Here is a 108371-nt window from a genome sequence, read left to right as displayed (position 1 = left end):
ATCTGCGTGGGCGGGACCCAGCAGCACATACTCTCAAAATGTGTGCATGTGCTACTTTATGTATGTGTGTGTGTTTGTGGCCAGGAAGCTATTCATCTCGGTGCATGCTGGGTTTCCGGTAAGGGCCTTTGCTACACTAAGCTGTCATAGCTAGTCGGCTGCTTTCACCACGTGGGATTTGTGCAGTAAAACAAAGTGTAGCGTAGCAGAGGCCACAGCCACCACCGGCGTGTGTATGTGTTTCAGTGTGTGTGTGTTATCTCGGAATGAGACAGAGAAAAGATGTCTAAATGTTGGAGGAGATCACAGGTGAGTATGAACACACTATTCTCCACAGACAGAAAATCTATAAAGCCAAACCCGAGGTCCTGTTAAGAGAGTAAATCTCATTCTTCACAGATCTGACACGGTCATTAATAACCATTACACATTCTTCCCCGCCACCTCCCCTATGGCGGAGACTCAGTCCCTCAGCTTAACGTAAATCTGTCATGGACAACCTCAATTTTTTTCCTTTTTTAAATACTACCCTGATGTACCAGAAAATGTGTCCTCTTCTTTAAAAAAATAAAACCCTGAGGAAATCTGAAGCTCCAGATACTCTAGGGGCGTCTGAGTGAGCGGGTACCCAGGGAGAGATGTTGATGCCTGGGAGAGGAGGAGAGGAGCGCCTGCCTGTCTCTGCAGCTCCTCCACTTTTATTACCCCGCATCCCCCGCACCCCTCCCCTTTTTTCGCCTCTCTTCTTCTCCAAACATGACACCCTAATAATTGCAAAGATTAGACAAAGAGTGTGTGTGTGTGTGTGTGTGTGTGTGTGTGTGTGTGTGTGTGTGTGTGTGTGTGTGTGTGTGTGTGTGTGTGTGTGTGTGTGTGTGTGTGTGTGTGTGTGTGTGTGTGTGTGTGTGTGTGTGTGTGTGTGTGTGTGTGTGTGTGTGTGTGTGTGTGTGTGTGTGTGTGTGTGTGTGTGTGTGTGTGTAGTTATCAGAGCAGAGATCCTAAACTCTCATATCACCCATCTCAAACTGCCAGGGAGGCGTTGCTCCTCTACATTCCCCTTCATAACCGTTAAACTCAGGGAAGAATTCCAGCTGAATATTACACAGTTTTACCCAGTTTCCTTTTTATTATTTCAAATAAGTCTTTGCCACCATGAATAACCCCCCTCTGCACCCACACACACCCACACATGCGTTCCAGTCCACTCGCTTTGCCCTGGAGTGATGATCCGATGCCAAATATCTTTTCTCTAAATGGAGATGGGTTCCTGGACGCCTGCCAAATAATTTCCATCTCCTAATCTTTGTCGGCAAAGAAGGAACACAAACACATATTTACCTACAGTTCACAGCTTGCGACCACGATTCACATGAAGCAATGTTCCAGAGTGTTCACAAAAGCGCGTGCGTGCATGTGCCCATATGTGCGATGCATATAAGTAGCACTGTGCAGGAGCTAACAACATGGCGCTCGCTCTCACTTCAGCCGTTGAAAGCAAGACAGGTGGCATAAGAGCCTCGATGAGTTGGAAATGTGGGGGGGGAAAGAGTTGACAGACACCTGCTTTTGGACTTTATGTAAGAGACAAATAGATTGAGGCCTGTTTGTTCACATATGATTGAGCAACACGGCCTGGGGGCAGAAGGCCGCAAATGAATAGGCGTTGGCATTGTCACCATGCCATCAGAATATCAGTCGGACTTCTTATTAAAACCACACCTCTCCCCGAAACCCGCTCACTCGTGTATCCCGAGGCTCACCTGTGTGAGAAAAAAAAAAGCCAGGTGCAAGAAGGAACTGAACCTGGAATGCTTGCAAAAAAAGCAACATTGGTGGACACACTGAAATGAAAAGAATAAAACTAAATGTAGCCTATCATCGTGACAGACAGTGTCTAATTCTCTCTGTATAAACTGCTATGTGAGAGGAACACGCTTGATAGGTAAGGGAGCATAGCACACACATGTCAAACATGCCATTCGCTGAGAAGGCGTGATGATAGCAATGAAACCCTGCTGTCTGACATGATAGCACACACACTTTATTCCTCTCTCTTGGTCTCTGTCTGTCTCACGCACATACACACACACACACACACACACACACACACACACACACACACACACACACACACACACACAGAGTATTCCTCCTGCTACTCTGTCTTATCAAGTGTGAGTTAAGTCAGGCAGCCTTAGAGCACCCCCTATCAGTTTGATGAGGAGAGAGTCAGTCCGTCACTGCTGCTGCACACTGCCGCTGCACAATGTGTACCAGATGGGAGACACAGCTGAAGACAATGGGCCTCTTTCACCAATATTTGCAGTTGTGCGAAAGGTCGAAAAATATATTCAAAACGCACAATAAGCACTTAATGATCAAATGGTGTTGCCACAGGCGAGGAATTGTTTCATTTGCAGCTTTTTCTTTATCTGTGGAGTTGTAATTTTAGTGCGAAAACCTGTAAATAATATGTGACGCCATCTTGAGTGTTTTTCACACTATTTGCCAGGTTTAAACCAGCCAAGTAGGTAAAGCTTGCCAAGGTGCATCATATATATAAAGTTCCTCTGACATTAATTGCCCATATAAATCCTTCTAATCTGTGATTATTGTGCTTGTCCTTATATGCTCTTATAAAGGTGTTTCTGTTGTTGTGATCGCAGCTAGAGCTGAAGGTGATAGGAAATCTAAACATGGTTTAAAATGTTTCACTCTGCCTTAAAAGTCGAATAAGAAACTGTGGAATTGTAATTTTGCTGGATGTGAAACATTTGTTTTTAATTAACGATGTGAATTTGATGAGATTCTTCCGAGCGGCGTTAAAAACAGAAAGCGTGAAACTGTTTTTCCGCTCGACTCCTGACCTTATAGAACATTTTTTAATACCAGCTGCACACTGTGTTCTGCTGGTAAAAGGCAGAGTATAAGGCCAGGGGCACTCATATGACAGTCGACCATACTGTATGGGTTCAGACCTGTCTCCATTTCTTTGTTTTCCCCCTTCCATTTGCTGAGCTAAACACACACACACACACACACACACACACACACACACACACACACACACACACACACACACACACACACACACACACACACACACACACACACACACACACACACACACACACACACACACACACACACACACACACACACACACACACATGTAAACCCCACAGGGGAAAGTGGGATAAGATTCACGCTGTCATTGAAAATAAATGACACCAGCAACGTTGCAGATGGTTGCAATCAAAAATTCAAACAACAAGCGGCCTCGCTTAGCCTAGCCCTTTTTTATTTGTTCTCGGTTGCGTTTGCCAACGAAAGCTGCAACAGTGTGTGTTGTGTAAGGCCAGGCCTGTGTGTTTCATTATCTTATCACCATTTAATCTGCTGCAGTCTCATTTCTTATCATAAATCTTAAATGATCAGACTGAAAGTGAGCAAAAATAAGGCTCTGCAGCTGACTGTGACTTGTTACTAAATCGCTTGCAAGCTGTGGGGCATGACATTTAGGGGCATAAATCAAATTTGCCAAACAATTTTTAAGAGATATAATAATAAGAGTAAAAAAGAAGGAGCTTTATGGCGTTGCAAAATTGATTTAATGTGTTCGATTGAAAGAGAATCTAAGAACAAACTGCTCGCAGTAAATCACACGTCTCTCACCAATCATCCCCTGTGAGATTATCATCCGGTTACCACAATGTGTGTGAATATTTAGTGTTGTGTTGCATTGCGTATACGCTGGGTTTTCTCCCCCCTCAGCAATTTGACAGCCATATGGTGCGAATAAAAGCGAAAACATTCACTGTTTCACAAGTAGCAGGCCAATCCTGAGAGTAAACAGTTATCACAAGACGTTTCCAGGGTTAGGTCAAGAAAACAGTCCTCTAATAATTCCGATATTAGAAAAAAAAGACCAATCTCTAGAACAAGCAGAGGCCTGTGGTGCTAAACACCAGACGTTAATGTGTGAGTAATTCATAATGATAATCCTATGATAGGTTTCTTTGTCATGGATGTGACTCCAAGCTGAATCAATGAGCCTAAAACAAAAAGCCTAGAGGGGGTGTTAGCCTGCATTAGTCTTAATAAAACAAAGGATGTGCTGTAAACCGAAGGTCAAATTTAACTTGGACCGAATATCTTATACATGTGATTGGTTTGTTTGTGAACATATGCATCGGTCACGCATTTTGAGGGCTGTTTCACAGTTCGTAATATGCAGTGAGTACATTGTGTGCATTCAGTGTCCCTTTTTGACAAGTAGAAATCCCCTGAACGCAGTCTTCCAATAAAAGCACGTCCAGAAATATGCTGATATTCAGGTTCTCTGCACTTCCAAGCAGAGTATGACCTATGAGCGGCATGTCTGCAGGGCACAAGGCTGTGTTTAGTTACAGTGGATAACCAACTGATCTGACATGTGGTTGATACGCTGGCTCCCAGCAGAATCTTCATATTATTACTTGTGTAAAGAGATACCTCGTGACTGGTCTTGACAGCTGACATCTTTGAAATTAATAATTAAGTTCACGAAACTGACAATAAAACTGTACATATGTACCCGAAGCTTTCTATAAGGTGTTGACTTAATCAAATGAGTGTTTTTTTCCCCAGCACTGCTCAGATCCTCCATGCTGAGGTGTGATCCAGGTCCTCTCTAGACCACACCCAGCTTAAGAAAACAGCCCACAGCAACACACAGCCCAAGGCCATTGAATGATAGGTCCATCATACGCTTTCCGTCCATCACAGCAGCAGATGTGAAATCAGTAAGAAATTGTAAGGCAAATGGTAAACATGGCTTAGGCGTTTCATACAAATACAGGAGCATCAGTGCACACTGCCGCACAGGCGACTATTGTTCTCACAACATTGGATGGAAAGAAAAATATATTTGTTGCTATATTAAAAAAATCTGTTTTCCTTGATAACATCAGAAAGTAAACGAACAAAAATATACCTGCATATTGAGATTTTTACCTTAATTTTGAACTTGTTAGCCTCTTAGGTCATTAAGGCCATCGACAGGAGACAGTGTTCCATGTCAGAGAACAGGTAGGACCAGATTCAAGGCCCAGCATCTGCACTCTAATAACCACTTTTAGCATTTACACTACTCCTCACATGATCAAGCTGAACATCAAACATTTGTCAGCGTTTGCAGAATATCTCAACTTAAGTTGTTGTTTGACACTCGTAAGGCTCCGCTGACAGGTGAGCGGTGATTAAAATGTCCTGTGAAAAGTAGTCATTAAAAGCTTCAGGCAAGATCCGATGCACCCCGGGGACATCTGAACGGCTCGGACAAAGAAATTAGGAAATTTAAAGCGAATCTGTGACAACTAATTATCAGGCTAATTATGCAAGAATCTGCATTCAGCACCAAGGAAGAATTTGCTGACTGTACAGCAGGTGCTAATGTGTAAAAAAAAAAGAAAAAAAAGAAACGAAATGAAGATGTCAAACAAAGTGACCCATGGCTGGAAGGAGGGAAGGCAAATATTTAAGTTAGTCCAAATATGTACCATTTGGCATATTTTAATGTGTAAAAAACGGTTGCAATTATTGGTCATTATTCATGCAGGTAAATGTTGAACAAACACACACATGCCGGAGGTGAAACTGTTTGAATTTTGCACATTTGTAAAGATGTATTGAGGGGTATTATTTCCTTAATTAACTGACAGGCAGTGACTGTGACAGAGAATAAACTGCTGGAGCAATATTTGTTATAAACCTGCTGAGGGATGCACCACACTTTCTCATTTAGAAAACAACAACACTGGTTAAAGCAAACATTTAGATTTCAGATTGCTCTTTAAAATAACAGTAACCATTTCAATTGAGGGACGAAATGAGAGATAGGTCAGTGACATGAGGGAGATAAAGTGAGTGGGGTGAATAATTAGCTTAAATGCTAAATGTGTCGGGAGGGACGGAATGCGTCTTTCCAACACAAAACAGATTGGCCAGAGATTACATCATGAATTTCTGCAATGAATTACCCAGATTAGGCCTCTATGAAATTGGATTTAGGAAAAGCACAGCGCTGGGAGATGAAGGTTAGATTGATATAATTGATTTGAAATTGGATTATAGGACTTTTTTTTATCATATGCTCCACAAAGACATTAAAAAAAACCTTCTTCAGATTAAATCTGCGCAATTAAATCACTGTTCCTTTTTTTGGTCGCAGCTTTGGAAAGCTTCAAACTAAGTTAAATGACCCCCTGAAATATCGTAATTATACAAGTTTAGATTGTCCGTTTATGGCGTGTTGATTTTAGTTTTCTGATGTGAGAGCTAAATTAATTGATTTCCGTGCTCGATTTGAGTTCTGTAATGCTCCTCGAAGGTTACTTTAAAGTGCAGAAAGGCCTTTGTGTCAAGCCAAACATATTCAAAACTGATAACATGTCGAAAAGAGGAGATTTAATTTAAAATGAAACGCATTTCAAGTGGAATTTAAAGAAATTAAGCAGTAACGTGGTGCAGAATCACAAAACAAATGTGAAACGTGATAAAATAACTGTTTGAAAATGAGTGAATATTTAGAGAAAGTAGGAATAAACATTCAGCCACATGTTGGAAAAACATAATCAAAATTGTTTTGTGATGAAATGCATTACACGGTCACACGTGCTTGAACAAACAAACATACACACTCACACACACTTAGCCAGACAGTCCCAATGTAGATGTCCTGAGATCATCTCTCGTAGTAAAATCGTATAAAGCTGCAAACGGCATATGAAATACACCAGAATTATCCTAATACATTTTAAAGATACATTTTAAAGTTGTAAAACCATTATTATCAAGATATAAAATGACTTTATTTCTATCTAATAGGTAAATAAAACAACACTGTTATTCATGTGTGTACACGTGTTTTAACTTGGTGAATGTATTTTTGACTAATTTCAGTTATTATCGGCAATCTTCTCTCTTCTTCGGCGCATTTTCAAAGCTTAAAACAACTCTTGTATCAATAGCAAAATAAAAACTTGAATTTAGACCTCAAAATCTGAATGAATACTAGTAATAAACCATACATTGTACACTTAATCATGTATGAAGTGAGATGTCTTGCAGGAATTGAACTCACCTCGTACTGTCTCCCTGTGCGTCAACGATAAGTGCTGCGGGTTCACCTGCTTGCGGCGGGACATTGCCCCGGCATTTACTCTGGCATCGCCCGGTGAACGGCACTTGGATTCGGCTTGGACCGTGGTGTCGGTTCCCTCTGGCTTGCAGCTGAACAACTTTCCCCCTCTCCTAATCCCTCCACTCTTCTTCTTCTTCTTCTTCTTCTTCTTCTTCTTCTTCTTCTTCTTCTTCTTCTTCTTCTTCTTCTTCTTCTTCTTCTTCTTCTTCTTCTTCTTCTTCTTCTTCTTCTTCTTCTTCTTCTGCTGCAACTTTAACGTGGGCTCGATGAGGCGAGGACAGGAGCGCAATAAGGATGGAAGACGAGTTTGTCCAAAAAGAAAAAAATGTCCTGCAGCGTCTTCGGGAGGAAGCAACACCTGGATTTAAGGAAGCCAAAGAAGTAGAAGTTTGTAATGGAAGCAGTTGGCTACTATAGCGGCCAATGTGTTTCAGTTATGTTTTTGCAATGACCTTTTGCAGATACAAATCCTGGACACTTCTGCAGCGAGCGTGGTGACAGATGAAGTACGGAGCACTCCACTGGGTGATGGGTTCTTATTTGGCTCCTTTCCCCCTTCTTCCCTTTTTTCTCGAGTTTTTAATGATATGATTATATCATCTGGGGTCAAATGGCTGCTGTTTATTCTAGGATTCCCTACAGTCCTTCCATTTCAGCAGTGGTGCGCTAAAATGACCCTTTGGCACTGACTCCTCCTGTGCGTTTTGGCATCGGCGCGCGGAACGGCAACTCTTGGCTCTGCTGGCAGGAGCCTAGTTGATTGAGAGAGGGAGTGTGAAGCAGAGAGAGGGGGAGAGAGAGTGCACGCGGGCAGACAAGACACCTCCTCCTCCTCGTCGTCCAACAAGCGAGAGGTCCAATGTTTCCCAGTTTCCTTACAGTGTGAGGCTACTTCGCGTTGACTCACACGATGAAAGCGGCGGCTCTGTTTGGGAGGATCCGTGTGTGCGCAGACTGTATGCAAGCCCTGTGCTTTTGTTTGTGTGTGTGTGTGTGTGTGTGTGTGTGTGTGTGTGTGTGTGTGTGTGTGTGTGTGTGTGTGTGTGTGTGTGTGTGTGTGTGTGTGTGTGTGTGTGTGTGTGTGTGTGTGTGTGTGTGTGTGTGTGTGTGTGTGTGTGTGTGTGTGTGTGTGTGTGGCTGAGGTTGCCTCCACTGGGGTGGGATGGGATACAAGTCCAAGTGCGTCCGTGACGTTTGCATAAACAGTGGAAAGCAAAACGCGCGGACACAGTCTGGTTGGGGCAGCTAGACGTGGCTCCTTCGAGCTGATGAGCTCCAAATAAAGTCATTATTACTTCTTTCAAAGGCAGTGTCACAATGTCTGCCTTTAGAATCAATGAAGTGACCACCAAATCACTTATATTACCTTCTCTTTATGACCTTTAATATAAATTACCCCCAAAAGAGCATCAAATCCTTTCATGTTTCAATTTTCTTTCTTGTTTTTTTTAATCAGAAACCGTATACTTGTTTGAACAAATGATCCATTCATATCATGCATACCAGAAGCAAACTGTTTTTAAATTGCTGGAATATCAAGTTCACCCACACCTATCAGATTAAAAGATATTGGGTTAAAGGTCACCTTTAATTGAGATATTACAAAAATGTATCTTATTGTAGTATTCTACGATATCTAATACACTTCTAAATGATGATGAATATAATATAAAACACTGATTGTCTCACATTGAATCAGAGAAGGAATGCATCTTTTGTTGTGAAGATAATTTAAACATGTTGTGAGGCAACAGTACCCTCTGTTGGCACAGTCAGGACTCATTTCAACCTATGTAGGAGGGGTTGGGGTGGGGGTGGGGGTGAAACCTTAACACTGCCTTACTCTACTTTATTCTTATTTTTAGAATGGAGCCCCCCTTAATTCGCCATTTATACAATTCAGAATAAGAGAGTCCTTGAAGAGCAGATCAGGTTCACTCGGAGGCAATTAATGGCACTAATGGGCAATCATCCTGCACATAATTCACTGTATTCATTTAGATCAGTGTATGCACAGATAAGTGCTTTGTACAGACTATAAGAACACACTCAAGTTTCTTTTTTTCTCCCCACCTTACCGTATAATTCAAACCTTCTCCGTGGTATAATTTACTTGAAATACATTGTTGAATAAAAATATGGAAGCCTAATACGGCCATTTAAAGTTGACACTCTTTCCTCGTGGATCAGCCGGGGAAATTGTGCTGCTATAGCGATGCATTTTATAGTCGGCCATTAATAAAACATGGTGGGCAATTTTAAGAGCATTAGAAGTTTGATTGCTTCAGGGCAGGCCTAGGGGACTTTCAGGACAGTAATTATTTATATAAATGAAATGTCATCTCAGCTCTGGCTCAAGTCGACATAACCTCAGCAGACTCCACATGGAAACACTACTGCACAAACAGCTATCTTTCACAGAGAGGCCCGAGCATGTTGTCGAGCATATTGCTTTGAATGGAGCCCATAAATTCCGCATGTGATGTTACATGAAATGTCTCAGTTTTTGGCATTGAGGGCCAAGAGAGCAAGAGCGAGCCTTGGACACATCGGGATGCTGAAGGAAAACATTTCCCCCGAGTTCACGCACTCTCTTTGCTATCCCTACTCGCTTCAAGCAGCCCCTTGATCCTCACCCCATGGGTTTCTCAATAATACATCAATGTATCCATTATAGCTTGTATCTGCCGGCTGCGGGCAAAGGCAGTTTCAACTGGGTTGCACATGACCAGTAAACCACAAATACACCAACTTGTGGACACAGGAAAGGTTTTAAGTCCAAAGTGTTGCCTCTAAGGAGACATGCATCTCGTGTGTGGTAAAGTGCCAGAGCTGGGAGATACCTGAACACACCTCAGGGCAATACATACACGAGAGACCAGGCTGAGATGGAAGTTTTGTCCAAAGGAACAAGGGACATTGTGTCAGCGTTTTAGGTATTTTTCCCCAAAATGACCCGGGTTTTAAGATTCCACTTATAATTTATGTTAAAAATGCGCCCAGGGACAAAGTTGACGGGGAGTTCTTGCACATCAGTGGACAGTGAATGCAACTTCTGGGTCACAACCTTCGTCACATCCTTTTATCTTCCATTTTTCATGCCTCTCCCATCTGTTTACTCTCTAAAGAATACTTAAATTGCATTAATGTCTTAAAATAGGACAACATATGCGAAAGGGGAAAGAACTACGCTCAGTATAATGCAGTTTTAAGAACAAAGAGAGGATTAAATGTTGAGGTTAAGTGGCAGCCCTTTTTGATGTGTTTCATCACATAAACAATGAAAGGTCCACTCCAGGACAGCTCATGGTAATATGAATATTGCTCTGGGATTTGCTTATAGTCGGTGCTTCATTATGCAATGTTTAATATTAATAAAGAAAGTACAATTATATATTATTCATAGGCTGATTTACTGTGGTTGGTTTGCATGTGTGTGGACCTTGAGTGACAGATTGAGATGCTCCCTTGCTACGGGCAATACAACCAGACAAGGATCTTACTTTTCTACAGGACACATCCTGACAATTTCTCCCACAGTTAAGAGGATTTGTCCGAGCACGGTTGAATATATAATGCATGTAGATTCCCAATTTTAATTTGGACCGAGTAAATGATTCAATGCTGGCTGTCCTCAGAAGAGAGGCTGGGAGGGGAATGGAGAGGGCACAAGATGTTACTTGCACTCTTTCGCTGGAACATTTGAAAAAAAACAAAGGCCGTGATGGTTACATGAGATCTTGTACCAGGTCTAAAAGAGTGAAGTGTGTGAAAAACATAATTCATTGCAATCATTAAATCATTTTTTTTTACAAAATCATTGCACTGCACTGCTAGTTTCTCTGTAGACTCACCATTGGTTGTATGCATTTTATAGCCATATCCCATATGCATTTAAAGGATTACAATAGTTTTAGCTTGACATATTGATAAAGGGGTGTAATTATTGCTCTTTTATTCAACAAAGAGTTTAATTCATCGTCACAATTAGCTGTAACATATCATCTGTAATTAAGGAATATTTTCTTGTGTTTCTCTAAACTCTCAGTCAAGCTCTAGATTTCTAGAATGACAAAAAAAAATGAAAATGTGTTTTTAAGATATTATACAAAAAATATGTATGGTATGTCTTGAGTCTCATTTACTCCAGCACATGGCACCATGGACTTCGGAAATGATTAAAAAGTCAGATTTATTTAATTCATGAAGATTTTTTTAAAAGTTGTAAAAAAGGGGGCTACTAATTATGTATTTAAAGAGCATAGCAAACTGCTGACCCCGAAAACTTTTAACAGATAGCCTACCTTACAAAGCCTAACATAATAACATAACATAAGATTGAAAGGCATAGTACATAATGAAATAAATAATTATAGTGCAGTAATATACTTTCCTTATATAAAATAAATAGGCATTTTATGTTTGATGTTGAAATATTTGTAGTGCCGCTCCTTTTGTAAAATATTCTTCTTTAATCCTACTACCTGTTACTTATTTGACCATCCTTTTACCATCCGTTTGTCAGTACTACATATGGGTGTTATAACAATTATTATAGCATTTTCAATATTTAAAACAATATTTAGTGGCACATTTATGAATTTATACCCAATTTATTGCACATCCAATATATTACCTTTAACTTTTCAAACATATTGAATCCATGTTGTTTGAGTTTGTGATTTGAATAATTGTCAGGCATTTTAAGACATTGTAATACTTGTTCAATTAAGTCAGCTTTTCAAATCATTATTTGCATGTGAAAAACTTACAGTCCTGGCTGCCAAAGTCCAAAAGTGATAAATTGTCTCCCTCTAGTGGATAGTTTGGGGATAACATATTTTCATCATGTTAACAAGAACACTTGTATACTTCCAAGTAGCCTATGTATTGTTGTATTATTTTTTTTCTAACAGAAAAAAGTAGTTTACAGAGCGTTGAACATAAGATTCAGGAAAGAAAAGTCTAATCCAAAATACAGCCACAGCACACGTGTGTCAGATATCCTGCGTCATGACGTCATTCAGAATTGTATCTCTGACGTACTCCATAATGGCGGTGCCCTTGTTACAATGGGGGCTGTTGTGGATCACTTGTTAGCCATACTCTTTTGAATAACTATTATTTATTAACACAGCGGTCTGATTTGGTTGATTTATTCCAACGGCTACATGTTAAAGGTAAGAAACGTTTCAAATGACAACAGAATTATGGCTAGTTTCGATGGAGCACAGTCCTCCTCGCCTCGGCGGTGTTAAGACCGCGAGTAAAACAAGTTTGCTAGCCGATGATGCTAGCGAAGATTATCACCTGTCTGGCATAATGCTATTTCTCAACTGTTTTTATTTTACAATTTAATAATTAACCTTGTCTGTGTCTTTAGCTGACGTTACTGGCCTACAATTTAGCCCATATATAATATACCGATAACAACACATTAGTTGTTATTTGGTGATGTTAGTTCCACGCAGCCAACTTTAGTTCCCATTAGCCATAGCTCGGTTAACATGATTAAATGCTAGTGAGCTGTTAGCATTTTTGTTATGCTAATTCAGGTTATTCTTCGTTGTTTTGAACCCATATGAGTGTGTTAATCATGTCACATGATTACTTAATGAATGGGATGAGAAGAGCAATGCCAACCATAATGTCAAACGTGTTCTTTTGCTTTTCTAACTTTAGGATTGTTAAACTGTAAGCAGCTATTTAATTAGCATCTACAGAAACTGGACATGAGGAAAATACAGGTCAGCAAATGTAACCCATTCCTTATTTGCATAGTTTTGACTGACTATGCAGAAATGTTTTAAGCTATTTACAATTAGTTAAAGTATACCCAGTGGTGGAAAGTAACTAAGTATATTTACTCAAGTACTTTACGTACAACTTTGAGGTACCTGTACTTTACTATTGTATTCTATACTTCTACTCTACATTTATCTGACATATTAAGTTACTAGTTACTTTGCATGTTCATATGATTAATAAACAATTACATTAACAAATAAATAAACAAAAACATAAAAAGAAATCCATTTAAAGGTCCCCTATTATACTGTTTTTCATCAATATATTATAGGTCTCAGATATATATACAAAACATTTCTCTGAAGTGTTTGGCTCCAAACACCAAACAGATCATTGCAGCATCCCATAAACCCCTCTGTTTCAGACCTGTTTCCAAAGTGCTGATTCTCTGTCTGTTACTTTAGATGAAAATAAGGAGCCCCTCCCCACGCCCCTCTGAGAGATATTTGGTTAAAAAGAACTCAATGGTGCTCTAGGAGGAGATTCAGGTGATATGGGGTGTTTCTCAATGTCGAGTAAAGCTGCTCCAGTCCAGAGCCACTATTTCAAGAATACTACGTCATTGAGTGCCGCCGAAGTACTGTTCCAATGTCCAGCATACTTGGAATTCTACCTAGCCCGGCGTACTTCGTTTGGAGAAATGTCGAGGCTGCACATGTGTAGACTCCGCAGTCTTAAAATCCCCACAATGCTTTGCGCACGGACCAATTTCCCCAAATCTGTGGCGGAAAATGTAAGGCGGGGCCTCTCATATGACGCACACTTGCTAGCCTGTTCCACTCTTTGTTTTCCGAATGCCAGGAAGTATTCTTGCCTCGCTTCTGAAGCAAGACGCTCGGAAGACATGTGCTTCCAAGCAAGCGTACTCGAGATTGAGAAACACCCACGGGTCCAAAATCTGATCAGCTCATTCTCAGGCCGGTTTTTATATAAATGGATCAGGACAAAAAGTGAGCAAATCTTTTTTCCTGAAACTTTCAGAATCCCTTTCACAGAGGGGACACATGTTGATGTAGAAGAGACATGAAGAAGTGGATTTTGCATAATAGGTCCCCTTTAAATAAATTAAAAAAATTAAACAACTAACAATAGATTATGATGTACAATAATGATTAAAGAAACCTGGCAGAACAAAACTCTTTAAAGTTAGATGCACCTTTACAATAGGGGCAATTACATACATTTTTACATTATTATAATGTAATTCTGCATACGTTATTTTACTTTTGCTACAATAGTGGATGCTAATACTTTTTCCTCTAATAGAGTATTTCTACTCTGGTATTAATACTTTTACTGAAGTATAACATGTGGGTCTTCACCACTGAGTATACATCTTAAAATCTCAGCTTGTATTAAGTTTCATGGTGTTTACAGTTTGTTCTTAACACAACACTCGTATCTATGTATTTCAGATAGAAGTACAGGGCATAGATAGATACAGAAATGATCATGCTATTCCAGTGGTAGTGTTTATTGTTATAGTTATGACTTTAGTCTGTCTGACAGTTTACCAAATACACCAGCATTATTAGTATGATTGAGCACTGTTTCCTGTAAATGGTGTTTTATAACTGCAGTGTTTTATGCATTCAGTCAGGTGCAGCGGGTCCATCCTCCGTTGCCTCTCCTCAGCTCATGAAGGAATTCAAGGAGAACTTTTCAGGCCAAATAATTCTGGACCACATCAAGCCATGCTGGTACTGGGACAAGAAAGATTTAGTCCACAGCCCTTCCCAGTCTGAAGGCCTGGACCCGGGGACAGAGGCCCGGTATCGGAGGGAAGGAGCCCGCTTCATTTTTGACGTGGGGACCAGACTTGGCTTGTATCCTTGATTTGATTTATCTGAATGTGGAAAAACCTTGAAGAAATGATCAAACTAAAGACACTTTCCTCTCCACTTCAACTTGATTTGCATTAACATTTTGTAATCAAAACAACGGGTTATGATATCTAATGATCATAATGCCACATTCAAAGTGATCTATCATTTGTCTGAAATGATTTTACATAGCTGTGGAAGATTTTATCTTACAAATAACTGACTGGTTTTCGTGATATCCTTGACTTTCATTTGCAGACATTATGACACACTGGCAACTGGCATCATATATTTCCACCGCTTCTACATGTTTCACTCCTTCAAGCAGTTCCCTAGATATGTAAGTTCAAACATTTTTATTTTGTTAGATTTTCCTCTTCTTTAAAAATGGACCAAGTACGGTGGATTAATGTTGTGATTTGTGTCCCAACAGGTCACTGGTGCATGCTGCCTTTTCCTGGCGGGGAAAGTGGAGGAAACCCCCAAGAAGTGTAAAGATATCATTAAAACTGCCCGCAGCTTGCTGAACGATGTGCAGTTTGCTCAATTTGGAGACGACCCGAAGGTGTTATTTATATAACTTGCCTTTTGACTGACTGCTTACATGAGACCTTTTTTAATATAATGAGTGCAAAGGGATACACTGTAATGTAGGCAGCTCTCCATCTTGGAAAGCTAAAGAAGGTATTAAATATTAAATGTTAAGTAAAGAACCTTTTGAACCTTCTCAACCCAATAATTTCTCAATCATAGAAGCATAGTTAAAAACATACAAACTAGGAATTTCAATAAGATTTCATTTGATTAGGACCTATTGTACCTTCCATATTGGAATGACCCATTTTTTCTTATTATTCATATCTAAATGTGTTTTTCATTATCTTCTACAGTACGAATATTTGCAGTATTTCTTGTATATATTTTTCTCAAGGGCAGCCAACAGCTCGCAGTATGCTTTCGTTTTAATACACTTAAGTCAAATTTGATTTGAAAAAAAGGAGTAGACTACATTGTCCTAAAAAAACTACAGTCATGCCCGTGGGTCAGAGTTGGAAAAACACGAGTCTAGGTGAAAGGCTATTGAGTGAGTTAGCCATTAGCCCCCCTGCTTGAGCCTGTTGTGTTTTTGCCATTCAGGATATTTAAAGTAGTTGGTGTTTGTTTCAACAGGAAGAGGTGATGGTGCTGGAGAGAATTCTGCTCCAGACGATCAAATTTGACCTGCAGGTGGAGCACCCTTACATGTTCCTGCTGCGCTACGTCAAGCAACTCAAAGGTGACATAGAAAAAGAATGATCCACGGAGAGTAATACATTATTACATTTAGACATTTGGAAAACTGATAGTCTCTTTCTCCTTGTTAAAGGGGACAAGAATAAGGTGTGCAAGGTGCTTCAAATGGCATGGACCTTTGTCAACGACAGGTGAGCCGTTGGCATGGAACCTCTCTTTGTATTAGGACCTGTTTCCACATAGTGTCTTCTCCCTAGAGAAATGTCTTGACATCACTGCTCTGTTAGACTGACCAGCTTCGCAACTTGCATTTCATCTTCGCTTTGGGTTACTATTTATTCTTTAGATACAGTCTGATATAACTGGAAGATTCTCGTCTTACACTTACTATAAATGACCATGCAGCAGCAGCAGCAGCATCAAGGGTCGGCCTATCTGATCTTTTGTAAACGAATGGTCATTTAAGGCCCTGTTATCTGTTTTAAAGACACAAGGAATATAGAATGAGAAAACAGGGTGATGTCTTGTATTGTGAGGAGAGAAGACTGAACAGTATCCCTTGTGTCCCTGGCAGCCTGTGCACCATGCTGTCCCTGCAGTGGGAACCAGAGATCATCGCGGTGGCTGTCATGTACCTGGCGGGGCGCCTCTGTAAGTTCGACATCCAGGAGTGGACCGCCAAGCAGTCGTCACGGCGATGGTGGGAAATGTTTGTGCAGGACGTCCCTGTGGAGCTGCTTGAAGGTATTCATCATGACACTTCCTGCATCTCCTGCGATATTCAGCTTCATCCTTTTGCAGAATTGTCTCAACCAAAAAACGTCCTTGTCTTCCCAGACATTTGCCACCAGATCCTGGATCTGTACTCCCAGGGAAACAAGCCCATCCCTCAGCCCATCCAGGAGAAGGAGAGGGCAGCCGCTCCCCAGATCCCTCCAATCCCACAGGGACTGCCACCAGCCCCCGTCCCTCCCCCCCCACCACCACCAAAGAAGACTTCTCCTCCGGGAGGCAGCCCCGCACGCCAGCTTAAACGCTCACATGTGAGTATACGCTCCAATTGCATTTCTCAAGACAAAGGCCAATGGCAAGTCCCCTGATTTAGATTTTTGTATATGTTTATTTGCTCTTGTTAAACTTTATTCAAACATTTACATTCAACAAAACCTAACTCAAAATGTAACCTAGTGCTGTACCTAATATTAAGGACATTACAATGCTGCAATTCTCTTACATCTCTTACCATTTTATAGTTAAATACTTCAAGTCATTACAAAATAAATGATCATATAATTTATTGACATTCACTTAACACTCCATCAAGACGTAGACAAATAATAATTGCCATTTTGAAAGACAGTTTTTTATTAATTCAACGGGAGCCCTAGGGTTGCTGGTTCAAGTCCCCGTACAGACTTTAGATACGGAGTGTGGACTGCTACTTGGAGAGGTCCCAGTTCACCTCCTGGACCCTGCCGTGGTGCCCGGATAACCCCCCCCCCACTCACCATTGCTCCCCGAGCACTGTAGAATAGCTGCCCACTGCCCCTGGTACTAGGATGGGTAAAAAGCCGAGAACACATTTCACTGCGTGTGCTATGTGCTCTGCATGTGTGACCATTAAAGAGGGTTTCGGGTTATGAACAAATACTAATTTTATCACTGAATGTATTTTGAAGAATCACTGCATACAGTTACAAAAATGTGCTTGCTAGCATCATAAAATATCTAATAGCTTAATGTTAAAAAAAAAAATGGTACATTCCCAAGTGGTTACTGAGTATTTGGATTCATGTTTTTAATGTTTTTGTGTTTTCAGACATCTCCAAAAGATGAACCAAAGCCTCCAGGTAAGACTTGTTAAACCTCAGCCAGGCTGAATCCTTCTCATGTGTTTATCCACTAAAATCCTTCAATCTAGGTTTGCTAATTCACCTGACTTCAATTAAGATTTAAAAAATGGCAACATAACAGATGCATGCTGTTGATTCCAAATGCCAGGATTAGTATTTTTTTTAAGGATTTACTAATAGTAAAGCCTGCAACAGAGTTTCCTATGAAATCACTAAAGTTTAACATGTTTTTAACGGGTATCTTTTAATTCACAGAACAAGTTGGATCAAAGATTCCTCGACTGGAGAGCCCCATGCCCCCTCTGCCTACATCGCAGCCTCCTCCAGGTAAAGTACTGCTTATCTTCCTATTGTATGTCTAGTTATGGAGGAATTTGGAGTGTTTTGGGTTGGTTATCCTGTGTCTCATTTGGGATACTTCCCTTCGAACACAGCGCTGTCTGAAATCATATAAGGTTGTCCAGCGTTCCACCCTCAGTTTTCTGCATTTTGCTATACCTTGCATTTAGACACACTTATGCCCTCAAAATAGCCAATGTAAGCACAGAAGTATGCAAATATAGGCTCAGCACCATAGTGTACGTGCTGGCTTCTTCCCAACACCCCGCTGTCTGTTTGCGTGTCCCATCATAGAGCCTTAATGAGCAGCTGGGACCCCCTGCCTGGGCCCCCAGCTTAGAAAGCAACCCCTTTTTAAAGATTTGAGTCTTTTCAGTCTGCTTGCATAACCAGCCACTCTGTTTCCCAACACACGCATACTCCTAGCCTCAGCCCAATCTGATTAGTGCTTGAGCCCAGTAATGAGACCTCCCGTGTGGCAGTCTGGGAAAGGAAAGGTTATTTTGGAATAAGTAGCAGTGTTTTTTTTACAGAAAAGATGCCAAACTTTGAAGTTGTTTTCTCCTTGTCCACTCACTTAGATCGCAAAGCCCCGCTTCCAGCCCCTCCCACGGAAGCAGAACCAATAAACGAAGTCGCTCCTCCTCTCCCGCACGCTCCACCTCCACACAAGCCCCCTCCATTACCCCACCGCCCTCCTCCACCTCCACCCTCCAACTACATCATGTCCACCACCAGCTCCTACATGTCCGGAGAAGGCTACCAGAGCCTGCAGTCCATGATGAAGACGGAAGGCCCCTCCTACCCCCAGATGCCTCCCAACTATGCTCCCCCCATACCACCGTATCACGTCTATCCTGCCGCACCACCTCCAGGCCTTCCTCCCTCCAACTACCCGCCGCCCAACTTGGCGCCGGCTTACCCGCCGCCAGGCTACAACAGCTACCCGCCTCCACGCATGCCTCCAGGCCACGTTCCCCCTCAGGTTATAGGTCTCCCTCCTGGTGGCTACCCTCCACCCCCAGGACAGTCTCAGGTGCCCATGCCCCCTCATCACGGTGGGTGGATGAGATGAGAGTGAAACACGGTCCGTGAACTGAATCTGTGAAGAGCCACAGCTGGAGATTTTAACAACGGGAACTTGTGTTACGCAGCAGGGACACAGAGAGGGAGAGCCTGACCGCTTTCTGTACGACTTTTGTTGTTCTTAATGAAGGCTTAATAACAAATACACTCAAAAGGAAAAGTGAGGCCTAGTTCCAGGAGCTTGTAATGAAAACTGTTCACACATGTTATTGTACTGGAATATTAGCACCCTGAGTTTAGTTTTGTCAGACATGCTCATTCATTAATGGTGGAGTGATGAAATGTACAGTTTATACTTTTTGCGTAGATCAAAGGTCTTATATTTGCATCTTTATTGTATCACCCTGATTTTGGTTCTCCAAATTTCCAGTCATTAAAGTGTCTATTTTGCAGCAATCTGTTTTTGTTTTACTCAACATTCCTATTGTTTTGCTGAGACAACTTGAGAAGGCTGTACATGCAGTAGGTAAATAAAGAGAACTGACACGTTCATCAATATTCAAACGCTCTATTGTCATACTACATTTCTGTGAAAACACTTTCATGTCAACTTATGCCACTGCAACTCATTTCCTGTCTATTTTTGTTATGAATCTGCACTGCAGACAGTACTACGTGAAATAAATACAACAGTCATCTAACTAATCATGTCTAACACTGGACAGTCAAAGTTATATTTGTACATATACATTTTCTTTTAGAGTTCCAATCCATATGTGCCTTAGTCAGGCTTCTCTTTTCTGTATCCTGCACGCAGCTTTGTTTTGTCTAAGTGGCACTTACGAAAATAAAGACCTGCTTTCCTACTTAGACCTGAGTAGTGTGTTTTCAATCTGTATTAGTTCAAAAGGTATGGATCATTAAATTGTAACTGGATGTGTATTATGTACTGCATGTATTGTATTGCTACATTGTCAGTTGAGCTCAAATACCCCTTAATCTGCACCACTGTTATATGTAGTCCATAAACTGAAAGTAGCTGAAAATATGAAAGCTAATTGTAGAGTGGATATATTTTAGAACATTTTTCATAAAACTAATATGCATCCAAATATATATTACTTTAAGCTACATTTTACCATAAGTATTAGCTAACTCAACTTTTACTGAAAATATCTGAAAAAAACAACATAGTATAGTATGTCGAAATATGAGAAAACACGACAAGGTATGGTATGTAATGCATGTGAGAAGAAAACACCTAGCATACGTTGAAAAGATCAGAAAAAAAGACATGGTATAGTATGTCGAAAATATGCCAAATAATGACAGCATGGTAAACAAAATATGATAAACGACAATATTGTATGTCGAAAATATGATTTTAAAAAATGACATTGTAGGCTATATAAAAAACGAGGCATATTATAGTATGTCGAAATTATCAGAACAATTTACATTATGTCAAAAAGTTCAAGAGTAAACATGTCATAGTATAGTTTGTCGAACATTTCAGAAAAGGTGAGTAACGTATGCTGCAGCATTTTCACTTACAGTACTGAACCAGCAGAGGGCAGTCTAAGAACACACGCTTCATCAAAGAAAAGACAGCACTTCACAGTTTCTTTAACCAACTTCGTTTATTTTCTCCCAAATTTGTCTAAAAGTGGCCTATTTCATGTCTTCCTTTCACCTGCCAAATATTCATCTCATCAGTGAAATTCATAAAAACAAGTTACAGCCATGCTAGTTACTACAGGAATCAACATTTACTCTGTAGATTCTAGGATTCTGTACTGTGGTTTTAGCATATAGGCAGAAACACTATAGATGTTTAAAAAAATACAGTTGGGTTCCAAATCAAAATACCATGCAGGACAAAATGTGGCACATTTCAAGTCAAATGCCATTAATAAAGTATTCAAAATTGCATCATGGCTTTAAATCAGCTCCTAGAAAAAAGGACACTTTTAAAAAACCATACTTTGATTTATTTTAGACCCCGTTGCTTGAGAGGAGCATGGCGGACAGCCTCAAAATGTTCTAATTTGGAACAAATAACACTAGAGATGGGAGAGCCCGACCTGGCAGTCACTAAACGTATCTATCAAATAACTTTGAGTAAATCTGATACATTTAAAATATGACTGTTCAGTTATTGATTGCTCTCCCATCTCTATCTGACACCTTGCAATAAATACTTTGATAAACAGCGTTTGTTCATTATGACATCAAGAAATACTTGTTTTTAAATGTTAGTTTTTTTTTCAGGAGACATCTAAGGGAAGACTTATCTCATATTCTAATAAAAAAAAATTTTAAGAAACATGCGCCGCATAAACACACCTGCTGAATCCACAGAAAAGGACTGAGCTCAAGAAAACGTTTTCTTTCATCTACTGAGATATAAAATAATAAACAAGTAATTAGGAGCATTCCAATAATGCCGTCCAAACTAAACTTAGGGTTTAATATTTGGCCTTGACATTTTTTAATAATGGGACAAGGTTATGGATTCAGCAAATGCCTTCAGCAGTCTTCAACCGAGTTGTAACCAGGGTTCAATAGAGAAGAAGAGGATTCACAGGCAGATGCTACAGCTGCAAGAGAAACATTCAGTCTCTCCACACACACACACACACACACACACACACACACACACACACACACACACACACACACACACACACACACACACACACACACACACACACACACACACACACACACACACACACACACACACACACACACACACACACACACACACACACACACACAGGTAAAGCTGTAGCCCTCCCAACCTGAGAAAATGATTGTCGAGCATGCAAACAGCATACAGTTTTAGTTCATTTTTACAGAGTAAGAAAATTAGCCCGAGGGGATGGTCTGATTCAGAATGGCCTTGATACATTTCCAATACAGAGAGATGGAATTACAGCAATACATCTGGAGAAGAACTAAAAGAAGAAGTTAAAAGAGGAGTTGTTGTTTTTTTACCAAAAGAAAACCCTGTTTAAAAGGTCTGGTTGTGTATGCTTTTCCAACTAAAATTATTGATCACATGGCCACGCTAGAATACAAAAAAAGATAAAAGTAAAATCAACAATAACAATGAAAGTAGTGCTATGGTTTTATACATATAATACACAAGTTAACAGTGATCTCTAGACGTTATAATCCATAGACTTGTCTTATGAGCACAAGGCGCTAGGTCACAGTGGGTTTCACATTAGTTAACACTTTAGAATGCTAATGCTAGTTATACTCATTGACCACTAGGGGGGGGGGGCAATACATGTGACAGGAGCTAGGGGGTCGCTAAAAGAGGTACTATCAAAATGTATCTGAAGATACCGCAATCGTGTTGCCTTCACATCCATGGCTAGACACTTTTTTGTCTGTGCTTGAAACCATGTCTTATCGTTAGCTTAATGTAGCACAGCTATGCTCTGTAAAAGCCATCAACACAATTGTTTCGTTCTTCAGAGAGAGATCGTTGTGTGGCCTTCAAATCAACGAAGAAAATCGGTGAAACTAGCTGCAGACGCTTCATAAGCTCTAAGATAAAGACAGTTGTGCATGTGGATAACATGCTAACAGGTAGCTATCTGAGCCAGTCAATAGAGAGCGTCTGTCGGAGGAATGCTGGGTTCTGTAGGCAGTAGGGGAGCACGGCATGATGGGTTGTGTAGGCGCAGGTGTTTTCAGGTGAGTACTGTAAATCTCTCTCTCTCATTCTCTTTCTGTTGCCATGCTACAGCGGCCCTTTGAACTGGTTCCCAGAGAGGTGCTGTCTGATGGACAGCTTTGATCCTGCTGCATCACCCAGCTTTCTCCACACCACCTGCAACACGAAGAGTAGGGAGACGTTGAGAGAGGAAGAGTGGGAGAAACAGACACTGAAAGAGTAAGGCTAGGAAAAAAAAAAAAAAAGGACTGTCTTTCTCTAGAGTGAACTCTTCAAATGCTTGCAGTTTGACTTTGAGCTGCACACACACACATATTTCAGTATCTCTGTCCTCTATCTCTGTGAGATCTCTCTGCCAGTGAGTGGGGGCCCCCCGGGGGACCCTACTGATATTACAGAGGTACTATTGTAATGCACCCCAGATTCCTGGCCTGTCACATACCTCTGCAGGGCCCAGATAGCCTTTTTTCTCTCTAATCAGCAGACCTTTTTTATCCCGGGTCGGGCCTTTCAGCACCCATAGAGAAAGATGGAGGGAGATGAAGAGAGGAAGAATGGAGGGGGGAGTTATTTTTTCCCCCCGCCGCTCCAGTTTAATTGCTCTGACAGCTCAACGACGAGCCTTTACTCACGGCTTCCAGTTAAGAGTTGGCTTCGGAGCAGGGGTGATGGAGGGAGGGGGGGGGGAGATGGAGAGATAGATAGAAAGAAAAGCAAGAGTGCCCAGGACACTGCTGCATGTCATTCCAAACCAAATGAGTCCACACGAGGCTCCCTCATTAGTGAAAGCAGCTCAAAACCTGACCTGATTTGCACCCAGCAGAGGAGAACTGTGTAACTGAGGGACAGAGGCACAGAAAGAGCTGGAACATTGTGAAGTGTTGCACTTACGTTGCACATCTCTCGCACAATGGCCTTCTCTTTCTCACTGAGGTCGTCCTCGTAGTCCTCGGGGACCTGCTTGTCCAAGTTCTCGTGGACCTCCAGCACCTGGGGGAGAAATGACAGATTAGTCATTAGTCATGTGACAAAGCTGATACTGAATAAGTTGTGTGAAAGTAAACAGATGTCTTCTTTCACTAAGGAGATAAGCAAAAAAGCTACATTTTATTCAATGTAGCATGGGATGTAGAAGTGTTCATTTTCCAATAAACAAAATGATATTACACAGCAATAAGTGGGGCTGAAATCAACATGGAACAGGGCTTTCGACTAGTGGGATGGTGATGGTGAAAAAAGAAAAATCCTAGCAACAATCACCCTAAAATGTTATGTATGTACCTTCATGGCATGGACCACTGCTTCAGGCTTCTGGGCGCAGGACAGGTAACCTGTGGCGGGAGAGGACTCACTGGTGGGGAGACGCCCGGTACCCTGGGGGGGGGGAGAGGGAGGAAGAAAATTAGGATTGTTTTTCATTTCTTTCAGTGCACAGCAATAAGAGGTGACAAAGATTTAAAGGTCCCATGACATGGCCATTTCTGCTGATCCTAATTCCATTGTTGAGGTCTACTAGAATAGATTTACATTGTTCAATTTTCCAAACTCACATTGGTTTTTCATATAGCATCTCTGTATAGCATGTGTATTCACTCTGTCCTAAACGGCTTGTTGGAGCTCCTGCCCCCAATGACGTTTGTTAGCAACCAGTCACACCAGTAATGACAAACAGATGAGAATGCTGCGTGGGGTCTGGGTGCCGTGTTGGCGGGACGTTGCACGGCTCGCTGCTGCGAGGAGCGGACAGTGTGAGCTGGGTTAATTTGCTGCTCGCTGCGTGGGGTCTGCGAGACAGCGAGACATCGCGAATGGACGCGGGAAGGGGGGTGCTGAGGGGGCTGCAGCACCCCCATCTGCGAGGCTCCACTAGCGGGCCACAGTTTCACCATACCCAGGAAGAAAAGATTCGAAAAAGAAAAATCTCCAAAGAGGCGTTCTGGGGCAGCATAGACAGGTATTTTCTGTGAGTTTTACTCGCTACAGGGTGTACTTTGAGGGTTTGTGACTCTGGAGACCGTTTACATGCAGAAAAAGCTTCATAACACACAATGGGATGGGTAATAACCGGAAAAGCATGACATGGGACCTTTAAAGCAAGAACTTCTGGTGGACAGGTCCAACTCCAGTATTGTCCCAAAATTGAGCACCACTTTATTTGTGAAGCTCCAAAACAGAAAATAAACCCCTCTCTCCTTCTCAGTGGGCGTTTGGTTCTGATTTACCACGAGGGATTTCTTTACTGCAGCAGTGAAAATGTCATCCCTTTCATCCCAGTTCATATCACCTGTCCTCCCCTTGTGTTTATCTTCCCTTTCACTACGCATCGACTCGCAGCCAGGTCTGCTACCTGCACAGTGTGATGTTAACCCGCTGTGATGGGAGCAGCCAGCCAGGCAAGAGGACCCGGGGGCAGCTCCACTCATCCCAACCCCCCCGGTTAGTTCCAGACAGTGGCTCTCTGTTAGAGGGACACAGAGATCTCCGGGACACACAATGGCACTATTCACTGTAACCTGGCATCGGGGCCCTGCATTAGACACAGCTCTGTGGCTCTGTTAGCCAGGGTTCAGTTCTCTGCTTGCTGCTGATGCGTTTGTCAGATCCCTCCGCACCCGCTGTCCCCTTTTTAGGTGCCAGAATGAGCCCACACAACCGAAAGGCACAGAGATAAAATAATAATCCCACTGAGGCCAAAAGGGATGTTTGGTGGAAACTTCCCAACAGTCTATTCCTATCACAACAATCACAAAAGAGAAGTTGATTTGTTGCTCTCATGGGTTATGAGAGCAACTGTTTGATGACACTTTTTTTCCAGCTGGGGAATCAATATGCTTGAACTGTGAGGAAAAAAAGCTGTGGTTCTGCTCTTTTGTTTTTAGGTCAAAAAGAAAAGTCAAACAAGCCCTAATAATATGGAGATGAGATTCGCCTGCCATAAGGTATTGCATTCATGAGCTTTGATTTCAAAATCATGGACAAAATAAAAAGGTTAATATTAATTTGCTGTTCTTTGTATTCAAAATGTTGCCGTTCTGCAGCAGGCTCAAAGTTTCTGCACCACAGAAAGAGTTTTCAAAATATGTGCAACCTATACAGGGCCGCCCCTGGCCAACCCGTGAAGATGATGAGGCTGTGTTGTGGTTGACATGATGATGACTGTTAGGAGTTAAGGGGAGAGGCTGAGCATCACCATGAAATGTGCGAATTGACATAAAATGAATAAAAGGCAGTTTTTTAGGCTGTAAACTTGAACTGTTATGTAAGGCAACTAGACAGACAGTTTATCACTCTTCCTCCTGTACATTAGCAGATACAAGCCATAAAATACTTGAATGAATGTTAAATAAAGAATGCTGGAAATAACTGCATCTCCATTAGCCTATATGCTATGCAGAGACTGCCTTCTTCATGTCGTGAATTGCAGCTGATATTTTAATATGGCAATTGGCAATTTGACTTATACAACATTCACAAGTTGTACATTTGACTCATACAATACCTACCCACCTTCGAGTGATGCTCTAGTTTCTTCATGTTTTGGTTTTTTCCCTCTTGCTTGCGCCGGGCTGAAACTGTCTTTTCACCGACATCTCTTCACCTGCACTAGTGGCCGTATCAAAGCCGTGATTGGTCAGATGTCGATTCATTGCAACGGTGTCGGGTTATAGACGAGCTCCCCTTGTCACCTCTCACTCTCGCGTGTCAGCGGGGGGTGCGCGGAGAACTGCGCACAGCAGCTGAGGCCCTCTGGGCGGGGCCCCCTGTGCAAGGCGGGGCCCCCTGTGCAAGGCGGGGCCCCCTGCGCGAGGCGGGGCCCCATGCAGCCTGCGTGACTGGCCTGTAGGGAGGGGCGGCCCTGAACATATGTCTAATTACATTTCTCTTTGATATATTAAAGAGGCCTTATTATCTATTTCCTGTAGTGTGTTATATAGATTTGTGTGCATGTAAATGGTCAGCAAAGACTAAAATCCCAAAGTTTCCCTCCAGAGGGAGTTTCTCTCCCACACTCTCCCCCCCTGCCTGAAACGCCTCCATTGGACTCCTTTGTTTACTTCAGCAATGTAGTGACATCACTATGCAACACTCGCACTTCTATTGGCTGGTACTCCAACACATTGCAAGTGATTGGCTAAGGGGCGGGACATCTCTCCGAGGTTGACCAATCACAACAGAGCCGGCAAGCTAGCCAATCAGAGCAGACTGGGCTCTGGTTTTCAGAAATGATTAAATCATGATAAAATCATTTTTCAATATGATGCAATTATATATTAAACTGCATTACTGTATAGGAAATTGTTAATATTTTACAAGCTAGAACATCCATCAGTAATAATAGGACACTATTTTAACATATTTTCATTTATCCAATTCAACATTGACGAGGGATATGTAGGGCTGCTGCATACTTTATACTGTTAAAAATGCATTTGCTGTCAGATTTTGAATGCAGGACTTTAATTTGAAAAAAAAATGGTTTTACTGTGTGGTATAACTGCTTTTATAAACAGTACTGTAATACAAGTATTATAGTATGTTTTTCACTACTGGTGTTACATAAATATCTCATGGTTTGATCCCACTTGCAAAAGCATCATTATGCAGAAGAAAAAAACGTAAACATTAACTTATTTTTATTTTTGAGTTTCAAAAGAAGTGGCTGACTGACAGGTGAACATTAACCAAAAATCTTAGATGGAAAAACTGTCTGCAGGATAAAACATGCAAAACCACTGGCAAGTTCCTTGAGAAATATGGAGTTCTACGTGCACATCCTCACAATCAAACTGTCAATGTGTAATCAAGGTTAAGTCCGCGTTTATGAGTACATTTAAAACAAACATCTCCCTCTGAGTGAAATGAGTTACTTCTTGTTAAAAGGTCACAGCAACAAAGTGACAGCTTAATTTTCCATACTGCTCATTTTCCACTGGACTTTGAAGTCAAGCAAAGACATTTATGTAAATCATTACTGTCGCCTTCTTTTGATGCTCTCTACTGTGGCTATTATTTGAAATGTGTAAACACTTCCTGGCGGCAATCAGGGCCAGATTTTTTTGTTGTTTATTTCTGTGCTGGAGCTCAGCAGGGAAACCGATTTGGACAGCGCGGAGACACAGGCAGCTCCGGGCCATGTTTACTGTTCATATGGATGTACAGTCGGGGATGGCTCGGTTGCATAAACAGGCCTGATTTAGGCCTTGGATGATGAGGAGGGAAAACAAATGCTGTCAGAATCGATGGTTTGTGGTTGGAGAATAGAGAATCAGAGCCGACTGCCGAGTGTTTGTGAGAATCACGCATGCTGCCCGCTTCCTTTCTCTATCCATCTTTTCTCCTCTTCTTTTCTTTCTATCTGACACCGTCATGAACAATCACTGACCAGAAACTGGGCCTGAGTGAGACAAAGGACTAAATCGAAAGGATGAGCTGATAGATTAGGAAGGGTACACACAACGACGAGTCCAGCTCACTGAAGTTGTGCCGTTTCAGTCTCCCACAACTCTCATCTCTTATTTCTCTCCCTCTCCATCTCCCAACAAGGGCCTTCTCTCACACGAAGATGAAATTGGGGCTGCATTAGAGAGCAGGCTATCGATTACCATACAACTCAACATTAGTGTGTCTCTGCGGAAATGTCACGACAAGAAAGACATCATGAGGAGGGGACAAGAACCGCACGAATCGCAAGAATAAATTGTCTCAATAGCAACAATAGTATCTTATTCTGTGCTTGCTAGTCTATTCTGGTAGCCCAGCAACCTCGTGGCAACGCTAATAAATAGTCCTGCATTTATCCCCCACTAAAACCTATTTGTAATCTTGTGTACTTTGGCTTTGTACCATTATGTAGTAGTAGCAGTAAGTAAGATATAAAGGAGCTTTCAGATCCATTTTGAAACATTTGCAGCTAGCTAAGCTAACCGCTGGCTGAAGGTTTATATTTACCTTTATTTATTATATGTATCAATATTCTCATCGAAAATACTTGCTGTTAAGATTTTGTCGATGTAAATATGACATTTGAATTTGTTTATGAATACGGAGAGCTATGCTTTTCCAAGAGTTAGAAAACTCAGGCCGCCTAAAGTTAGCGGGAAAAATAGCCAAATAACAGACCTTTTGTCATTTCGTTTGAAGTTAGCATTATGTTCCGTACTTGGAGGTATATAATCTATTTTGTGAAATATAGTTTTAAATCTCGCTAGTTTATACCATTAAACTATATTTATATGTTTTTATATTGTTAGCAGCTGACGTCAGCTCTGTTATCTAGTTCAGCTTGTTTCAACAGCAAGAAAAACAGTTCCAGAGCGGCATTCAATGTCATGTCAGCAAGGACCAGAAATTCACACCTCGAGTCAATATCATGACCTTGTATGTCTTCCACACTGTGAAATTAAATGCGGGGGGACAACCATCAAAATAATTTGCAGTTTAAATCCATCGCCCTGCAGGGAGAGACCTCTCGCAGGGTCACGGTTTTATGGACATTAGTGAACCTCCGTGAAGAGGCAGTTTTGAACCACAAGCTTAAAAAGGTGCCAACGCACTCAGCCTGTGACCTCACACTGGGCCTGTGATTAAAACAAAATATTGATTTTTACACGCAAATATTTAGTCCTCTGGTTAGTGGTGTAGCCCTGCTCTGACCTCCCCTAAGCAGTCAGAAAACAATTACCCAGCCTCTCCTCCCCGGACACTGGCTGGGTCAGGGGTGGCACTGGATTGTGGAGGATTATTACTTTCATAGTGGGATTCAGTGCAAACAGACCCCGGGGGAGGAGAAAGGGGACAGGATATGAGAGGAAGACAAGAGAAGGCTGACTCCTCTTTATTTTCTGTTATTTTCTCGCTGTCTTAGTCTCCCTCCTTCCTCTCTGTAACCTCCCCCTCACTCCCTACCTCCTTACACTCCACTCTTTTTCTTCCTGCGTATGTGTGCGCTTCACTTCCTGTCATGTGTAAGAGAGCGTGAGGTCGCCTGTGGAGGTATAATTGGAGTTAAAAGTAAAGTGGATTAGAGCTGACTTTACTTTATTCCACTGTGGAGGCACCCTACAATTAGGTGTGTGTGTGTGTGTGTGTGTGTGTGTATGTGTATGTGTATGTGTATGTGTATGTGTATGTGTATGTGTGTGTGTGTGTGTGTGTGTGTGTGTGTGTGTGTGTGTGTGTGTGTGTGTGTGTGTGTGTGTGTGTGTGTGTGTGTGTCAATGTGCATACACGCGTACATTTGTGACTATGTGTGTGAGTGTGTATTTGCGAGTTGGCCTTCTGGGTACTGACCATGTGCATTGCGTCCTGGCGTTGGGGCAGTGAGGATAGCTGGGACTCTGAGTGGTAGAGGGTCATTCCCTTCCTCAGGGCACGAAGGTCACCTGGGTTGCACTGCTGAGCAAAAAACAAACACACAAAAATTATTTAGCTTCACAGCAAAAAATGTAATCCAAAACCGAAAATAAAATCCAAATGTGATAACATCAGCAATACAATGCATATATTATCTACTTTGGACAAAGATATACTATATTTCCCGAAATCACAATCTGTTTCAGGGGCCTGTGATGATTTGAAACAAACTATCATAAACGTTTTTTAACACAATCCTTTACATTAATATCAACTCTCAAAGAAGCATGACATGATTTGAAAATAGTATTATTGGGCTCTTCCAGACATTTAACAAAAAAACGAACCAACTCTCTTCTTTAAAAAAATTGTACTACTTTTAAACAGTTGGTGTACTTTTGAAGGTAAGCCCCCATGTTTTCCCTTTTACATCGATATTATTGGAATCATCGATCATTGCATCAATATATATCGATCCAGATTGACGGATATGATCGAGTTATGTATTGTCACTGCCCTTAGTTTTTGTTAGTTGACGAAAGACTCCATCTACGAGATTTCAAGCCATGGACCGATTGCAGATTCTACATTATTTAGTCAGTCCCTGCCTGGTAGCTAACGCTAGCTAGCCAGCTGTCTTTAACATATCCACGCTGATGTCCTGTCAACACATACAGTGCAGATTAATTAGTGTGCTCTAAGCCAGGGGTTCCCAACCTTTTTCTCCGAGAGCCCCGCCAAATTACTCCTGTTGGAAGTATTTTTTTATACGTTTATTGTAATGTATACAATCATGTATTGTGTAACAATATGTTAAAAAAAAATAAAAGTAAAAAAAAATAAAAAATAAAAAAGTCTAAATATGATATTAGGCCTCAAATCATCTGAGGCCTGGTGCACCCCCTGCGATTTTTGGCACCCCCCAGGTTAGTAACCACTGCTCTAAGCGATGTGGGTGCCCTGTACTTAGTTCAAGCATCTGGCATTGACAGTCCCTTACAGGTGTTGCAGGTCTGTTGTTATTCCGGCTCAACCTGTTTTGCTCACGTAAGCCCAAAAATGCATAGATAAGCCAAATTTTTGCGGTTTTGCTATACAGAAAGTCCTTTATGCACTACTTTTTTAATCCAAGAAATGTGTTAACAATGGCAGAAAACACTGTAGCTCACTTGTGATGGAGAAGAATTTCTAAGGACAAATTCTTGATGCAATGCATTGCCATTTGTTTTTTACTAAACAGATAAGAATCAATCTGGACAGTTGTTGTACTTTCAATGCAATCCGTGCCAATATCCAGCCCTAAAACATATACAGCCAATGTATCTATGATAACCCTCAACATCACAATATATATATATATATATATAAATATATATATATTTATACATGTGGCTCAGGCTCTACTATATTGAGAGCCTTGGTGATGATTTATTAAGGATCCATAGGTTCTTCCATCTCCTACTCCTCCTACACTGACACCGGCACTCATTGTCGATGTGACGCTGTATCCACGTACTTCATTTGCAAAGCTGATTTTGAAATTGTTGAGGCTTGCTCCAAAAATTGCCATTTCTTGTGCTGGGCTACATAACGTTGTGCCGTCATCGAGAGACATTATGCAGGGACACAGTTCCTCTGTTTTTTTCCATTAGCAGCCAAAGACCACTGGTTCCTGAAGGTGGTATCCTGCCTACAGATGCAGGAACATGGCACCACCACTGTTCCTCATGACATTTTTCATGCCACGCACTAGTGTTTTCTGCCTCTGTGTTATCTCTTTCTCTATCACTCACACACAGTTTGCACACACACAAAGATACAATCAGCATTCCCCTTGTCTTCTCTCTCTTTGATATTCCCCCTCCTCGCCGAATCCCGCTAGTGTTTCTCTAACCTTTCACAATCCTTCCCATGGCAATTCTTGATCTATCCTCCGGGTTTTCATATTCATGCCCTCAATGCTGTACCTTTACGAACATCTTTTTATCATTTCTCCAGGCTTTGTGTCCATCAGCAAGCTGAGGCCCTAAATGTCACATCTGGAGGCGTGACATAAACACACAATCCATGAAATGAAAACATATGTCAACGCAGTAAGGAGTCTTAGTACGGTCGGAAATATTCCTCCGACACGGTTTCCAGCATCTGAAAAACATTACAGTTTCCGTCTTTACGACCTTTCCTCAGTTGACCTTGACCGCTGAGACCGACAAAGCTATTTGTTTGCCAGACAGCTGGGGACCGTTGGCCCTCTGCAGTCTTCTTGGCTAGCTCCTTAGTTTATACATCCATCACAATGTTCTTGGAAGTGACAGGGAGAAGCTGTGGACGCCACGCATCGTTTCCTCCCTGAGTTATGAGGGGCAGGGGTGATGCCGCCTTGACAAAAGGGTAGAGAGGATGGCAGCACTCCATAATTTATCGGAATACAGAATCCGATAAATCAGAGTGTCCTGTGATCTTGACCTTACATTTTTTCTCATCTTACTTAATCTACTAGGACTAGCTGGATCTACACAGCATGCAACTGAAATGTTGTTCATCCATCACCATCTTGTTTTTTTGGATCCAGAAGTGACCATATGTGGACGAAGGGTGGGAGTCAGGAAGGGTTAGCGTTAGCTTTGCCTCTTCCCTGGTTGCCTTTAAGAGACCTTTCAATTACAGGTAAGACATGCCCTAAAAGCATAAATGACACTGTAGTGAAGAACACTATAAACAATGGAGAGTATAAAATATAGATAGAGTCTCTGTAACGTCACAAGGTTATACATTACATTGCATTTAGCTGACGCTTTTATCCAAAGCGACTTACAATAAGTGCATTCGACCAGGAAGATACAAACTTGAAGAAAACAGAATTATATAAGTACATCAGGTTTCATAGAGCCAAAACATTTCAAGTACTACTCAACTGGCTTTAGATAAGCGTTGGGTGGGTGGCACAAGCCATCACCAATGTTATGCTTATTTAAATGGGCAAAATAAAAGTATCTTTAGTGGAGTTGAGGTATCAAAAATGTAAGTGCAAGATTGTGAACCACATTGGGTGACTTGTGAGAAGGGAAAGCTCCATATTGTAGCAAAGTATACACCGTTCCAATCCATCTTACTTTCCCTTTCCTTCTTCATTCAAATCGGACCTGACTGCAGCACACGCTCACAAAGTGAGTTCAATCAGCCTTCATTAAAAGGATGCAGTGTCATATGAATCATTCCATTGTAAGAATCACACCGGGCATTTACATGTTAATGATAAGGTGGAAGTGAGCATGTAGGGAGAGCCACAGAGTGCCTCACCCTTCAGTGAGCTAATGCAGATAAGTAACGGATGAAAGACATGGGAAATCCGAAGGGGAGAAAAGACTTACACATAGTGTACTTGAATGCGCCTGCTCATGTTTGGGTATGACCGTCGAACACACCGGTTATTCTCACATTGTTTTCACCTTTGCTATGCAAGCACTTCATTTTTTCACCGTGGGACATGTTAACTCCCTCCCCTCTCTTTTTACTAGAGTCAAATCCTTCAGTCAAGCTGGTTTGGAGGGTCAACATTCCAGCCAGCGATAAGAGGCTATTGTTTCCTTCAGGCAGAGCAAGTTTCACTCGGCCAGTTTCATAACACAGGAAGTTAGGCAATATGTCCACTGAGGCGACTAATTCCTTGTATTCCACCTGCTAGCATTCACACACACATTATTAAGTAGAGTAAAGCATAAGAGCCAAATTAATCAGGATGCTCTGTTGCCTCCATTACCCACTGGAGTACACTTGTGTTTTCATTACCAGTGTTACTGATTATTAGAAGCCACGTTTTATTAATCAAACCCCCATCAAGGTATTGTGTTAACCTGCAGACAGTTCATCATTATACAGTTGCACTCACACAGCAGTTGTCAGCCATGCATTATGGATACCTGGATCTACCTGAGTTGGCCCCCCGTGTCTTAAATTATTCAGCCCACCAGACGTCCCGACAAGCTGTGAGTACAAGAGTGTGTCATTTATGCACCAAGACACATTGTAGCATCCATTCACCTCAGGTACCTCGTATCTAACATTGTGCAAAACAACTCCAAGGACAGGAAACCACTTTCTTGCCAAGATAGAACACATTCAAGCAGGGCCTCCTGTGCTCATTCGTTAGCATAGCATGCTAGCAGTGCAAAGCAGGGATTGGACACAGAAGTAACACCTGGACAAGGTAATGCAAAACCGTTTTTCTAGGCCTTAAACGCTGACATTGTATCACAAGGGCAAATCAGTTCCATGGTTTGTTTAGGGTTTCACTTTGTTGTATTGGATTATATTTTATCGGACAAAATATGATGTAATCCTATGTCTAACACCAAATCACTCGATTAAAGTTGGATGAGAAAAAAAATTCCACCCCTCTAATTTCAAAAATAAATATGTAGGTACCGCAGCAGCCATGTAGCTTAGCATAGGTAGAATAGCATAAAGACGATGGTACAACACTCAGTCTATTGGCAATTCTAAATCTCATAAACTGATTAACTAATGTTATTTCTCTTTTCTTAAATCTTACACAAAATTGCTAAAACTTGTTTTAATTGTGTGCAGGATACACCTTAGCTAGTATACAGTGAAACCGGTAAGAAAAAAAACATTAGTTTTACACTTTGGTTTTTGTCCTTACAATATATTGTTATATAAAAACAATATATAAAGTGTTGATTGGTGATCTTTAGAGGTGTTGGTAAGCGATTTGTCACTTTTGGACAGAACAAATCTAGCTGTTTTCCCCGTTTCCAGTCTTTAAGCTAAGCTAAACGTAGCTAAGCTGACTGGCTTTATCAACATACTCACACACAGTACAGACATAAGAATGGTATCAATATCCTTCTCCAAATTATACCCTAGGGTTGATTCATCATTCGCGTGACAGTGTCAACAGAAAATCAATGTTTTGGCTGCTTAATGCATTACATTGTACAGGTGTTACTTTTTTTGGGTCCACCCACTGTAAATGACAAAGCAGCAAGCTCAAAGCTGGGAAAGTCCCTCCACCAAACAGATAAAAGACTGAAAAGGCTCAACCAGCAAATGAGCCAAAAAACATTTCAAAATGTTACCTTTTTTGTCTGTATCTGTGATAAACTATACCGGCTATTGGCCTATAGGGAGAAAAAAACATAACAGTGTATAATATGTTCATTATTTGATAACTGTATTTCGGGAGCTGTTATTGAGGGTAAGAATATTATTCTGAAGCTCCAAGAATACTGTAAAAAAAAAAAAGAACTTACAAGACTTTATGGATGAGTATTCTGACTAATGGTAAAGTTCAGTCGTGTCATGGCGTCCACATTCTCATAATGTACTTGTAACAACTGCATTTGACTAAAATGTGATTCTATACATTTTAATCTATATTAAGTTCTAGACACCAAATAAACCGTTCATCAGTTCAACTTTGAACAAGGACTCCTAGTCGACTTTAAGAAGCAGGGTCAAATTATATTGTATGTCTTGAATGCTGTGGGACAATGTGTAGCACAAATTGTAGCACTTAAGGGCTAATTATAGGGGATGATTTGGTATCCGTGACTCCAGCCTACACTCTCTGCCTACATACAAATCTACTGGGAGATAATTGGGGTAAGAGAAATCACTTCTTCTTTTCTTTTTTAAATAAAGGCTTTGATTCAAACTTTGAAATTCCAGCTTCAATCAAATGAACAGAAAGATAACCAATGAACATTTTTATTAATAGATGTTTTACCAATTAATAAGCCATGTCACCATTTAATATGACTCAGTTATACCTTTCACCGTCTGTGGTTGTGTGTATGCAACACACTCCTATAGACTGACATGTGAACCCAATATGAACAAGGACCCTCCTTTCTCACACTCCCACCTCCACTCACTCAGCCCTCCATGTTTCACATTTGGGAGAAGTCAGAGCAAGGTCAACTTTGGGAGAGATGCTTTACTCTGTCGCTGTCAGTCAATACTTCTTTCACTCCTTTTCCCCTCCTCTCATCTCTGCTGCGCTCCCACAGTTCGCCTCCGTGGCTAACATCACTGCTAGCAACCGACTCTCCATGAATTAAACATGGTAAACATATTCTACGACTAACAGGCAGGCTGTTGTGAGGAGGAGACTTCAAGGAGGCATCATGCAACCACTCTATCTCATCACAGCTGCCTATCACATGTTTTGGGTTGAGTTGGAGAGTTGAACAAGTGGTGTTAAGTGAGGGTCAGAAGATCAACAAGTAATGGTGTGGGCTGATATGCCATAGCATTTTATACTTGTTTTTTACCTGTGAGAGAAGCTTAGTGTTATCGTCCTCCAGGATCCGCACTTTAGACTCCAGCTGCCTGATGTAGTTGGTAGAGGAATCTAAAGCACAGAAGGAGAAGAAAAAAAAGAGGGGAGGATAAGCGATTAGCATTTCAAAGACCTCAAAAGAAAAACTGGCCGACACGACCACTGGAGCAAAAGGACCACGAGCTGCTGTGCACTTTGAGAGACCCAATAAAACATGAGGGTTTAAAGTATTACATTGAAATATGTGCTCTTTTTATTTGAAACTTCAGTAACTGAAATAATGATTTTGCAACCGAAAAAAACAACACGCATGTCTTAAGTTTGTTGTGCAAACTGTCGGTTATGAATTAGAATACTTGACAATGTGTATAGTCTAAGTATCATAAGAGGTGAATAGGGGGGACTGAAAATAATTTCAGTATTAGAGTAGACCATTTTAACTTGACAACAAAAAAAATAACCATACAAATTGTATTTAGTCTGGTACACTGATGGTATTCAGTGCCTTGAGATAAAATACTAACATTAGCATACAACATGTTTCTAGCATTCTGACGTTTAGTAGCGCAGCTTTAGCTAATGATGAAAGTCAATCGTTTTCTGCAAGCCATAAGCTAACATGTTATGGCAAATAAAGGTAACACTTATCAGAAAAATAATCCTGGTGGGAAGCCAACTACTTTCATTATCACTCAATTGGTCATTTCCTATGATTCATTATTTTGGCCTTAAATGTCAGAAATGCCGATAAATGTTTTCCCAGAGAAAAGTCTTACATCGTTGTTGTTTCATGTTTTGAGCAACCAACGTCAAAAACACAATGTACCAAACACAGAAATGCTGCACAATAATAATTAAGCCCTACGTTTGAACGGTTTAGCTTTTAAAAAAGTGGTAACTTCAACTAGATTTAATCCGTCAATCATAATAGCAGCTTGTACAAGGCCCTCATGTGCTATAAAAACTGGTCGTAAATTGGTGTCAGGGATCAAGCACTGAGTGTTCCCACCCAGATTAGCAGTGCTTGACCTAACTTTTGACCCCTACTGGAGTGGGGCCATTTCCCAGCTTGGCACACATTCTCCTGTTCCACTCATTCATTGAGAAACACACCAATGCCACATTCGAGATTTGTTCCAGAACTGTCTCTGCACTGTATAGACCTGAAAAACAATGCAACTGCGGCCCTAATTGCTCTGCAGAGATTCCCTCAGCTGTTATCTCTGCGTTAACATGAATCAACGGCGCTGAGTTCAAACCAGGGACAGGAAGTGTATGAAGTGCGGAGGTGCAGTTTGACTCAGTAGGTGGCACAGAGCCTGTTATCTAAAAAGGCATGTTTAATTTACAGTATAGGATCAAAGCCGAGGTAGAGCGCCTAGGCAACTCGTCGGGACTGCGCACATTATTTAGTTTGCTAAGTGGAAGTACAGAGAGACAGGCAGCGGAGATAGAAAAAAGACAACAGGGAGGTTGATGATGAATATTCTGTGTTGAGTTAAGTCCCAGATAAGAAGCCATCATTTTAGGATACTGCACACACATGCATTAACTCACAGCTTGTTGCACTGGTGACCAACTCTGTCTTTGTTTGTTTGTTTATAACTCACCCTGATTAGTCTGTGTAATTCATGTAACCTGGCTTATCTGCACCCTGCAACCAGGGGGCGCTAATCTGCAGACACATAGTTAAATACAGACAGTGTAGTCTAGATTCTGAAGATTTACAGTCACAGATATTAGCTTTACCCTTGTTTCACACATAGGTGAACTTTGGGTATGTTGAACCACACTAAGTATGGGATGCACTAATGGAAAACCAGTATCTCTTTTAGAGTAGGTTACAAATATTAAGCAATTTGATGACTAAGGCAGGCTGTTACTAACGATGACTTCAAATATTGACAAATGTCATAAAACATTTTGAAAACATTGAGGTGATGTCTTTAGATTTCTTGTTTTGTTAGTCGAGACCTTAAGATATTTATTAAACTCTAACAATAACAAAAAAGCATGACATCTCCAGGAGAGCCAGAAAAGGGAATGTTATGCCATGTTGGCATTCAAAAATAACATGCTTGATTTAATAACATTTAATCATCTATTAAAATTGTTGGCAACTTGTTCAGTCGACTAACCTTTGCAGTTGTAATGGCACAACATATTTTCACATGAACAACATTGATCGGTTCCCTAAAACCTGGTTGTAAACTGGATTGAATGAGAGCAGTCCCAGCAAGCCTATCTAAGTCCAGCCCCTTTGATTCTATAGGCAGGGCAGACAGTGCTGTTGGATGGACAGCTAATGGAGCAGGCTGCAGCGGCCAGAGCTGGTAGTGTTAATCCTCTCTTCCTGGCTTGTGACCCCCCCTAATCTGGATTCATCTGCTGGCCTGACCTGCAGCCAGATCTCAAGCCGATTAGGATGAAGGTTCCTCGGCCTTCACTCACCACCAGCACACTCAAACAACAAAGGAAGAAACCTCAGAGAGAGAGAGAGGGGAGAGGAATAGAAAATACATTTTCATCTCTTTGTTTCTCCGTGGTGTGTATATTTAGATTATTCAGAGATTGAGATCTCGTCGTCAGTAATCCAATAAATGTAAAAGTCGCCCGGGTCTGTCTGGCTTATGTTTTATCTTTTTAGGATGAATTAAACAAAAAAAATCAAGATAAGGGATACAAAATAAATATTGACATATAGCTGAGGCGAGAGAGAAATCCCACTGTGAGGAGAAGAGTCCTCACATACCGATACACCATCTCTCCCTTCTTCTATAAGCCTTTGATACATTATAGGGTGGTAACGTTAAATCTCAGAGCGCATCCCTTCAATATCACACATGACATGATTAAGAGGTCATGCCTAAAGATCTGCCGTGGGAACATCCGCAGGACCACACACACACACACACACACACACACACACACACACACACACACACACACACACACACACACACACACACACACACACACACACACACACACACACACACACACACACACACACACACACACACACACACACACACACACACACACACACACACACACACACACACACACACACACACACACACACACACACACACACACACACACACACACACACACACACACACACACACACACACACACACACACACACACACACACACACACACACACACACACACACACACACACACACACACACGTCACCGTCTCTTTAACACCCGGCTCCAGACAGCTATCCTGGCGGGAGTGGGGTCAGGCAATTAAACTGTTCCCTCAGCTCCCCCCTTGCAACTCCTCCACCCGTTTTATCCCTTCCATCCCTACAGCTTCTCCACACTGCTCCTCCGTGAGGCTGGAGGGGAAAAAAGCTACAGATCATACAGGGATCGCATAGCAAAATAATTACCCTGCAAAACTCAGCTCTGCAGCCACTGTTTTGTACACAACAAGCACCCGGGGAGAGGCCGCTATTATTTATGCATAACCTGAATGCCATCTTTAAGGCTGATAAAGTGAGTGCGAGGCACGGGGAAGCAGGAAAGTGCAAGCAGTAAACAATGCAGAGAGAGAAGGGGAAACGTGTCCATACAGAGCACTACTAAGCATTTTTATTTTTTACCTCCGCACAAGTGTTGTTTACCAAATGAATTGAGCCAATGTAGCGTTATGCGTGTGTGTGCAGGACAAAAGGTGACGCAGACATTGGCGCGAGTGCGTCCCCCCGCTCAGCACGTCACTTTGCATCACGTCAGTGGCGCTGTGACCCACTTCCAGCAGCCACTCCTTCATCAACTCTGCTCCACTCCCTATTTTCCCTCTCGTTCTGTTTTATTACATTTTTTGTGACCTTCCCTGCCCATTGTATTTATGAACTGCTCTATGGAAGTCTACAGATGTTTTGTTAACCTAGCTTTTATTTCTAAAGGGGGGCTGGTTCTTATTACTTTTACCGGATTAGCTAAGCTTACCAAAAACTTGGTGCAGTCCTCTAAAGGTCATGACCCCAACTGGCTCCTCTTTGTGTCCCACTGTGCCACAAACATCCCATCCCCATCTGTCCATTAGGCTACAACTCATGTTGACTCTGCATCATGCCACGGTTACTCAGCATTACACAATGTGCATGTTAGGCATACTGTGCTTGGAATAGAGCACAGTTCTTAATCCAAAATGCAAAAAGAGTACTGCTTTAACAAAAACATTCTAAGAAGTCTTTGCAAACGTAGTTTCTTTAAAGATTTGCATCATTACCATTAAAGTATATTCTTGACCTCAGAAAAAAAAGTGGTAGTCGACCCAATTCTGTGAAGTCGACTAGAGCATGTTACTGTATATTCATCAGCAGTTGTCATGTATAGGGAATGTAATCTGTGATCTGCTTTGGTTGAAAGACCAGAAAAGCCAGTGGTTGGTCCTTGAGTTGGGATAGTTTTCCAAAATCTGCATCATTTAAGCACCAAAGCAGTATGTTTTCAAGTATAAGCTCCTTAACTACATGCATGCTGTACAGTTCTAGATTTTGGGGGATTTCTTTCTTTTCCACAAATCCAGGCAGCAATTGATTTTTCTTGATTTCCAATCTAGTTTAACTGCAATGGGCTCTTGAAAGTTGCTTAAGCTGTATTATCAAAACAGTGAACATCAAGCATGCATTCATTTCTGTCACATTGTTGTTTCTTAGTAATGTGGTTTAACTTTGCAATGAAATAATCCATAACAAGGACTTCATGTTCTGATGGATTACACAACTCCACCAAGAGTCTGCCAATAGACTTAAAAGATAAATCTTGTATTTAATTTTTTTTAAATTTTAAATTTATATCTTACACATCTTATAATAACACCAAAACAAACGATGAACTGTGTAGCCAAAGCTTCATATTCCTTTGTGCTATAGACCTTTTTCAAAATCTATAAAAAATACATAAATGAGCTCCACTGCTCCACTGAGTAACATGCTTCTTCATGACATTGAACATGGGCACTGTAGTTTATGTTAAGTAGATCCTACATACACTGTGCTTCTGCTGTTAACTCGCCCCAGTGTATCCAATCTTCAGCTAAAAATAGTCCCCAACAAATGTACTTTTGCATTTTTGACATCGCACTTACCTCTGTTTGAGAAACTTTGGCTGAAAACTACACTGCCCCGCTGTTTAAGGATATGTTTTTTTTTTCTTCCCCGATTTAGGTCTTCAGTAGGAACAAATGGGCTAAATACTTCAGGCTATAAATAATTTTGGAAAGTCCAGATCATAAAACATTTATGGAAACCATTGGTTGCATGGAATGGTAGAAGAAAAAACATTTCTTGAATACAGCAAAAATGGTTTATGTGTTAGTGTATGTGAATCTTTACAAATGGGCTAAAACAGGATTAACCGTTAAGTGGTATTGTCCTTTAAGTGTGCAATTTTGGATAATATACTTAACATTTTAGGGTATTACTAGATTTCTAGTTTGTCCTTCCATTTTCCCATTTGTTACTTCTCTTTGTCACACCCATATGTTTCAACTCCCAGTACGGGGCAACGGGTGGGACTACGTTTATTGGAGGTCAATGCAGGCCACTCTTTTACAAGCACATTGGGAAGTGCAGGCATAAAAGCATTGTGCCAGGCATGCTGGTAAATGGGCGCTGCATGAATTAGGATGGCTGTTGTTAAAATTAGACCACACGTGTACAAATGTACACCGGGTATTGGGCTGATTCTGTCGGGAATGTTATAATTAGAGCAAAACCAGCCTCGGCACTGTTGACTCCAAGGTCTTTGCTACATCAAAGTAGCTTTGGTAAAATTGTATGGTTAAAAAGGACCATGCCTCCCTTCTGTTCTCAAGTCAGATCCCATGCCCATAGAAGCCTGCAGTGCATTGAAATCAGTCTGCTTTTATTATTCCTGGCTCAGCTCTGGCTTTCATCTCCTATTCACAGCTGTATCGCAGTGTTTTAGCACAGAGACATGGATATTCTCTTAGCGGTATGTATGTGTGGAGAATGAATGAGTGCCCATGTGTAGCATTGGTAAGATAGGGAATTGACGTGGGTTGCATGGGTGTCTTAAGCTGACTGTGTTTGTGTGTGGGAGGAAGGGAGAGCAAACGGGAAGGTTTGCACGAGAAAGGGGATTTTTAAACCCATCTGTGATTATACTGTATATATGTGTGTATGTGTGTGAGTAGGCTATGTGTGCTCAAGGCAGGAGGTTGGGTCAATTACCTCAAGATGTTGAAGAAAGAGCAGGAACAGTCCAAACATTCTCTCTTTCTCTGCACCAACACCCAGGTCAAAGTACAGAAAGTTCCATGAAATCTGACCCCACCAGCTACAGAAAGTCCAATTAGTTATAAGAAAACATTTCCATTAACCTGCTACTTTGACAACCTCTTGAAAAATTTGTTTTTCACTGAAGGCTTACTTTACAAATAAAAAAAAAGGAGGGAAAGGAGAAAAAAGGGAGGGAGAAGGGGATGTGGCCAGGGCTCGAGCTTAAGGACGTCCCGTCGTCGAAAAAAATAGTGTCGGGGAGGATAAAAAATAATTTTGGGACGAATTTGGGACGGGAGTTAAAAATACCCTGCTAACTGTACTACAAACGGCGATGAAAATGAAACCGACTGCCTGTTTTGTGTAGCACACAGTTATTAAACCTCCTTGTCAACATAAACACACAAAACATTTAGCAACCTGCCCCACACACACACACACACACACACACACACACACACACACACACACACACACACACACACACACACACACACACACACACACACACACACACACACACACACACACACACACACACACACACACACACACACACACACACACACACACACACACACACACACACACACACACACACACACACACACACACACACACACACACACACACACACACACACACACACACACACACACACACACACACACACACACACACACACACACAAATTCCTGGCCCCCAAATTCGCAGGTCTAGCTACAGTATGTACTGAGTGTGTGTATTTCGCGGGTTGAGTGATGTACTGTACAATGACAATGGTATCCCGTGGAGGAATTCTGAAATGTTTTACCTTTACATCACAAAAACGCACAGCAGAACCAGACCCTGGAGCGCCGGCCTCTTTATTTAATTACTCCTCTTCATCCCCTATGGGTAATAAGGCTGCGATGAGAACCCTCCATCGTATTTAGTCCTTAGCAATATGCTGCGCCTCTCCCCATGTAGGGATGGGTACAGAGCCCTGGTATTAAACGGGCTCCGCCCGGGCCGGAATTATTAAAGACAGTGGTAACGTTAAGCTCCGACGTTATCTGACTTTTTATCGGTACTGGAGACATTTAAAAAATATATGTCATATGTATTATTGCTACATAAACATTATATCGCAGTTTTAGTTTAGCCAACTCCGTTTCTAATATGCAATAAGACTACAACATGCGTCTATGATGTATTTTCAAGCTTTCCAATCCAGACGAGATCTCTCTCTCCGGTCTGTGTGCGAGGGGGCGGGCAGTTTGTAAAGGTCTCCTGACTGTGTTACAGACTGTCATCCTGGTTAGTGGTTACTCTGGGTTCGGTCTTCAGGACAGAGTGTTGTGTTGAGTAATTTTCTCGTTTGTGTGTTTGTTTAAATATATTTGGCCTTTGTTCATGTGATTGACTGATTTACTCAAGTAAAAAGTTTGATGAATTATCATTTAATGATTTGTATGATGTTTTATTTATGTTAAAGGTCACTTTGAATGATTTTAACTAATGATAATGTAGAAAAACTAATATTTTAAATTCGGGACGGTCCACATTAATTTCGGGACAGCTTAGATTGTATTTCGGGACGATTCCGGGAGGATGGTGAAAAAAGTTAGTCGAGAGCCCTGGATGTGGCGTAAAAACGAAACAAAGAGGAATTGGCAACACTGCCTAGTCAGAACACTGGTGGTCGATTGTTTAGTACATAGAAGATAGACAATGCTCCTGATAAATTACTCAAATGTTCAATTGAATATCTCAACTGTGAATAGTTCAAGAGTTTATAGTCACTTCTAGAAACAAAAGGTCTTTGATTTCACAAAAAAATGAATGATAAAGCAACCTGCAACCCAACAAAACAGTTTAGTTAGCAAATGATATGCTCGTAGCTTTGGAAGTAACGCTACATTATTGGCGTCAAGCTAATAAGTGAAGCATGCTAAAAATTGCGTCCAGGCCCAACTCTGGAAACTTTGCTATGTGGAAAATCCAAGGGTCTTTAAGCCTTAAATGCATTACAGTTGCTAAGTTATAGTATGGTTGGTTAATATCAGTTTGGGGCATGGACGCATTATGAGACAATGGGTCCCAGCATACAGACATGTCAAGGGCCCCACCCCTTCTATATACAGTAAGAACAAGAGCCGCAGAGGGACTTATTTGAATTTTTTTTGCCTCTCTTTGTATAACTGTCATATTCTGTTGTTGCACATATCAACACACAAGAGCTGATGATTGATGTTTGCCAATATGTGCACATAAGTAGGTATGTGTTATGTATTGCATGTCTGCATGGGTCTATTGCACCTACATGCTTGCATTCCTTTTTGTATTTATACAAAAACTGTATATGCATGCGTGTGCTTTGTCAGCGTGAGTCCGTGTATGTGTTCCCTCCCTTGCTTGGCTGCCCAGCTCTCGGTCATAGCCAGGGCAATCTGACCAGAGGACCAGAGACAAACAAGTTAAGTGGGCACCCATGCTGCATTAATGAGGGGGATGGCAGAACCTGGCAACCCAAGCACGTAAACCACGGGCCCTTGGAAGGCCTTCAAAGGCTCGACTGGCTCATCAGCTAGCGTGGAGCTAACCCCATCTGACAAGACATGGCACCCGCTCTAAGGAAGAGAGGGCAGCTCACCTCCCCACACACTCTCTGTTATGTGTTGTGTGTGCGTGCTCTGGAAATACATGTTTTTTCATGTGCGTGTGAATGTTTCTAAGTCGGTTTATGTGTGTCCCTGTTTTTGAAAACTGTCAATTTTGAGTGAATAGTATGAATGTACCGAATGGATTTTGCATCAAAATGACAACTCGTTTGAATCAACAACTCTTAAAACATTGACCAGGTGAAATAATATGTTTTAACATTTGCTGCTAGTCATCAGCTAGGCCAAGCAAGGCTTACTAATAAGTGGGGACAGCTCAGTCGGGATTTAACTCAGCACTGAATGCTTTTTCCCACTGATTTGAACCAACAGAGCATATGAGGACTCATCTGTGTCAAATACAAAACTGCTAGAAGGATTTTCCCTTGAGGAGATTTTAGGGACTTATGGTACATATTCAGTACACTTTTTGTGTACCATGAATATTCTTTTGTTTGTGGTTTGATCTTGCAGTGGACACAAGACTGCTGATTGCATGCGAGGGAATCTTGGACCTTGACCACATATGAATACTGAACAAACAAGCTTTGTGTTCACTGTTAAAGAGCAATACTTTGATTGTAATCAGTGTTTTCTCTTCACTAGGGATGGGTATCATTAGGATTTTATCGATACCGATACTGCTTATCGATACCGTTATTTTTCGATACTTTTCAATAATGTGGTGCTCAAAATTATAGACATGATTACAAAATGTGAAGATTAAACAGTCATTTTATTGTAATTTATTTTTATTTATTATTTAAATGTAACTTTTTCAATGTCATACCAAGCAAGTATGAGTGTGTTTGACAGTACAGTATGTCTCTGGAAGGGGGGCGGTAATTAGGGGCAGTTCATAAATCCATGTAAACATGACCATTATTCAGTTAAAACGAGACGCTGCGTGCGCACCTCCTAAACCGGAAGCTCCGGTCGGCTAACCAATATAATCCGTTTATAATTTATAACTGTAATGATAGATTATCAGTAATCCTTTTAAAGTTACACAGAGACATTGGATTAACCGTTTCTATGCCCTTGAACATAACTTTTGATCACAAAACAGCAAAGGTAAGACATAATTATCATCATGGCTACGTAAAGTGAAGTTGTTTTCTTGCTCTTTCCTGGCTGCTAGTTCAGTGTGTTTTGGTCGCACAGTGATGAGTGGAATCTGTAGAATCTCAGCTTTCATGTGATATGTTGTGCAGATAAAATGACGTTGAAAAGATGGCCTTTGCCAGTTATGTGCTAAAGTAGCCGTTAGCCCCATTAGCCCGTTTTGCTAAGTGTTGATTTAGACTCTTGGTGTTGGACCTCTGTTCCGTGTAGGTAAAATGGTTAATATAGTCTGTTAGCTGAGTTTCTTCCCGTTAAGTGGGTATGCATCATTAATAGGTTGTTAAATGTTAAGAAGCCTTGAGACGCTGTTTCTAGCAAGATGTTGCGTCTGCCTGTATGGTCTGCCCCCGGGAGTCTCACAATAATAAGAGTGCTGTTAGGAGAGATGACGACTGGCATTCACAGTGGCCAATCAGAGTGGTACTCAAACCGGATAAGTCACACGGGATGAGGGTTCCCAACCAACGAGAATTGTTTAAACAAAGGAAGTAGCGTAATTCATATACCGATAGCAGCACCGTTTGTACAGCGGCTTAACGGTATACAGGGATTTAGTTGTCAATCATCGGAAAATACATTGTCAACAATTTGGAAAGTCAGATATTGTTAAAAAAATAATAATGACAAAATAGCATAGATTTGAGGGGTTTTCTTCCATTTGTACAACAGTCAATGTAGTAGCTTTGGGTTTTGTACCGTTAGTCTGACAAAACCAATATCCAGCAATCTGAATACATCAACTTGTGGTCTCGGAAAATTTGGGATGAATCTGGTTGGTATATTTTTTCATCAGATTAACAGAACTTGTGGCATACCTTTACCTATTTCCATTGAGGTTGTTTCAAGGTGTATGGAGACCAAAATATTCTTGATCCACTGAGAAATGTTGTTTAGTCAAATTACACTTTAAATTATGGCCCAGCTTCCAAACCAGACAACAAAAGACCTTGTATTAGGTATAAACCAGAGATAATGAAGATCCTAAACCAGTTATACTGTATTCTAAAATTTGGAAGCATTCTTCATTTTTCCGTAAGAGTTCAATGTAAACACATTACAGAACACGTTCTTACTTGTTCCTGCGCCCTGACTCGGGGCAAAATCTAATTTCCTCTTGTATGTCCCAACATAAATCAATCTAGCTAGATAAAAACAAAGGGAAGTTGATGAAGAATCATGGTTGACTTAATGTGATTACACACAGAAAACCACAGCATGGTGTAAGCAATTATACTCAGTGTATTTGTAGTTGTTTAGAGGTCAGCTGGGGCTCTTTAAGCTGTTAAAGTCTATTGAGTGGAAATTGAAGAGCGCTGTAAATCTCTTATGTCTAGCTATTGATTGGTGTTCCAGGATGCTTAGTGGGAAAGAAAGAGAGAGAACTAGTTTATTAATAGGCATTCCAGCAGACAATAACATAGACGTGTGTCTTGTTGCTGTCACACATCCTGTCCGGCAAAGTGATACACCCCTCCCCCTCTTTCCTTATCTTGTCACCATCACCGTCGCAGGGTCAGTGGACGCCTTCACGCGCCTGAAGCTGCATGTGGCTTGCCGAAGATGTGTCAGTGTACGTGTGATGCTCGTATGTGCTATGATTACACTTGTACGTGTTAATGTGATTCATTAATAACAATCATTGACCTAGTTCCAATCCGGCCCCTGTACCCTATCCCCTCCCACTTCCACTCTGTTTGCCCATTCGAGCGGAGGGTCTGCGGTATTAAAGCCAGCCCAAACCAATTAGCAGGGAGTGGTAGTGGGATTTAAAACCCTCCATCAGCGAGTCAACATTAGTGCCGACTTAACCAGCTGCCCTTACTGACCATGTGCATCACCTTGTTTTGTTCGTCATGGAAGACGGTCCGTACCAACACATCTTTTCATGCCACTACTCTTGGAATTGGGTCATTTCTTGAACATAACATAACAATCTAACATATGTGCCACAGTTTATTTATTTATATGATCAGGCTACTTGTGAAGCTAGTGCCCTATGCCCTTAATCTTTTGATTAGGTTAGAAGAAAGGCAATCTGGCAGCCAGTTAGGTTTAATCCCATGAAATCAAAGCTGTGGGCTTATATTTTGTCCACAAACGTAATTATTATGTCCATGTGTGCGTGTGATGGCTATTCAATGTGAAACAAAGCGGAAAAGATTAGTGGCATTTGGAGATGGATTGGCCATGGGCTGTTATTAGTCAACGGTAACATACATGTTTTATACAATACTGAGTTTCTGGGTAAAAACTTTCAATATATTAACTTGTAGTCCATGAAGGCAACTGGTACTGGTGTTTTGTAAGACCTTCTAGGGTGAACAATGTCTTCTGATCAGTATTTTCTTATTCCCAGACAACCTAAAAAGCTTTTTTCTCTACCTCACACTCAGTGTCACTCCCAGCCCTTGACACTGAAGGTCAAGGGTCATACCTCGTGACTGATTTAGGGATGGGACAATACATTCCTTTTGTTCAGTCAACCAGGTAAGATGTTTTGCACGCGTAGAAGAACATGGTGGTAAAACATTGTGGGATAACTTTGTTATGGGGCTTATCCCTTATTTGTTAAGTACAGAAAACCGCACAATCCATATTTTGTTTAAATGGCAGTATCATACAGCTATTTAAATGTGATGATTTGTTGTAGTGATTACATGTATTTTGATAGCAGGAATTATGAATATTTATTTGTTGGTTAAATTATAGTTAAATCATGGCGTTTACAAACTAAATTGGAAAATGTCAACTAAAACAGCAATTTCACCTAATGTCATCAACATGATACCCCACATTGCCCATGAAAGCTTTGCAGAAAAGGCTTAAGAGATGGCTGGCTTTACCTCACACAACCCAGAACCAACCACAGTGTGTAAACAAACACCAGAGGGCATTGTGGGTAGGGAACGTCCTCCCGAAGCCCATGGCCCTCTTTAACCTCATTCCTCTACCAGTAACCACGGTTTCACCACCACAAACCCCATGGCAACCTCATTTACATACATCTGCATACCTCCCCTTTCCTTTTAAAAGTCTGACTGACTGCTGAGCTGGCAAAGGTTGTGCCTACATAAGCAGAGTCTACCAGCTAGCAGTTATATGGTAAATACAGAGAATGTTCCTTCAATAAGTATAACTCTGAAACCCCTTTATTATCGGCCTCTGAAAATCCCATCTGCCATGCGGGTTCTGATGCATTCTGCGAACTGGGGGCTTCTTCCACTCCAGTAAAAATAACCTTTTCTTTCCAGTGACATCATCCAGTGGTTTCATTACCGTTTACATGAATAATAACCGCCCCAGAAACCATTCTAATGCAAATCAAAGGGCAGGCAAGATTCAACTCGTGGCTCTATTTAATCCAAGTGTTGACAAAATTCATTTTGCGCTGGTGTTTTGGTTGACTAATTGTCTAAACAAGCCTGTAGAAACATGCAAGCAATTCTAAAATTCTCTGTAAAAAGGCTACTCAAATGGGATTTAAACAAAATAACTTATAAGTAGTTGCATTTTTGCTGGTGTCACTGTAGAGCTTTCAAACAGCAAAAAGACAAAGCTCTCAAACGAAACGAAGATTCACATGTGTCATCTGTACTACTGACTATTAACAGAGCACTGATTTCTGAAAAAGGCTATTAGCACAGTGATTGCCACAAAGAGAAAGAGATCTTACATAAGAGCTGCCCTCATAGACAGTTCTCTCATCCTAAACTGCGGCTAACATTGGCTTGATGTTGGACTGGAGTTCCATAGCCTTTGACTCGCCCCGACAGCAGCATTTTGATTTGTAGTGAAACTAAGTGAGGGTGACATTGCTTATACTCAGCAGTCGTCGGCAAAGAGGCCTTTAGAAAGGAAACAGGAGAATCAGAGCGAGTCGTACATACAGTCGATACTGGGACGACAGGACACAAAGTGGCATACAAATCAAGGGAATTCTATTACAGCCCATTATGAATTGTTAGTTTGGGCTTCATCTGGGCTTCCACTATAGAAAAAAACAAGAATAGCCTGGACTCATTATCCATGTCAACAAATGTATCTTGTGAGTTTTATCTACTCAAACAGTTACCAAAGTATTTGTCTTTGAGTTGCAAACCTCCTTATCCTCTTTTGCAGTGTAGAACCATCTAAGACATATCCAAACGGGCACATGTTGCTAACCCACACATCCAAAGCATAAAATGTCCTTGTACATTTACATATTCTAAACATCTGCGAATACACAGATTCCCTTTCCCCTGCTGATGGCAACTTGCAGCTTGACATAGAGAGAGGGAGAAGAAAACGTACATCGGTGTATGTTATTACATGTGAAAGATGGAGTCAGAGGTGTGAAACATCACAGAGAGGAAGAGTCAAGTGGGCATAAGTGCCAGCGACCTTTTAAGAGGTAAAACTTCATGAGCCTTGACAAGCAGACATTAGGTTACCCTTCTGTTTATTTTTTCGCTATGCGGGATTGAGAAACGTGTTGCACCCAGAGCACGTTTCCTTAACACGTCTTCGGTTTATTCGGAGCTGCCAAGCTTTTCTCAAGGTGTTTGATCTTGTCTGATTGTTTCCAGTTTTGACTGACCTGGAGCACAGTGCCCCTTTAAAAATGGTTTGTTTGACTAAAAGAAAATAAGTAATTTGAGGAAGATGCCTTGGTCTCTGGGATGATGCAATGGGCATTTTTATTAAATACCAAATAAACTACTCAAAGACTTATTAGGATTGGACGACGGGAGAACATTTAGATTTGGCAATTGGCTGAGTATAGGGTCTCACAAACCTGTGCAATTATATTGGCAATTGACAGTTTTTGGGCGGTTGGTACATTTCACAATATATTTCAAGATTTATACCATTTTGTGTTGTAACTAAGACAAAGCAATGTCTACTACTGACGATAGTGGAGATACTATTAAAATGTGGAAAAGTATTGAGTAATGGGGAAGGCAGCTTTGGACAGAGTTGAAGTGAATAAAGAAAGCTTGAATGGTAAAGGAAAATGTGAAAATGCCAAAAAAACACACACACTGCGTGCTGGCAGAATGAGCTCTAAGTGTATAATCAATAAAACAACCCAGCCTTTATCAGCTCCTGTTGTGTGATAGTGATTTATCAGACAAGTACACTTTTAATTGCAGCTAATGAATGGGATCATAAAGCAGCGTTCTTACAAATACAAACCCTTTTGCCATCCTTAGGATGCAATAATGGCATTTACAACTACTGCTGCTGCTGCTGCTGCTCAAACCAGTTTACAATTTAGGGCATTACATTTTATCCGGTGATGGAATGGATTATGTTATTATATATATCCAGTAGCCCATTGCATAAGGGAGGTTTTAAATGTCATCATACACTCTGCTGTTGTATGTTTTTTTCTAATAGGCCTAAGCCCACCCCTGACTTTATAGCCATTAGGTTTATTAGTGTACAGTTGCTTGTACAGGGGGCACACACACGCAGACACATACATGTGGGTGGGGCAAATTCTATTAAGAGACTACTAGTTTGTAGCCAGATGTTAACCTACCCTTAATCAATCAAATAAAGACTATAGTACAGCAGGACACACACACACACACACACACACACACACACACACACACACACACACACACACACACACACACACACACACACACACACACACACACACACACACACACACACACACACACACACACACACACACACACACACACACACACACACACACACACACACACACACACACACCCTAATGGAAACTCATCAACCGGTAATTGGATTATACAAGACCTCCCTGACACCCCATCGCCTCGTCATCATGTCATGCATACTCATTTTATGATGCATGGCTATCATTTACACAGCAGGCTGGTTACAGTGGCAGTTTGGTTTGACATAATCTGCCATGCCTCATCAATCTAACAGCAGTCTTTGAAGATCTTTTGGGAGTGTGGGTCCCATAAATAAAATGCAAAAATTGCTAAATGTGTTCCCAAACTATAAAATATAAATGTTTGTGACAGGAAAATTATAGGTGTGGCTGTTGCTGATATGCTGCCACTGGAATCCAAAGCCACTGAAATGTTGAAGAAGGTTGAATAAAGTAAGGAGATGGTTAAAAAACATAAGCAAATGGTTGAATAAAATAGTCAGGCTTCTGGGTAAATAGTATAAAAGCTCCCCTCAAAACTGCTCCTGAATCTTCATGGAAGGACCATTTCAAAAAGGTCTAAAGACATTCAGTCTAATAAAGCAAACCAGGGCCGGTTTTTGGCATACACGACATAGGCGGTCGCTTAGGGCCCCAGATCTGGGGGGGCTCTGCGCTGGCAGCTCTGGGAGGGGAAAAAACATTTTTGACCATTGGTGCTCATCCTAATTCTCGGCCTAGATGTAACAACATTCATAATTAAGTAAATGTAACACCCTTTTCACCCTGGTTACACTTTTCATTTGCCCTGTACGATGGGCGCTGTAAGTGATGAAAGTGGGGGATGTTGGCTTATCTGGCGCCCGCAGCTCACAGCCAAAGTGCGAGTAAGCGTGGGAGCGAGTGAGGGAGAGAGAGAGGGCGCACCGGTACTGGCGCTGTTGTTATTAGCATCTGGTGCTAGCTGCGCTAACGGATATAAGAAGAAGATTTTTCTTTAACAAGGACGGAGGAGAGCTCTCCTGTCAGACTGAGAGGCTCAGTGAGGTAAAAGAACTCTCTCAGTGTATAGATAGTTTTTTTTAGTCTTACTTTAGTCTAAGTTATCTCAGTGGGTCTCAAACGTTTTGATCACAATTTATTTAAACACATATTTCCAAGGCACTCCTTTATAATTATTGGGATAAACAGGTTTGAAATCATTTCAATGTATACTATAGGACAGTAAACCAAAAATATCGTTTAAAACTGGAGAGATAAAAAACAAATCTCAGCTAAAATCTCACCTTGGGCATCAAATTGTCTAGAACCGGCCCTGCAGAAAACACAATCTAGCTAGCTTGGTTAGAGGTTGACTAATACAATATTAAAGAACCTAAAAAGGAATAGTTTTGGAAATACAAGGCTAAGCTAACTAGCTACAATACATCAAAGGGGTATCATTTAACATTTAATATCTCCTTCAATAGACCATATATTTTGGATACTAACTCAAACCATGACATAATTCACAAATTACTGTAAAACAGGGTTTTTTTTACCTCATTTTGAATACATATTTGTACGCCAGGTAAGAACTGAAACTTTTCCCAGCTGCATTTACTCACAGCTTGGGTATTTTAAGCATGATGTAAAGTCTTAACAGGGCCATATAAATGTTATGATGTGTGATCTTACAAACGTTTTGCCAAGTTAAAACCCAGTATTTTGCTCTGAGGCTATTTGTCCACTGAAAGTCAACCAGCGCACCTCCGTTACATTAGAAACCTTTGCAGCCACAGTGAAAAGGCACCAGAGATGAGTCAACAACAGACCTAACTTTAGCCGGGTCAGACAGTGCCTGGCCTCCATTTTCTGTTGCGGAGCCAGCTGTCCTTTAGGAGCTGCTGTGTCAGCTCACATTAGCTTTGAATGACACAGATCAGAGCGAGCCAGTGGTGACCAGGTGGTCCCTCTGACTCAATGGATCTCTCTAACAGAGCCATGTTGAAAGGGAGGGAGGTCGACAGTAAATCACTAACTGTTGGCAGAAAGAGCCATGGATGAAGAGACGAAGTGAGAATGGAGGACGAGGCTGTTCTTATTCTGCCTCAGGAGATTTTAAACAAGACTTAATGTTTAATATTTATAGCTTTGTAAAAGTGATTCAGAATTTGCAGCCGTGAAAGGTTTTATACAGGCTACGTCAGTGCTAACTAGACAAGTCTTAAGCCATTCTATGCCTTTTTGCAAATGGAGGGTTATCAAACCTTTAATCATCTTACCTTAAAAGCTCCAGATTAGCAAATGGGAACATATGCTAGCTCTTTGTCCTGAACAAAAATCTCTTGGTTTAAAGTTCTAATCTACGTGATTCATTGTGTTGAACTCCAATACTCCAAATGCATTAAGGTAACTGTTGGCTGTGAACTATAGGTGTGAATGTCTCCGTGATTTGGCATGTGAAGCACGGTCTACATTCATGCGCCTTTTCACCCAATGTTCTGAGAAAGGTTCCAGCTTCCTGCCACTCTGTGCATGATAAAAGCGGGTATAGGAAGCGATGGATGGATTATTTATTTTGTTGCATGGTGCGTGAAGTCAGCACAATGACCAAAAGAAAAATGTATGCCTGGCTTTTTAATTAAACATTTGCTGGGTAAAAATAAAATGTGCGAGGCTATTCACGGATATGTATTTGCTTAATATTGAACAAAAACTGTACTTTTTCCAATACAGCTCCATTCCACTAAAACAACAACCGTTTCTTGACCTGTGGAGTATTTACTATAATTGGAACCTTCTCTCACATTTTTTCTCCACATTTAGACTCCCATGAGGCAGTTCAGCAACAGGGCACGCTAGCATGAATTACTTAACCGAATTTTTATTACAACATAATGACACTTCGCTGCGCTCGCTTTACCTTTCATCCAAGTTCCTGTCAGCGCACTCTTCTTATTGACATTCCCCAGAAATGTAAGGCAAGGCAAGGCAAGGTCCCACCCAAGAGCTATTACCCTCCTAAGCCTTGGACATTTCACAATTGTACGTTATCTCAAACTATGTGTCATAGCAAACTTGTAAATAAGTCAACTTCCAACTCAAGTGAGGAACTTGATGATAGCAACTGGAAACACTCCAATTTGGATCATTATGAAACCCATTGTTGGCAATATAAAAGTGTATATGTGTATAAAAGCAGAGCTACATCAGAGATTAGTAAAGTGTTGCGCTGTTGGATTAGGTTTGCAGACTGGAATGTGGAGAGGGAATGTAAGGCATGTTTGCCTTTGTGTATGTACTTGTATAATAATCCAAAGTACAATCCTATGTCACAAAAGAAATGTAAAACAATATGAATTCCTTGTAAACTTCCAGTTTGGTGGCATTCGAAGAAAAATACATTATCTGTTTGTGTAAAAAACTTTCTTTTTATAAGTTCTTCTATTAATTATTTGTCTAGCCAAAAGCCTTGCGAGAATAGTTTTGTTGTTCCTGAGTAAAAAGAAAATGTAAAGCACAGCGATGGCAACCGTATGAGGAGAGATAAAACAGATTTCTCTGTTGAAATATTTACTTCTCTGAAAACAAAAAGTCGGTGGCAAGACCTAATACAGTGTGGATTATTTAGCACTCTGAAGGTGCAGTGTTATTTCTGACCTTTCTTTCTGTTTCTATGTTTTTCCTTTTTCTCCCTAACCTATCGACGGCAGCAGCTGAGGTTTCAGTGATGGACAATTTCCCTCTTCAAATCAACTTAAATTTACTCCCGTCTCTTGCTCCCTGATCCTCATTCTACTCTTTCTCCTCCATCTCTGCTTTTTCTCCATGTTCTCTTGTTTCCTTTATCCTTCCATTTTCTCCCCAAACCCCCGACCACCATCCAATCCTCCTAATCCCATCACTCCCTCTTGCACATTTTTCTTAACTTTCGTCATTTCTCATATTCCCCTTTTCCTTAGTTCTCGTCTGCAGCCTGCCACTGATGTGGGCTTCTCAAAAACATCCTCCGTCAGCCTTTCCACCCGTTTGGTGAACCGCGCAGCCACCACTGTGGTGAATACAACACAATAAGAATCAGTTCCATGCTTCTGCTTTCGTAATATTTGGCAGGCTTTTATGATACTTTACTCTCATTCAGCAGTCAATTATTAACTTCTGCATGGAAACCACTCACTTTCATCTTGTTCCATGCATAAATACTGCACCATATGTAGCATGGGTTTGGAGAAATAGTAAGCACATGACGACAGATTCCCGCTTCATCCTCTTTTCATTTAATGCCTATTGTTTTTGTTTGTAGTTCATGTGCCGACTACAAGAAGACCCTACAGGTCCACGTTTCTTCCTGAGGGAACAGATATTTAAAGCCACCGAGGAAATTCCTGGATCTAGATGCATTCCTCCTATGCAACAAGATTCAACGTGTGTAGAAGAACTTGACAGGGGAAATACATCAAGGGTGAGAGAAGTACAGTAGAAAGCAGCAGAGCTAAAAGAGGAGCCACTGTGTAGAGTGCACTACACCCCATAATACTGACACAAAAAAAAAGTATCCTAGCAACAAGCACAAGGAGAAGCTGCTTGCTCTGCAGTGTCCTCTGTTGCCCCTGAATCTTCAACCTTGCATCTTTATTTTAGAAGTTCTCCAAAAAAACCTCCAGGAGAAACTTCCCACCCTTTATCCTTGTACTTCCTGTTAGGACAAACTGATGCATCCTATTAAGAGCACTTTCATTAAGTGTTCGTGTCATCAAACGCTGTTATGTCTTCTAAAGGGTTTAGAAGGGTGCCTCGGTTAATACAGTACATATCATGCGCAGGGCTACGTGCCATGTATTTAAAAGAGTAGTGTGCAGAGATACATCGCTGGTCCCGCTCTTCAGATCCTTTTAACGGCGAAGCCCTCCCCTCCAAACCCTCTGCCACGTTTCAGAAAGCCTCGGCAGCGATACAACATCAATGGTTTAATCGCCTTACATCTTTTGTTGACTGAGAGGAGGGCGAGCAAGACAGAGAGGATATATGGGGGATAATACACTGTTCAAAAATCTCCTGAAAGCCATCTTTGCAGGCCATGTTAGTCAATCAATATTTTCCAGATTGAGATCAAAAATAGAGATGAACCTACGGCGAGATCCACAGTGGAGTCATCAAAGAAATGGGTGTGATTTCAGAGAACAATGTGTGTGTGTGTCAGGCTATGCATGGGTGGGTTCAATGAGTTCACTGATTGGCCTAACCTCAACCCAACATCGTTGAAAATGTCACATCCTCATCGGCAATTCTGTCAATTGCAAGTGTCAGACGCATAATTCCTCAGTGCAGAGATAAAGATAAAACAACCATTTTGATGGTGAACAATGGATAATTTATACATTTGCACTCTGTAATAGACTTACAAAAATCATTACGCTATTTCTTTATTTAACTATTTCCTCATTGACTCAACACAAAAGCTGTCATGTTGGTATATACATTTCATTATGGAATATGCTAATATTTAGCTTTTCTTTTGGGAGTCATGCCATAGTTCCAAGGGGTCATTTTTACCGACGTTTTTTGGTAAGTCCAAATAATGTCTCATTGGTGCGATAGCCCATGTGTCAAAAAGAAATACCCATTATTATTTTCTTTGGACTAGTCAAAAATCTAAATAACAGACTGTCAAAACAATGGGCAGTTTTAAAGCAGCCATACTATGACTAAGGTCAGTGGTGTAGTGGGGATTTCTTTACTGGGCGGACGGGGTGGTGGGTGGACGGGAGACACTCGCGCTCGTGAACTGTCAACGGGGGGGAGGCTTGGGGGACCTCTGTGTCGCCTGTCAGCGCAACTTACATGATGCCGTTTAGACAATATAATAATAAAGGGCGGTCCTGGCTTTCAGCGAACCGATCCGACTATCACTCAAATGCGGGACATAGTCTCAATGTGTGGGACGCTGGACAAATAATAAAAATGCTGTGTGTGCAGTCCCGCACAGTGTGGGACACCTGGTCACCCTACACACACAGTTCTGCCCCTCACAAACACACGCTTCAAATCAAGTTGCATAAATGCTTGAGCTACGTTTTTATTATAATTACTGTGAAATCTGCCTATTATGTTTTCGTCATTATTACAACAAACACACACTTGCAACTGATAACACTGGCAATGATTTTAGATGTATTAGACTATTAAAAAAAGAAATCATGCTTCAAATAAGTGGGGGTACGGCGTACCCCCGCGTCCAACGCCCACTACACCACTGACTAAGATGTACTACAGTGACTTCAAGAGACAACTTTAAGAAAGAGTTTACCAAATGTTGTTGCACTGCCTCCTTATTCAAAATGTGCTGATGCTGAACTCTCCCAAAAAACAGCAGCAGTGGAGCAAAGCAGTGGGAGATCAGAAGTAAAGAGGCCACAGTGCTGGAGTGGAGAAACGGGCAGACTATAATTGACTGTCAGAAGTGCCATCTCCTCTCAGCGTGATTGAAAATAGTTTGAAATATGCTGCGTGATGCCCCTAAAGAGCAATAACTGGCTTCATTTGCTTCAACTGACACCTTCCAAGTCTCAACAAAGCCATAATGGCCATCCTGACAGAAAACTAGTATAACAATCCAACTGTTGGTACCATCTTCACCTTTCTCTCGTCCATCGGATCAATCTAAAATCAAAGCCTCACTATTACTGCTTCCATTCTCCATCTATCAATCCCTACATCAAACCACTGATGGAGTTTAAGAGGATTGAAAGGAGAACCACGAACATCTTATGTTTTAGATAATCATGTGGCATCCATGATGGCACATCCATGATTAATACCTCAAATACCATGACATCTAGCGCATAATGAAAGGATAAAATGCATACTTGCACCTCGCCCTTTCATCCATCAAGGTTGGCAGTCATTGATTTAGTCAGACAAACTCCCTTTCTGTGAGCTTGCGTTTTCCTACGATTATCAGCTTTCACCTAAGCGCTTTATGATTGTGTCAGTCGCTTCGGCGGAATCGAACGCCCTACACTTGGCAGATAAATAATGACTTACCCTTATAATCTGAGGCCAAGCCCAGGCAAGTGGGGGTGGTCTTAATACGTTTACAATAGAATTCAACAACAATCATGTCGTCCCATGACATTTTTATAAGAGCAACTCAACTGGGACGCTAAAAAAAACAGACGACTCCTGAATCAATAATGAATATGTGGGGGAATATTGATTATGTGTTCTCTGACCGATTGTAATCATTAATAATAGCACTATAATTGTTTCGTTTGGTACTGAGGTGCCCCCTTGTTTGAGGATACTTGTGATTCTATTTTATCTCCTTTCCTGTGAAGATAGTAGGAGAGATTAGAGTATACAACCTTTAGGTTGTACAAGACACAAGGCCTATAGAAACACACCCTTAAAAGATCATTCCTTGTACACCCCTATCAAGTCTTCTCAAAGTTCAGAAAGACAGAGAGGAAACCACTTTCCCAGTCTTTGTAAGAATATATGGATAACAATTCATTTAATTCAAACTGTTTGCTAGCATGGCTATAAAAAAAAATGATTGATACCAGGACAGCAGAAAGTACACACATTATCTGCCGTAGACGGAAAACCTGTTTGTTTAAACCACACCTTGGACAATAAAATGAAAAAAACAAACCTTTGCAATTCTGAATGTAGCACTTAAAAAGGCTTGGCTTATTTGAAGCTAATGTACTTGCCAGTTTCTTGATGTTCTGAATTTGTATTCTTATGATTCATTGCACTTATCGTTAGTCGGAATACAATTGAAATGAAATGTGATGTAACAACAGGCCACATTGACAGACATGGGGCATTAAGATACCATATTCTTTTGTTGAAAAGGAATAGGCTGGGTGTTATATACTGTAGCAACACCTCACATTCTTTAAACTCAACATACATACACTTGTGTTTCTAAATCAGTTAAGTCAAACACATACAATCCATATATTTGAATCCCCTTTGATTGATCACTTGTCATCCTAATGTTTCAGAACCATCATCCAGGTTTTGAGTAACAAGAACAAGTCGAGAGTAATGTCTGTCTCAAGGCCTATCCCAAACCAAAACAGAAACATGTTTTCTCAAGTAACACAGTCCAGTCTTGGCACTTAAAACTGGCATGCTGCACAAGGAAATAAGCCTCCAGAATAGCAGAGAATGGTTACCTGAAACCATCCCAAAACACTTCCTGGGGATGGAGCTACAATGTTGAGACTGTACAATTCATTCCAGATGCTTCAGCCGACCGTCAAAACTCCACATTATCTAATCCATCTGGAGGGTGTGCTACAACTTTCACATTTTTCGCAGGCGCTCCAACTATGTCCCAATCCTGGCTGTGAAGTTTCATCTCAGCAACCAATCAAGTGCTTCAATATTTCATTATCGCAAAAGATTTTCAGTCGGCTAAAACATTTGCACGAATTCCAAAAAAAAAGATTTATGAGCCATTTCATGTGGGAGCACTTAAAAAGTGGCCCTGTGCCCACATTGTAGGCACCACAGAAAACAATCTATAACTGTTAAACAACACGCCGTACTCGCCGTAGTGAAGACACAGCACAATCTAAATACAAGCAAGGTGAAACCATCTGCTGACTCCAGTCTCAATGTCACAGCAACCTAAAGCAGAGAGCTGACAGGCAGAAAATCCAGATGAACACCTTGTTCCTCCCAGGCCTCGAAAAGAAGCTGATGAAGAGGTGTTCGCTCTCGGAGTTGCTGACTTTTGGCAACCTGGGACTGTTCCACTGTCGAAGGTCACTGGGTGTGGGACATTAACAGAATCGAAATGCTGATGGTGAGTTTATGGTGCAACCTCAGATGGGTATTTGTCACTGTGCCACCTGAGCCAAGTAACTCCTGTGTCTATTGTTTGCATCTTAATAAGTTGTTTAGATGTGACATATGACACAGATCAATAAGGGTCCTGCCAGGGGTGCAGTACCACTCATTAAAATCAAATGTAGCCAGTTAAGGATATGCTAAAAAGGTCAATCAAGGGTACCTTTGAAAAAATGCCCTCTACAAGCTGGGATGTAGAGGGTCTTGTTTTGTAAATCAACTATTACATATTAAGATAATAAATAAATATGCAGTGATTGGCCAAATGTGACATTAAAGTAGTATTTAGAGGATTTTAATTTAACTAAATGTCTGTTAAGTCATTATCTATCACCGAATGGGGTACCCCAAATGGTGATTGAGACTATGGCCCACTGATGTAGAATTGCTCATTTATATATTTGAAGTCTTTAGAACTAGTTGTTTTGAAAAGAAAGCCAATTATTGCCAGAGTTCTCAGTTTGCTAATATTTTTGCTGTCTACTGTATTCTGGGACCTGTAGTCCTACACAGCTTTTGCAGTTACCCCCAGTAAATAGCGTGTGTATAAATCCGCCAGGACTAAAAATCTTACGGATTGCTGCTTTAACTAGAGCTTATAACAATGTTTAACTGAATTTAAAAAAAGGTTATTTTCTCTTCAGTTTGCAAGCTGGTGAGTCACTTTGTCACGTCAAACAAATGCGAAGCTCATAAGGAAATCATGTGAAATGTCACATTGCTACACCCGAAAAAGAAAGTGTTTCAGGCAGAAAAGTACAATTATCTGCTTCTAATGATAACTGATGCTCAAGTGAATTGTTCAAATAAGTTGGTAAAGCCAGTTTATTAGTCAGTTAAATTGAGTGTTACTCGCACCACACCCTGTTGAGTAAATTCCTGGGCACAAAACCGACACACACTCACAGAGATGACCTAGCTCTTGACGGCATATTTCAACACGGGTCATCCAGCATGAAGGCCGACTATGCCCAAACCTATCCCCCATCCCCCTTCCTCCCCTCCGCTTCAGTGACTGTGAGGCGTAGGCGCCGTCCACTCGCCCCACTGATCATTGCTGTTGCCTAGGCGACTGAGCAACCCGGCCCCTCCAGCATCCCGAAGCCCAAACGATTAGAAAAGAAGGACCTACATCATTTAGATCGGTGTAGACGTAAAAGGCAGACGCGGGGGGTGAGAAAGTGGCTAAAAATTGTTTGAAATAACAAATACGACACAACAGTAAACAAACAAATGTTGAAAAAAGGCACCAGCATTAGTTATTTTAGTGCTAGCTCTATAACCTCATTCTGTCTGCAGAGCAAAGCGGTGATGGGAATAATCGGACAGCCTATCAGACAGCAGGTTCATAGAACATAGATGGATGCAGATGGAGGGAAAGGCAGGAAAAGGGAAGCCTGTCTGGTAAGGAAACACAGGGAGTTCAAAAGCAACCCAGAGATACACGCTTTCCCGTCTTCCTGTTCCTCTTTCCGTGCGGTCCCATTCCCGCTGTGTCACAAAGAGGAGAGGGACCCGCTTCCTCTTTTGTTTATCCAGGAATGTGGGACGTCCTGACAGGCTGGCTTTTCATTGACAGTGCACAGCTGAGAGTTCCCCCTGTGGCTCTTTCTCTCGACCTCTCCTGTGTGTATCTATGCATTTGTGTTTCTACTCCCTTATCTGTGTTATCAGACCACCAGGCCTCCCACAGGCAGACAGGGAGCTGTGAAACGCAAGCCAGAGAGTGCGCTGCGCTCCGGGGGAAACTGTCACACTAAATGCTTGACACAACTCAGTCACTGTGAAGGAATTCTTCAATTGAATATTTACAAAACTTAGCGGAAAAAAAAAAAAAAGTTACCACTCCAAAATTATACACTAAAGCACATGATGTCAGCATGTCCTTTTGAGTCACTTAAAAAACAATCTTTCCAAGCATGTTTTAACATGCAATCCTTTCACTTTTAATAATTATAATAATCTTAGACCTGTAATGTGAGTTTAGTCACCAAGAGTAGCTTGATTGGGCACCATGTAGTTGTTGCCCTACATGAGAAAAGTACAAATGTGACCACTTGGGTGAGGTTACAAAGAACTTTTTGCAGCACAGAAACATGAATCTGAGTGTGGTAAAACAGGATAACAGCGACAGAAACTTCCTATTCCTGTTAGGCGCCCTTTTTATAGCCCCGCAGACACACCACACAATGACTTGAAACCACAGCTGAGAGAAAAACACCATTGTGTTGTTGAGCCTCTGGTTTCATTTGAAACCAAAAAGGAGCTCACACAGAGAGAGGCCAGGGCTCTCTTTGACTCGCTGGTGATTGTTTATTTAAGGAAAACACAAGAGATACCGAAGGCCCAACTGATGCTTTGAAGAAAAAAACTAGCTATGAAGATTTTAGCTTTGATCCTTTCTCTTAAAAAGTGATCCCAATTGATGTTTTAATTCAAAACGGTATAGTTGACTTTTTAAACTTTTTGATAGTTCACTTCAGAGGGAAAATGACCAAAGGCTTCGGTCACACATGAATGTAAATATCAAGGCACTACCTAATTTGCGTTACTGTGATAAAACGCACACAGACACAATGGTGGCTGACAGGGAGGGCTGGTTTATGCAGTTTATTTGTTAGCTTTTAGGTCATGTCACTCCCCAAGGGTAAAAGAAAGGAAATTGAAAAGAGAGAGCGAGACAAGAGAGAGAAAAGCCTCTTAATCAGAAAGGGGAGAAGTTCACACACCTATATTAAGACAAAACAACACGCATATAAATGCCAGTTGCTATAACCCCCAGTTCAATACATTTTTTTTTACTTTCTCAGTGAGTTGATTAGAACTCATTTAAAACCTAATGTGGTTTACATGATGACTCAACAGAGTGACTAAACATGGCTTCTTAGGAACAGCGAAATACACATGAAAGCACATGTAGGAGGTCAGTGCAAACTGTCTCTGGGGATGTGAGTGCAACATATAAATCAATCCATTGTGCTGAAGCTCCGATGAGTCTTAATCCTCGGTGAATCACTAACCTATCGAACTGGTTTCTGTAAGCCACCCGCAGCCAAAAGGACTAAAAGGCTCATACTGTAGTATAGTCTGAAAAGTACTAAGAAATTGGGACAGATCAAATTAATGTAACTCCGCAACATATTGGAACTAGAAGATTTGTTGGGGTAGCTGGCTAATTACTTTAGCTGCTAAGCTAATTGCTAACATGCTAGCGGGAAAATACTAGCATTAGCCAATCACAATAGCTGCCTGAGTTTCTTTTATTCTTTTCCTCTGTACTGTGCCGTTTACTCACTCCTTGGCGTTTTATCACTGTGCACCACTTTGTTCAATAATTTATACTCAAACAGCGGAGGGTTAATTAAAAAGGGATGGTGCAACAATGCTAATAAGCCAGCCGCTTCTTCTACATAGGACTTTGCAACGCTTCATTCCCTACAGTTGCAGCACTGTCAAGCCACTTTAAAGCGTGATTTTGTGGGTCAAAGTTTACCCAAGTTGAGCTCAACTTAAAATACAGATTATTTTCAACCTTTTGTCCCGATTTTGGTGCTTTTATTGGAATTAAATGTATTTCACAGTAAAATGTTGATTTAAACACTGATATGACCATGTGTTGAGGTATAGGGAAGGAGAGGCTACTGTAAACTTTTTAGTAATGATTGAAGGTCCACTAATTTAGGGTGCCGCCTCCAGCAGTCCACAGAAGTCAGGCGTGATTTAACATCTCGCTGGCCTCTGGCACATACACAAGGATAAACAAACACACAGACCAGTATGTGAGAAAGTGAAGGAAATAGCGACAGCGGCTGCATAAATGTGCCAGAAGTAGCCTGTAGCCATTGTTGCCTTACTAAAACATGTTAATAAATGTATGTTTTATTTACTGCAAATGTTATTATATTGCATTAATGTGCATGTGTATGGTAACTTACATTCAGTCACTAGAGCCAGATGGCATTTGTTTCCACTACTTCTGACTCAAATAGGTCACCTGTCATGGGTTAAAACTCCAAGTCTTTCATTATATTGATGACATCATGGGCACGGAAACATTTCTAACTCACTTGATGAAAAGTATTACCCTCTGTGCAAGATGAGCTGCTACACTGTCCTTTCAAATGTGGTAAAACAAGCTACATTTGTTGACATCAGCCTGATCCTTTCTCATTCCCTGTCCACGTCTAACCTCACTCTCTGGCTTGTTTAAAGACACTTTATCTGATGAGTTACAAACATTGTTCGTTCAAAACCATTTAGCGGCTCAGATGCCAGAAGATGGTGTGAGGGTCTGTTAAAGGTCAACAAGCGTTATTGCAGAGAGGCTCTTTATCAGTTCATCTGGACAATGTCAAAGGAGACCTTAGCTGTCTCGCTTGGCCACTCTGTCTTCATTTCACACAGCTTTACTCAGTCTGTGTGGTACTATAGCGGAGCCTAATGCAAGTTCTCTGTGACAGCATCATATTTCAGGCGGTCTTTGACTGGGACAGAGTTCTGGGACAACCAAAATGAATGTGGACGTTAAAGATTCAGGAAAATAAAGTGGTGCAGCTTACACATTTTGTAAGTCGACCAGGAGGTTGGCGTTGGAACAGGTCCCGCAACAAAAAGCAATGATATTTTACCATTGGATTTGTGGCAAACGCATGTTTATGATACTTTTTGTATGTTTTATTCAGCAGGATAATCGCCATATCAACACTGTGTTTTTGAATTTTGAACTGAAATGCAATTGCCAGAAGTAAAATCCAATTGACTACATGACAGTCGCATGAAGACATTTAGTAGTCTCATTTAATCACTTGTTATCAACAGCTTCTTTTCAAGACACATAGAAGCTCAGAACAATTATGAGTTGGGTATTTAGTGATGTACTACTATTTTATGTCGTAGAACAAAACATTAAAATCTCTTAAGCTTGTATTAACGATACCTCATTTCAGGTCTCTAACCAAAAACATGTTAAAAAAAAAATCTTGACTTCCAGACAGGGAGATTCAAGAATTGGGAAAAAATGTAAACTCATTTCAGTGTTAAAGGACTCATTCCTTCACCACTGTATAGAAGTCACTTTTTAAAAAGGTAATGAACACAGTGCTGTTCAATCTTCCCTGCTGTTCTTTATTGTTTTATTTCTACAGAACAGAAGCCTTCTCACGCATTACAGCACACACCATGTCCGAGTAAACATGCACACTTAGAGCCTGTATCCCCAAAGGAAGAGGAGTAGGGGGGGGGGTTCAGCCATGTCAACGCACAAGAAATTCAATTAAGCAGACAGCAGGATGTCTCAGAAAAACCAAACCTCCTTTGAGCACAATATGCCCTCCAACAGTCCCCCACTACTCCACCTTGCATCTCCCTAGCCAACCCCTAACCGCTGTTCAGACACTCCCCCAACACCAGCGAGACCCATTGAGGGCCCCCTTTTATTCACTCCTCTCCCACTGCCCCTCTTGCCTCTAAAGAGAGAGACTTTCAGATTTACATTTTCCAGAAACATTTAAAATGTATGAAACAGAAGCCTCAGCCAACTGGTTTCTTTTACTCCTGGGAAAGAAAACACATTCATCCTACTCCTCTTCTTCTTCCTGTCCGTCTGTGCACGTCTGCAACCGGACAGATGCTGTTCATTTAGCACTCGAGTGGCAATCCTTGAGCTAGTCTCCTAAATACCCAGGGGGAGCAACTGGCATTTGGAAAGCATTAAATAAAAGCCACTCTGCGGACCTCACACCGCAGCCACGTCTGACCTCACAACATGGTTACTCTGCTCAGATTTCAAGCAGCCAATTGAGTCAATCTGTGCCATTGAAGAATGCTCTTACTAGACAGGCCTGGAGTAGCTAGTGTCAAACTGCGAGCAATTACATTTCTATCCAGACAGATTTTTAAAGGGGTATTCATTGCGAACAGTTCTGGATACAGTCAACTTATTAAGTTTTTCTTCAGGTTTCAATAAGTTTAATTTGGAACTTTTGGGACAACATAGAATGAAATGCAATACCCATTTGTTGAGGCCACACTAGAAGTTAAAGGAGCAATATTAGCCTATGAATGAAAACAGACCTAGAAATACTTCCGGTTCATGATTTTATTGACTTATTTCAACCATACAAAAGTCATATAAAACAGTGATCAAAATCTTAATTTAAGATGCCATGGTGACAGTCCCCATTAAGATAATGACGCACTCAATGGATGACTTTGTGGAAAACCATTCTTCACTTCTTCATCCAAAAAAAAAACTATTTTGATGACCCTCTTAATATTTGCAGATAACATTACAGAAGAGCGATCATTTTAAAAATCATATTCAGGACAACTTTATACTATTTTGTTGGACCTAAATGTAATTACAGACATCGTAAAATGACCCACTGTTATCTAATAGTAGAATAGAATCAATGTAGTATTGCTCTATTGTTGTTTTTTATTGATTGATATCTTTGGCCCTGTCAACAGCAGTCCTGTATTTTCCCCCATGGACTTGTTTGCAATTATGTAAGAAGGATTTGTGATGCTCAGCTCTGTTAAAGACAAGATAGCATCAACGTCATCACCAATGTGTTGGTTTAAACAATGAAATATAATAAACCTCCTCTCAAGTGAGGCGGGTTTTTCCCATGCTGGCGTGTCATTGTGTGTGTGGGTATTTGTATCGTCAGTGATGAGCACAAAGAGCCTCAGGGGCACACAATGTCACACACATCGGGCGAAACAGCGGCTTAGAGAGGTGCTAGGCCTCTGCAGACACAATATTGCTGTTACATAATGACAGCCAAACACCGCACAAAAAATGTGTGTGTTGGCATGTGAGTGTTTACGGATTAAAAAGGGCTGTTTTTTTCTTTCGTGCTTGTTTCCATTATTTTGTATTTGTTACCTTCACGGTTTTTAAAGTCCACAATGTCCCGGAATGTTCGATTGACAACGTGACCTATGTGATCTGATTTGAAACTGCTTGCTTTGAGCTGCCCCGTCCTTGTAAATCAGGGGAATAAATAATAAAGTTTCAAATGGTTGGGGGATTTTTTTTCCTCCCATGAAACAGAATTTACTCCCCTTGCCAAACAGATCGTGGCGAGTTATCAGCCCATGTGCTAGCTAAACGAAGCTTAGTGTCCTCCTGTTCCATCAGGGCATTTTCATCCCAGCTTCAAGCTTTCAGCTGTGTATTTAGGTCTTAACACAGGGACATTGATTTTCTGGTCCCATGCCATGCATTTCAAACGGGCCCTAAGCAGACATGAGTGCTCTTCCACAAGCAAAAAGGCAACAATGATAATCAGCAGATGACCCCTAAAAAATCAATATGCCTGTGTCCCCTTCTCTAAAAGCCATTAAGATAAGTCCCGTTCCTTAAGGACCACAAGTGCAGGGACCCAAATCAGTGCAGATTCAAATGATGGAGTAGCGTGGGACTGAAAAGGCCACTTAAGGATACTGTGTGTGCATAGTGTGTGTGTCATAATCACCCCAATCAAGACCTTACTGTGAGGTTAAGCCAAGACCCCACATGCTAATCCCTCACAGCAATTTTGATCAGCATATGGTGCAATCACCACTGACTGTATTATATATGAGGAATGAAACTGAGGAGATGAATACAGATGTGATGGGCCAGTGGTGTTTTAAAAGTAGAACCACATAGAAGTGTAAGGAATAAAGTATAATTTCAAAAGTTGTATGTTTATGTTTTATGTCAGGGGTAACTTTTTCATCCATCCAACAGTTTTGACCACATAGATGAAAAAACTATTAACATTTGACCAATGTTTAAAGGAATACTTTAACCACAAATGACCATTTCTTTTATCAATTACTCTCCCTGTGTTTCTTTGAATTCTGGAAGAAAAAACTGGATTTACTCGCACATCTCTATAGAGAATAAGTTTTATTTTTTTAAAGTCTAAATTACTGGGGGTAAAAGGGGGATGGTTTTACAAAAGCAAAACTATATCAAAATCTGTTTACAACTCTTACATAACTTGTGGAGTACAATCCAAGTGTTTATGCAGTCATATGCTCACTACTTCACAAACATATGAATTTTCAATTAAACTTCAATAATTATTTTACTTCAGACTCACACAAGTGTCAGACGGTTTATGGGGTGTTTAAAGAAGGTACGTTTTTTGTGAAAATGCATGCTTGTTTGAAGAGTAGAGCATATAGTTAAATGAAACTTGGATCATACTGCACAAGTTGTGTAAGAGTTTTTAAATGGATGTGTTGATAATTCAGTTGTTTAACGCAGCACTCATTGACTTAAATTCCTCAAGTGTTTTCACCAGTTTTTAGAAAACAAGTCTTTGAAACTTGCAAGAAGTGTTTTCTTAATGTTTCCCTTTTCCCCAAGGTAACATTGGGTGAGTAATTGATATACTTTTGGTCATTTTGTTGGTGATATGTTGTTTTAATGTAAGGCCTTATTGATTGGACTCTGGGGCATCACTGTGTTAGGTCTGCCAGGACAGCCAGGTGTGTTTCCACAGGTGGATGGAGTGTGTGTACTCACCATTAAGACCATTTGGGATGCTCCTGTGGTGGTGCGGTGCTGACAGGTCATCTATCGACCTCCTTATGGTGGTGCCTAGCTTACTGCTCTCTGTGGCGGGCTTGTGTATGTGGTTGTGATTGTGGTGATCTGGGCTCCCAGCACTTCCTGTGCTGGATGTGCTACTCCCATCTCCAACATCCCTGACGGTGCCGGTACCCCCGTTCAGGTTGGTCAAACTGGACTGACTGTCTATTGAGCTCCTGGACCCCGCTCCGTTCCTCTCCTCATCCAGCATGAGGATGATCTCCTTCAGCTCAGAGTTCTCCCTCAACACGGTGTCCTGGTTGGCTTCCAGCTCCTTCAGCTTCATCATGTAGTTGCCCACCTCCTTCCACATGTTACTGGCAGTGAAGCGGCCGAATCGCTGCCACTCCCGGGACAGTTTCTTGCCCTTCTGTCGGTCATCGTCCAGGAAGCAGCAGAGCTCCCGGAGCTCATGGTTGTCGTCCTGCAGCTTCTGGTTGATCTCCTTCAGGCTCCGGATCTCGTGCAAATGCACCTGCAGCCTCCGGTTGATGTCTTTCATCATGTTGCCATGATCGATCATCAGGTTCATTTTCTCGCCGTCAACCTTCCTTAATCTCCGGACCAGCTCCTCTTTGCTGAACCGAAGCACCTCCTCGTCCGTCATCTGGCTCACCTCATCCTTCGCTCCCTCGGACGGATTTTTAGCCATGGCTGTCTCTGGCTGAGTCTCAGATCGTGTAAAAACGGAGGCTTAAAATGTGCTGTCAAAACTAAATCAACAGAGCCTCAGTTGCGGGATTGTGTTAAAATACATTGTCCAAAATATGAAAGCATCGTTATGCCCTCCTCTTCAACAGGCCGATAATTAAAAGGAAATATTAATGTGATGCTATGGCAACCCTAGATGAACTGAATGCCCTCACAATGTACTCACATTCCGTCAATAACAGAAACTCATGATTTAAATCGATGAATTACCATGTACTTTCAATTAGGTCCTGGTTCCCATCAACATTCCCATAGCAATGTGCGCCCTCTCCTCTGGACATCGCTCCATTCAAACGATGGTAAACAGAAAGCGAAACAATTCAAATAAGCAGATTTGAGGTAAAAAATAAAAACCGCCGCGTAAACACGAGCCAATTGTAAAGTCCACTCGGTGCTCTCCTGTACGCGTTCACCGTCAGCAACGCTCCTCGGATAAGCTTCTTTGCTGAGGTGGTGCGTTTGCGGACGGAGGATTCAAGCCTTTCCACTCAGCCTGCTCGGAAATAGCAGCCCACCCCCACCTTCTTGTCCAAACACTCGGGTTCGGTTTGAAACGTTTGAAATCATTCAAGAGGATTTCGGCCAAGACGGCCAATCAAGACGTAGCAGAGCAGTATGCAGCAGCAGGTAGATGAACAGCGCGGAGAGGCTCGCGGGGTTCAGGCTCAGCCCTCTTAAAGGAACAGACACCAGTTGGACTGGCAAAAACCAAAAACACATCATTATTTTTTTTTATAATTAATTAAAAATACATCAACAAAGCCCTAGAAAATGGCTTCGAACTAATTGTAATAATATGTATTACCCTGACATAAATTATTCAATTACTAATTTATATAAACGTCACTAAACACTAAACACATAAGCATTGTGTGTATTTATTAGTAATACACAAATAAATGTGTACTCTAAAAAAAAGCAGTTTTATAAGAAATTGTAATCAAATTTTAAACAATGTGAATTTATCACTGAACAACCCTATCTTGTGACAAAATATATTACAATTAAATAAAACTAGACACCATCTTGCCATGCTATCACACTAACCTCGACATCAAATAGGCCAGGGCATCCATTGGCCAGGGCCGTAAAGTGGGGGGACCAATGGCCACCTTCTCCATTTCCTGCCCCACTGCTTCCAGCGCCCTTGCTCAGACCACACCCATCTTTGAACGCCTTAAAAAGGTAAGTGACACCATATCGTACCAGGGGCAAAAAGTGATGGGGAAAAGGGCCCCTTGCCATCCAAGCCCATTTTCATACTGGACATTCATTTTGATCTCAGTTACACATCTGTAAAGTTTTGTGGTTGCATCTTGCCAGTCGCAACCTTATTTATGTGACAGAATCTGTCAATAGACAGATATAGAAATATAAACAATGTGAATGACTCAAATCATTGCTTGCTAGGTGTCTCCAGGAGCACATTTTGAAATAGTGCACATACTACAATACTCATAAAGTGAAAAGAATACCAACGCCGCTATAGTGATTGGGAAACTTGGGATAAGCAGAGCTTGTGTTAACTTTTGATAGTTAATTGTCAGGGAATTGAAGTTTAACAGGTGCTTTTGACATTTCTTTGCAAGGTCACAGCGCCCCCCTGTGTACATTGTCAGTAATGCCACAGCAGGTTGACTACATAAAAAACTGGGTATTAAATAAAATCATATTACCAGACATTCAAATGATCATTGGTTTATTAAAGTGCAAAACAAACACAAAAATAAGATTTAACCTTTTTTGCATCAGTAAAAATAATTTCTTAATAATCATTTTCATTTATGTAAAGTTGGTCAACTCTGCATTTTAGCATTCCAGGCACAAAACAAGCTCAGTGTGTATGGAAGAGCAGTGAGTTAGAAATAAACAATAGATTCCAACAAGACTAAAAAAGCAGTTCAAGTGCATTCCCATATCCTCATTAGTGTTCGTAATATATCAGTAACTACCATAACTGTTTTTAGATAGATTGTTATTGTAGATATACTGTTATGATTAAATGATATCATTAAAACCAGCCCCATTAAAATAATAAGTAATAATACAATTATGCAGCATAAGGGTCTTTTGGTTAAAGCAAGGGTACAAATTTGCAAGCAGTAAACAAGCCTTAGCAACCTAATTTCACCACATTATAACCATCTTCTTATGTGACAGTACATTAAGACCAGCTATGTATTGTGCTTCCTGTGTCTGATAGAGCACACCACTCCACTCTTCGGCCTGAGGGTGCCATTGTCCAAGATGTCGAAGTTCTGTCCCGGCGAAAGCGTAAAGTCAAACCTCTGGATCAGCTTGGCCATTACCAATTTCGCTTCCATCTGCAATCGCCCCACCAACAACAAAGCATTGAGTTATTTCAAGGTGTTCCTATGTTGTATTTGTTATAAATATCGATGACTGTGTCACAACCCACCTGAGCAAAGTTCTGTCCCAGGCATGCACGTGGGCCGAGGGCAAAGGGGAAGTAGCAGTAATAGGGCCTTGTAAACAAGATAGACAAGACACATTAAGTACACACCTTTTTCTTGTAGAAAAAAGCATTATATGAAAGTTGTATGATACTTACTTGGGAGCATCTGGGTGAAATCTGTCCGGATCAAATGTCAGCGGGTCCTTGAAGAATTGTTCCATTCTCCCGGTTGTATACGTGTTGAACTGAATTTCAGAATAATTGATTGAAGATTTGTATAGCATGTCATGTCATAATGGTTTGTAAGTATTCAAAAAATATTTTGTACTGTTTGTTTTTTAAAGTTATGGTTGCCATTGTTCTGACACACACTTCCTGCTTTAGAGGTACTCACAAAACACACGGCCCCTTTAGGCAACTTGATACCGTCGATGACAGTGTCTTCCGGTATTGCACGAGTAGTGCCTGGAGCTGTCGGGTATAGCCTCAGAGTCTCTTTTAGCACCTGGTGGGAAGGTTACAGTGTGAAGTGTACATCCTGAGTCAATTACTTAAAAAAAAAAAAGAATAAATGATTCAAGCCAAATTTCAGAGAAGAGGCAAGTTATTGATTCATCTATTCAAGTATAGTATTGCAAACTAATGCAGCATTATTCGCGACGGGAAACGATTCGGAAGCATTAATGTACTTGCTGTCTGTAGCCAATTTGCAGTACTGATAGTATTGACCAATCATGTTTGGTTTGGGGCTTTGGTTGCATTCAGGTTAACATTCCAGTTGGAGGTCACAAGAGGCAGAATGCATTGGTCGAAATGTGATCTTGGAACCAATCTGTAATTTCTATTAAGCTTTTTCTTGGTTTCATTTCATTAGATTTATCTGCATTTAAATACGGATATTTGATTATAGATTAGTTATTTACGTTGTCTATTAACTCCATCTCGCATCTAACTGACTCTAACGTCCTGAACAGAAAAAAGGGAATCTTAGCTGGGATATTGGATCTGGTATAAACTTATATAAAAATATTTGTAGTGCTAAATTGATGGCTGAGGAATTCTGAAATTGCTTAACAATTTGGTTACTGGTCTACTGTAGATTAAAGTTCTATGTTTTAGATGACTTGAGTCAGAGAATGATTGAATTAATTAATAAATGAAAATAGGAGTAAGTTTCAAAATGGCTTTTCAAAATGCTTCACTCCTAAAAAGCTTAACATTGCTTCCTAACTTGTGTACCTGTGAGAGGTAGATCAGTTTTCCCAGATCGTCATAAATGATGATCTTTTTCATCCCAATTACGTCATCAACCTCGTTCTTTAATCTGAAAAAAAATAACACAACTGAAGAAACCATCATTTCCAAGCTGCAGTATGAAACTGTTTTGCACTGCATGTTTAAACGCCATATAAATAACATGTATTATTATTATTATTATTATTATGTTTTGTTCTTACTTCTCCAGTATGTCAGGATGTCTTGTAAGTTCCTGGATGCAAAAAGCCAGCTGATTGGCAGTTGTTTCTTGCCCTAAAAGGTCAGAACATTACCTTTAAAATGTTGCTAATTTTGGATAAACGACACACAATTAAGTGATCCTTATCTCTTAAAAAAATATTTCGCCCCAATAAATTATAACATTTAGTAGCCAAACTAAGTTGTGATAATAATAATACATATACTGTACATGAGAACTTACCGATGTCATTATACTAAAAATATTAAAATATTGAACCTCAAATCTCTAATAGGTAACATTAAAATGTTGGGTGAAGTGTTATTCTTATTTTGGAGCTTTTTAGACAAAGCAGAAACAACACAGACTCACCAGCGATGAAAAATGTCACGAAATTGTCCAACATCAGCTCCTCATCTTCTGAAGTCATGCTGTCCTCTGGGAAATAAGAAATTAGATTTGAAGAAGTAAACCAATGTGGAAGCCATCAACTATAACTGATAAAGAAGCCATGACCCTGTTAATCAAGATAAATCAAACAGACCTTGATATGAGCAGTTGTATATAGGAACTGTTCTCTTTCTACCACGCTACCCCTAAAATGCTGCAGGAGCAAGTGTGATTCTACCCAAGGAAGGGTTGTCTCTTGTTGATGGTTCATAATTAACCGATACCACTAACTCCGTTAGCATCAAGGTGCTAGCTAAAGTTAATGTGATGTAATGAGTAGAGATGGCAGGTGTAGTTCGGTAGAAAATAGTTCGTACATGCTAATGCTCACAACAAGGTCTGTGGATCATCTTTTGAAAGCGGGTCATGATTTCTTGAAAAATACCTTGCTGTTGAGATTTATAAAGAAATGTTAATCATAATTTGAGAGAAGGCAGACATCTCTATGGAAAATATCCCACACTTAGTAAATCACACAGAAACAATCAAAACTAACAAATAGTACTCTAATATGAATTATTGATTTTGGTTTGTGTGGTGTATCTGAAATGATTGAACATTACCTTTGCCAGCTGTTTTGATGATCTGTGTGAGGATGTCCTTCGGGACGTCCTCGCCATTTAGCATGGCAGTCTTTCTTTCATTTATCCACTGAGTTCCAGTTGCGCGCAGCAGGCGGCAGGCTTCCTTCACTTCTTTAATGAACGGTTGGTTCTTGGGATAGTACTAAAAATGAAACAAATGTGGGTCTCACACAGTTTTTGTCATAACCACATAAACTCCATACAAACTTGCTGTGAAGTCATACTTCAAAAAAGATGTCTCTGATGTTGTAGATCATCCCCTTCAGAGTTAACTCGATGGCTTTAGTAAACACTGACTTATCCTTAATTTGGTCTAGATCCACACCAAAGGCAATCTGAGTGTCAAAAAGAAAACAAGGAAGTCTTTCAGATTCACAACCTGGTGAATTGTGTCACATGCAAGAACAACTTGTTGGATCAGGGCTAATGAAGTCTAGGCTCTAAAACCGTGATATAATACCTTAGCGATAACATCAAGGGTAACAGAGTTCATCAATTGGAGCATGCTGGCCTCCGCTTGGTTATCAGCGACATCTGTCAGTTTTGTCATCAGCTTCTCTGCCCTCTCATCGAAGGTGTCCATTAGACCTCTCAGATACCTGGAAATAAAGGTAGTTTTGGGCAGAATCTAAAATGACTGCAAACACTGCACGTAAAATAAAGGTTCAGCAAATATTTGTATTGTGTTGGTTTGTGATTATTAAATAACTTACAAGCTGCTGAACGCTGGGTCCATGATCCGGCGCTGTTTATACCACTGTTCATGATCTTGTGCTGTTATCAGGCCATTACCTAGGAACCTTGAAAAGAGAACATTAAAAAGAAAGACTTTCAAAAGGTTCAGAAATACACATCACAAACACTTGTAATCATTATTACTTCAAAGTTCTTGTTGCAGTATTTATATCACTATGATATGTATGATATGTGTGGAGCGCTAATCTGACTATGTAATATATTACCTCATACCAAACAGATTGCCGATTTTCTTGTAGGAATAATCTTTCAGATACTTTGGGGACATCAGGATCTCCTGAAATGGAGCCATCAAAAGAGATTGAACGACAAGGTGTTATACTACCAGGGATAATGCATCTCCGTTATTGGCAATAAGGAGAATAGATGCTAAACTTTTGCACAGTGTTTGTGCAATGCAACTGACACAATTACCATTGCAATCTGTTGGTTGTTTACCTTGGTTCCCTCTGGGCTGGTTACAAGGACTATGATCCGATGCAGGAAATTTATCCTGCAAACAGGCCCGTAATTCTCAGACCTGTAAATTACATTTTAATTATGGGTTTGGATTGCAAACAATACATCTGGTTACACCCAAAGGCGGTCACGATATCAATCAGGAATAACAGAAGTAATGACAACTTAAACTTGTAGAAGCTGTATAGACAAAGAGTAATAGCAATCGCACTAAAATGTAGTTAACAGACATTAACTTAGTAGGAAGTAACACACTAGCCCATTGCAGCCTAATGGTCAACGTGTAGCCTACACCTAACGTTATTTACCTACTGGTGGTGCCTTCGACATAAATTGACAATGTTTGCACAATTACACACTTTCTAGGCTGAACAATCTCTTATGCTTACCATTCCAGAAATGTGTCGTGTATAACGTCACCATTTTTCAATGCCCTCAAAAACGTTGGAATATGTCCGAGGAGAAAACTGGGTGATGTGAAAGCAAAAAGTGGCATGTTTGACATCAAAATAGTTAGAGCTTAATTTAAGATGGATAGGTGACGAGAAAACAAGTAGCCTAATTTTGCGTTAAATACGCTAACTTTAAGCAACGACCTAATTTACTTACTTGTCTCTCGGTGGCCCAGGTATATAGTCATATGCCATATGAATGTATTTAATGTACAAGCAGAAACCAAGGAACGCTATGAAAAGCAGAAACAGCAAAAACAAAGCAGTCCAGCTCAAAATCACATAGAAAACGGCCATTCTGGTAACCTTATGCTGACAGTCTAAACACAATCGTAAGTGTCCTCGGGTCTTGCAACTTCGTCGTGTTACCGATTAACTGGTGGCGGAACTTCCTTATTGCCTTTCACACGGCACTTATATTTCATGGAAAAAAAATTGTTGTCAGAGTTGCAATGGATTTGGCTTCATAGCTCAGTGGTTAGAGCACTAGTCTCATAAACCATTGATCGCGAGCTCGATCCCCTCTGGGGCATGGCAAGATGATGTTTTTCAATTTATGCAGCGACTGTGTTACCTGGTTGTACCTTTATAGCATGGTGGTTCGTTTAATTTTAAATTTGCGATGTTCACGATGTCGTAATGCCTCCTGGAAGCATAGAAACTGCTGCTTATAAGCATTTAGATGATGATGATTGACAAATCAGATTCACACTAACTTCAGTTCACACACAGATAAAAGTTTTCACAAATGTGAAACTTTTAACTAAACTGTACTGCCTCCGACCTCAGAAATCATATTCAGTTTCAGACGGGAAATTCCTCCAAGACAGAAAATAGGACAAACGTTGCCAAACGGAGCATAGGACTACGTAGATAGAAGCACTTCACACATCATATCCCCCACGCTTTCACCTCATCTGGTGAAGCGAAAGCCCTCCTTTGGTTCATACAATTACACACTCATCTCAAGGCGCACCGGAAGAACTAATTGTTTGAGTCAACACAGCATTTCACATAGGCTTAACAAAGAGATTGATATAGAAGTGATAGGCCAAGTGATGCAGATGGACATTGTTGGGCACTTATGTTTGCTCGTCTAACTGTATTGGCATCATTGAACACATTCTAGAGTGCTAAAAGGTGGCTAAACGGTGGTGACAAAGTAAGCACAAAAGATGCATTGACGCATTAGTCTGTACATAAAACTATTTGTAACAGGGAATACAATGATTCATATATCTAAAAAAGCCATGGCGATACACATACTATAGGATTATCTTTACTTGTTAGTAACTCTTCAGAGTCGCATATTTACAAAGAACATTACGCTCCTGTGTTAAAACATTTTTAATTCCACTTAATTTAACCCTTTAAAGTTCTCACCAAGAAAAAAGCAATGAAAAAAATCTTTCTATACGTTTTGTATTTCCATGAGCCAATAATACCTATCAATGTTTTTTTTTTTACAAAGGACCCCACAGTTTTTTTATAGGCTTCTAAGAAATGGTTGAGATGAGAGAAAAGGGGAATATTTAAGAATCTGCATAGATTTGATTGCATTATACTGAAAGAAAATATATGTCTATGCATACATGACTGCGACCGTGTTCAGTTTATGAACATGACTGCACTGTAAAATGTTTGGCTGTAAAATTACAGTAAATGACTGGCTACTAGTTGCATGGATTTCACAGTAATTTACTGTAAATATTTCACAGTAATTGACTGTAGATATTTTACAGTAAATTAGAATAAAAGTACAACTAAATACTGTGACTTTACAGTTGCCCTGCCCATGGAATTACTGTGATATAGCAGTACAGAGCTGTGGTATTATGGTACCTTGCTGTACATAGATTACAGTAATTACCTGTATTTTCACACTATTACTGTAGAAGTAATGCAACACAGTAGCCAGTAATTTAGTGTAAATATACAAATGTAAATAATACGATAATATATTGTAAATTTGACTAGTTAACTAGGATTTTACCATAACTACACAATTCAATCAGCTCAATCACCAAAGAAAAACAAAGAAAATGCCCATTTTAACTTTGTATTACTCCATTGAAGTGCAAAGTACATTTCACAGTGTCTTGGACATGTTGTTACGGCCCCAACCTCTACTCCGCGGTAGTGGCTCGTGTTGAGACCCGCAACATGAAAAATACACGCAATAACCGGGAGCAAAAAGAGGTCTGGAGGACTGGCCAAAAGGAACAAACAGAAGGAGGGAACCCGAGCCAGCCACACCACGGACCGTAGGACCCAGAGCTCGGGGCCCCCCCTAACCAGAAATCAAATATAAACCCTGTGGGAAACAAAATAAAGCTGCGAAAACTGGACTACCAGGGGGGTATACTACGAAGCAGGATTTTCGCTTAGCCGGCTAACTTCAGGGAAAACTCGGGGTTTCCGGTGTTGTGTCAAATTATGCGCCCCCCCCCGTCAAAAAATGCCCCCCTTGTCACGGGAACGCGCATTTCCAAATGACATGTTTATTGGTACCAGTCCTAGAACCATACCCTGAAAAATGCTTGAGGGTGGGATTAATAGAAACATCTTTTTTTGGGGGGGGTGGGGGCATTTGATGACAGGCCTGGTTTATCATCCGAGTCAGAAATAAAACCAATATGGACTGAGGGCTAGTCCTGCAATTGTCCAACACATTTAAATACACACAGTAATTAATAATATCTGTGTGCTGATGTAGAAACTGCATGGTCTTATTTTTATCTTGGTTTTATGGAAATTATAGATAGACATGCACCGCTACTTTTAGAGTGAAGGGACGAGACAATCCTTGGTTTTCTGCTGAATTATCTAGTCTCCTGCATGAGAGAAACAAGGCCTGGGGAAAGGCTAGGAAATCAGGCTCAGAGGTAGAATGGCTACGCTTTAGGCCAGTGGTTCCCAACCTGGGGGGCGCGCCAAAGATCGCAGGGGGGGCGCCAGGCCTCAGATGATTTGAGGCCAAATATCATATTTAGACTTTTTTATTTATTTATTTTTTAAATATAATTGTAAAGCAATACATGATTGTCACTAAAAGCCTTGTCTCTACATCACAATAACATATTGAAAATAATTGATTAAATTGAATAACAATTCAAGTTAGTAGCTATTAAAGGCATAAAAAGACAGAAATGTATAATTCTTTCTTTAATAGGATTTTTTCTTCTGCCCGTAACGTGTCCAAACCGGGCTTTTCTGGATAAGCGCATTTTTAAAACATAGTCATTGTCCATGCCGGTTTCAGTTGGATTATTTGTCACAGTTGCTCTGATCAGATCGGTCTCCTCCATTTTGTAGATTATTTACGACTTTTGAATCCACATAAAGACATCGGCAAAATCCGGCTTACTTTGAGCATGTGTTTTAAACAGTTTAATCCCTTTGTGAATTGTTTCCACTTCCGCGCCGTCCTTTCATTTCTTCATACAGCGGGAATCCAAATTAATTAATCCTGAGTCCAATAACCATCAAAGTCACTCCAATAGTGCTCCTTAATTACGCTTTCATCGTCCTTTAACAAAATACTTCACATTCATCTAGTTTGTGACAGAGTAGTTGTAGCATTTCTTGAGAGACTTTGAGGGGGTGGGGGGGTGCAACTTCCAACAGGAATCATTTAGGGGGGCTCTTGGGAAAAAGGTTGGGAGCCACTGCTTTAGGCAGCCAAGAAATAGCTTCACATCGCAAATCCAAAGTGCTAAGTCTAAGTATTATCTGTCAGTTACCTGAATAATCCTGGAAATGTTGGAAAGCCATAAAATCGATATCCACCGGTGATATCCGTAATGAGCTACCTCCGTGCATTACCACAGCATCACCATGGCCACCATGTTAAATTGTTTAAAAGAGCATTTTGTGTCCTGTGGCTCTCTGTTTGATTCTGTCACTAACTCTGCTTCGGTGAACACCACAGTCTGTGACTCTGAAGAACGCGTTTTGGAAAACCCTTTTAGTTTTACTCCTTTTACCATTGATGTTGTTCGTGAAGCTTTAACCAAGTTAGATCCTAAGAAACCGGCTGGCCCGGACAACGTAGAATCTTTCTTTTTAAAGATAGCTGCATATTGTATTGCTCCACCTCTCACTACTCTTTTTAAACTCTCCCTCAGCACAAACACAATTCCAAAATTGTGGAAGTCAGCTTATATCCTGCCTCTACTAAAAGGTGGGGAGGCGACTTCATTAAATAATTATAGGCCCATCTCTAAATTATCAGTTCTGGCTAAAGTTCTTGAACGCCTAGTGAGTGAACAGGTAAAGGTGTTTTTATGTACAAATTACATCCTGTCTAAACATAAGTCAGGCTTCAGAAAGCAACATACAGTAGCACCATCACTGCAAGGAATAAAACTTGAAGTGGTTACCTGTTACAAATACCTTGGTATCTGGCTTGATGATTGTCTCACTTTTAAACGTTATGTCAATAACCTGCTTAAAAAACTGAGGGTTAGGTACAGGAACAAGTCCAGTTTCTCGCTTGAGGCCAGGAAAAGGCTAGTCAATGTGACCTTTTTACCTGTGCTTCACTATGGCGATTTGATTTATATTAATTCACCTGCCAATTGCCTGGTCAAGTTAGATGCTGCGTATCACAGCGCACTGAGATTTGTGACAAACTGTAAAGCATTAACCCATCACTGTACCCTGTATGCAAGGGCTGGTTTTCCTTCGCTAACTGTACGGAGGCTCAGTCACTGGTACATTTTTATATATAAAGCCATGTTAGGGAAACTTCCATCCTACATCTGCTCCCTGATCTCACGGCGAATTGTAAGTGGCTACTGCCTGAGATCGCATGCTGTAGTTTTATTAAATGTGCCAACTGCTCGGACTGTCTTAGGGAAGATAGCATTTAGATGCGCAGCTCCACTGTCTTGGAATAGTCTGCAATTGAAATGGAAACTGAGCAATCTGATGCCACTAAATGTTTTAAAAGCTCTGTTGGATGCTACTCAATCGGATGCTGTCGGGTACCTGTTCATGTGGATAGTTATGTAAATTGTAATCCCTGTAATGATGCTGTAAGATGTCCTTTTGTTGTTCTGTTTATGTTTTTTCTATGTTTCATGTGGAACCTACTTGAGCAGGTCTCTCTTGAAAAAGAGATCAATGATCTCAATGGGATACAATTCGATAAATAAAGGTTTGAAATGAAATGAAATGACTAGCACCAATGAATGGAGCAAGTTTCATGAATGTGACACTTTTATTTTGTAAGATAGCAAGGGGGGGCATATTGTCATAAAATGCACCCCACCAAAAAAGAGGTTTCTATTAATCCCACCGTCAAGCATTTTTCAGGGTATGGTTCTAGGACTGGTACCAATAAATGGAGCAAGTTTCATGAATGTGACACTTTTATTTTGTAAGATAGCAAGGGGGGGCATATTGTGATGGCCAGGCCTGTCATAAAATGCACCCCCCCCAAAAAAACCAAAAGAGGTTTCTATTAATCCCACCCTCAAGCATTTTTCAGGGTATGGTTCTAGGACTGGTACCAATAAATGGAGCAAGTTTCATGAATGTGACACTTTTATTTTGTAAGATAGCAAGGGGGGGCATATTGTGATGGCCAGGCCTGTCATAAAATGCCCCCCCCCAAAAAAACTAAAAGAGGTTTCTATTAATCCCACCCTCAAGCATTTTTCAGGGTATGGTTCTAGGACTGGTACCAATAAATGGAGCAAGTTTCATGAATGTGACACTTTTATTTTGTAAGATAGCAAGGGGGGGCATATTGTGATGGCCAGGCCTGTCATAAAATGCACCACCCAAAAAGATGGTTCTCTTATTCCCACCCTCAAGCATTTTTCAGGGTATGGTTGTAGGACTAGTACCAATAAATGGAGCAAGTTTCATGTATGTGACACTTTTATTATGTAAGATAGCAAGAGGTGCATAGCGTGGCAAAAATATGCTGACACTATGTAACATAAACATATATTTTGATTATTAGATGACAACTATGTAAAATTAAACAATACATTTTAAAGCACGTTTATACAGACAGGACGTAACAATAATAATAAAAAGAAAGATTAAAAAAAAAAAAAACTGAAAAGGAAGTAACGAATGAATTTCGACACCACTACCATCAAATACGGAGCGAAAAGTTCAACCAGAATAATCAAGACTATATGAGCTACCACTAAACAACTCACAGTCTGAAAATTACCATTAATAAAAACCCTGAACGTTTACTTTTCGTTTTAAACATCGTTTTAAGGTGTAAACGTGTAATTTAGAAATGCGCGTTCCCGTGACAAGGGGGGCATTTTATGACGGGGGGGCATAATTTGACACAACCAGTGGCGACTGGTCAATAGGGGCAGTTGATAAGGCTGAGTGTGTGTGTGTGTGTGTGTGTGTGTGTGTGTGTGTGTGTGTGTGTGTGTGTGTGTGTGTGTGTGTGTGTGTGTGTGTGTGTGTGTGTGTGTGTGTGTGTGTGTGTGTGTGTGTGTGTGTGTGTGTGTGTGAGGAGCTCCACGGATTGCTCCATTTGGCGTTCTGGGGCAGCATCAGTGGCGACTAGTCATTAGGGGCACAGCCCCTCCAAGTGTCAGCAGAAAGTATTAAAAATAATGATTACAAAAAAATGCAAAAAAAAAAAATATATATATATAAAATATATTTTAAGATCATGTTTAATCATCTGATTACATTGCTGTTTTAATCTGTGTTCTTCTAATTAGTGTCTACAGTGTGTGCCTATTGAGCTGTTTAGAGCCATGTGGGACAAAACCCGATCATGCCCTCCCTCTCAATGTCTAAGTGAACGGTGAATGTAAAAACTACACTGCGCATGCTCAGAGTATTGTCCTATTTTATGTGTGTGGCAAAAAAATAATGAGCATAGAGTGGCGAAGTCACGCCCACTTACTTCCGCATCATGGGACCTTATTCCGAAAAAATAATACATTGAAGTTAATGGAGAGAAAACGTATCTTTTGATCCCGTTTGAATTGTGCCATGAATTACACATATGTTGTTTGTCAATCTTAAAAAACCATTTCCATGTCAAAAAATTCAAAGTTTATCTTAAAACTGTTGAAATATAAGACTATGAAAAATATGCAAAAGAAAGACTAAAAATCCCAGGGTGCTGTCATAACTGATGTATTCCCTCCAGATAGCTAAAAATACATTTACTTACTGTGCTTACTTATTTTAACAAGATGCCTGTGTGCTTTGTACCAGGTTATTATCATACCAGTAATAGTACCTCTTGCTCGTTCTCGAAGAGCAACTAAAACAAAACACGAGAGTGTACCTTGTTAGCTAATGTTAGCTAGCTGACATTAACGTTACACATTACACTCGTGTTACTCACCGAAACCTTGTAAAGCCGGTCCCACATGCTGGCTCTTACGGAACCGACTAGTTCCCCTTTTTCGTATGTACAGTGAAGTATTATTTGAATTATTTGAAGGATTAAAGTAACGTGTTATGGCAGGAAAGTTCAATCTGGTATATTCATTTTAATGTCACCTTATATAGAATGTGTGTTAAACTTGTGATTTCTGCATTGAGTGACTTCTGCCTAGCAGATACCAAGAAGAGGCCCCTAGGGTCTCTCTGTTAATTATCAATAGTCCTTGCAATTAACAGGGGAATTCCCAGATACATTTTCAGATAATCCAGTTAAAGTCCTGTTAATTAGTGGTTCATGTCCAGCATGCATTAGTTAAGAAACGATAAGGGTGTGTGTTTTGTTTGATTTCTTTGTTTTGTTCTTTCATATGTGGGTACTGAATTGCTACAACATTTGTGCAGTGGTTAGCTAAAACATATTTTATTACTCTGTATGAACAGAGAGCAGTTCTGCATTCCAGTAGATTGGAAGAGCTGGGGGAGGAGACATTCTTCTTAAGATTTTCAGCATGTCAATTATCAGGGAAATCTACTTGTTTTAAATAGATGTGTGTGGTTAATTACTTTGTATTAATAATAACAGTATGTGTAAAGGAAGCTGGAAATATGCAATGTGAAACCTTTTATTTGAAGTAAAGATGTGAACAATAGCTCAAATGGCTGGAAAGGCTGCAGGACAAATGAGTGTGTTCTCTATATTGGGCCTGTGTGAAGTTTGACTATTTGAAAAGCATCTCTAATACTGCTTAAGAGCATAGGTAATGTGTTCCTCGTTATTATTGATATCAAAGTAATTTACATGTATTACGTATAATGAGCCAACTATAACAACTATATCTTAAAACATACTTTTAACTTGTGTGTGGTAACCTGAGGGGGGGAAGATGGCCACAGAGACAAAGAGCCATAAAGGGGATGTGTGTGTGCTGGCTGCAAGATGTGAAATAAGATAAGGAAACTTGTTGTTTAGAGCAGGTTCGTTCCAGACACCAAAAGGTATCTGGTTTTCGTCAAACTGAAAGAGACTTTTTGTTTCCGGGTTTCTTCTGCTGTGTCGCGCTGATTGGGTACGACAGGCCATGTGATGGTCTCTCCTAATAAGATTACCTCTGGGGGAAGCATTCACACACCTCCTCCTGTGTTTTTAGTATGAAAGCCTGTGTTTTCCTTTGGTTCGCTTTCTTCTTTTCTTCATGCTGGCCAAGGTGGTAAGACCTCTCCCAGCGAGAGGACCAGAGCAGGGGCACCCGAAGGGGGGCCCCTTTTGAATTGTTTTGTGATGTATTGTATGTTCTACCATTAAAGCAGATTATTGTTTGACCCTTATCCTGGTGCTTTGACTTTTCCTTCTTTTAAAACAAACTCATAGAGGAACGGCGCGGAGCAGAGATTCTGCCCCAACAACAGCTCTCAACATGCCCAGACTTGTAGTGATTTTCACCTCTTTTAATACTTTTCACCTCATTCTGAAAGAAAGAACGAGGTGAAATGTACCAACGTGGCGGCCATCTTGGTGTTGGTGACGTGTGCAAGACCAGAGTTGTAGTTCATTGAGCGCTTCACACAAAGAAATGTGTAACTTCACAGTTTTACGACACATTTTAATTTTTTTGACTTGCAAAATTATCTTTTAAATTGACAAACATCATATGTGTAATTCGTGGCACAATTCAAACGGGATCGAAAGATAATCTTTCTCTCCCCATTGACTTAAATACATTATTTTTCCGATATTAGGTCCCATGGAGGTCCACCGGAAGGGGAGGGACTTCGCGAGTGCTGGGTTGTGGAGGGAACCCATGCGCAGCTTACTTCCTGGTTTTGGTTCTCCTCCTCTTCACACACGACACTTTTCGCGGCACACGTACTTACAGCCAATCAGCTCTGAATTATGTGAGATGACGTATGGTGGGGATGGCAGCCAAGCCGCTCCAACGAGAGTTACAACGAGAGCGTGATGTCATATTTACACTCGACGGATCCTTTCTAGCCATAACCAAATAGCAATGAGATTTCTACATAGGATTTTAGAAAATAGCTCAAAATAAGATCTGTGGGAAACGTACCTGTTAGATAAATGCACGTTTTGTTCAGCTGGATAATATCCACATGTCTACCCTACTTTTATAATTTTCGAATCATAAATCTATCGATTAGATTTATGATAGACTTTTGAAACGTGTGTCACCCATGCGGAAATCCTCGCCTGGGAGACAGCGATGGATGCGCACAGAGTCAGCGCCGTGCTGGCCGCCTTGCTGATTTCCTCTGCCTTGGTGGTGGACTGCTCTATCAGTGTCACCACCGAGTTGGAGAGCAGCGCGATGATATTTGCCGCCGACTGACCCGGTCGGCCTGGCGGGCAACATACTCTCTGGGGGGAGCTCAACATAGGGCGCCGGCCTGTGGCGATGGAGAAGGGGACCGAATGCTCGGCCGCCAAACCAGCCCCCTGCTCCGACTCTGTCTCCCCCGTTCGGGGGAGAGGAGGGAGGGGAGAACCACACGGTGAACCATGGAGGGAGACGGGGTAGGAGTCGTCCGACTCCTGCCCGGCACTCGGCTCCATGGGACATGCTGCCGTCCACGTGCTCCTGGACGGGCCAATCGTCCTCGTCGGCAGCAGCAGCTAGAGCATCCGCTCTTCACTTCCTGTCGGCTGATGGAAGACGGGCACAATGTGAGCAAGCGACCTGCTGGCTGAGAGCCGCGTCCGCGTGCTCTGGCCTCAGGCAGGATTCGCACATTGCGTGCTGGTCATAGCTCATGATATATCCTTGGCAACATGAGGGACAATTTCGGACGCAGTTGTTGCTCATGATGTTTAATGGTTCTGTGCTTCAGTAACTGCAGAGGTTTGCTGAAGAAAAGAGGGAGCAGATTGCCGGGCCTCCTTCCTATTTATACCAGAAGGAGGCCCGAGGGCGGGGCCCACCTTGCGGGTGGGCGTGGACTACAAGCGTTTCAGTGCTGCGCGGGTGCGCAGGGGGATTACCCAATAGCGATAGCCTTAGAGGGCGAAGCCATATACGAAATAGAACCTTCTCCTCCAGCTTCTCTTTATATAACACGGCTGAGTGAAATTTGGAACACCTGGGCAGAGGCGGAGCCAGGGGCAGACCAGGTGCAGAAAACAAGGAGGGGAGCACGTAACACATGTCTACACAGACATCCACTCGAAGTCAACCATTTTTCTGAAGAATGTGCTTACATGGGGGTTTAAATTGCCATGCCTCTTTTTGGCTTTCGAGCCCTTCCTATTGTTTTCAGGAAGCACCTGAAAGCACCTGAAAACAATAAGCCAAAGACAACAATTTCAATTTTACATAGATTTATATGTTGCATCGTTTATTTTAAGGCACATGCAGCGTGCCCCTTTCAATTTAAGTAAAACCTGCACCAAAGAAATAAATTAGTATTTAAAGCCAAGCAAGAGCGATAAAAGCAAGAAAATCCCTTAATTTGTTGTGTTATCACAGAGGATGGTCTGAATACAGCATTTTACTGTGAAATAATACAGTAACATGTTGTGAAATCCTGGTAATCATTTATCCTGTACATTCACAGTAATTAACTGTGCCTGCATTGATTTCACTGTGAAATTCAAAATTACCGTATTATATTGTGAACATTACAGGTAAAGACTTTAAAGTGGTAAAACAGTAATTTATTGTAAAATATTACAAATAAATATTGTGAAATCCTGGTAATATTTTACAGTGTAGATATACTTTTTGATAGTATTTAATAGACTTTTTCATCTATGATGGTGAATTCAATATTTTTAGAGCTTTGGACTTTAGGCCAGACAAAACATTTGAAAAAGGCCTGTGGGAAAATGTGATATGACCATTTAATTTTTTATTGAACTAAATATTTTATGTGTTTTTGTACCTGTTATTCTTGGAAGTTTTACTAAAAGGATAACTCACTTTTGCAGGAACAACCTACAGTATATAGAGCAACTTCCAGGTTAAAGACACCTGTGAATAAATGTGTAGGAAAATGATGAATACACTAGATTTCCCCAAAATATATACAGAAATATACACTACAGTGACATCTGGCGTCGTTTTTGTAAGAAATGTTCACTTCCGCATAAAAAAGCCTCGGCACGTGACCTCCTGCGTGTGACGTAACATGGGGGAAACAAGGGGGAGAGCGGCCGGTGTAACGTATTAATAAACATGGACCCCAATGCTAGTTTCGACACAGAAGAAGTTAAACATGAATATGACGGACCACAACCTTATAATTATGAGCCTGCTAGGCCTCCAAGAGACCAGGAGCAGCCAAGGATTAGAAGAAATAACGGCCATCGGAGAGAAATTGAGCTGTGGTGTGAGGAGAACCAGTGGAGAACTGGGCAACTGTCTTGGTGAGTGACCGGCGTTAGCTACAGAATGTTAGCTAACGTCACATCACAACATTGTGAAGTTAGCTATCATATATCAGGCTATAACTAACGTAGCATAGATAATATAGTAATGTTACTGGCAGGACTGTTGATACTGATCCATAACAGAAACTAATGCGCAAGTTTAAGCCGTATCTCGCGTTACCTAATGCAACTCCACACTACGGTGCTGTGTACCGGAGGGGAGAAGCGAGATACGGCTGATACTTGACGATCTGGCGGAGAAAGGTTGTGGAGCCTCCGTTGATATGCCGTTTTAAATGGCTTGATGGAAAGCAGGTGTGTAGTCGGGGAGGGTGCACAGCTGATTGCAGCAGGTGAGTGGGGGTTGAGCCGGGAGCCAGGAATGACAGCTACCACGCACACACAAACAACACAGACAGGGGGAAACAAACAAACACAAAGGAGACGGCTGGAGCAGTACAGCCACCACAGCGTTACCTAATGCAACTCCACACTGCGTCTTACGTTGCCGTGTACCGGAGGGGAGAGAGAGAGCAGCGAAGGGGGGGAGAGAGAAGTAATACGGTTTCCTGATAAAGCTGTGGAGAGTATGTGCTGCAGGGTGGTGGATGCACAACGCACCCAGGAACGAACGCTAGCTCCGGTCCTTTTTACTGTGGACTTGATGTCCTGACAGGCTGGTATTTGTGCAACCTGCACAAACACAATACTGCACCATGATTACAAATGGTGAAATACAATGTAAAACTACCGAAAAATACCAGCTCACTAAAACACAACCGCTCAACTCAACGCAACTACTAACTATACCCGCGGTCAGAGAGCGGAGATGTTTACCCTTTGTGATGTAATATGACGCGTTTGACGTATGACCTTAAAAAAAAGCAGTTTTTAAGAGCATAGCTCAAAATTGCTCCTTTCCCTCTGAATTCCTGCCCTTATGTCTCGTAAAACATATCAAATCCTACATTCACTTTTTTAATTGTAATTTTCAAGCAAGTTTAAGCATAAATGTAGAAAAAAAAAAACCCTGCAAGATGCTCTTTAAACATTTAGACAAGTTATACACATTTACACAAGGAGGCTGTCAGCTCCCTTCTGGTCACAAACTTTGTATCCGTTTGATTGGATTAATCAATTTACTGTTAAAAAATTATCAGATTAAATGCTAAAGATAAAATCTACACTGCAAAAACAGCCCTTCCAAAAACAAGCAAAAATATTCTTAATCAAGTCAGATTTTCCTGTATCAAGCTAAAAAATCTGCCAATGGGGTGAGCCAAATTTGCTTGGCTAGAATTCTTAAAACTATAATTAAAATCTAGCTACTGAAAGAACGTAATGGGCCTTTAAACTAGACACACAAAAATGTAAGCACATTTTGCTTATTACAAGCAATGATTCCTGAATTATTTAAGAAAGAATAACTTAAAATGAGTGTTTTGGTTAGCTCAATATAATGTAGCATTTTTTAATAAGAAAAAGTAAGAGATATTTTCTCAAAGTAAGAATACTTTTCTTAAGCAAAACATTCTTAACAAGATAATTTGACTTTTTAGACGAAAAATAAGAATTATTTCCCAGAAACAATTTTTTTTTACTTTCTTAAAATTCATTTTTTGCAGTGTAAATTATAGTCTAATAACGCATTTGATGGCCTATTTGTGAGCTTAACTTTAAATGCAACTGTGAACAAAAGCAGGCAACTTTTTAAAATGTAACAAAATTAATTATCTGAAACATAGAGGAATATTATTCTGAAATTGAAGCTGTATGGGCAGAATAACACTGGCTTTGGTGTTAAGGTTAAGGCTTATGTAGTAAGTTGTGTTAACCAGTAGGGGGGGCTCTGTGTCAGTTTCACGAATTTCCAGTAGTCTCCCATCCCTGCTTTTTTTTAAACATGAACTGCAGACAGAAGGAAAATCAGTAAAATAATTGTTTTAAAACATGCTCCTGTATTAAGCATTTAAATGACAAAGCTGTAAATTGTTTGCATCCATCATTCATGCAAAACACACTGTGAGGCACCTAAGAAACCTCAGCTGACCTAAAGTACCTTCTTCTTACTTGTTTTCTACTATCCATCCACTTCTTCCACCACTTCATACCTGTGCATATTGTTCGCAATAGCCTCCAAGCTTGTCTGCATTCTTATCTTAAAAAGAACGAACAATCATATTTTTGGTCCGTGGTCTTGGCTCTGTGTAAACGCTGGAGGCTAGGGGCTGTTTGATGTTGTTATGGCTGGCTGTCTGCCGCCCCAGTACTACTGGATCTGCAGGCCCCTCTCATGTCCAAAGGTATTGTGTTGGCTGCTCTTTTGATTATATTATCAACAGAGAGAGAGAGAGACAGGGAGAAAATTAAGACTCCCACTGGACATGAGTAAACAAACAGAAGTTCGCAGAGTGTGGCTCATCATAAGAATGTCAGTTATTCAGACTTCTCTGAGGATATTGATGTCCAGTGTTGGGATTATCGGGCTGAATAATGTTCTTGCCTGATAAAACAATTTGCCTGTACTCGCTCTGCAAACCTGGAGTATTGTGGAATAAAAGATTAGACATCACAAAAAAAAAAAGGCAAGAGATGAGAATGTACAAGAATGTAACACTGTAACGTACACAGTTTACATTTGTAGCCATGCTAGTTACCTAATGATGACAGTGTTGGTCATCTACTTTGCTCCAGTCTAAAATGATGTTGCCTTTAAATTTGGTACAGACATTCTTGTCAAAATATTGCCATCATCAACTAAAGATGTTTAATATAATTTTGTAACTTGTCTTATGATATGATACTTATAAAACATGCTGTTCATTAACCGCAGCTGTAGTTTGTTTTAGGGCTAACTAGCATGTTAGCATTCTAACACACAACACACATATTTTACCTGCTAAACGTTAGCATGTTGACATTAGCTAGTTTTCCATTCACATATTGCACATTTGAACAACATTTGGGCAAAAGAAAATGCCAGTAATGCCATTTTCACTAAGATTAGTTTATGCGAAAATGTGCATTATAAAAGGGTTTAAACACATCCACTGCCTTTCTGCGCATACTAGCGTTAGCATGAACATAAGTCTTACAAATAAACCACCTGTATTTCCCTTATTAAACATTTTTGAAGTGGTATTTGTGTTCTACAGCTTTTGACTTTCTGTCTTCTCATAAGGGGAGGCTCCATTTTGGGATTAGCCTTGTTGATCATCTCCAAACAAGGCCTTCCTCTGTGTCAGGCTGGTCAAGGAATGGGATAAATCAAACTCCAGATAATCCAAAGGATCCTAATATCCACTGGCATTTTTTTAAGTCGTGTTGAGTGGCTAAAGCTTGTGCAAGGGTTTGTTTGCAATATGTTTGTGTTCATGATTGCTGGTTTTAAAGACTTCACTGAACCCTTGTAAGACTCAGTGCATGTTTGTGAGTGTGGGGTTACCCTCAGCACAAATGATCTGAGGAGGGAGGCAGCTTGTAACGGAAGCAGCGAGGGACATGAAGGGCCATGCTGTTTGCAGGTCGACCAGCCGCAGTACACCCAGAGGAAATCTCATGTTCCTGCCAGCTTACAAAAGTAAACAGATCTGTAACCACGGAGTGCTGGCACCAGGCCTGGGCCACCAGCGCTATGACTAAAGGAATGAATCACATTGAACACATTCAATAGCCAAAATGTAAGTCCCATGGTGAAAAGCTTGCATTCAGAATTTGAGAATCCAATCATTTTACATTTTGAATGGGAAACAATTAATGCTAAATTGCGATACAAAGGCAAGCCTAAACTTCTGTATAACCACTTTCCTCTGTTACATGACACACATGCCCTCCATAAACTGTCAAGGGTATTTGTCAGTTTTTTTAATGCATCCGCCCGGAAACCCTTTCTTCATTCAATATTTTAGTTAACATCTTTTTAGCCACAGCGTTTTGAAAACTCCCCTCTTTTATGTTCCCCTTTCTTCATCTCTCCTCTGCTTTCTCTCTCTGCTTTCTCCTCTGTCTACACATCTGCGGTTATTTATCTGTTATTCTGCGGCAGCAATGTGGTCAACATGTGTCTGGCTTCCCTCCACGCTGCACTCATCTGTAGTCAACATAGGAGTCACTGAAGGACCACAATAGACCGACCAAGCCCCTTATCGTTCACTCCACAGCGGAATGTAGTTAAATGCGCAACGTCAATGCATCCTCTGCTAATTGTGTCCCACTTTTGACATAATGTTCTATTGTAAACACATAACCAGGATCCCCCACCTTCCTGTGGGTCAATGAGAGCAGGATAGACATCATGACCTACTGGAATTAAGAGTATCTAACTGGAGTATTGGGATTGCCTAAACCTATGGATTTGCATTACCCCGACCTTTGAACTTTTAATCTCAATGTCATTTAATCCTCGGGAAAGAGTATAGCCTCGGAAAACATAATTGGAAAAATGGATAAACCTAGATACCGCAATGTAGATGGATAATAGTGATGGTGGATGTTAGTTACAGCATACAGGGGCTTAAGAGATTTGTATGTATGCGTTCGCAGGACTATTTTCGTTGTATACAGTGAAACCTTATGTATGATTTTGATTTCAAGCTGGTCTTTTCTGGAATATTAATTTAAAAGACTTATAGACAACATTTTCATTCCTAATGATCTTGCTTGGTCTTTAAAAGTGTAGGCCCTAACCACAATTGAGAGTCATACTTTAAAAAAAGGTTTCACCCTGGAGAATTACCATAAGAATGCCCACAGCATTTTTGTGAATCCTGCAACATGCATGGATCAAAAAGCTGCGGATGATTGTTTAGAATTCCGACAGAAAATGTTAGAAGGACTTTTGACTTCTTGAGGTGAACTAAAGCAAGTCAGATTGAGAGCACACAGAGGATAAAACAGAGTAAACGTATTGAACTTTTGATGCTGCTGGTGCACTCGATGCTAATAATGTGCTAGCAAGAGAACTCATGCATGATATCTAATTTAATCCTTTCATTGCCATGTTGGGGATCTGTTGAATGTTGAATAGGTTATCTCGATGATAATTAAACAATTTAGTATTATGGCGCATTTCCACCGCAGGCCTCGCTCGGTTTGGTTAGGCCTTATTAGGCCCGGCTCACTTTAATGCTGCGCTTCCATTACAGTTTAGGAGCTGGGGCAGTAACTATAGTAACGCAGTGTAAGCGGAGCCGTGACATCATCTTCAATGAGAACCCATGAGCACCCCAGAAAAAACAACATCAGCCGTTAGCTGTTTGCACTCAAACTCCTCATATCTGTTCAGAAACTAGACAAAAGTTAAACAAGTACAAACCACTGACTGTCTGTGTCATGGTGAATACAGTCGCTGGTTTATTTATGTCTGTATAGGCCGTTGTGAGTGTGGACGGTCGGAGCATATAGCCTATATTGTGTTAGCTTAGCCGATCTCCATTTAGACAACAAATCAAATCAAGTTTTATTTATATAGCACATTTTTAAACGATTTTTGGTCGAGCCAAAGTGCTGTAGGCTACATATAATAAAAATACCCTACAGTAAATACACTTTACAGTAAATACAACAGCACAGTTTGTGCAGAATATCAGTATGAGAAAACGACACCCTCTGTCCTTAGGCCCTCACATCGTACAATGAAAAACCTCCGGAGAAAACCCACAGTTTAAAGGGGAAAATGGAAGAAAAGCTCAGGGAGAGCAACAGAGGAGGGATCCCTCTCCCAGGACGGACAGACGTGCAATAGATGCCGTGTGTAAATCGAAGAGATAATACATTTTACAGCGTAGGTAGACCAAATGTTTGGAAATGCATGTGTCTATAATAAGAAGATCACGCATTTTAAAAGGTTTTTCGACTGCCGTCTGTCTGCAGACTTGTCAAAGCATTAATTCATGGTTTTTACTAACCAGTATCAGTATGTTGTTACTTTGGCATCATTTTGAAACGTGTATTACAATTAAATGACGGTCAAATATGTTCATCTTGTTGTAGTTGTAGCCCCCTCAACAGCGATTCTCTCTCTAGTTTAGCAAACTCAGCCCGACTCAGCCCTGTTTGTTGGCCTCGATAGAACCACGATTTCAGCACGCTTAAAGCGAGCTCCGCGCTGCAGTGGAAACGAGCCATTACATCCTCCACCAGCTCAGCTATGTAGGCAGGACGCTAAATGTTAAGCAACAAATTAAAACACATTTTGGCAAATATACTTTCGTATGGGTTCTTTTTCCTTTCGGGATATTAGGACATTAGACAGTTTTTCACTAAGAGAATGGTTAAACATTTTGGAGATGGTTATTTGGTCTTGCCTGGAGTTGGATTAGATGTATGCTAGTATTGTTCTTCTTGGGTATGAAGCTACTGTCATTTAGCAGCTGTATTAGCTATACTATACCATTGCAACAAGCTTCTAATACAAGGTGGACATTACAACTCCGGGCCTAGAAATAGTCAGGCCAGAGTAAAGAATTGCTAGTGAAAGTGAAATTTTTAGCTGCTACTCAATACATAACGGCTTTTTCTGGCCAGTGAGTGATACAAATCTACTAGCCTCTTTCATATCTTAGCAGTATTTTTCTTGGAAATGCTTCTAATTGTGTGCTCATAACAAGCACATGACCCTAACAAGCACATGACCCTAACAAGCTAATTGGTTAGCTGCAGATTGTGTAGCTGGTGCAATGCTTAAAGGTCCCATGACATGCTTTTCCGGTTATTACCCGTCCCCTCGTGTGTTATGTGGCTTTTTATGCATGTAAACGGTCTGCGAAGTCACAAACCCTCGAAGTACACCCGGTAGCGAGTAAAACTCTAACTCAGAAAATACCTGTCTATGCTTCTGCCCCAGAACGCCTCGTTGGAGATTTGTCTTTTTAAAAAAAATTCTTCCTGGTCACAGTGACGTAACAACGACCAAATGGACCAATCCGTGGAGCTCCACACACACACACACACACACACACACACACACACACACACACACACACACACACACACACACACACACACACACGCGCGCGCACACACACACACACACACACACACACACACACACACACACACACACACACACACACACACACACACACACACACACACACACACACACACACACACACACACACACACACACACACTCAGCCTTATATTTTTTCAGGCTGTGAGTGTGTGTGCTCAGGCTGAGTTCTATGGCGTTATATTTGTGCCTCTATCCTGAGCACGCAATGAAACATGTTGAGCATAGAAAATGCTATTGAGCGCGCACTTGAACATTTTTGAGCCCCGAGAAATATATTTTCTCTCATAAAACTCCTGCTCCGTGTTGAAGCAGACCGCTGCACGCGCTCTCTCTCCCTCGCTCGCTCGACCTCTCCAGCCTGTGCGCGCTCAGCTTTGCCTGTGCTCACTCAAGTTGTCACAGCGTTACAAATGTGCCACAAAACCAACCAATCGGAGAACTCGAGAAGGTCAATTCTGAATGGCTGGTCGTCTCCAATCATATCTTCTATCTGAGATGAGAGAGGGATTTTCGGTTGCTATCAGGCTGTTGACGTTCTTATTACACATTCATCGTTGACATTTACAGGACATGACAGACTCGAATGAAGAGAATAGCACGCCACAGTGTCAGGTGAGTTATACATTTCTAGTTTTCTGATATCACGTTATTGTTTGCAATGCCTGAGTGCTAGCCGGCAACATAGCTATAGGGGTAGTTTAAGCAAACAGCTAACAAACCGTAGCCTACATGTACATGAACCCTTCTGAGGTATTGATTACTTGCTGTAAGCATTAGAGGTGGCAGAATGACAAAACATGTTTCTCTCTCGATCACAATTTTGGGTTGACCAGAACCTGGACCAACTTCTGTTTCCTGTTCTAGAATGGGCATAGAGCTTGCAATTAATGTTCAACTAAACAGGATACCGGATAAAGTTAGCAACCCACGTTAACCATGAATAGCCTATTAATCCAACGTTGTGGAATTAGAGAAAAAGGGCTTTTTAACGTGCTTTTATCCGGGGTGGAGGGAGTCACATATTAGTTAAATATAACATTGGGGCGTGTGATTGTAGTGGGTGGAGGTGGTGAAATGAGGATATCCATTTTGGAGTTCAAGCTAGCATAATATAGTTAACATCACACAATAATAAGGAAGAGAGCTATTTGTGTGATACATCACTATTGATATATTTAGAGTGCATATTTGAGACTTCTAAACAGTAAACAAAAACGTAACTTATGAGTTAGTGTTTTTAGCAGAGCCATATTATGTCCTTGTGATTCTGTTGATTATTACCTCTCTGTATTATGTTGCAGCTCAGCTGATTTTGGATTGATGGCAAAGGGAGAGGGACTTAAGTGAGAGTGAAAACACAAGGTAAGTTTCAAATAGGTCATTAATTTCCCATCCTATAGGTTGCTAGATGTATTTAACCCTTTCTCCTGTCTCCCTCTTTCAGCACAAGAACCCCAGGGGGATTCAATGGAGCCTGAAGACCTGCAATGAGACCCTCACCCTGCACCTGAGTCTCAACTCCCAGAGTTTTGCAAACCTCTCCCTGTTCCTTATTTTTATTAAACAGACGTTAAGCTTCCCAATGATGTGGTCTTCGTTTTGTGAAAAATATGATTACCTCACATATTTTGTTGCTGTTGTTGTCTTTTGTGATGGTTAAATTGCTCATGCTGACTTGAGCCAGCCATTCTTTCCTCCTCTCTGTGTCAGTGGGGAAACTTACATGTGTACTCCTTTCTCTGAGCGCTTGGAGCATCCCCCAGCAGCACAGCAAACCATTGGGGAAACTATATGCCAGGACAACACAGAGGAAAAGGTACAGACAAACTGCATGATATGCTATTCAATGTTTATTGAATTCCATGTATTGACATGGATGTTCCTAAAACAACACATTTAATATCATCATGCTGTTGCTGCTAGTGCTTTGACTCATTGTGCTGTCAGTTGGCAATCATTGATAGGCACCTGTGGGTCTCCTGTCCTTTCTGAAAGTCATAAAGATTATATTAGTCATTTAGATTACTTATGTCCTCAATTACCAGGGGATTACTGAAACCACCATGAATTAAAGAAATGGTAGAAATTATTCTAATCTGAATTTTGAAACCTTCCTTCCCATCCCCTCCCTCTAAATATATCAAACATTAGGAAGTGATGCTCCTGACTACCATACAGGTTTAAGAAGATAATATTTGTTTTAAAGAATTCAAAGCAATAAACAACAGCAACAGGCTCTGTAACCAAGGCAACGTTAGCCTAACATGTATATGTTAACAGGTAAGATAGCTGTTCACGCTATCTATGTATATTTTCTACTTTTTGTAATGCTATTTTATTTCTATTTAAGATGTTTACATTTTCGATTGTTTAATTCTAGTCTTTTAACTGTCTAATGTACAATGACTTGTCTTTTGCTGCTGCAGCGTAAACATTTCCCCAATTGTTATCAATAAAGTACTTCTTATTTTATTTTAATCCTCAAATATTAGCACATTTTACTTTTAAAAAAATAAAACACATTAATGTAACTACATACACATATCGATATGTTGTATACATATTGCAAATCAAAATCTTTATTGACCACTAATCACCAAACATTGCATTTCTATCCTGTTATTAATGCATTCAAATCGTGATTCAAATGGCCCGCCACGAACTTCCGGGAACTTTCTGAGTCTCCATGACGTGACGTAACCACGTGACGATCAAGCATTTTGGACTTCCGCTGTTTCAACTCTTCTCTGGTTATGGCTAGAAAGGATCCGTCTTGTGTAAATATGACGTCACGTTCTCGTTGTAACTCTCGTTGGAGCGGCTCGGAAACACACCTACAGCAGTAACATGCAACATACACATTAATGCAGCAGTAATATTAATAGAGAAACATCAGACTTAATAGTAAAACACTGAAAGGGAACATTGTATTGCACCAGGAGCTATCTTGGGACTTTTACTGCGACAACGTTGACTTGCCTGTGAATAAAAAATAAACCATAGTGTTGGTGATCTACAGTGTTGTCATTCTTCTTTGAACAGCAAGACCGCTAACACCCTATTTCAGCAATCACACTCCCTGTAATTGACATAATTAATAGATGGTTTACAGTGGCGGCCAGGCCCATAAGGGAGCTAGGGGTGCCGCCCCCCCTCTTCCCACATGTTTGATTGTCATTCAAAATTAAAAATTCATAAAAAAATATATTTCCCAAAAATATATATATATTTTTTTTTTTTTTTTTTTTTAAAGAACAAGGTAAATATTATATAGTTGGTATCAGTAAAATGTATAATCTACAATAAAATCTTGTTTAAAATTGTTTTACGATGTCTAAAGTTACTGATAAGTCACATGTTTCCTGCCTGGCCGCAGCGTGTATCATTACCCTCTCTGGCCCGGGCGGTAGAAAAGAGCCCTCAGCCAGAGCAGCTGCAGCCAACAAGCTGACTGTTGCTATCTGTAAACTATGCCGCCGAAACATAATTTCAGCCAATCAGCGTCGTCAGATCTGATGCTCAAAGGGCGCCCTTTCAGCGCCCTGGCCTGTGTGTCTGTTTAGACTCGTATCCAAGGTGACGCTACAGTAGGGGATGGCTGCGTCTGCAGGTGTAGACTCCGGTGCTAGTGGATCGCCGGAGCTGTAGATTAACATTTGCATGCTTATTGTAGTTGTAAGGGCAATGCCTGTGGCACCATGGAGCATATGTGTGGGCTGGACCTGTATTTTACAGGAAAGGAGTGATCAGAGGAGAGTTGTCGATTCTTGTTCAGTTTTCATCTTCCTCACCCTCTCAGACTTTGAGTTGCGCGCGCTGCTAAAGAGCTACCATGGAAACCAAACAATGGTGTAGCTGTATTAAAGTCAGAGTGGAAACAGACGTGAGTAAATCTGATTTTGTCAGAAATCGGGAGAAATGCGGGTGTCTCCCGCGAAAATCGGGAGGGTTGGCAAGTATGACACACACACAGACAGACAGACAGACAGACAGACAGACAGACAGACAGACAGACAGACAGACAGACAGACAGACAGACACACACACATGGTTTTGTCACCATTTCCATAGCCCCACCAAAAATATTTTCCACCAGCCGCCACTGATGGTTTAGCTTCTCACCATCATTTGCTGTGGCCCACTGACTGAAAGGCTGCCTGCCAAACGTAAACATTCAGCCACGTGACTTGCAAACTATCGCGAGAGTTTTACACTAGACGGATCCTTTCTAGCCATAACCCTCCTCTCTCTACATGGCGCTGGACCAGCCAATCAGAATTGACCTTCTCAAGTTCTCTAATTGGTTGGTTTTGTGGCACATTTGTAACGCTGTGACAACTTCAGCGAGCGCACGCAAAGCTGAGCGTGCACAGGCTGGAGAGGTCGAGCGAGCGAGGGAGAGAGAGCGCGTGCAGTTTTATGAGAGAAAATATATTTCTCTGTGCTCAAAAATGTTCAAGTGCGCGCTCAATCATATTTTCTATGCTCAACATGTTTCATTGCGTGCTCAGGATAGAGGCACAAATATAACGCCATAGGGTTCCGCGGTGTCTCGCTGTCTCGCAGGGGCGGATCTAGCGGGGTGGCATGGGGTGGCAGCTGCCACCCTAAAACACATCCTTGCCACCCCAGCTGCCACCCCAGTTGGCAGCTTTGTTTTGAAATAAAAGTTGTGGCTCATCGGACATTTATGAGAAAAAATCTCTAATGTCCGAGTGCAAGTGAATGCAGCAAAAGACGCGAGCCCCCCTCCCTGGCGCGAGCTGAAATGTGATTGGTGGCGATTTCATTTTGAACGGGACAGAACAAATAGAGAAGCATTCGGTGAAGTAGACGGAAGGAATGAGGTAAGACTGATCAACTACGTCTCCTGTGAAATAAGTGTAGAACAAAGCTAATGTTTTCCAGTTACAGAAAAGAGAGAAGTTAGATATATCCATGTGAATCATAACGTTAATGCTGATATTGAAACGATACAAATCCGGTTGAGTAACGTTATTATCAGTAACTCTTTACTTACTGTACAGTGTGCGTGGAACGTTAGCTTGGTTTTTGTTTTAAAAAATGTCATGCATGAAATATTTTTATATTATGGCTAAGGCAAGGCTAAACAATTCTGCTCTTCAATAATAACTTTGAATCTTATTTCTGGAATCGGTTTGGATTGCAAGCAAAGATTGGGCCACAAGCTGGAGTTTGAAGCACACAGTAAGTGGGAAAACAACAAGCATTTGCTCAAACAGCATTTTAATTTGAACACCATTATTAATAATGATTACTGGTAATATAAAAGAAAACAACGTAATAAATGGACTTTGAATCTTATAGAAATGAAGAGGAAACGTGGCATTGCAAGATTTTCTCACCAAAGAGGATAGAAAGTGAGGCTGAGCAACAGGGAAGTGACAAGGTAAATGACCAGGGAAATGAAGAGGTGGAAGGAGATGAAGAACAGCAACAGGAAAGTGTCAGTGATGAGATAGAAGGCAAAGATGAACAGGCCCACAGGGACAGGAGGAGGAAGGAAAACACAACAGAGAAGAAGAGACGGAAGAGGGAGAGCATCACATAGACAAGGTGCAAGAGGGAGAGAGCGAGAGACAACAAGACGGCATGCAGAGCTCAGACAGTGAGGGGGAAAGGAATATTCCTAAGCCCTTGCAACCAACGGCCAGTCGAGTTGGTCCACATGGTATGAAAATTGTTAATACAAAGTATAATGCATCTGAATAAGATGCAAAAATCACACAAAAGGACATTTTGCAAAACAGTTTATTTAAGAGACAGGGCTAGTCTAATAAATATATTATTAATTCAAAAAAATTATCTTTGCTTTCCTTATATAGTTTTGAGTATGAGGAAAAGGGTAGATTGTGAGTATTTTGTGTACAATGTATTTTAGACCTATTATAGCAGCTGAGGTTGTAATTCAAAAATTACCCAAAACAATACACACCCAGGCCAAAATGTTGTGCTGCACGCATTAATACAGCCAGTAGGTTAAACACATATTGAATAAATGACAGCTCCAAACTGTGTTATAATGAGTTGATTATAATGTGTAATCAGTTAAGCTCTATTACCGTTTGAATATGTTTTACTCCCATTTTCTAGACATATCCAAGTCCAGGTGTGAGGAGCCAGCTCAGCTGACACGGGAGAGTTTCCCCAAGACCCTTCAGGGAGGAGCCAGAAGTAGCTTCAGAACGGACTGTTACAAAACTCATTCATGGCTTGAGTACTCACACTCCAATGATTCAGCGTATTGTTTCCCCTGTAGACATTTCTCTTTACCTGATGCCCCCAAGACCGTTTTCACCTCAATTGACGGCTATCGTAACTGGAAAAAGGCCACAATGAAAGACAGTGGTTTCTGTTCTCATGCCCGATCTGAAAGCCATGTAAATGCAATGTTTGCATGGGGAGAAAACAAGAAAATGAGTGACAGAAATACCTCAATGATGGGAATAATGGATGAGCAAAATAAGAAACAGGTGATTGAAAATCAAAACTACATTAAAACACTAGCTGAGATTCTGATTCTAACTGCCACAGAAAACACAGCCCAGCGGGGTCACAGGGAGAATCCTGACTCAGAAAAAAAAGTTGTCTTTTTAGCAATGTTGGATTTGCTGGGAAACCATGATCCTATGATTAAAAAAAGACTTGAAAAGCAAGCTAAAAATGCAACATACACCAGTAAAACTATCCAAAACGAGATACTGGAATGTTTGGCTGCAATGGTTAAGGAAGAAATAATTCAAGAGGTTAAAAAGAGAAGGCAGTTTGCAGTTATTGTAGACGAAACTAAAGATCTTCAGAAAAAATAGCAAATTTCATTTGTTCTGAGATACTATTACAATGGTGTTGTTCACGAGAGCTTTCTGGAGTTTGACGTGGCAGAAGGCCTGGATGCTGCTGCGTTGAGTGGTAAGATTATTTGTTTTCTTGAGAAACATGGGCTGGAGTATAAAGAAAACCTTGTCGGTCAGGGCTACGATGGCGCTGCAGTGATGAGCGGGGCACATGCTGGTGTTCAAGCGAAAATAAAAGAAGTAGCCAAAAATGCCTTCTATGTGCATTGCAGTGCACACTGCCTAAACTTAGTCATAGTAGACTCTGTCAAAAGTGTAACAGATGCGGGAAACTTCTTCTCATTGATGGAACGATTGTATGTGTTCATATCTGGGTCTTATGTACACAACAAATGGCTGGAAGTGCAGCGGGAGATGTTTGACGGTGTACCAAGGGAACTCCAAAGGCTTAGTGATACACGTTGGGCCTGCAGACATGTAGCGTGTCGCAATGTTATGGATAGGTTATCTGCAATAGTACAGCTGCTTGAAGAGATTTCTTCTGGGAACCATCCACATAGAGCTGTTGAAGCCAGGGGGATATTGGTTCAGATTGATCTGAATTTTGTTGGATGCCTTGTACTGTTCCGAAAGGTCTTGAGTGACTCTACATTTTTGTCAGATATGCTCCAGTCTAAAACATTGGACTTGGCTAAGGCCGTGGAACTAGTTTAAGCACTTAAAGAGACACTGGTACAATATCGCAGTGAAGCCTCCTTTGATGAAGTGTGGAGTGAAGCACTTGTTTTGTGTGAAAGAAGTAGCATTGAAACAACGCAGCGAAAGTCAAAGAGGTCAAGACAGACAACAAGGACCCTTCAAGATAGTGTCATCCCTTCCACTTTGGGACAGCATGTAGTTCCAGATGGCAAACACTCTTTTTGCGTCAATGTGTACTATCCAGTTATGGATAACATGATTGGAGAAATAGAAAGACGCTTTTCTCACACAAATTGCAACATAATGCAAGGTGTCCAGGCACTAAATCCATCAAGTGCTACTTTTTTGAGTGAGGAGGCTGTTCTTGTATTGGGTAATGCCTATGATTCTAATATTGAGGATCTTAAACACGAATTACATCAGACGAGGAGAGTACTAGAAAGAAAGAAGAAGGAAAAGGGGAGTCCTACCACTCTGATGGATTTTGCTAAATTTTTGGACCCATACCAGGATGTTTTTTACGAGTTGTCCAGATTGTGTAAAATAGCAGTAGTTTTACCGGTGAGCAGTGCATCCTGTGAAAGAAGTTTTTCAACTCTTAGGATCATAAAGAGTTATTTGAGGTCTACAATGACAGAAAAGAGACTGTCAAGTTTGGCTGTACTCAGCATTGAATCTAAACGCAGTAAAGCTTTGGATCTCAATACGTTTGTGAGGCGTTTTGCTGAACAACATGGAAATCGCCACATTCAGCTGTTATAGCAAACTTGATGCTCTGCTCACGAATGACTCGATGAGCATAGAAAACTGTTAACGTCATAAACTTGTGTTCAGGGAAATGTGTACATTTGTCCTCAGTTGTTAAATATATATATATATATATATATATATATATATATATATATATATATATTCTGTACTCAAACTCACAAAGCGATGTCAAAGGGATGTCATTTTATTATTGTACCACTGTGAGGCAATAGGTGTTGTTATTCTAAGTTAGCTCGGCTGAGCGAAAGGATGCACCTGCAGTGCAGAGTAAAATAAACCATGCCTAAGGACTTAACAGTTCATCGTCTCTGTCTCAACTATTTCTTTCCGAGTGCAACGTATGAGGAAGCTGCCAACCTTAACCTCTTTCTGGGGGTCTAACATTGATTGTTAACATTGATTGATATGACTGCGATTAAATCAGCATATACTTCTGCCACCCCTCAAAATCTCCTGCCACCCTCTTGCCACCCCATGAATATTTTTCTAGATCCGCCCAACGCAGACCCCACGCAGCAACTAGGAAACGACACCAGTAACAGCTCACACTGTCCGCTCCTCGAGCCTCAAAGGGCGGAGCAGCGAGCCCTGCAACGTCCCGCCAACACGGCACTCAGACCCCACGCAGCATTCTATTTCGTAAATGGCTTCGCCCTCTAAGGCTATCGCTATTGGGTAATCCCCCTGCGTCCCCGCGCAGCACTGAAACACTTGTAGTCCACGCCCACCCGCAAGGTGGGCCCCACCCTCGGGCCTCCTTCCGGTATAAATAGGAAGGTGGCCCGGCAATCTGCTCCCTCTTTTTTTCAGTAAACCAGCAGTTACTGAAGCACAGCAATTGAGAATCATCATGAGCAACTGCGTCCGTGGTTGTCCCTCATGTGGCTCTGGGTTCATAATGAGTTATGACCTGCAGAGATAAAAGGAGTATGCGAATCCTGCCGGGGGTCAGAGCACGCGTACGCGGCTCTAAACCAGCAGGTAGCATGCACTGCGCTCGTCTCCCCTCGGGCGACAGGAAGTGGAGAGCGGACACTCTTGCTGCTGTGGCCGAGGAGGACGATTGGCCCATCCAGGCTTACGAGCCCGCGGACGGGGCCTCGTGTCCCTGGGGCAGAACTCGCCGGGCAGGAGTCCGAAGCAACTCCTGCCCCGCCTCCCTCCACGGTTCACCGTTCGGTTCTCCGAGAGGGTCGGAGCAGGGTGCCAGCTTGGCGGCCGAACATGCTTTCCCCCTCTCCGTCACCACAGCGCGGCGGCGTCTGTTACGGAGACGGCCAGAAAAGTGCTACTGGACGCTCCAATCAGCCCGGACGGGCTGTTCGGACCCCAGTTCCACGCCATGGTGGAGTCCATGAAGACGGCCGCGGAACAGGTGGACGGCATTCGCCAGCATGTACAGCTGGCTCCAGTCGGCTGATCTGCCACAGCGGCACCAACGCCCGCAGCAGCCGTGGCGTCCACGCCGGCCAGAGGAGGCCGCAAGCGGAGAGACGCCCACAGCAACCGCCCCGGCGGCTAAAGGGGCTCCGTCCCACGTCTCCGCTCCCCCGCCACCCCAGAGACAGGGTCTCCCGGCGGCGAGTCAAAGGGGAGTGAAGCTCCCCCGCTCCTGGTCTGCTCCGCGAGAGCCTCCGAGGAAGCGGAGCCGGTAATTAAGCCGGCTGCCACTAATCTGTTGATTAAATAGACAGCAGGGCTCCCTGCAGAAGCCTGCGGGTTTTAACCTATCGGTTAATAAACCTGCAGAGCTCGCGGCATTCCCATGTCCGAGATACGCTTCCTACACACGGTCATAATAACCCATGAGCGCCGGTTTAACGCCTCATGGGGACAGCACTGCACACACCTCCACTCATCCCCTGAGCGTGTACACGCCTCATGATGACAGCCGGAGTGAAACGCAGCGTGTGGAGGTTTCCTCGAAGCCCTTTCGCCTCACGGGCAGCGGCGGCGAGGGCAATGGCGTGGCTCGTCACCATGACGACCATTACAGCACATCACAGAGAAGCCAGAACGGGGGAATGAGCAGTGTTCCAGGCTGAGTGCCCCCAGCGAAAGCGCCCGCAGCACCACGGCGCCAGGGCTCGCTGCAGAATCCTGCTGGTTTTAACCTATCGGTTAATTAACTGCAGAGCTCGCTAATTAAGCCGGCTGCCACTAATCTGTTGATTACCAGCAGGGCTCGCTGCAGAAGCCTGCCCGTTTTAACCTCGGTTAATAACCTGCAGAGCTCGCGGGATTCCTCTGTCCGAAATACGCCTCGTACACACGGCCTTAATAAACCCATGAGCGCCGTTATAACGCCTCATGTGGGCAGCACTGCACACACCTCCATCCATCCCCTGAGCGTGTACGCGCCTCATGATGAGAGTCGGAGTGAAACGCAGCGTGTGGTGGCTTCCTCGCAGCCCTTCCGCCTCACAGTGGCGGCGAGGGCAATGGCACCACAGAGAAGCCAGAACGGGGGACTGAGCAGTATTCCAGGCTGAGTGCCCCCAGCGGCAGCGCCCGCAGCGCCACGGCGCCAGGTCTCGCTGCAAGAAACCTGCTGGTTTTAACCTATCGGTTAATAACCTGCAGAGCTCGCTAATTAAGCCGGCTGCCACTAATCTGTTGATTAAGTAGACAGCAGGGCTCGCTGCAGAAGCCTGCCGGTTTTAACCTCGGTTAATAACCTGCAGAGCTCGCGGCATTCCTCTGTCCGAGATACGCCTCCTACACACGGTCATAATAAACCCATGAGCGCTGTTATAACGCCTCGTGTGGACAGCACTGCACACACCTCCATTCATCCCCTGAGCGTGTACACGCCTCATGATGAGAGCCGGAGTGAAACGCAACGTGTGGAGACTCCCTGGCGTGGCTCGTTGCCATGACGACCACAGAACATCTCGAGCATGTGCGCCCGCTCTTAGAGTGTTTCTCAGAGTGGCAGCGCGTGTGTCTGATGGACAGATGGATGAGCAGGCTGATCAGCAGAGGATACGTCCTGCAGTTCGCCTCTCCCCCCCCCCCCCCCCCACAGTTCAATGGGATACAGGAAACACTCCTGTTCTCCCAGAAGCTATGTCTTGCGCTCCAATCCGAGCTGCTGGAACTCCTGTTGAAAGAGGATATTTCCAGGGTTCCTCAAAGGGAGGAAAATCAGGAGTTTTCACTCCCGTTATTTTTCTAATCCCGAAAAAGACTGGGGGAATGAGACATCCTCGATCTGTCAGTATTCCACATGCTGACGATCAAACAGGTGCTGGAATGTTTTCCCCAGGACGACTGGTTCACTTCCACCTGAAGGATGCATACTTCCACGTACCCATCATCCCGAAACACAGGAAATTCCTGCGTTTTCCATTCAGGGAATATCAGACCAGACAATCGTCTGCCGTTCGGATATTTCCTGGCTCCTCGCATTTGTGTAGAGAAGGCTGGAGCCACTACACAGAGGAGGGATGAGAGTGTGTTTCCTCTGGACGACCTGCTATTTGCTGGCTCGCCCCAGGGAGGAAGTCGATTTACAGACGGTACATCTCGTATCGCATCTGTCAAAGCCTGGGTTTCAAAATAAATTGGAAGAAGAGCTGTCCTCTTCCCTCTCAGACAATCGTTTATCTGGGAGTGGAGTTAAACTCAGCCAGCATGAGAGCGCGACTCTCGCGGCAGCGAGGGGAAGAACTGACAGCTCTCCTCCGGCGTGTCACAACCCACATAGCCCTCTCCGTGACGCAGCTGCTCGGCGTTGGCGTCAGCTGGTCACGTGATGATCCCCCTGAGTCTCTTCCAACAGGGGGACACTCCAGAGGTGGTTCATTCGCTGCAGAAGCCTGCTGTTTTAACCTATTGGTTTATAAACTGCAGAACTCGCGGCATTCCTCTGTCCCAGATATGCCTCCTACACACGGTCATAATAACCACGAGCACCGTTATAACGCCTCGTGTGGACAGCATGCACACACCTCTCATCCCCTGGGCGTGTACGCGCCTCATGAGGAGAGACGGAGTGAAAGGCAGCGTGTGGAAACTCCCTCGCAGCCCTTTTGCCTCACGGGCAGCGGCGGCGATTGCGTGGCTCGTCACCATGAAAGACCATTACGGCACTTCACAGAGAAGCCTCTCCCCCCAGCAGTTCCATGGGATACAAGAAACACTCCTGTCATCCCAGAAACAGTGTCTTGCGCGGTTTTTACCCCCGCTATTTTTCTAAATCTCCTCTGTCCTGTGCGCGCGCTGTCTTGCTAGTGGCACGCACGGCTGCCTTGCGCCATTCTCAGCGCCTGTTTGTGCACTATAGAGAGCGCTC

General features: G+C 41.5%; 3 protein-coding genes across 7 annotated transcripts; 1 reads left to right on the top strand and 2 right to left on the bottom strand.

Annotated features, from left to right (window-relative positions):
* The first annotated feature begins 12206 nt into the window (after positions 1–12206).
* Positions 12207–20135, top strand: ccnk (cyclin K). Of its 2 annotated transcripts, XM_079645013.1 has the most exons (12): positions 12207–12363; positions 12866–12930; positions 14588–14817; positions 15073–15154; positions 15248–15379; positions 15985–16090; positions 16181–16238; positions 16622–16791; positions 16885–17090; positions 17867–17897; positions 18156–18227; positions 18821–20135. In XM_079645013.1, the coding sequence occupies exons 2-12, from the start codon at positions 12916–12918 to the stop codon at positions 19312–19314; spliced, it is 1596 nt and encodes a 531-aa protein (XP_079501139.1). In that variant the 5' UTR covers positions 12207–12363; positions 12866–12915; the 3' UTR covers positions 19315–20135. The 2 variants fall into 2 exon arrangements, with proteins under 2 accessions (XP_079501139.1, XP_079501140.1); XM_079645014.1 differs by lacking the exon at positions 12866–12930 and having other exon boundaries at positions 12214–12363.
* Positions 20136–20886: 751 nt separating this feature from the next.
* On the bottom strand, positions 20887–71091 carry ccdc85cb (coiled-coil domain containing 85C, b). Of its 4 annotated transcripts, none has more exons than XM_079644657.1 (7): positions 69655–71091; positions 36606–36685; positions 35409–35450; positions 30247–30351; positions 24238–24330; positions 23848–23946; positions 20887–23112 (listed from the first exon to the last, which is right to left on the bottom strand). In XM_079644657.1, exons 1-7 carry the CDS (start codon positions 70370–70372, stop codon positions 23023–23025), a joined length of 1227 nt encoding a protein of 408 aa, XP_079500783.1. In that variant the 5' UTR covers positions 70373–71091; the 3' UTR covers positions 20887–23022. The 4 variants fall into 4 exon arrangements, with proteins under 4 accessions (XP_079500783.1, XP_079500784.1, XP_079500786.1 ...); XM_079644658.1 differs by having other exon boundaries at positions 30247–30348; XM_079644660.1 differs by lacking the exon at positions 35409–35450 and having other exon boundaries at positions 30247–30348.
* Positions 71092–72113: 1022 nt separating this feature from the next.
* On the bottom strand, positions 72114–77418 carry LOC307015804 (cholesterol 24-hydroxylase-like). Its single transcript, XM_079644656.1, has 15 exons — positions 77162–77418; positions 76942–77019; positions 76532–76613; positions 76300–76370; positions 76051–76137; positions 75798–75936; positions 75562–75672; positions 75317–75479; positions 74676–74741; positions 74305–74377; positions 74087–74171; positions 73242–73352; positions 73004–73092; positions 72851–72917; positions 72114–72755 (listed from the first exon to the last, which is right to left on the bottom strand). The coding sequence occupies exons 1-15, from the start codon at positions 77299–77301 to the stop codon at positions 72606–72608; spliced, it is 1512 nt and encodes a 503-aa protein (XP_079500782.1). The 5' UTR covers positions 77302–77418; the 3' UTR covers positions 72114–72605.
* Between the last annotated feature and the right edge of the window lie 30953 nt (positions 77419–108371).

This window comes from Notothenia rossii (assembly GCF_949606895.1).
Source record: "Notothenia rossii genome assembly, chromosome: 8".
In the NCBI taxonomy this organism is placed as follows: domain Eukaryota; kingdom Metazoa; phylum Chordata; class Actinopteri; order Perciformes; family Nototheniidae; genus Notothenia; species Notothenia rossii.
Note: the sequence above shows the minus strand (reverse complement) of the source record. Positions and strands in the feature narration are given on the sequence as shown.

Coding starts and splice junctions, on each gene's coding strand:
- LOC307015804 (XM_079644656.1), bottom strand. CDS start 77,301: ATGGCCGTTTTCTATGTGATTTTGAGCTGGACTGCTTTGTTTTTGCTG. Junction 74,742..75,316: donor CATCAAAACAGCTGGCAAAG/GTAATGTTCAAT, acceptor CTTATTTCCCAG/AGGACAGCATGACTTCAGAA. Junction 72,756..72,850: donor TGGGACAGAACTTTGCTCAG/GTGGGTTGTGAC, acceptor GGGCGATTGCAG/ATGGAAGCGAAATTGGTAAT.
- ccdc85cb (XM_079644657.1), bottom strand. CDS start 70,372: ATGGCTAAAAATCCGTCCGAGGGAGCGAAGGATGAGGTGAGCCAGATG. Junction 36,686..69,654: donor CATCCCAAATGGTCTTAATG/GTGAGTACACAC, acceptor TCTGTGCTTTAG/ATTCCTCTACCAACTACATC. Junction 35,451..36,605: donor ACACTAAGCTTCTCTCACAG/GTAAAAAACAAG, acceptor TTCTCCCTATAG/GCCAATAGCCGGTATAGTTT.
- ccnk (XM_079645013.1), top strand. Junction 16,091..16,180: donor CTACGTCAAGCAACTCAAAG/GTGACATAGAAA, acceptor TCCTTGTTAAAG/GGGACAAGAATAAGGTGTGC. Junction 17,091..17,866: donor GCCAGCTTAAACGCTCACAT/GTGAGTATACGC, acceptor TTGTGTTTTCAG/ACATCTCCAAAAGATGAACC.